Source organism: Megalops cyprinoides, chromosome 4 (genome assembly GCF_013368585.1).
Source record: "Megalops cyprinoides isolate fMegCyp1 chromosome 4, fMegCyp1.pri, whole genome shotgun sequence".
Taxonomy (NCBI): domain Eukaryota; kingdom Metazoa; phylum Chordata; class Actinopteri; order Elopiformes; family Megalopidae; genus Megalops; species Megalops cyprinoides.
In genome coordinates, this window is record NC_050586.1 from 24,599,428 (window position 1) to 24,714,245 (window position 114,818).

The 114,818-nt window shown below is 39.5% G+C and overlaps 4 protein-coding genes and 1 long non-coding RNA gene across 10 annotated transcripts; 3 read left to right on the plus strand and 2 right to left on the minus strand.

Moving 5' to 3' along the window:
* Positions 1-5,165: 5,165 nt before the first annotated feature.
* On the minus strand, positions 5,166-45,114 carry patz1 (POZ/BTB and AT hook containing zinc finger 1). 2 transcript variants are annotated; one of them, XM_036526909.1, is made up of 6 exons: positions 43,464-45,114; positions 34,539-34,602; positions 27,723-27,894; positions 23,065-23,220; positions 20,539-20,751; positions 5,166-7,181 (listed from the first exon to the last, which is right to left on the minus strand). In XM_036526909.1, the coding sequence occupies exons 1-6, from the start codon at positions 44,711-44,713 to the stop codon at positions 6,721-6,723; spliced, it is 2,316 nt and encodes a 771-aa protein (XP_036382802.1). In that variant the 5' UTR covers positions 44,714-45,114; the 3' UTR covers positions 5,166-6,720. The 2 variants fall into 2 exon arrangements, with proteins under 2 accessions (XP_036382802.1, XP_036382803.1); XM_036526910.1 differs by lacking the exons at positions 20,539-20,751; positions 23,065-23,220.
* A 5,202-nt stretch (positions 45,115-50,316) lies between these two features.
* On the minus strand, positions 50,317-76,705 carry eif4enif1 (eukaryotic translation initiation factor 4E nuclear import factor 1). Of its 5 annotated transcripts, none has more exons than XM_036526608.1 (20): positions 76,086-76,705; positions 70,919-71,066; positions 70,682-70,755; positions 70,139-70,266; positions 68,545-68,828; positions 67,808-68,006; positions 67,551-67,714; positions 65,613-65,751; positions 65,283-65,459; positions 64,435-64,676; positions 63,555-63,632; positions 63,271-63,448; positions 62,720-62,805; positions 61,678-61,814; positions 57,090-57,122; positions 54,954-55,038; positions 54,716-54,836; positions 53,092-53,445; positions 52,418-52,585; positions 50,317-51,361 (listed from the first exon to the last, which is right to left on the minus strand). In XM_036526608.1, exons 2-20 carry the CDS (start codon positions 71,009-71,011, stop codon positions 51,162-51,164), a joined length of 2,940 nt encoding a protein of 979 aa, XP_036382501.1. In that variant the 5' UTR covers positions 71,012-71,066; positions 76,086-76,705; the 3' UTR covers positions 50,317-51,161. The 5 variants fall into 5 exon arrangements, with proteins under 5 accessions (XP_036382501.1, XP_036382502.1, XP_036382499.1 ...); XM_036526609.1 differs by having other exon boundaries at positions 54,954-55,035; positions 63,555-63,635; XM_036526606.1 differs by having other exon boundaries at positions 63,555-63,635.
* Positions 76,706-84,650: 7,945 nt separating this feature from the next.
* LOC118776175 (protein SFI1 homolog) lies at positions 84,651-96,473 on the plus strand. Its single transcript, XM_036526286.1, has 13 exons — positions 84,651-84,715; positions 87,728-87,822; positions 88,495-88,612; positions 88,877-88,979; positions 89,913-90,069; positions 90,195-90,356; positions 91,403-91,473; positions 91,565-91,657; positions 92,566-92,663; positions 93,074-93,140; positions 94,058-94,188; positions 95,329-95,410; positions 96,381-96,473. Exons 2-13 carry the CDS (start codon positions 87,777-87,779, stop codon positions 96,471-96,473), a joined length of 1,221 nt encoding a protein of 406 aa, XP_036382179.1. The 5' UTR covers positions 84,651-84,715; positions 87,728-87,776.
* Positions 96,474-96,688: 215 nt separating this feature from the next.
* LOC118776027 lies at positions 96,689-99,950 on the plus strand. The gene is made up of 4 exons (XR_005004913.1): positions 96,689-96,940; positions 97,857-97,932; positions 98,738-98,833; positions 99,882-99,950. It is a non-coding gene; the product is annotated as an uncharacterized LOC118776027 (long non-coding RNA).
* Positions 99,951-100,256: 306 nt separating this feature from the next.
* Positions 100,257-110,554, plus strand: LOC118776176 (protein SFI1 homolog). Its single transcript, XM_036526287.1, has 13 exons — positions 100,257-100,289; positions 100,680-100,776; positions 101,083-101,243; positions 102,014-102,088; positions 102,935-103,009; positions 104,352-104,528; positions 104,826-105,040; positions 105,198-105,293; positions 105,938-106,139; positions 106,310-106,379; positions 108,125-108,284; positions 108,758-108,857; positions 110,344-110,554. Exons 3-13 carry the CDS (start codon positions 101,151-101,153, stop codon positions 110,458-110,460), a joined length of 1,380 nt encoding a protein of 459 aa, XP_036382180.1. The 5' UTR covers positions 100,257-100,289; positions 100,680-100,776; positions 101,083-101,150; the 3' UTR covers positions 110,461-110,554.
* The last annotated feature ends 4,264 nt before the right edge of the window (positions 110,555-114,818 follow it).

Sequence of the window (114,818 nt, forward strand, 5' to 3'; positions counted from 1 at the left end):
GGTAGTTTTCGGCCTGCCCCACGGACGTTTGTCTTGCCTTGTTATGCATCTTCAGCACTGAGCTCATTTTTTTATCAGTGTAGGTTGTGCGGACTGAAGATTGCAGAAGATGGTTTGTAGAGCTTTTTCCTCAGGTGCCACCCCAAGTTTGGTGAAAAACAATGCTTTTGGCCACATTAAACAAAGCTCTTATGGGAGAATTGAAACAGCATGTAGACAACTGAGCTACAGACAATTGCCGCAATGGTAACATTTGCCTTTGGAGCAGTTTATTATTTATGTAGATAGTTTCCATGTCACACATACTGACATGCATGCATCTATCTTCTAATTTATGCAGAAGTAGTGCAATTGAATGCAATTTTGTTGTATATTTTTTATTGTAATTTCAATTATATTTCTTTTATATGAAATAAAAGAGATATTTTCATATTTTACATTTTTTTTGCTAAATCGGATATTTTTAAACATATATAAAAATTTATTTAAACATCCTTAAAAAAATCTCCCTTTTAAGTCTTAGGGTTGGTAGGCATGAATTATTCTAACCATTAAAATGATAAATCACACAGATTATGAAACAGTTCATATGTGACATTTAAAAAGGAAAGACAGCTTACTAGAGTAATTAAAAAAAATCTTTTCCCTTTATAGAGCCCTGTTTGGAATCACCAGTTGGATATGTTGTGCTTGGCTCTCCATGATGACCTCTATGCTCATGCAGGAGTACCAAGGCAAAGGCATTCCTACAATATACAATCACACAGCAAGTTTCCCAGCACACTACAGTGAGATACACACCAATTGGAGAATGAATGTGGCTTTACTGCCATCATCCAAGCAACCTGCAGGCACCCGCTAAGTCACAGGGTACCTGAGAATGGCAAGAGAAGAAGATCCTTCCAGATATGATATCCCCAGTGGAGTGAAGCCATATGTGGGCTCCCGGTCACAGTTCGCTGATGCCATAGAACTCAGCACACACTCAAAGTGAATGCCTTAACCATGGTAAACATTAACATTACCTGAAAAGTCCTTCAGCTAATTACATAACTTTGAATCTTTGTCCAAAATTCCCCTCTCCACCTGTCACCACTGCAAACTGAATAGTAACTAAAAATTTTAACTTGTCAACTGAGCAACAAATAAAATTGGATAATGATATAGACAGTTAATTAGCCACTGTACATTTTAGCATTTTAACGAGAAATGGAAGGAGAGAGACCGGTTGATAATTCTGAACAGCAGATGGGTTGAGAGTCCGGTTAGACATGCATTTCAGAGTTTATGAGAGAAGTGGGAGAAGGGAAAAAGATGTTTGATTTTAGACAAGCAATGGGTCCAAAACTGGTTACTTCATGGTTAATTTTGATTAATACTTGTTTAAAGCCTAAGGAAATGCAACCAGAGGCCAGGAGAGATTTCACCAAGGAGTAAATAAATGGAAATAGAGTTTGTGCAGGGGCCTGTATTGCGGGGGAGAGGATGGGGTCCAGTGAACAGGTGACTAGCCCATTACCCATTATTAGCTTTAGGAAGGTCAGTATTAGAAATAGACAAGAATGCTGAGAAAGAAGGTACATTTGAAATGAGACCAGTTGCAGTATGACCTGGGGCATGTGTCAGTTGGAAGGAAATGTCACTTTAGATTCAAAGTAGGATGCAAATTCATTAGCAGTGAGTATATAAGGAGGCGTAGGTGGAGGAGTGTTGAGTGTTGTAGGAAAGAGAAGGCAAAAAGCAGCCTCTGAGGGTTAATGGCATCTACTTGCATTTACTGTGAAAGTTGGAAGCTTCAGTAGATGAGACAGCAGAGGAAGATGCTGAGATGAGACACTGATATTTTGACCAGTTTATTAAGCAGATTTGACTTTTTCCATTTTGGTTGTGTTGACACATGATGTCTCAGTCAATCATACGTTTGATGATGAGACTTTGAAGACCTGGAGGTCAGCACACATAGTATCTCAAGAGTGAGTATTGATATCAATGAGGATGTTACAGTGAGCACAGATAGTTCTGAAAAGACCTCCATATTTTGATGGGGGAAATCACTTTGTCCAGGTCGGCTTTTTGAGAGAAAGAGCGGGATTCCTTTTCTTCATACAACAAAACCTTCATCTGGTGTCACCTAGTGGAGAAGCATTTGCAAGAACTTGGAAATGATGGTGACATTTTTAATTCCTTGCAAACAATAGTATCTTATTGCCTATAATATCTGACCAATAATATCTGATCACCTACCTGCAAAAAGTTTCCTTATGAGAAAGGGTGCTGTTTAATCACATCCTTATGATTGTGCAAAAAAAAAGACATCTACTACGCTGACCCCCCCATACCCATACCCATCACACAATTACCATAGTAATTGTGTGACTCACAGGACATAAAGTTTTGTATTTCTCGAAAGGACAAATGTTAAACAAAAGGACAAACATGTTTCACCTGCTACCTTTACAGTGTACTTTTTGATGACATTGGATGATATACATACATGTAACTAGCTAGCCAATGAATTGGATACGTTACATTATTGGCACTTAGTAGACACTCTTATCCAGAGCGACTCACAGGCAATTGTGGGTTAAGTACCTTGCCCAAGGGTATGGCAACAGGGCCCCATCGGGAATTGGACCAGCAACCTTTTAGTTACGAGTTCTGCTTCTTAACCATTATGCTAGCTAGCTATCAATGAATGAACAAGCCAGCTGTATACTGTGATGAAAGTTTAATGGAAAGATTAACTGATGATGAAAGAAACCAGAAAATGAGTTCTATGTAAAGGCTTGTCAAGAAGAGAAGTGAATGATAGAGATTGGGCTTTCTAGCTAACATTAGCAAGCCATCGATAGATGGTTTATTTGGGGTGGATTTTGAAATGCACTATTGACAGTAATTGGAGAATTGTCATCAGACCATTGCTTCCTAGAGCGCCAAATGAACCATTACCACTACCAGACTGCTAACTGGACAACAACTAAGTAGTCAGATGGAAACCAAAAACAAATAATTAACACAAGTTTCAGGAACAGCCCGCTAACTCTAGATAAACACTGGAAAAGATACATGATGCAAACACATGAAAATGCGGTTTCTGTTGGTGATGGCAACTAAGTTATCTTAATATATTAAATACAACAGCACTAAATATAAGAGCTGGACACTGTACTGAAATGCAGAAAACATGATTTGTACATGTGAGTAATATGACATGTTTGTACATTGAAAACATCTTTGTTAAATATTTTTAGATTAAGTTTTACCTTGGTTTGCACAGTGAAGGCCTGTCTGTTTCTCCTTTTCTGCCTCTGCAGCAGCCTTTACTTGCCCAACAGGGCAATAATTTGACTGATCCTTATACATTTACTGTGTGGTACCTTGTAAATCATTAGCAGTATACGGTAAATAATGCCTGATCTCATTTGCCTGAAATAGCCTGCATTGGTGAAAATTTGTTACTGGAATTTCAGTTCAGTTCCTGTCACTCATTAAAGAGGTGTGCTCCAATTTCCTCCATTTTGGTTTCACTACATTCAATCAACTGGTCAATTATTCTCAGATGTGGCCATCAGTGTGGCCCTCTACATAAATGGTGGGCTTTTTATGGGGCTCTGGAGGCAACACTGGGGACATAAAACTAACCTGAGCTCTACAAACAGAGAAGACATTGTGTTATACATTTATAATGGTAATGAAATTCTTACATTATTGAAATTATGTGCAATATTTTCATCAGTTCTGTAATTCAAATCAGAGGAGAGACTCTCTCAAGGAGAGCCAACACTTCACTTCTGCACCCTAGCACTGAATTTTGACCTTCTTTGAAAAACAGGGAATCATGGATTGGCATATCTAGCTAAATGATCCTGAAAACCTACAATATTTACACTTGCAGCTTGTATGCAGTGACACTGATGGCTAATGCTTCAACAAATTACACATGAAGTATCATTGTTTGCCAGGGTCTGATTGTTTATAATCAAAAAGTATTCTATACAACAAAACCAAAAAACTTTCAGATGAACACATCTTTATTTAATCCCAATCTCTGCAGCAAATAGCCAGAGAATACAGACTCAAAAACCGTGTACAAAAACCAACATCTATAGAAAAGGTATGCTTGTATTGAAACATATCCAAAAAAAAGTAACTTAAAAGTTAACAAGGAACAACCTTAGGGAGAAAAAATAGTTGTAAGATAATATATCTCCAAATGTACATCATGGTTCTGTGTGTATGTCTATACAAAAGAGTTCATTTAAGTAGCTGTGTTTATGTTTGTTGTACAATTTAGATAATCTAGATTTTTTTCCCCCACAGCCTTTTTCTCTAACCACTGCTGTGTGTGGTCAGTATTTGGAAGGCACTTTGCAACAGACCAAAAAGAAGACAAAAGTAATCACTACAAAAAAGTCATGATAATTCATGCAATCACTGGAAATTTTTCCTGGAAACCAGTAAGCCAATGCAGGTAAGAGGTAAGACCAATACATGCCCAAACTAACTCGTCATTACTCTACATAGGCCATCCCCAGTGACCACCACCATTTTTTTGTGTGTTTTGCTTTGCTAGATATATATATATATATATATATATATATATATATATATATATATATATATATATATATATTTGGCCAAGGCCAAACCATAAATTAAACTCACTTTTGCTTGCAAGACAAGCATCTAATAGTTTGTCATCTACTGTCCCCACAATCTAAAACCAACTGTGTCAATGGTTAACGGATGAAGAGAAACCTGCACTTCACACTGGCTCTGGCTTAGATTAGGAGGTCAAAAGAAACCACAGACAGAGAAGATGCGGTCTCTCTTCTTGCAGAACAAAATTCATCCATAACCTACTGGAAGGTTTTTGACTGATCACTGACCACTTTGCAAACAGTAATATTTCTGTCACTCCAGTGTTTCACACTCACTCTCAGTACAAAAGAAAGAAAACAGGGAGAGGATATAAGCAGGGGAAGAAAGTTCAAACCCCTCAGTTTCAGAACATAAATTCCCTGACTCTTCTTTCCTTTGATGATATAGAGCAGTAAAAAATCCATATTTACAGGACACCAATTAACATACAAGAAACAAAAAAAAAACTGCTGATTCAGTTTTTGATATATCAACATTAAAATTATATAAATTAAGGAGGAATGTACAACAAGCAGAAAATTCTTTTTTGCCAACTTAAAGGAAACTATGTAAATATTCTGGTTATCTGGACTTCTGGACCATCTCTCACACATTCTCTCCAGGAGTGGCAGACGTACAGAACAAGGCATAATTAAGAGCATTTCACATAGTTCATACATCTTCAAAAGTATTCTTGAGCAAACTGCTTTCTGTCTGGTCAGTAAGATTCAGCAATACGTCTAGATCTTCACCACTTCTAACTGTCAAGCTTATAATTGGTCCCTCTGCACATTCCTTGTTTATTTCACATTAGGTGACACTTGTTACCTAATGTAAAATAAATGTTCAGTGATCATATTTATATAAATAGAAGCAAAGTAGGAGAGAAATGAGCTTCTACATATTGTTTGATGCTTCCTGAAGTATTTAATGAACAGATGACCTTTTGACCAGAGGTCTTTGTGTGGTCTCCTTACAAGTTGAACATTTGCTTTTTGTCCATGAAACATTTTTGAAAATATGAGACAGCATGCAGATCTTCATTTCACTCCCACATCGCACCGTTGTACTCAGCACCTGTGATGATCCAATGGTTGTACACCTGTACCATTTCCTAATACACTGAACAAAGGCAATTGCAACAGAGCCATAAATGTATATTTTTACATTTAGTGCAGAGCTAGAATCTCTTCTCCAATAATATATTTGTTGGATTCCATGTCTTCAGGAGACTTTGAGGTCTTGGTGGTAACTCAATCAGTGTCTCACCTATTGGTGGACTTGCAGATAAATTTTTTTCTTAGGTTGATTCATGGAAACATGCCAGTGTAGTTTGGATAAGTTGCTTTAATGTAATGTTTTTTTCACCATTCTATCCCCAATGGCTATAAACACTTAATTCTAAATGTCCCCCTTTGTATTTGTAGAGTACCACTGTAGTACTTAATACATAAAAAGTGCACTCTTACCAGACGTGTGTGTATCTGAGGGAGCATATTTCACCCCCATCAGACTGAAACCTCAATTTTGTATGGGTTAACTACTTGAAGTTAAAATACTTATGGTTCAATAGTTCCATGGTATAATCTGCATTGCCCATAAAATGTTGAATGAGGACAGAGGCTAAACCCTTCTCGCCCTCTAATTTTCTTTGTCACACTTATTCACACAGACATACACAGCAGGTACCAGAGCAGATGAGCATCCATGAGATCCATATGGATGTAGTATACAGTTTTGGCTGCATGTTTCAGTGTAATTACAGCTGTGTTGTTTTAGTGTGTTGCAAAGATTACTTTACACAATACTTGGGAAACAGACCTAAGAATGTCACTGGCTGTTTAAAATTAACAAGAAAATATATGAATGTATTTATGTACATTTTTTATTCTGCTCTGACAATAGTAAAAAAAAATATTCCATAATCACACAGTCTGTTAGCCATACACTTTAGAAACCAGGATAAAATAATGGGGGAAGACAGAGGTACAGAAGAGCAACGGAGGAGTTATGGACATCAGAGAGTAGTCTTGGGAAAGACCCCAGCAATGGCATGAATGGTGTGTGCCCTGACCCGGCTCACTTGTTCCCCATACCCATGCCACTATGGCTAGCCTCAGAGTCAGCTAGCGAGGATGCAAAGGCTGACTGGACGATCTGGAAGCCAAAGGACTCCAGTAAGGACATGTTCTGTTGGGGGGAGAAGGGAGCGCCCAGGGAGGGGGCCAGCTCTCCGAGAGCACCCCCCTTCAGCACCCCTCCACCGTGCACCCGCTGCAGGTGTTTGTTGAGGTAGGACTTGGAGCGAAAGGCCTGGCCACAATCGGTACAGGGATGCTTCTTGTCAGAGTCACCTTTGTGTTTGCTGCCCCCCGCAGCTGGGCCCCGGCTGCCACCACTACTACAGGCAAACCCCCCCAACCCATCCTCCTCTGCCTTGTGCTGGGACTTTAGCTCTCCCCCATCAGAGAGATCACCAAATGAGGCATCTGAGCTCTCAGAGTCCTGGTGAGGGCACTTCTCTGCATCCTCCTGCCCGTCTAGGAAAGAGATAACAGAGAAAAAGAGGGAGAGAATCAAGGATTAGGCAACACGAAACGGTACAGCCGTCATTCAACTTTCTCACCACTTCCTACTTACTGGTCACCACCTGCAACAGCACTTTCAACACAATTACTTGGATGCAATTTAAGCAAGCACAGTGTGGGCTTCATTCAGAATGCCTGAGTTTAGTCAAGAAGTGACACCAAAGACTTCAATCATAAAGTAATAAGCTGTTTCAATGATTCAAGTATCTATTATGATCATTATGACATATTTGTGAACATGCGGAGGTGACTGCTTTATTAAGAACCACTGATACCCGAGAGGAACTGTGGTGCTCTCCATGCATACTTCACCTCCCCGTGACACATTCAGCGACGGCATTATTAAGGGGCAAAGGTAACAAACATTCTTAAAAAATGGTTGCAGTTTTGCAGTTTTTTATACATCTGTTGCTATACAGTGGCAGTTATCTGAAGTTGCATTTGAAATATGGCTATTAATAGAGTAAAGGGTATTTCAAGTTTGTACTGTGTCAACCAACAGGATGCAGAATGATTATAAGTAGCATAGAGATGCACTTATTTGGAAGTCACTCTGGGTAAGAGTGTCTGCTAAACAATATAATGTAATGCAAGTACTCACAATTATTGTACAAAAATATCATTTCAATTTTATAAACTATGGAGAGCAAGCCTTTAACTACAGCTTCACAGTACTTGAAGGTGCATGTCTTCAGCACAAGTTAAGCCCTATGGTCCAACTCTCAGGCACCCCGTGACTCACCAGGCATCTGAGAGTTTGCTTGGATGACGTCAGTAGCACCTATTCTCTAATAAGCACCCACTTCACTGTGGTGCACTCTTACTTGTAGTATGAACTCTACCTGTTGGCTTCATGTGAGTGTATTGGAAGATTGTTTTTGTCTTGTTTCAGTGTTCCTGCACATTGTCTATTCCAAAATGCAGATAAAAAGAAAATGTTTTGTTGGTCATCACAGCAAAATCTAAGCAGCTAAAATTACTCTTTTGTGCAGCTGAAAGCAAAGCAGTATACAAATACAAGAATAGCTCATTTTATTGGGATTTAGTAGGGCTGGGCGATATAGCCGTCACGGTATATCGCATAGCTATTTTTAGCGCAATAACAGCTATCCCTGGTATGTTGCGTTAGGTTTCTTCCCGTATTTTTTTCACACATTCATCATGTTCCTCAAGCCATTCCCGAACAAAGGCATCGATGAGCCTTGGGCACCCAACACCCTGTCGCCGGTTTGTGGTTTGTCCCTCCTCAGACCACTGTTGGTAGGTACTCACCACTGCTGACCGGGAGCACCCCATAAGCCTTGCCGTTTCAGAGATGCTCTGACCCAGTCGTCTGGCCATAACAATTTGGCCCTTGACAAAGTCGCTCAGGTCTTTACTCCTGCCCATTTCTCCTGCATCCAACATGTTGACTATGAGAACTGATTGTTCGCTTACCATCTAATCTATCCAGACCTTGACATGTGCTCTTGTTTGGAAGATGATCAACGTTATTCGGTTCATCTGTGAGTGGTCATAATGTTTTGGCTCATCGGTGTATATTATTACTATTACTATTATTACATTATGTTTACTACTACATTATGTTTTACATATTTTAATTGTTGATTTGTTCACAGTGTACCATACTGCTATGAATGCAGTATGTGGTACACAGTAGGGTTTGTACCTCTACTGTATTCTATTGGTCAGCAAATTCCTTCTCTCATTATGAAATGCCTAAAGATTTTACTAATTTGACTGTATTTATGTCCAAAGATGCAACCTATATGCTAAAGGAATATATTCACATCTGCCCTGGCTTGTTGCCAAATTCAGTGCACTTAACTTACAGTGCCCACATAATGGCACTTTCAGTAGTATATGGGCAAGTAATTTTCCTAAAGATAACAAAGTGGTTGCCACTGTCAGTTTTTTTTTTTCAAATACTGTCCAAGCATGAAAATGATCTACAGAGAACTAAGAACCGAATTACACAGAGGAGTTCTTCTATACCCACAAAGCTAACCCCTGAAACCATGTGAACTTGATGGGGCACCTGATATTCTGCTGCAGAGAGCCAAAGTACAACAGTTTTTATCCCAGATTTGTGGACATGAAGATGAGTGTAATATCAAACACCATGGCACTCACAAAGCTCAAGACACTTCTGAAGGAGAAAGGAGTGAAAAAAACAGCTCTCATTAATTGTCGTACACAGCACCAGACAGGTTGACATAATACATCAATTTGTAGGTGGTGACGCGAGAATCCACCATCACACAATAAAAGTGAAATGAAATAAAAATTAACAAATGAATACAAAACACAGCAAATGCACAGCACAGAAAAAAAAACAATCATTTGCCATTGTGTTACAACCCAACCATCAGTACATTTAGAGCCCTGGGTTTCATTTTAACTTTTTACATGACATTCACCACTTCCAGGATGTGCACTTTTTTTGTTTAGTTCACATAAAAATCATCGGCTGCCCTCTGCCCTCCCTGGACGACATATCCAGATCCCGCTGCCTAAGTAAAATTAAGGCCATCACAGGAAACCCCTCACATCCCGCCTATCACCTGTTTGACCTGTTGCCCTCCGGACGGCGCTTCAGGTCAATCAAGCCCCATACCACCAGACTAACCAATAGCTTCTTCCCCCGGTGCCATACGGACAGCTAACAAAACACTGACACCCCCCCCGACCCTCTACCTCAATACAACTGTGCAATTCCACTGTGCACTTTAAGTAGTTTTTAAAAGGCCATATTATTGCACAAGTTTTTCTTTATATTTCTTTTTATTTACAATGTGTCTTCTTTTTAAACTTGTATTTCATTGTATTTATTTTATTTTATTGTATATTTTGTATATTTTTTTCTATGTTGTGTGCCATATTTGTATTGTGTTTATATAAATGTTCCACAGTGCGCTGTTGTTGCAGACCACCCACAATTTCATTGTACCCCCACCGTGACAATAAAGTCTATTCTGATTCAGATATCCCTGCTGTACCCTATGCACTGGTCAGATCACTCCGCTCTGCTGCGTTGGGAACTGTCCGCTCCCAGCCACCATGCCTTGTCTGTACTGGTCACCCAGTGGTGGAATGAATTTCCCACATGTGTCAGGACAGCAGAATGACTGGCCATGATGCAGACTGACGGCATCTCGGTTCCCCTTCCACCCCAACTCCCTAGCACCTGCTACTTGTACTACTTACAGTGGATCTAGAAAGTATTAAAAATGAAAAACTTTGAATGCCTTGGTTGCATAAATCTGCACTTTCTGAAATTAGTACCTGGGGGAAGTACCTTTTGCTTTTGCTTTGATAACTGCAGTGAGTCTCTACCAACTTCTCACATCTAGATTTTGCAATTTGCTCCCATTTTTCTTTGCAGTAGAGTTCAAGTTCACTTAAATTGTGAATGGACCACTGATGAACCTCTCTCTTCAGGTGAGTCCAAACATTTTAAATAGGGTTGAGGTCAGGGCTCTGATTGGGCCATTCCAGGATATTGATATTCCTTTTTCCACCCATTCCAGTATGGATCTGGCTGTGTGTTTAGGTCATTGTCATGCTGAAAGGTAAAATTCTGGCACAAAGCTGATGCTAGTACTAAATGGGTTCAGTCACATTAAATTATTAGGTACCTGTGGCTGTGGTGAGGACCAACTCTCTCATATATTTCTCTGTTTTCAGCAGAGGAGGTACTGTTTGTCCAAATTAACCATGTCAAATTCATGGCAGAGGAAACAAAAATTACTCCTCATTACAACATCTGAAAGCATTACTGATTTGTTATATGAAACTATCAATTTAAAGTTAAATGATAAATTTCAGGAAGTTAAGGCAATTTTACAGAACCGTGCCCTTCTTAAAGATGGTCCAACACCTGAAATAGCAAAAGTGAAGAAAAACAAAAAAAACAGTTCCACTTTGGCTACTAGGGCACAGCCATTTTGTGACGGCATTACATTATTGTGATTTCAGCAGACTGTTTTATCCAGAGCAACCTACATGGGTTAAAATTTTTACATGTTATCCGTTTAAACAGCTGGATATTTCCTGAAGATATTCCCTGCCTAAGGGTACAGCATCAATGCCCCAGTGGGCAACTGAACCAGCAAACCTTTCAGTTACAAGCCCGACTCCTTCTACTGCCCAGATTGTGACAAAGGTTGTGACATAGTAAGCAGGAGAACAGACCATTCACACTCTCAGCTTTACTTACTGGACATACTGTACAACTATATACACCATACAACATGGGAACTGCCACGCCCAAGACAAAGAAGAGATACAAAGGAGGTTCGTGTTGCATTGCTCCAGGGTGAAATGAATCTTACGAAAACAAATCAAACAAGTCATCCATTGTCATGCTTTACCACTGAAGCACAAAATCATACTGTGTTGCTCTCTGGCAGCAATCAAGGCACTCACTAGCCCAAGGATTCTCGCTGTGCAGCAAACACTTCCTACCATTAGATGATGCGGAGGAATAAAAATGTAAGAATCAGTGAAGCCAGGGATAGTACTATCGGTGTTTGACTTTAGTGGCTCTAGCGCAGCAGCAACTGATCAACCAACCAATTTTGGATTGTAATTTGCTCAAATTTAACAAGCGCTCTCATAGGCCAATATTTTGCTCACGCCCCATGTCATTAATTACACTACTGCTTGTAATACTACTGATGATTGCAGTAATTACTATTGGTAATATTCTTATATGTTGTAAATGCTAAGTCACACAGTGGCACTTAAATTACCACTTCGCAACCTTCTTAGCCAAAACTCCATGTGTAAATCTCACAAGTTAAAGCATGCAGTCTTTGAAGTATTACACCAGCAAAAACTGGCAAAGGGGAAACTGAAACTGAAAATTCAGAGACACATGCAGTATACATGGCAACAGATAATATATCAAACTAATGTCTACATCTGGTCTTGTCTAAGAAGCCCATCACACAGTATAATAAAGCAACACAGTGTATATGCAACACACACACACACACACAGTTCAGTTTGTGACTTTATTTTCCTATCCTTAAAATCAAAATACACCAATACCATTGTAGTGGATAAACCACAGTGGATCAATCTATCCATTTATTTTATTAGAATCTGTTAATTAGTAAACCTGATCGTAGAATAGCACTCCTAATGCTAAACCTGCCACTACTCTGTGTTATGCTGTTATGGAGCATAGAGCTGGAATCATTCCCAGTTCCATTCGTCCTTTCTCTAGAATTGCAGTATACAACATGATTCTGGATCACCAGCTACAAATATATTTATGAGCACACTGCAGAGGTTATATTTGTTACACTTTATTTGTAGGCTACATAACCTATACCATTACTTTGTTATTCACTGACAACCCTTGATTTCTGATTGGAGTTATTAATAAATCAGATTACAAAGCAAATTATTATATTGTTTGTATGTTAAACAAATAGACTGGCGCAAAGCAAACATAAGTGCACATACTTTAAAAGCTACATATTCCACTTATTTCACATTACAAGATCATTTGTCAGTAATAAAACAGGCCTTACTTTAGTTTTCAAATTCCCCTTTCGTGATTACTGTTGTGTGCGTGAGCTGATGCAAAGAAAGAAGACCCATGTAAGATTACGCATCAGGAATTTAATTCACGGTGTGGGAAAGCAAGATAGGAAATTTGCAAAAATAACCAAAATGGGCTGATGTCTATGGGAATATTGTAAGTGGCATCTGGCAGCCATTGTGCAATAGCAGTCTAACAAGCTACAGATGCATCAGTTTCCCTGTGAGTTGCTGTCACAAAAAATGACCACAAGGTGACATCTGTGAACACAGGCCTGTAGCATGACCAATGCAATTTAGATCAATGATAATGAAAATAATGAAAGAAAATAACTAGGGCTAATTCTGTAAGTTTGTTCATGTCAGAGAATTTAGTTAATGGCAATATAATAAAACAGTACTGCCGCTGTAACAGTTAATGTCTAGCCTACATCTCCCAAAACCAAATAAGGACATTGCGGGAATCACGTGCTGTGAGTTGAGCTTTGCAGGTTATTTAAACTCAACAAGGCAACACTTGTGCAGTACAGATGCCTACATCATCTTGATTGAACCACATTATGAACTCAACAACAGGCAAACAGGCAGGCACAAAACAAACTACACGAGGACATGGATAGAGTCAATAATGTCACACTCCTTCACTCCATGGTGGGTAATACTTAACCAGAATTCCCCAAACACAATAGCGTGACTAACAAGCAGGACTACAACTAATCATGTCACAGACAAGAAAAAAACAGCAGTACAACACGTCAAACTAACGTAGCACTAGCTGGACCTGCCTTAAAACAAGTATGAGTTTCATATTTGAACTTAATCCCACACATTATTATATCTTTGTATCTGACACATAAAATACTTAGCAGGTCTTTGTGTGTCTTTTTTCATATGGGCACTACTCAATTCTAGTATGAATTCTGTTATGCTAGTTCAATACCACATTCTTACACTACATGTTTTGTATATTTTGTATAAAACATTTAATTCTTGCATAGTTTTAAAGTCATTTTGCACATGGGCTACATTACTGCAGTACAAATATATAATTAATTAAATTAAACATATAATTAAAACATATTTTTACTGAAGTAAATTAAAACATGTTCAAATTAAAAACCACTAATGTCAAAACAATATCAAAAGGTATTTTTATCATTTTTCTTTTATTGCTCCCAAACAGCCCTTTCCCACTGCACATCCAGTCATCCACAGCCACTTTTCAATCCAACAGTGAGTTAATAGGCCTACAATTCAGAAAGCCCTAACAACATCCACCATTTCAGACATGAAACAAATTAGGCTTGGATGTTTGGCTACCTCGCAATTTGTTCCAAACTCCCTAATTCCTATTAGGACACCAAGAGTAAAAACAGAATCATTTTAAATGATATTCATTTAAAACAGGAACCTGAAAAAATAGTCACCTCCAAAATTATTGACACCCATGATAAAGATGCAGAAAAAGAACTGTAGTGAAAAAATAATAAAATCAATAATGCATGCTTTATTTTTTTAACAACTGGAAAACAGTGAACTTTATTAATAGTCAATTGAATCCACCAAAATTTCATACCTATCGAAACACAAATTTATTAAAAACACAGGTGTCAATTTCGGTACCCCTTAAGATTATGCAAAAATAAAATCCAAAGTTAAACTCTGCAACAAAGGTCTACATATTTGGGTTCATCTTATTCATTGGGAACTGTAGTGATCTTTCTGTTTCAGTGGGGTAAAAAAATGAGGTAATAAGCTTGTAAAATCCCTTTGTCACCCATCACCATGGGAAAAGCAGTCAGTTCAGTTGTCCATTCAGAAGAGACAGACAGTTCTAAACCTACACAACTTGGGTAATTGACATAAACATTACATAAATGGCTAAATATACCAATAAGCACTGTCTAGGCAATAATAGTTTAAAACATCTGAAACCGTTTTAAATTTGCCAAGCAGAGGATGCAAGCGCATAGTATTACCATGTACTTTGAGGAAGATTCTAATTGAAGCAAAAATGAACACAAATATCAGAGTTCCAGAATTAAAGCGTTTAGTCACATCCTGGGGTCTGGAAGTGTACCAGTCAACCATGAGACGCTACCTCCATGCCAACAGATTCTAAAGGAAGGGTTGCACACAAAATGCCCTAATTGAGAGCTGCCAATAAAAACAAGTGTTTTCAGTTTGCCAAACATCATGGGAATTATGACTAGAGCTGGGCACTATGGTCAAACGAGATGAAGACTGAAATTTTTGGCCATGTCCAACATCATCATGTTTGGTATTGTACTGGTGAAGCATACATGGAAAAGCACCTCATACCCATGGTCAAATATGGTGGAGGATTATTGATGTTTTGGGGCTTTTCTGCTGCCAGTGGAACATGGGGTATAGTCAAGATCAATGGCATAATGGATTCGGCAAAGCATCAAGACATTTTAGCCAAAAAACTGGCTACCTCTGCCAGGAAGCCAGGTCTTGGCCACAGATGGACCATTCAATAAGACTATGACCCCAAACACAGTTCAAAAACAACACAGAAATGGTTCCATGAACACAAAATAAAGGTTCTGCAATGGCTGTTGCAATCTCCAAACCTAAACCCTATAGTAAACATAATTTCTGAATTGAAAAGGCAATTCCATAAAAGAAAACCTAGGGATATCAAGAATCATGAAAAGAATGGTCAAAAATCACTCAGAAACTGTGCACAGGCCCGAGCTCATTGCTGTTATCCTTGCCAGAGGGGGGTGTTCCCAGTACTCAAAACAGGGTTGCCATTCATTTACACACCTTTTTTGTGAAACAATTTGATAAATGTTATTTTGGTTGATTCCACTGAATTATTAATGTTTCCACATTACAAAATACAATATGTCTATGATTTTATTATTTTTATACAATCCTTTTTCTGCATCTCTGTCGAGGACAATCCTGGAGGCAACTGAATAAAGCTCATGAAGTCACCGGGTAAAACAATATTTATTTATTTAAGATGTAAGACTTTAAAAGTGCAAGATATTTGGTAGGCTGCCCATATTATTAGTTGAGTTCAGCAGCCTACACTCAAGTTGCATCATTCTTTGGGTAGTTTGATATACTCAATTCAAGCTGTCCTCAGGTAGTCTGGCAGACTCAGGTTGTAGCCTATCACTTAATTTATCAGATTAGAGTCCAAATGTATGCATCATTCCTACAGACTACATATTTGCACTGCATGTAATAGTGTTATCCAAGTGAAAAAGGGTGACATTTAAGCAAAGACCAGAAAATGACTTGTGCACATAATTTCACATAATGTATAATTTGCCATTTTTTGTACTATGGCCTATTTTGTTGGGCACACAGCCTGAAGGTCTGCAGCATGCACAATGTTCTTGGAATAAAATTGTAATCTGATACTAGGATGCACATATTAATTAGTGTTTTAGCTATGACACAGCAAATATGATTACCTTAATTGAGGTTCGATTCACATTACATTTGTTTCATTTGATTCACAAAAAAGATTTGTTCTTTTTGAACATTTGCAAACTACACACCAGTACAAAGAACGTGTATGAATGTGGTGGTGAGAGGCTGGCTGCCAGTGTGGCACTGGAATTGAGAATTAGTGGTACTGAAGAAATTTATTTCAGGGAAGCTAACCAGTGGAGTGGATGGTCTGGAGAGATGTATGCTTGTTGTGCAGTGGCACAACTTAACTGGGGTGCGAGTGCGATCTGCATGCTTGCTTGTTACACTTTAAGAAATTGAACTGCAACTGAAGTCCATCTGAAGAGTCATGTCAGCATCTTCGCATAAATAAAAATTCTCTGCCACCAAACATGTAGGAGTTTTGTCTACATGGTCATCTGGTCCATTTCATCAGAAAATAAAGTTGGAATGACACTGGATAAGAAAATTAGGAAATACAACTGTCCAGTGTTGAATGCTGAAACAGTGACAATTAACAGCTTTGACTATTGAAGTTATCTGGCTGATTTGGGAAACTAGTTTGTTCTGCCTGTCAAGACTAAAAGTCTTTTTTATAGGTCTATTTTTATAGGATTACAATACAAATAGACACATGCCTTAGCAATACTGCCATCTCCAATGTCACCCAAACACACCTCATTTTTTGGATGGTGCCAAGAATAGAATATACGATAAGACAGCTCAGACTCATTTTTCATTCAAGTAAAGGACATTTTTATTATTCTGGGATGTTACCAGTTATAATATACCAATACCAGTTTAACATCTGAAAGCATGTTGTGGGGTACTCTCTTTTGAGGTCTGAAGCTGTCCGACTATGTTACATACTGCCTGGAGCCTAATCTGAGATTTTTTAAGGGCTGTTGTCATGAGCAAGTTTTTACAATAAGAGGTTCTATAAGTGTTTTTAGTAAAGTTCCAAACCTTTGTGATGTCATTATTGTATTTTTATTCATCTGAAACCATTACCAATATAAAACAGAAATCTTGCAGAAAAAGTTTTATAAAATGGATTTTTGCAACTATGCAATCCAACTGGTCAACTTTGCATTTTAGTCATGCTGTTATTGATGATGGGAGCATGGCTGGAATGTTAAGATGTGCGTTACTGAAAATTACAGTAATTAACTGTCATTCACTGAGATATAAAGCACTGATTCTGCACATGTAAGAATAACATCAGTTACTTCACTAACTGCAGTTAGTATTTATTCTAATCATGGACATATGACACTATTAGCTAGCTGGCTCACTATACACTTTTCCTTCCACAACCACAGCTAAAGAATTTAAAGTTTCTGAATTTAAGAAATCAGTGCTTGGGAATAGGTTATAAGCCTGTAGTTAACTAGTGACTATTTCCTGTCCTGCTTGCTTTCAGTTCACTGGTGTGTGTTGCCCAATAATTCACTTTGAAGGGACTCCACAGTAGATCAGTGATCAAGTCATTCACAGTGATTGTGAGCTGAGCTCTATGGCTATGCTTTGATCCCGGCTGTGCCATCAGCTGACGATTGACTGAGGTATTGGGGTGAGTAGGTCGGCCAGGGTTTGTCTGCCTCTTTGCAGACCAGCAACCCCTGCTTATCAATCAGGTACCCACAGTCTGTCTGTATAAAGCTGCACATGAAGTGTCTTCCTCCGACTAATGTCTTTGTAAGCTTGGCATAGGGACTCTGGTGCAAAAAAAGAAGTGGTTTTGGGTATTTTATGTGCTCTCCTGCATTGCTAGCGGGAGCTCTGTGATAGAACTGGACATTCCAAACAGAGAGAAACAGAGAGAAAGGGACAAAAGAGATTCCAAATGTTAAGCTAAACAAACAAACTACCTTGTGAGGCCAAAGGGAAGTGGGTGCACAACCCACGATCTGAACCTCTGCGCAGTTTCCCAAATAGGCCAAATGAGTTTTAAAAATCGCTCACAGGGGAATAACTGTCTACTAATGTTGTTGCTGTTAGCTAGCTATGTAAGTGACAGTTTGAGGATTTTCTAAAATGTCAGACTACTATGATGTGTAAGTATGCAGAGCACCTATTTTACACAAATCACTGCATCAGGAGCACAGCTAGGCAAATGCTATCCAGATGCTGGATTACAAGCCAGGAAAATCATGTCAGTGAGTGACAACAAGGCAGAGAAATGCCCTCAAGGCGAGGCTTGAAGCCACTTTTCAAGACCACGAAATGGTGGCCCAACATGTTTAGGGCGTGGACACGAATTTCAGACCTCTACCTTTAATGGTAGTGTGCACATCAATTTGTGTAAAAATGATGAAAAACCCAACTAGCAAAGTTAGCTGCAATTCTAGCTAGTTGCTATGGACAAAGAAGGAGATATGTCATGTTCATCTAGCAGCAGAACAATAGCCTACATAAATAACATCTAAACTTAGTAATGTAAACATCTAAACTTAGTAATGTAATTTTTGGTCTAATTTTTAATTAGCCAGGTAGCAATGCAATTCACAATGTAGGCTAATAGCTGCTCTAAACATCAGTGGACTAATTTATTTGATACAGTAACTACACTTTATTTAATCAACAAAGCTTATTGTGAATTTTGTCTCTGAGATTCAAGTATTTGATTACCCCTCACAAGGAGCATGTGGATCTGTTTTATAAAAGCAAAAATATGCTCTGTGATGCCGACAGTATACGATTCATACCCAGCAACTGTATCACTCTTGTGCCAATAACTGCAATAAAGCACACCGTCTTGTATTATTGCTTTAATAAATGACACCAAGGAGTTAAGTCTCTGCATCAGCATTTCAAAGTAATAATACCAGCCATCCATGCAGGATATACAGACAGCTTATAAACACTATCAAACAGTCAACTAAGGGTACAACTAATAATTGAATAGAAGGTAGAAATTCCATCGTTAGCAGCTCCCAAGTAGTATGTCCCAAACATTATGCACAGATCATAAAAACATCCTGAGACAGGGACAGGCTTACACTACATGCATGTTAAAGAAACTGATCAGATGGTACCCTAATAACTAAAGATTTCTGGAAATAGGCTGATTAGGTGGTCTACAGAATACAGACCACTTTTTACTGGAACATGAGTTATTAAAATATACATATATACATACATGTACGTTTTATATGAGATACTAATTCCCATAGTGTAAATTCATTGTATGAGCATACAAACAATATTAACATAAAGTATCAACAATCTACATTTGTATTAATAAGTATCATTCTACATATAAGCACATACGAATATGCCACAACAATACAGGAAAGGCAGAGCTAAAATACTTCACAAGAACGTACTGATTTATACAGCTTAGGTTAGGCCTTTACCCTCCTCTTTGGTCTGCCCTTTCAATAATATTTGACCGAACCCAAATGTTGAGGGGTAAACATCCTTAAGTGTGGAGCAGGTAGAATGTATTATAAGGCAGCCTTTTTGCATGACATGCCTTGAAGGCTGTGCAGTCTTTATAAAGGAACTGAGGCTCAAAATTTAAAAAGAGCATGGCTTAGCAATAGTTGATCTGGCAGGGGTGGACACTTTTGACCAAAACAGCAGGATTCAAGTCCACCCATACATGTCTGGTTATCTTATTCAGAGTTAAGACTTAATTACACAGACAGGCAGCACTTGTTAGTTATTGACAGTGATAGGCAGATCACTAATTTTGACAGTATTAGTAAGAAAATGAACTGTCTTCAGAAATGGTATGATCATGAACCATAAATGCTTCAAATTTTAGTATCACTGACAACCGGTCACTGTGTCAAATCTGACTTGCACACACTATAGTGTTCTGAACACAATTAAGTCACTAGGAGGTGTAATGATACATCGATTTATATTGATACTTCAGCAAAAAGCAAAAATACAGCTATGTATTTTTGTGAGAATCAATCTATACCATTCAATTTTTAGTTACAATGCATGCATGGGGTGGGTGGTGGCTGGGGAGCACAAATACAGGAACTAGGAATGGTAGGACTCCAGTGGGATGATGGTAAACTGGGGGCCAAAGACAACCAGCCTGAGACTGGGGCTGGCCCTGGGAAATAGATGAGGAACTGTAAGGAGTGGGGGGAAACACTAGGCACGGGATGGGGACAGGAACCTAAACTGTATTTTTGCAACCTTCTCTAGATACTGTATTCACCAAGAGGTCGTAGGAAATGCGTGGTGGTGGAGGTACTTAAAATTTTTTTTTAAAAACCCTTTGTTCAGTCTCACTTCAAAAAAAGTTCTTCCCTCCTACTTGGCCCAAGCCCGCCCCTCCTGCCACCCACGTACTGACCTGCGAGGGGCCCTTGGGTGGGGAAGCCCGGTGCCCCGGCAGCACGACACTCCCAGAAATAGGGAGCCCCACCTGGTTTGCCCAGTAGCAGCTCAGGCTGCAGGCCCAGGCTGGGAGGACAGGGCGGAGGCAGCACTGGGGGCCCAGCGAGCCCGCGAAAACGGCCCTCCGCCTCCGGGAATGCGACCAGCAGCCGGCGATTGGTACATAGGTCTACATAAACACCGTCCCAGGAGTGAGAGAGGAAAAAAAGAAAGAAAAAGAAAGAAAAGGAAAATAACAGAGAAAAGGCCAAGGGAAAGAACAGTAAATACAGTCAGAATATTAACTTTACACCAGTAAAGAAATTTAAAATATACACTGCTTTCATATTCAAACAGACAGGGTAACTTTTAAAGTCACTTTTTGCCTTGTGTTGCTGGATTTATCGGCATACACAGACAAAAATTGTTTTGAGTTATCCTGTATATTTAGAGGTAAAATAAGTTGAAAATGAAAACAATGCCAAAAGACAATGAAACTTTTTCCTGTATTAGTTGCCAAACCAGCAGACTGCCTGTTGGAAAGAATAAAGGTGTCATAACCTGGCCCAGCGCTGTTGTCTTTAGGCCTACTATAGTTTCTTGACTGATGTAAAGTTAGTTATTCAATTCTGATGTATGCAGCCTTTCTCAAACTTTTCTTTTCTTCTTTCTTTTGAACCCTCTTTTTCACTGGCTCAACATCTTTCCCCAAGCCACATTGTGCTTCCGACCAAAAACTCCTGGACAATACCCCCCAGCTCCCCTTGCTGGACAACCACCATTATTCAGCCATTATTCAGGGTCAAGAATATATTCACCAACCTCTCATCTCCTCCACAGGAGTCAGGTAACACCACACTCTGCTCCCAGGACAGCTGTGCTCACTCTAGGAAATCCAAAAACCTTGACCCAGACTGCAGACTGAAAGAGTGTAAAATGGATTGCAGTTGGCCAAGGGTGGGTAGGATTACAGCCCTGACTGATGAAGCTTCTGTCTGAACAATTTAAATGACTGAAAAGAACCCAAAAGATTTCCCCCCTCCTCTTGTTTGTCATTTTTGGAGTATCTCCTGATGCCCCTGCCACTCCACTTGATACCCCACAGACAGATGGAGTGGTGAGTCAAAGTAGATTAGGGCAGTTATTCCTTTGCCATTTCTAAAACAAAGAGAGTCTATGTATCAGATACAAATTCTATACTACATTCTGGATGAATTCTTAATTAATCTTCTGTGTCCTTCAGGTTAGATATTTTTTTTTCTTGGATCCTGCCAGAATGCACAACCCAACTACCCAACTGAAAGGCTGCTGGTCTCAATGGCAATAATATTTTGAAAAAGATCCATTCAAGAGGAAAAAAAAAATACACAAAATGGATGAAAAACAAAAACAAGCAATCTTAACATGTGGACATGCATATTAGTGCAATCCTGACCAGCGAGTACTGGAGTGCTGCATTGGAGATGGAGGAAGCAACAGACACAGTACACATCACCATACCAGCTACCAGCAAGGGGTGACACTCCAACTCCACTCTGTCGCCCGAGCCGGAGTGGCAAACACTGCAATGGTGAGCGGCAGCCATGCACCACAGCACAACCCCAGTGCCCTGCCATACACATCGGGGACATACTGACCCCCTCAGCACCAATAAAACCATGCAGACTTTCATTATTCCATTGCAAAGCAGTCAAACATCAACTTCTGCTGGGGTCTGGTAAAGGTTTTCCTCTTTTATAAAGCACATTCTCTAAAGAGGACCTGTCTGTTCTGTGTTGACTGAATCAGCTTGACCTAAACAGTGAAAGAATGTCGTGCAATAGACTTTGGCCGATACCAAAACTCCAAAAAAAAAAAATACAAAAGGTCAATTCATAGTTATGTGACAAGGCAAAATTTCCACAATACTGCAAAAAAGCTTCAATAATTTAAAATTGCTTTAAGAGGGAATTTTAAAAATTTGGCATCCAGCTAGATCAAGGTCATAGGGGGAACAGAACACTAAATTCACTCCCCTGCGCATTCTTCCCTCCAGAGATGCAATTACAGAAAAACCCAAAGAAATAACCTCTCTACTTAGAAGCTCATAAATTCTAAAGTACAGGTATCATCTAACTACTAGGTAGATATCTAAACTTAAGTCCCTGCAGAGCAACGCTTTTGAGTGCTGTCCTCTGCTCATTATCATCCAGGAAATGCAACAACACTTATATTGATATTGCTCTAAAATAAATTATCTGGCTCTGTCCAAACATGACCCTCCGCCACAGGAAAGAATATCGGCCCAAGCCTACTGTGTCGTGCCATCAGCCCTGATCTCTATGGCCACCAGTGATGACACATGACAGACAGTCTATGACAGAAGCGGTATTTAAGTGTTTATGTATGGGGGGCAGTAATGAATGTGCCTGCGTATGTCTGAAGAATGGGTACAGTGCCATTTCCCCCATGAGCAGCAGCTGAGCGAATGACAGTGTGACAGTAATGCTGGGCAGCTGCTTGCCTTCCACTGCGCACTGGCGTCCTGAGTGGTAGGGGGCACCATTGTGCGTCTGGGGCTCACGGGGCTCAGGGTAGGAGTGCGCGGCGGCAGCAGGTAGCAGAGAAGAGCCGTGGTGCGTTTTTACATGCACCTTAAGGTAGGATGCAGTGGAGAAACCTGGAATCCAGGAGAAGAAGACAAAATAAAAGTAGTCGTACAACCCTTGGAGCCTACTTTCAAACCCTTAGAACCTTTCCTTCAAACACCACGTATTTTGTTTTTGTCACATGCACACGCGCACGCACACGCACGCACATACACACACACACACACACAAATAGTTAGTCTGGGCGCTTTTACATGATGGTATATAGAGTGGTTTGATAACCTGGTTTTAATTGTCACCTTCTTGAGGTTTAATTAACAAGAACCAAGTTCCACAGCAACTAATTTCATGTTGTTAAAGCACCAGCTACCTTGTCGAGGATTAGATTCAAACAAACTGAAGAAAAAGTATTTACATTTTTAATTAATTTAATTAAATTATAAAGTTTGCCATGTGATTTCCACATCTCTGTATTAATCAATAAATTTCTACAGTTCTTCCCATAGATAGGTATCTCAATGCATTGAGAAACAGTGCACAGAATTTTTTTCAGTGCAGTCTGGCATACACCTCACTCAATGACAAAGCAGACAACAAATGTCCATTTTAATAAGTACTCCAACACTGAAGAGCAGAACTGTAAGCAACTGAGTTTGCACAAGTATGAGTGTGAACTAGCAAACCATATTAGATGAAATAGGCCGAATGATAATCTGCCCACTAAAATTACTAATACTGATTATATAAATGCAATAAATATTTCAGTGTTTGTTAAACTATTTGCATATAACAGTGCTTTTAATAGCGTTCATGCAGTGAGATGATATTAGAGATTAACAGCAGCATGGTATTGTAGTAAGGAGCATGGCTAGGAACCCAAAAGTTTCCATTTCGATTCCTACTCACTCAATCGGTTGCCCCTTTAGGCAAGGTAATAACCTTAATTTCCTCAGTAAAAATCCTGCTCTAAAAATGGATAACAAAATTACAACATAGTAAATCACTCTGGATAAAAGTGTCTACTAAAAAATGTCATGTAAATAGATGATAACCTTTTTTTCTCCTCCCAAATTGATATGACGAAATTTTCTTTTATGGTGATCAGTCTTAGAATACCCCACAAATCATGGTTTCTGCTTCTGTTTATCTGGCCTTCATGTTTTTTTATCAGCTGAATGATTTTAGGTAAACATTCACAGGTATGGTGTTTAAAAAAAAAAAAATCACTTAAGATCCGTCCGTTTATGTATACTGCTAGGTAACTGTACAGCCAAACACCCTTCACCCTTCACAAGTCTTTGGCTATGCACATCTCTTCAGCTCAAGCCACAATACACATCCACTTGCCTTTTTTCAGTGTTGCTGATTAACAAGATCCTAATTTGCAACTGTTTATATTAGAATTTACCATTCCACCAAAAGTAATGCTGTTAGTATCTTGAAAACCACTGTATCGGCAACATGGCACAGAGTTGGCAAAAACATGTTGAAAGTTTGTGGAAAGCGCAACTTCAAACAAATTTCTTCAAATTTTCAAGGAGGTGCACAGGTAGCCACTGTATTCTGTTTTGTAATTACAGTATTTCAATGAGACACATTAGCATTAAGAAGTAGAAACATTTTCGTCTTACCAGTTCACAACAAATAGACCCACTTTGTTTTTGCTGTTCCTTGTGTTCCAGGCACCTACTACAATTCGCAATGTCTTAAAACAAAATTAAAGACCAAATTCAGTGAAAATCAAACATTTTTTCCTGGTATGCTATTTAGGTATCTTGGGTATGTCCTGTTACATAATTTATGTGGTCAATATTGCATTATTTAGGGAAAATGTATGAAAACAGCATTAATCTCATATTTATTAGAGGAGCTGAAATTTAGGCTAATGAAGGCTAAATTTTCATCCATTGCAATGCCAGGCAGAAAGACCACATGATACAAATATATAGACCCTTAGCAATTCCTCTAAACTGCCATGCTCTATAATGAAGAAAAGGAAAAGGCATGAAGTGTGTTACTGAAGATAAAAGTTTGCCATGAAGAAAATTAATAAGGAGGATGAAATGTGGCGCATCTTAACTTCGTAACCGAGGGAACAGACAAGAAATATGGGCTTGCGAGTGGCTTGTGAGAGGATGTGATGGTAAGCATAACAATCCATGGATAATTCCAAAGTTGGGGAGAAAAAAAATTAGAAATGAAGTGAAAATAGTGCAACAAGCTAATACATTGGCCTGCTACTTCATGCATTTGCCAGGAAAACTCATTCACTAGGTGGTTTTCCTGTGGATATCAGACTTGTGCAATCAATGGAGTCTGATAATATCTAAAGCTTTAATGTTAGTAACCTACCAAACAAGAAACTTCAAATGTATGTGGTCAGTGGGCTGAAAATGAATTACATGAAAATAATGCAGATGCAAGATGTCATAGAGTGACAAAGAGCAATGAAATACACATTAGGAGAGTAAATGTGGTTTCATATTTGCACAAGCAGATTTGTGTACTATAACCTGTTGTTCAGAGGTGTCTACCACATATTGCTCAACTGTACCAAGTAAATTACACCTTACAAATTTGCTCTTGATCAACACACTAAAGACAAAGTTCAGACATAAAAATCCTCATGGAATGGCATGAAAAATGGCATGGAGGGAAGCAGGAGGGATTGTAGCAGGATGTCTAATCAGTTGCAACTTACTAGGATACCAGAACGGTTTTAGGGCAAAGAAGCTACTGCTACTAGTACAACACATTAAAACAAGTATTTGCCTTTCAAAATTATTAGAGATTTCATTTTTTTTGGCTTTATACTGATTAACAGCCATTTTTCTCCATTCAACTTCCTTGGAAGTGCAAAATACTTTTACAAACCAGTTAACTGATTTTTATTGTTGGGAGAGAGATGACAAATTAGAGTCAGTTGTTTCCAGTGCCAAGGTGACAGCAACTTGAGAAAAAATGTAGGATTTGTCTGAGGTTGACATTAATGCCGTCTGGACCCAACACAATAAACCCTATGTGAACTAACCACATGTGGAGCTCTCTTTGCCGACATGATTACCATCAGAAAAGCCACATTCAGAGAGATCTTTCAGGTTTACAGCTACTTAAGGCTAAAAGGCTCTCCATGAGAACCCCTTAAATACCACCTTTTAGTCGCAAGCCAGGATTTTGACAGTTTTGACTGATGCACACCTCTCAAAGACCTGGAGAGAAGCTGATGAAACCCTACAGGGTTCCAGTCTCTGCTACTGCATGCAGAAATGGTAGCCAGAAACCCTAACTAAGCATTATCAGCATACGTTATCCACAACTGATCAGGAGTACAGACTGAAGTCTGCAAAGTCATACCTTGAGTCAGAAATCCTAGAGAGCACCACCACTGAGGCATTCACATAGGCCTATTCTTTTGTGAGAATCACATGCCAGGACATTGTTGCGTTTCGGGTGCAGGCAGCAGACAAACCAACTCTGAGGTCTGAGATGTAATAGCTCGAGGTTTACCAATGAGGAGGTCACTGCCAGCAAACAAGCAGCTGTTGGTACTTGAAAGTTGAGGCAGCAATGCTCAGGGAGATTTGTCTGAGCAAAGACTGTGCTTTTACCGCTTGTGGAATGTGAAATTATGTGCCATACATATCCTACAGCCATCTACTTTGATACACAGAACAAAGAGTCTGCTCTGGGGACAGCATCTGAAACTGCTTCAGGTACCAGCTGAGATCAGATTGGTTCAGATTTGGACAGAAGCTTCTGCCCTTATTGGAGCCTGTGAAATACGTGCAGCAGCTGTTTCGGCTTATCTACAGGACAAATTGCTTGGTAGGACAGAAGTCTACCGCTGGATAGTGATGAGAGTCAGGGTGTCAGGGTGCATCAAAAATTGGAGTCTTTAAATGTCTGGAGTCACACTGTTCACAACCCATGGGGGGTAATGTTCTATCCACTGCTGCAGATGAGACTTCATTTGCTTATTCATTGTTGAAGAAAAATTATAAAAGGACAAGTAATAAAAATTTTGGAGATGAAGAAACTGTCAGGAATCTTTGTGACCTTCTACTTTGATCTTGCAACCTGAAAATGTAAACGTTGACCCATATAACTAGAACGGAGGCTTGGTGTGATTCTGACATTTTTTTGTCCTGGATCACAATTTGCCATAAAATGAATGTCTCACTCCTTAAACAATCTTATTGTTGCTACATTACAAGATGATGTTCTGGTGGCCTGCTTGGTGGAAAACTCACAAACAACATTAATAAGTGTCTGCATATCTACTGGCTAGCTAGACAGCTACATTAGTTAGCTAAAAGAAATGAGGATTCCTTCTATTTAGACTATCTGCTTTCAAGCTTGTTTAAATAAACATTCATATATTTCCATTATATCATATGCATATGGTTTCTACTGATACCATGGATAGTAGAAATGTTTTCCCTGAGGCAATGAATATATTTATTTCCATTATTCTGTGAACTAATATATTTCCTGTTAAACTATTCTGCAACAAGAAAAACATTCAATCCAGTGCAGACAGGTTAGGGCAGAGGTGACAAAGTGATAGCATTACCTTTGTTGCATATGCTGCAGTAGTTATGTGGACCCTCACTGTGTTTCTTGAGGTGGTCGGTCATGTAAGCAGCCCGCAGGAACTTCCCACACACCTGGCATGGAATTTTGTCTTCGTGGCAGGCCAAGTGGGAGCGCAGGCGGTCCCGAGTAGCAAAGGAGGCATTGCAGATCTGTAAACAAGACATGACTGTTGTAACTGCTTGCTAGGACAGAAGTAACTTCATTAATTTAGATCAGTAATATTTCAAAAGAGTTAAAATGAACTAAGTTAAAAATTGCCACACGTGGAATGACAGTTATATACTGAATGGAGCAGAGTGACAGTGTACTGACAGAGTGAGTACACAAGACAGAGTACTGTTGATTCAGAAGATTCAACTTGAATAATTGCAGCACTACCAGATATACACCAGTTAGCACCTGCCCTATGTTTTATACGATACATGTAAGATACATAACACATTTTATTTAAAAACACTGAAACTCAAATTAATCATGTTAAAGTGACACTGGTTTTTTAGAACATTTTTGAGAAAAATAACTGAAATATGCTGCTTATTTCAAATTTTACTTAGTAGAAAACACAAACTAATTATGATTTGTTTTGATTTCACTAAGATTTTGAAATCAGTCAAACAGTTGGTGACAGAATTGCAGGTACATTAGTCATAGAAATGGCAAAATTAATTAATGTGTCAAGTGTTGATATCAGGAGAGCATGCTGCAAACAATGAAAAAATGGAAAAACAGAAGAGGGGAACAGCGGTCAAGTCGCTCAAGTTCACTGACAGGGACAGATAAACACTTAACAGTATAGTTGCTATAAAAAAAAAATTCAGTGATGTAAACATTGCCACAGAACTGAATCTTCACCTTCATCACCCTGTCTCAACAGAAACACTGTGTGTCGTAGGCTTCACAAAGCTGTTATTTATGTTAGGGCTGGGATATGGAAACCACTTGTAACTGTTGCCAACATAGCCTTCTGTAATGAGCACAAAACCTGGACCTCCGAGCAGTGGCAGGAAGTAACATGATCCGAGTTATCTTTTACTCTTACTCCAACATCTGAATAGGTTTATGTCTGAAGAAAGCCAAAAAAAGCTTCCAGCCCATGGACCAACATGGTGGTCGATCTGTTATGGTATGGAAGTCATTGGTTCCCACTATTACCATGTATGGCAGAATTACAGCAAAGGTATACAAACCCATTTTAGGAAACCAGGTGCACCCTATGGTACAAACATTGTTTCCTCAAGATGTTCCCATATTCCAAGAAGATAGCAGCCCCAAACACACTGCTAAATGGATTTAAGAGTGGTTTCAGAAACACCAGTTCTGGAATGTAGTATAGCAGATTACCACCTCCTTAATCTCTTAAAGAACTAGAAGCTTTCCAACTTGAAGAATGGTCCAAAATCTCACTAGAAACAGTTCAAACAGTTTGAACAGCATTTCAAGAAGTAGTGAAGTTTTTCTGAATGGAAAGGATACTGAAACCCCTTATTAGTATATATATTTTGCTTGGTGTTTCCATCATATTGTCTACCCTCTGTGTGTGTGTGTGTGTGTGTGTGTGTGTGTGTGTGTGTGTGTGTGTGTGTGTCTGTGTGTGTGTGTGTTTGTGTGTGTGTGTGCAGTGGATCTGTAAAGTCTACACACCCTTTCAAATATTTTTATTGCCTTGTGGGGCTGAAATGAAATCTGATTTAATGGGGGTTTTTTTCCCCCACTTTCATGTAGACACGGTAACCCACAATATCAAAGTAATAAGAAAAGGCAACACATAACTGAATATTAATATAAAACAGAAAAACTAACCACCTTGGTTGGATAAGTTTACACACCCTTTATAATGGGAGCTGTAATTGTGCTCAGGTCTAACCATACACCATCCAAACCATACTCAAAGCTAACTGACTCCACCTGTGACCAGTTAAAATGATTCTGATTTGTTTAGGATAAAAATCAGCTGCTCCTGTAGATTTTCTCGGCAGGTTTCCTGCTTTCTTAGTTCATGCAAGTGTAAGAAAACAACTACAGTCAACAAGGAGCTACCAAACCATCTCTGGGATCAAACTGTTGAAAGGTACAGATCAGGAGAGGGTTATAAAAAGGCCTTAAACATATCATGGAACACAGTAAAAACCATAATCAAGAAAAGGATTGAACATGGCAAAAGTTGGACCTTGCCTAGATTCTGGCAAAGACTGGCCATCATATACACATAGCATCTGAGCTGTGGGATAGGGTAGCAAGACAGAAACCACTTTTCACAAAGAAGATCATTCAGACTTGTCTGAATTATGCAAAAAGACACTCTGGATCTACTGCCATGTGGAAAAAGGTCTTGTGGTCTGATGAAACTAAGGTAGAACTTTTTGGCCTTAATTCCAAACCATATGTTTGGTGCAAAGCCAACACAGTCCATCAGCCTAAGAACATAGTCCCTACGGTCAAGCTTGGTGGTGGCAGCATCATGCTATGGGACTGTTTCTCTTCAGCAGGGACAGGAGCTCTGGTGAGGATAGAGGGGAAAATAAATTCTGCAAAATACCAAAAGATTTTAGAGAAAAACCTGCTACCTTCTGCAAAAAAGGTGAAGATGGGGAAGAATTTCAGCTTTCAGCATGACAATGATTCATCACACATCCAAATCCACACTGGAAAGGCTGGAAAAAAGAAGATCAATGTCCTGGAATGGCCCAGTCAGAGCCCTGACCTCAACCCCATTGAAAAATCTTTAGACTGACCTGAAGAGAGCTGTTCACAAGCTGTCCCCTCCCATATTAATTGAACTCAAACACTACTGCAAAGAAGACTGGGAGCAAATTGCAAAATATAGATGTGAGGAGTTGGCAGAGACTTATCCAAACAGACTCACTGCAGTTATCAAAGGTGCTTGCACCAAGTACTAATTTAAAGGTGAGTTATGCAACCAAGGCATTCAAAGTTTTTCATTTTTCATACTTTTTTTGAAGGACTGAGGTATCTGATTTTTCACTTAGATATTGTTGGTTACAATGTATAAATAAGTGTGACTTCACTTGTCTTGTTTTCAGCCTTTAAGACACCAAACCCATCTAGATTCACTGTGTTTGTGGTCATGGTTTGTATAAAAAAGTTGACAAGATACAAATTGACTTGCAGAAGGTGTGTGGAGCTAAGTGATTGCAAGGAGACATGGTGCCGTTTGTGCACTGCAAAAATTAAGACTCAGTTACACAAGTGGCCCACACAAGGAATACAATACTACCCCAGTGAGAAACTGGTGGTGGGTGACGTATTGGAAAAACAGAGCTCCTAATCAACAGAGTTAAGCAATTAATTGACAAGTTATAAACAGGACATATTGCATACAGATCAGCAGATATTAGACTGTTTAAAAAGCAACGGAAAAAAATCAGGGATACTGGTTAAAAAACCGTCACAAAACATTCACTGGAGGCGGGTATGTGGAGGCTTACATTGGTTATTTTAAACATTCACCTCTGAGTGGTCAATGTGACATGGGCCAACAGAGGAGAAATGTAAAATAAAATGTATGGTTCCACATAGATACTTGAATGTCTTAAGAATAATTTTTTCTTTGCAGATTCACTTAATTTCCCTTCCCAGTTTTCACATGCAGTTGAAAACTAGCCAGCTAGCCATATAATTTAGATATCATTAATTTAACTGCCTCACAGCTGACTAAAAGCTCAACATTACAACCAAAAATACAAAAATTTTGCTCCACCTCCCTGTAGAACACCGGCAATGATCTGGCAAGGATCCTGCCCACACCATTCTCTGAACTTTGTTTTCAACGAAGCTGCAGATAGCGAGCCAAATCAATACCCATGGCTGCTAGAGTGTACAGGGGTTGATCATTGATATTGATGGCATCAAAGACACAAAAGAAGTCGATACAAACTGTGTATATGTCAACCTTTACATAATTTAGTGCTTATTTTTATGCTAAATTTTATTATTTTCATTAATTTAGTATTTAGGTCTTCCTGCCAACCTTACATTGTATGTAGCATGGAAAGTGATGACAGCACACCTTTGGATTTACATATTGTAGTTGTAGGCTGTCCCCAGAGATAAGCTACAAAAGAGGCAGTGATGACAGTTTTGTGGTGCACAGCCTCTCCCCTTGTATTTGCTTCTGTGGAAGGCAGTCTCACTGTTATTTGCTTGGAGGTATTCTGTGGCAAAGCCCACTATATGGCACACATTTTCCATTCAATGTGACATTTCCATTTGGTTTGAAGATATACCTTTTTGATTTATTTCTGTTTGTTGAGCTCTGGGAAATACGAAATCCAACTGGGTCACAGAGGTGCAGAGAGTTGTATACTCTCCCGGTTTTCCCCGTTTTCCTCTTTGTTATTTTTGTGGTAATTGTCAGTCATGAAAAAAAATGTACTTTATAATCAGGTAACATATGAACGTCCTTGGTTTGTTTGGTTGTTTTTATGTCTGTATCACTTTTAAACTGAACTGAGAAAGAAGAGACAATTGACCCTATCCACAGGGTACCAGGGCTCATTTGTTATAGGATATTTTAGATGTTTTTTACACAGACCTATGACTCATGACTGTTTTTGGCAATTTCGTGCTTAGCTCCCAGTCATTGCTGCTTGTAGCTGTATTTATTATTTGACTTCTGAGTGCAAAGGGTTGGGAAGTGCTTGTTCCTGTAGGCCTTTTCCCATCCTGTTTTTCTCATGTAATTCATTGTGGGGCCAATTCAGAATTGAGATGCATGCAGCCCTTCCATGCAGAAAAAGGTTGAATAAGCAGTGCTAGCCATCGAATGTAACAACACTGTTGATCACTACACAATGCCTTTGACCACTCTGCCAGTTAGCTATCTAGTTAGCAAGAGGTCTGGAGACCAAAGTATTTCAATCTCCCGAGCAATGGCTAGAGACAGGAATCTGTGTCAGTTATGCTGAAAAAAACACTGGTCTTGGTCTTGGAGACATAGTTCCAGCAAGTGTAAGCGTACATTGTGACATATCTCTAAAAGGTCCAGTTCAAAAAAAATAGGTGGCAATATTTTGTGTAACTAGCTAGTAAACTGTCCAATGGTACGGCAACACTTTCCTACTTGTGTCAGTTGCCTCATTATGCTGTGCAAGCTACAACATATCCTGCAAGCATTTTACCATTTGTTCAAAATCTTCACAATATAGTCCTCAGACCTAGATGTGAAGGGAGAATTTACTCCTGTGATGTTATTTACAGTAGTCTGTACAGTAGAGCTATATCTATGGTGATACCCTTGCTTGACTGATGCTCTGTTGAAGGCCAACGGGGGGTTGAGACTGTAGAACAAATAATATTAGGCAGTATTCTAATTTAAAAGTAGAGCAAAAGCCCTGGTTATTAAACAGTATGTACGTGTCTGTGTGTATATGACATCCACAGACTTAAAGTTCAGGCAAAATTAGGGTGGAATTATTCAATCATGCTACTAAGGGTAAGATGCGTAAACATGCTGTTCACAGTATAAACAGCCCTCAAGCCTGAATCAGCCTCTGTGACGTTTTCCGATAGAAAAGACAATTAATACTTACTGGAAAACAAACAAACACAGTAAACAGCAATATGTGCTTGGTGACTCATTTGAGAAGATATCAGACTTGCATGCCCCGTGCACATTGAAATCTTGCCAAGGAATATGTGGAATTTCAAATGTTTTCAAATGTGGAGTGAGTTTATTAAATATTGCAAAGGAATTTCTGATGCTCCCAAGTGGCTCTCTCAGACAAGGCGCTTGTTCCATGCACAGACTGAGCCCTACAATTCAAGACATTGCAAAGATATTTCTATCGTCTCAAAGTAGGTTTTTCCTTTAGTAACCTCCACAGGAAATCTATTGTTTTCCTCCTGTTTGTTCTTGGCCAACACCATCTACTATCTGGATACATTTATCCATATTACTATTGTGTTTTTTTTTACTATTATTATTTTTAGCAGAAGTAACAGCTTTGGTATTATTATTATTATTATTATTATTATTATTGGGAATTATATGACATAACCCATAGGACCAGTCCTTTTCAAATTCCATTTTAACAATTCTGTTTTTTCTCAACTATTCAAACACCCCCCCCTCAAATTTGTTTGTTTTTCAACCATTTTCCCCTCTTCTAAATTCTTCTTTTGCAGGTTAGCAATTAATAAATTGTGCTTTCTGAGAATAGTAATACTATTCAAGACAGACAAATGTGGATTAGTATGCACACCCCCTCTCCTTTTTATTGCCCGAAGCAGTTAAATAGCGCATCCTATTTAACCTCTCTTTGGAAGAAGACAAATACAAACATATGAGTTACTGTGCATTGAACAGGTATCTAAACACGTATTAAATTAATTTGCTAGGGAGTTGACTTCAGTTGATCATTTCCAAAAGTATCATCCTGCAATTCTGTCTGATTCATATAAATTCGTGTAAATAAAAAGTGGGGGTCCTATATGTTAACACACGTTTGGTTGATGCAAGCATAATTCACACTTCAATGTTGACTGGGAATTGCAAGCTGTCAGGTTGCAAGTAAATTATACAATTATACAATCCAAATACAAATACAGTTATACAATCCAAACAGCAATTACATGCAATAATGAACTGAGTGAGACCTTGATGAACTAGGTCACAGGCCTTTTGTCCCGCCATTCTGTTGGTGCACTGTGTGTTAAAGAAAATGCTCCACACATCATTCTAAATAACAGAATGGAATCCTGGTCTCTTGGGGGGCGTTGACACAGCGTTAATGTGTCTTAATGGGACTTCCACAGGAAATTGTGAGTCACTCACCTGGCACTTGTGGGGTCTCTCGGATGTGTGGACCTGTTTGATGTGTCCATTCAGATGGTCAGGTCTTAAAAAAAAGAGAGAGAGAATAAACATGTTGAATAAGATAGCACCAAATCAACATCCCAGGCACCTTCCGTTTTATCCTCAGCTGTAGCCGAAAATCATTTATTAAATTTGATGGTAAAAACTGTTCCGCCTCCTGCCTCAAACTAAGAATGACATTCTAAACCTTTCCCGTAACTGCTAAACTTGTTCTTGAATTAAGACTGCATGATGTGCTTATTCACTTATCCATCCTGCCTAAGAAACATAAACACACACCTGTAAGTGTTCAAAATTCTGTTACATGCCCGGGGGTGTTTAATTTTGTATAAACACCAGCCCCAAATTCACCACATATTGCAATCATATCTCTATAAAGCTAAGGTACAAATTCTAGATCCAGTCTGTAATACAGTGGTCTCATGGCAATATCTTTCAGATAAATATTTTAATATCAGAGGTTGACTTGAAGCTTACAAGGATGAGCATCACTATGAAGGGTGATGTAAAGAGCCTACCACTTGGGATCCTGAGTAGCTCAGTGGTTGAGGTGCACGCCTTGAGTGCAACCTCGGCTCTACAGCCTGGATTATTTGATGCCAGCTGTGTCATTTGCCGACAGTGACCAGAAGCCCACAGGGGATGGGGGGCAGTCGGTTGGTCATGGCCTTGTTTCACTTCTTTCAGGCACCCTGCAATTTGACGGTAATATAGTGCCTATGCTCCATTGTAGTGTGCTGTAGTGCACTGTTAGACTTGCAGGATAAAAAACAGACATTGTCTGTATAAAAGAGTCTTGGAGGACTGCATTAATTTCACCCCAGCACTCTTATGTGAGTGCAGAGATTGTACACAACACTTGACTCATTGCAACAATCAGTTGCTCTAAAATAGGGTTGCATAAAGGGGGAACAAGCAAACAACAGGGTTGAGCTGGCACTATTTGTTTCATATCCTTAGGAGGTTAGCTTGGAAATGCGTATTTGTTCTGTACATTTCATAAAATAATAATGAAATTCCAATACATTAACTTGATGAAGTACAATTGTATCTGTAATATTTCACAGGCAACTTGTAATGTCATGACATTTTTGGATGGAAGCTTCATTCAGAGGCTGAACATATGGCGCCTCTGCTGATGGGTCATTTTCCCTTTTGCCCTATGGATGCAAAGGCATTCCAGAGGTCCTTACTGGCCATGTTCCAAAAGACACAACAAAGTGTCAATCCAAAATGGCTGTGAAATCAGCAACACATTTGCAAGCTCCCACTGAAATGTGTCAAAATGCCAAGCACTGATCAAGCAGGAACTGCATCACTGTAGTAGATTAGTCCCATTAACAGAGATATGTCCCTAGATTAATTGAAAAACATTTCTCCTCGAAATCAGGAGCTGCTTATCCATTCCATGCTCTTGGTTACATATCATATTTTACACAGTATTGTATCATGTTTTAGCTGGATTCATCTGTACCAGAATTACCATTTCCAAGTTTGCAGTGCTCATGGTCTCCTGACCTCCTTTTCCTGGGGTCAGGGAATAATTTCCGGTTGTTCTCCTCAACAGGCTCTGGATTTCTGTTTTTTCAAATCCCTCTGGAAAATGCCCCATACTTTGTGAAAATGTGCTTTAACAAATTATATTGAATGAATCACTTCATTCAATCCTCACATCAATCCTGTCTGATTCCACTGAATGAAATTAAGTTGAATAATTCACACTGCACTAAAACTGAACTTCTCCCATGTATAACCATCATGAACAAAAAATGTATGGTAGTAGGACCACTCTACCAAAATCTTCAAAAATTAAACTGCATAAAATGATCTTACAAAATCCCACAAGGGATCTGTGTGCGTGGACCAGAAAAGCTGATCAGCCACAACACAAAGCCACAGTGTTTTTTTAATCAGTACATAGAATGAGCTGATCTTTTATAATGACCCACAAAAGATAATTTGCCAAACAGCACCTTCTATTGGCTCTGAAACTCTGAAACTGAAATTCTGCTGTATTTCAATAACCATCTCTCATGAATGGAGAAACAGAGGAGGATGGTCTCCCTATCAACAGAAAGCACTGTCTGGTGGCTTTTATTACTGTTGAGTTTAGCCATTTAGCTTGCAGTACTTATGCTAAGGCAGAGCTCATCATCACAAGGATAAATTTAAGCGGTATCTGTTGTCCTATTTTACAAGTTGGAGAGAAATAACATCTTATGAAAAGATTTGATTGGATTGATGGCAGTGGACAAAACTTGTTTACACATGTTGATCTGAATCTCAGTATGTTTTATATATTTTGCAGATAATGACATTGGTTCATCAGGGGTGGTATTGTTGCTTGTGTTTTGAAAGTGTCTAGAGTCTATATTTTTTAAATTTTGATAGCTAGTTTCTTGGTCAGATTTTGTCAGCTCTCTTAGGCTAGGCATTGTAACTTGCTTGGCAATGCAGCCCCCCGAGAATGGCTGATGGTAACACTACTGAAAATGTGGTTGATCTGATTTTGTGAAAGGCATTCAGCTGGTCTGACTACAGGGAAAACCTGAACATAGAATCACAGAAAACCAAAACCATCCACACAAAAAAATGCACTTTTCATGGAGCATGCTATGGAAAGTATGGATGGCTGACTGGTAGCTAGCAGACAGATCAACTCTACTTGTGGCCTTGTCTTACACTCCATTCTCTTACTTGGAGAAAAACAGACCTTACCTGCAAAGCTAGCAAACTGGACCACTGGACTACAGCTGAAGTAGTTACAGTTTTTTTTATTAATAGTTTTTACACTGCGTAATTAATTAATTTGGTGGAACTGTGGTGTAATCATTCAGCCATTACCAATCAGGAGAGGTAGCTCAAAGTTTAATTCATCCGAGCTACATCCACATTCATAGGGTACAGACTTTAGAGTATGTAGCCACTAGCTAGTTAGACTAACAAATGGAAAGGAAAGGAAAATGTTGGCAATCTGAGATATAATTTCATATTTTTTCATCCACTACAAGTCTCCAAACTGTTTTTAAAAGTCATCCAAAAAGAATGTTGCATGGAAATACATCAGCTGAAAAGAATCCATAAAGCTGAACAGAAGTGGAGAAAGCCAAAGCTACTGGTTCACTTTGATATTCTTAAAGAACAGCTTCTTAGCTAGGCAAAAGCTACAATAAGGCTATACTGAATGCAGGCTGTCTCATTTTTCTAACATAGTCATTCATAATCAGGAAACTGACTAAGGAAAAAAAAAAAAAACAATCAACTGCCTAATTAATCTAGTGACTCTTGCAGTAAGTTTTTATCCTCATCAAAATGCGCAGACTTCAAAAAATACTTTTAGGAAAAATCACAATAAATATAACAAAAACGGAGGCTAACTCCATGTTAGCTGCCCTCGTTCATCAACTAAGGGCATCATGAAATCCTTTTTTTTCTGGTCAATGAAGAAATATTTATTTTTCCATCACAAACCCCTCAGCTCTCTGGATCCTGTTCCCAGTACATTTTTAATAAAGGTGTTTACCTGATTGTCATATGAGGTGCTAGCCATTATAAACAGCATTTTTCACTGGCAATTTCTGAATTACAATAAAAGCTGCCCAAGTAAACCCCCCCCCCCCCCACACACTGATTTCAAACCTTCCTTTTCTACGCAAAAGTTTCACAATGGTGGTTTTAAAACAATTACATGACTTTGTTAGCATGAGACATATTCTTGAAAAATTTCAGTCAGGTTTCCATGCTAAATAGCATGGTGATGCAAATTCATCTACCACTGACTCAACAACTACCTACCTACTTTTGGTCTGAGAGTTATATACCCTTTATCATGTCTTTTGCAATGCATATTTCGATAGCTGGCTCTGCTATTGATTTGAAAAGATTTGAGACACCGACTAAGCTGAGTGAACAGATGGCAGGCAAATGAAGACCATGTTCTATAAGGCACATGACAAAGGAAAACGGAGACCCCCGCCTCAAGTTTTGAGTGGCTGTGCAATGAATTCTGACTTCACTGACTGTTTATGTACGTGGATAACGCGTGACTAGCCAACAGCTTTCTACTAGTACTAAACACTACTGTGGTTTAGCTGCCAGCTTTCTGTAATATTGTCTTGCTGGCTGTTTTCCTTAATAATATACAAATTTGCTGCTGTGTGCCTTGTATTGTATTAGCTAGCCAGCTAGGTAATGAAGAAACCAGCTGTTTGCTGTACCTGACTGATCTTTAACTTGACTCAGTGGTTGAAATGATCAGTCGCTATGTCAATATAGCTAAATACAAGTTTTTTCATGTCAGTTTTATTTGCAAAAATTATATCATTATTGCAATCTGTGAAGAACATATGATATAAAAAAAAAAACAAATGCATAACGAATTTAGAAATAATGTAGATCTACACAATATCAAAAGAAATCACATACAAGATATAAATATCATTGAACAGTAGGGCTGCAGCGGTATAGAAATTTCCTTACCGCGGTATTCGAAGAATGCCACCTTGCGGTGTCGGTAATACCGCAACCAAACCCCCCTGTGTTTAATTATTCGTTCATTTGACGTTACTTGTCCCTTAATATGCGATATATTGGTACTATCGCTACCACTATCGCTACTATCGCTACCACTATGGGCCTAAAAGCATTGAAAAAAGAACCAACAAAGACAGGACAAACTGTTTATAGCCTTTGTTATTTCTTTAAAGCCTACACTTATTTTTGTGTTATTGTAAATAAGCTAATTCAGGCTTGAATTTTATAATAAATAAAAAAAAAAAAAACTAGGCCACCCCCTATTACTAATGAACTGTTACACCAAATAGCTAACCATCGCAGACTTGTTCGTGCCTTGTTTGCAATAACTAGCAAGGGATTTAAGGGGGCACTAGGTCTATTTTAAAATAGGCTGTATAAATTTCTCACAGTTTTTAATTCCTTAAACGCCTCATGCTCAGCAGCTGCTGGCAATTTCAAACGTAGCCATGTAACAGAAGCATAAAATACCTGTATTTAACAACAAATATACCTAACATAAACAGTTATACAATCATCGTTTCTACTGTTTTAACGCTTTCAAAAGACAAAAATCCATCGATTGAGCTCTCACCTATGCTAATAGTTTATTCATGGCATGCATTTCAAACACTAAATAAATATATGCTAAATATTTGGTTGATTAACTTAAAACTAAAGAAATAGTTATTACACACATTTAAAAGCATTTGACATGAGCATTTTGTTACACATTATAATTAATAAACATGGGTATAGACTGGGTTATCATACATTGAATGTTTTCCTCCATAACATTATTTGTTGACAGTTGCAGTTGCACACTAGTTTTCAACACCAGACTCGCAAACCGCTTCTCCTCAGTGTCAGTCCTCTCGATTGATTTGATTGGTCAGTCGACCAGAAGGTCACAATGACGTGATGCGCTTGCTAAATGTTATGTGTATGCTCAGTGCAGAGGTCTGGGCGTTTTATAATCGTTTTCTCATTCTCATGTGGAGTGATTTAAAAAAAAAGCGTGAACTGTGGACGTGACCCTTTTCAAAAGTGATAGAAAAAAGTGAGTTTTCAAAAATATCTGGATACATGTAGACAAGACCACAGACCAAGCCAAAAGCTACATGAGGATGGCAGCACTCTCAGATAAGGGGGGAAAAAAGCTTATGACGGTAATGGTGGTGACAGGCTCAACACCGCAGTACACCTCCTAATACCGCGGTATGGCGTTGATGCTGTTATTGTTGCAGCCCTATTGAACAGAGAACCTGTTTTGTTGGTATGCAATCATTAAATCTCTCATTCACATAGAATGCAATCTATCTTACAATCTTGACTAATCAGGGCCATGTATAAAACTCAGTTACACTTTCCTTAATCTCTCCCTCTGTTGTGACAGAGCAGCAAGTGATTAGATGGAAATAAATAATGGTAATTCTAAGAACTTCACTGACTCTCTCAACTATTGTAAATGTGCTGTTTTCACCTTAGTGCAGACAGAAATTAAAACTCTATACAACAAGCCAATCCTCATCTGGCAACTACAGCATAAGTTGACAGCAAACCAATACTTACTAGGAATACAAATACTTAAATTCATTTAAGCACTGTTTTGATGTAACAAACATGGAAATCACAGTAACAATATTGTTAAATATCAAATACTACATTGGCTATCAGTCCAACCCTATTTGCAGGACTCAGCATTAACAGTTGCCCAGTCACCTGAGACACCCACATTTCATCCACGAAGAGGTTTTGACACACATTGTGTATTGCCTTGTTGCTCATCTTGGCAACCAAAAATATGCTAAATTAAAAAGATAAAGGGAAAAAACTTTGCAGTTAAGTAAAACTGTTTCCCTTGCAATGCCAGCTCACCTTTACAACATTATCTCTCACGATTTCAGAAATCTTGACAATAAAATATTATCTCCTCCTGTCCTGTTTAAAGGAAAGTACATACCAATAAATCAGTTGTCTGCTTGGCCATCTTACCTTACCTAACTAAATAGTAAGTTAACCAGACAGCTAGCCATAACATCAGTAGCTGCATTTTCTCTCAGAAAGGCAGAGTTTGTACATTGTTTATATTTCTTGCACCAGCTGAGGAAGTGTAATGCAGACAGGTTGTGCAGATTGGGCAGTGATAGCGGCTCAACTTAAGACCCAATATGAGACTCAGTATCAGTTTGGAACCTCACTTACATTTCAATGGCAACTGGGAGAGGACAGGGTGAGTGTAGAAATAATTGATTTTACAGAAAAAAGAGGGGGTGTGGGGGGCTATACATTACACATTGGAAAGAGACATCAAGTAAAGTTTTAGCTCAATATTTCCATAATACATTTCATCTGATGACCTTGTTCGGCAGATATGGTACTGATGAATTTGGATCCAGTGTGATTTTGTTTGTTCGGCTTTGAGCAGGTTTAACAAGCATAAACTTGACATTATGTCATTAGTTATCTAGCTTGCCCCCTTTAAAGGGCACATCGAAACTTAGCCGGAAATATAGTAAATAAAGTAAGTAAAAAGCACATTTAGACACTGAAAAGGTCTAGGCTCGCTTAACGGTGGATAAACACTTTGTCAATAGTGAGCCTATTTTTCTCTCTCAAAATTTTGACTTTACTGTGAAAAACCAAGGATGTGCCACCACAGAGACACAAACAGGATGCAAGTTGCCAGTGGAACCTTCTGAAGCACTTGTAATCCGTATTTTGCTCTCTAAGGTTGTATGTAATATAGTGTACAGCATAGTCTATTGAATGTTTTTATTTTCCAGTCAGAGGAAATAATTAGTATGTCTGTTAGTTAATATGCATATGAGGATACAGTTCCACTGACATGATGTGGGCTATCAATAATGAGTAAACTTATGATTATTCATTACAGAACAAATGAGCCGTCAGTCCTCTAATGCTTAACATGCTTACAAATTCCAGAAAATTTGTGTACAAATTTATTTTATGAGTGAATGAACAACTGCAATGCAAAAGGGTAAAAAAAATATGATTGCACAGGGGCTTTACATTTTGATTAAGACTGGAATTAGGAAAGGCATACATAAATGTATTTATTCTGGAATTATAATAGCCATACATTAGAACAAACTTATCTATGGGCCATAACAGAATATCTGATAAAAATATTATGCTGTTGTTGGAAAATAATTCATACTATGTCAACCAAACAGAATCCACTACTTGCCAAAGATGTGGTATATTTGATGAAAAGTCTCTTCAGTTAATTTATAGGCTAGGCACAGAAATTATTTCATCTGTACTCTTCATCATACCTGTAGACTGTGCAAAAAACTTCTGTTGTAGGCAAATTACAAGTTAACATACTGGTTGAAAAGTTTCAGCCTGAAGACAGTGTGAAGAATTCTGGCCCACACCTGGGAGCGGGTGGACTAAACAAATGAACACAAATCTGAATCTTCCTAGACAGAAACAAGGCAAATGGCCAAATCTGAAGACCAGGGAATAATTAAATTTCCCTTTGTGACAAACATGAACACAAACAAAACCATTTTTACCCCAAATAATGTCAAGATGTACTGCTTTAATTCTATTCCAAACCTAATTCATTTCTATCAATTCAAATTCCACAATCTTCTGCCTGTATGAAAATCATCCTATTGAAAATGCTTGTTTTTGGAAAAAAAAATGCCACTTGTTTCCAAAATGTACGTTCCTGGTAGATTGTAATATTATCGTAATTTCATGCATTTACATATTTTACATAACGTTCATTAAGAGGATTACTATTTCATATTTTACTTGCACGTCTTACTACAATTCGTCAAATTTAGAAGGCAAAGTATAAAAATATGCTCACGATTGTACATGAGTTGTATTTTACGGTGTTTTAAAAAGGTGTTTACACGTTAAAAGTAGTTCTAGGCATACAAGAAAATCTACCGGAAGTACTGTAAAGACTGAATAGCAGCAACTGCATCAGCATAAATGCACATGTCCTCTACTAACTTCGTGCAGCATGCACTGTACCGTCAGAAGCACTAGTTATCGCTATACTTAAACACGCTACAAAGTATTCGGATGATGGCGGTGGCATCAGGTCGTTTGTTTACTTCAAACTAGTGGGCTATTTTTGCATATTCCTATTTAATAAATGCTGATCAATAAAACTGTGCGCAATGTTAACTAACTGGCTACATCCCTACTAAACATTGTGTCCCATTTGCTTAAAGAGAATAGCTGCCGATTTGCTGTATTGTTCAACTTTTGTTAGCCAAAAGTTAAATGTGAGCCCATTGTGCAGTTAAATTGCTTGCTAGCCACCAAACTATCCATACGTATTGTTATTCGGACGTTTTTGGCGTGTGTCGTCTCACATCAACTCACCTGGAGAAGCCCTTCCCGCAGCTTTGACAGACGTATGGTTTGCCCACGGAGCCGTCGTGAGAACGCACATGATAAGACATTCTGTCTTTCCGCTTGAACCGTAGGCCACACACGGGGCAGGCATATGGCTTCTCACCAGAGTGAGACAGCTTGTGTCGATTCAGGTGATACACGTCGCGAAATACCTTCCCGCAAATGTCACAACCGACATGACGTCTCGTTCTCTCCCTTTTGCGACTTGTATCCACGCCACCGTGCAGGACCAGTCCATTCTCCAGTAGCCCTGACTGGGCATGAGGTAACAGGGTTGGGCCGCCCACACCAACTGAGCTGTCCCCGCTGTTGTTGACCCCGCCGCTGTGCAGACCACTAGATGCAGCATGCTGTGCTTCGTGATTTCGCAAACGCACTGCCTCTGTAAATATCTTCCCACAAATTCCGCAGGGGAAAAGTCCGAGGTCCTTAGGAACGCTGTGATTAAAAAGTGAAGGCTCCATGGCTGGTACTTTCTTTGGTCTCCCTCTGCCTCTCTTGTTACCAGACCCTGAATTACCTCCTTGAAAATGGTTCCCGGTCAGTTCTGGTGGAGTCACAGGTAGCCTGTCGACAGTCTGCAGCACTGGCAAGGCAGACTGGGAACTGCCAGTCGACAAAACCGGACCACTGGCATGGCTGCCATCAACATCATGTGTCTGTCCATTACTACCAAACATGGAACCATTCGTTACCAACCCGGCCCCGTTCGACATATCCAAAGGCAACGGGTAGCCTAGCTCGCTTCCCCCAGAGGTGCGAAACAAACTGAGGTCCCCTCGTGAGGGAGGAACCAGAATCTGTACGTTTGATTGCTTAATTACCTCCTGACAGATCTCGATGATCGAGCGCATCAACAGAAACTTTGCCGCTGTCATCAGTTCAGGGAAGCATTCCAGCCGTACCACAATTTTAGAGGTATACGCAAAGTCCAAAATATCTTTAAAAACTTTGGGGCTGATGGTGTGCATCTCCAACTCCTTCGCCTCGCCGTCGCCTTCTGCCTGGCAACTGAATACCGACTCGAAGTATTCACTACACGCCGCTAGCACCGCCTTATGAGCAGGGAAGCTCTCTTCTCCGACACGTAAGATCACATCGCAAAACCTTCCTCCATCTTTTCTCTGGACGTTAAGGTTGTGTAGCATCTCAGCGCTGTGCTTGCTCACCTGGTAGGTGTAGGACGAATTCCACGATTGCTCCGCTATCCTTTCCATCTCGTCTTCATTCAACAACGACGCGTCTAGAAAGGGGTGGGATACTTGAATACAGAAAATCTTAAAAAGAAAACATATATAGTATACACTCAACGACGACCACCCTTGTCTCTTTTACATCTAAAAATGTTTGCAAGGAAAAATGGCAGCCCCCCAGCTTCCTGTGAACTTTGACCTTTGTTTCAAGGGAGGGGATGTCGGTCTTCTATTTTTCCTCCCGAGGAAGATCGAGCGGTGCATTTTCATCGTTTAGTAAAGTTCATATGTGCAACTAGAACGTACAACGTGAGTTCAGATACTGGATTTATGAAGTCAGGTCTCTATCGTTTTAAATATAGATTTTGTGTGATTTATCTTCCTAGTCTCTCCCTCTCCTACTATACGAATTCACGTCCCTGTTTTTTTTCACTGTGCCCCCTCCCCCTAGCAGATCCCATCCCCCACCGATGCACACACGCATTCAGCTGCAGTCTTTTGAAGAGTAAGGACTGTATCGTAATACAAACGAACATACTTATATCGTTTTTCGCTACCCACTCACTGATATTAATAGCACTTGACGTCGGTTAAAGCATATGTATAACGGACGCAAATAAGATAACGTGGTATATTCTGTTCGGTGCAGAGAAGCAAATGTTTGGCCAGTAAACCAGACAAAATGGATGCAAAACAATGACGATGGACCCCCCCTCCCTACCCCCCGACTGCCACCACCACCACCACCACCACCACCACCAAAGAATGAAATATTTTCTAGAAAGTCTATAGGTCACTATACACCGACTTTCGCCAAAGATTGTCTGTGCTATTTTCGCTTCAGAAGTGCTTTCAGAAAGTGAAAAGACATGTCGTTTTATCCGCAGGTGTATTCATACGGCGGATGTGAGTTCCTGGTCGACACGACAGAGCTGTGTAGTAGACGGCTACTTCAATTCAGAACCTTTGACGTTACACTGATGATATTAAGCTGTCGGTCTCCCACGAAGATAGCAGCAGCGCGTGAGCTGGTATGGTTCGTTTCAAGAGTGTGAATTTGAGTTTCATTCAGTGGCGAAATAAGCTTTTGATGTTAAGAATATTTAACTGCTAGCGAGATAGCGGCTCAGGATTTGTTGTCGGTAATGGAATTGAAAGTCAAGAATGTACTATTACCAATCAACGTTTTTATGCTAAAACTAACCGTTCGGACAGCCAATCCCAATGTCATAGAAATACGTTTCTCACGCACCGCTTCTCTGTGTACCAGCGAAACACTTTCACATCTTTCACAATAATCACTGGAGCGCCTATCAAAATGGAACCGATTATATAATTTGGGCCCATTACCTGCAAACTGAAGGAGCACTGTTCCAAAGCTAACCTACCTAAATTTTCAGTTCAACTCTCATATAACTTGGCCCTTTTTTTTCCTGTCTGACCATCTGAGGAGCGTGAGGTCTCAAAACACTTTTGTATCACACCCAGGTGCAAAAGACAAAGAATCAGCAATAGGTAGCTTACACACCATTCATCTTTGCAGTTGGCTGAAGACAGTTTATGGAAATGGAGCAGAATATAGAAATGTGGCCTACATATGTAGTGATATTAGGGTAATTCAACATTTTTATATTATTGTATATGATGATGTTATTAAAAATGTGTATGCTAATATTACAGTAAGTATAAACAACTTACTTAGTATATACAACTTACGATTAAACAAACATCTGGAGGATATTTTTCAATTGTGATATATGACAAAAAAAATAAAATAGAAAAAGTGAATTTATTCCACAGTTTGTCATTAACATTTTACATATGAGAGGTTTCAAAGAGTGTAGGCAAGGGGCCTTATGTCCCACTTAGGACAAAGAGGACCAAGTAATTAAAAGTAGGAGAGGGGCATATATAAGTTGTGGTATAGCCACAGCATGCTGCATGGTCTACCCTACCATATTATTCATATTGTATGGAGTAATGTGGTCCAAAATATAGTGTAACTATAGTGTAAGTCCTGATGGTATTGATACCAGTAATTTCTTATGGCAGACCACCGTTTCTTTCTTCTACGATGGAAGTGTTTTTGCTTGTTTTTTTTTTTTGTTTGTTTTTTTTGGTGGGTGGGTATTTTGGAATGGATTGAAATTACAATGCAAATAAAATGTTTGTAGGCTAACGTTCATGTAACAGATAAGAATGGTGGAATACACTTCAGTGGTGGCAGTGTTCATTGTTTGTTAATGAGGGGTGTTAAGCTGTAATAGCTTTATAGTCTGTAGCGAATCTTACATCATAGCCTACGTACCGGGATGGTTGCAGTACCTGTTTATCAAGCTTGCCAGTTAACAGTTTTGGTGGGTACATGAAATGAACTAGTTAGCTAGCAGTCATGTACCAATTCAAAGAACAGAGCCCCCTCAAATTCCAACGCCACTATGCCGAGAGCTAGCAATGAAGCAAACTCACAAACTAGCTAGCTAGTCTCAAAAATTCAATACCTTTAGCCTATGGCTTTAGCCTCTTTATACGCTTTTCTCTACGAAAACACCGTGCCAGTTCTGCAATTTGACTGAGTGGAGCCGAAATTTCAAGGTTAAATTGCTTAGATTCAACCTGATGCCTACATTTTTTAGTTAGCGAATATGATATTTAGCTCAATGGACAACATTTGTGTACCAGAGAAGGTGGCTTTAAAAATACTCATTATTGAGGCTGCCACGTACAGATTTATACACCACTACGCCGTGCCTTTGGTCACAAGTCTAGTTGTTGCCATTTCACATTGTAGAGACATTTGCGACCCGAGTGATGGGCTTTCCTAGAATAATAGTGCATAAAAGCGCTGCTGGACATGATGCAGCAGACTACCCTCTTGAATGTCATTTAATAAATGGTCTCACAACATTTTCTCCTTGCACTTTCGATCTATAGCGAAAATAAACCAGGAGGGAATGACATTGATATAAACGTTTTTGACACAAATTGTGGGCACCTTCAAATCTCAATGATTAAATGAAACTATTTGATGTTATGTTTGTGTTGTGATTAATAATATTTGACTTTATGTTGTCATTTCCCTCTTTGCATGTCAGCCTCGACGGTTGTTCAACCTGATGTGCATGACAAGTGTACATAGGGTCCTTAATTTCCTTCACATGCAAGAACATGTGGCCTGTCTTTAAGGATATGTTTTCCTGAGCTTTTCACACTTGAGCAATCTAGATTTTTAATAATTAGCTGTACTTGATGTTGCCTACTCCACTTGAGCTGTATGTTTTATCATTAGATTAATATGCATAAGTAGTTTTTCCTTACTCCATGGCTTGAGCCCATTCACAGAGTTTTGCACTATAGAATCATTATGTGCTCGATCCGGCACTGACAAAAATCTTGGTGTTGCTTCATGTTTTGATGAATCATTGCATATACTTATGTGTCTTTACAGAGACCTTGTATCTTTGGGGTAACATGGACCTTGATGACTTATGCCTTTGTGCCTCACATATCACTCTGCACAGATGTGCTTTATCTTTCAGTCTATATTGTCAATGTACAGGTAACTGCCAAAATAAATTAATCGCCAACATAATGTATCTTAATAGGATGCTGGGCCGCCAACAGCTGTCAATAGCTGTAATGCACTGTGTATTCGTAAGTGCCTGGAACTCTGTTGGAGGGATATGACACCATTCTCCACAAGAAATTCCACCATTTGTCATTTTGTTGATGGTAGTGGAAAACAATATCTCAGGCACTCCTGCAGACAGCCATGGCATACAGTTTACATTGTTTTCAGGCTTGTCAAATCATTTATTGACCACTCATGCACTGTGGATGGGGGCATTATCATCCTGAAAGAGACCACTCCCATCAGGATAGAAATGCTTCACCGTAGTAGTGACCACTCAGAATGGCTTTGTATTTATTGGCATTTACTTTGCCCTCTAAGGGGTTAAGTGGACCTAAATAATGCCAGGAGAATGCACCCCAAACCATAATAGAGCTGGTAGAACCCTTCAACATGACAAACAAGCACTTGGGCATGTTGGTTTCTTTTGGCATACATCACACATGCACTTATCTGCTTTTTTGACAACAGGGTAATGACTTATCTGACCATATGACTTCTAAGGAGTTTATGCACTGCAGTCTGACCTTGGTATCCTTCTCTGTGAAGTTCTCAACAGACTGTTCTTGATGAAACTGCCTGCTCATGCTCCAATTGATATTTGTAGTCAACTGGTTTGGAACTGTTCGTCTGTTTTGCCTTACATCTCAAAACAATGCTCAGACAGCACAGCTGACTGTATGATTTCAATCACAGGTGCCCCTAGCTAATGTTTCTCCCTGAGACTTCCATGCCAGCATCACCATAGCCACTATTTATTGTGAAATATCAAGTTGAGCTGTCTTCATCACTGAGACTTCTGCCAAATGTGCCCCAGAAATCACCCTCTCTCCAAGTCAGACATATCTTCTAGCCATAGTAGACAAAATACTGAAGAACTGGGCCTGTGCAGCATTTTTTGACCATATGCATGATGGGATGTTAATTGCTTAATTCAGTAACCACACTTGTCAGTAGGCTTTGTTTCCCTCATTTACTCATGTTTCCTTTAATTTAGCAATTACCTAAATGCATTACTTGATGCTCTGAGGTCCTCAGATGAAAAAGTCAGTGACTAATGCAGATACTATGTAAGAACTGATCCAAGTATTATCTGAAACTGACCTAAGTCAGAGATGGAGGTTTATTTTCATTGTATACTACCACAATAAAACATCAAAAAACAAATGTCAAGACTAATGTCAAGACAAAAATATTGATTTACATTTACAATGAATTCATTAAACCTTGAAAATAGAGTATTTTGAAAAACTAGCATGCACCCAGGACTAATTTTAATTGAGATGTTAAAAAGGGTTTTGATTTAAGGCTTTGACTGTTCATTTTAATTGTTTTGATTAAGCATTTCATTTGCTGTTTAAAATTTTCATGTTTACTGTTTACTACAAACAAAAAAGGGTAAATTTAGCAGTAAGGGCATAGATGCATACCACAGTTTAATGCTTTCCATGCAATCACTGGACATTGATCTGCTGAGCTTCAGGGTAGATACAATTATCAGCTATGTATCAATACTGATTAGACTCTTGTGCCCCTGCCAAAAAGTTTGGAAATCTGACTCACAGCTAACAATTGAGTAACACTTGCCTGAGTGGCAGCTGAAAACAGATAAAATGGATGTATCAGTGCTCACAGTGAGGACAGCTTTTGACTACCGCCTTTGTGACATTCAACATCTTGGAGGAGCCCTCTCAGGTTCAACAATCTTAGTAACGAAGCAACCAAACAATTTTTTGTGAGCGATTTTTATTTATTTTTTATTCATTAATTCTATTTGTGCCGTTTTACCCTAGCACATAATATATACTTTGAAACAAATTTTTTCTACCACCCCAAAAAAGAAATGTTCTTGATGTGATCCAGAGCAGCACTTCTTTTCCAGTGACTCTGGGGAGACAGGAGGGCAGCAGAGAAACAGCCACAGAGAAAGGCACAACCACAACACTGCTGAGAGTCCATAAATCAAAAGAAATGCTTCTGAAAAATTAAGTACTGCTTTTCCCTCTGCTGTCCCTCGAGGACAGTGACATCATCCAGTCCTCTCAACAGCTCACTCATTGTCAGAATCAAGGTGCTGCAGCCACATAACAGGCCCGGATCTCCATACAACCTCTTAAGACAGACATTTAAGGGGGGTGGACAGGAGTAAAAGGATGATGTCTTTGGAGAAAAGCCAGGTCAAGGGAAAAAAACAAAAAAAAAACAAACAAAAACACTTCTGTTCAATGCATCTACAAGTCAATCACAGTTACTGGCTCACTGTGTCTCAGTGCAGGAGATGAAATCCATCAGGAAAAAATACATTACTAATCATGACTGGATTGGACCAAGTCTCCACACTTATTTGGCTGTTTTGCTCCACTGTCCCGAGCAGTACTCTTTATAGCAGGATGGCATTTCCCACATCAAGAGAAAAAGAAAATTATACTTTTATGTACAGAATGAAAAAAGGTCTATTCCCACAGTCTGTACAGTTTGGGCCTATACATTATTTTCTTCATATTTACTGCAAAAAACTGAATACAAAACCCCCCCACACATACCCAATACAAAACTGCAACTATATAACCTGAAAAAACCGGGGGAAAGAAAAAAAAAAAAACAAACACACAAAAAACAACCTTCCAGCACTTGCCTTTCCCTTTTTCTTCAGTATTTTTTAGGCCTTTCAAAACTACCTAGCATTGACTTCTCCAGATTTAACACGGAGAACGGAAACAGACCGAGTGCTCCACAATCTGTACATTTGTCTTTTATAAAATAAAATTCACATTGTTGCACACTACAAAAAGAAAATAACTGCCCATGTCTTGCTTTGTTTCATGTTCCGTTTGTGGAGCCTCACTGACGGAACTCCAGTTCATCCACACTGATGACCTTGGCTGGCATGGAGGGGAGGGGCTGCTGTAGCACATCTGAGCCAAACCACTTGGCCAGGCCCAAGGGGGGGCTGCCTCCCCGTCGCTGAGAAACGGTCGTCCGATGTGGGCCGTGGCTCTGTGACAGCGTGCTGGGAGGGCCAGGGACAGATGTGTGCACCACTGAAGAACAAAATGGGGGTGAATCATGAGATCACAGACTGGATCAGTAAGAATCAGATAGATTAAGTATTACTTAATCTATCTGATTCCATGGCTGATGTTATTTCCCAAAAAACCCTGTTTGAAGTGCATAGCTGGTCATGCCTTGTAGCGAGTCAGCAATACAAGGATGAAGCAGACGGTGCAAGATTATAAGAGTTTAATTTTCCTCATACCACCCTGTAATCTCATCATAGCAAGATGCCCAAATTTAAGGAGGCCGTACTTTTTCCATCTGGGATAATGGGCAGTGCCTGGGTTCATCGTTTCCATGCTATTTGTGAATACAGAGCATATTCAAGAAACAAATTTACCCATCCCTGTTTACCCAACAGGGTCACCACAACTGACAAAATAAGTACCGTGGTTGTGATTTTTTTTTTTTGGTACGAGTCATAAAATGCTTTGTGTTTGGGGAATGCGTTTTATTTTTATGTACTTTGATTGCAGCATGTCAGTCATCTGTTGTTCTGTTTATTATTCTTAATCATCTGAATGTAAATTTAACATTAATTTCATTGCTCGATTACATTCTTCCAAAGGGGACAAATAGATTTTCTTTAGATTAAATGCATTGGAGCCATTTTTTGGAGGTACACGACTTTAAAGTTAAAATGCAGTTGTGCCAAACAGATTTGACATTTTGTCCATTTTTAACAAAATCATTCACAAAAATTTCTATTGTTGCTCAAAAAGGGTTTATGCTTTTTTTGAGTGTCAGTGTTATACTTCAATGTCAAGCTACAATGAATGGCTGGTTCAGTCAAACAAGCATGAATTGCCGGACTTCAAACAGTACTTTAGATTCTAGCAGCCGTAGTAGGCGAGAAAGACACACATGCAGTCAACCGCCATTTCTCCTACAAGTCACAGTGCACTACAGTGGAGTGGGAACTCACTGAAGGATATGTGCTATTCCATTGATATCATCCAAGTCAAGTGCACCTGACACCACAGAATCACCTTCTCTAATCACTTGCATTCAGTAATATTAAACACTTAGCACTCAGAACTCACTTGGTCTCTGTTGCAGTTGCTGTTGCATGACTGCAAGCTGCATGGGGGTACCAGCACGGGGGGGCAGAAGAGGGTGTCCTGGAGCTCCAATTGGGTAGAAGGGCTGTCCTAGAAGGGCAGGGGGCAGGCCTTGTAGCTGAGAAAGGTCCATTCCCTGTGGAAATAGGCCTGTGGAGAGAGTTTTGAATTAAAAGGACAGAATCATTTGCTTCTAATCTCCAACAGCAAACCATATCAGGGTTCCCACCAAAAGTCTGATTTATACTTTGACTTTAACAACATTTTAGTCATAAGGTAAGATGAGACGATGCTCTTGAATTAAAATTTAAATCCTCTGGAAGCCTCTGGAAGCTCTTCGGTACTTCATACTTTCGGTATACCTGACCTGCATATCTTGTGTGTTATGGTCATTTCTTCTTAAAGACTTATTATTCTGCGTTGATTATGGTGTGGCATTTCCTTATGTTTTGGCTGTTGGGGGACATCTCTGGTTATTGTAACTCCGGGGTTACAGGCCATAGCAAGATGCCCTATTACCCTCAGGTATTGTGCCTATTCAGGCATTGCATGAGTTATCCCAAAGCTATGTTAAACTCAAATGAAGCTGACATCTGCTTGCTGAGGCTTGTGAAAATAGTTTTTGCCTATTTGTACACAGGATGTGGGTTACCAACCTGCCTGCAGCAGGGCCGGGGGCAGCTGCTGGGGCTGGAGGCCTTGGGCCATCATCCTCTGCATTATGCTGGGGTGGAGCTGGGGTGGTGCAGGGCGTACCAGAGGCACATGAGACAGCAGCGGAACGGGGTAGATGGGCCGGGGGAAGGGTGATGCTGACCCAGGGGACACCAGCGTGGGGGTGTGGTGCCCGGAAGAGCTTGGTCTTGGTCGATCCGGATCCTTCGAGTGGCGGGCCTGGCCAGAAAGGGGAGTGGAGCAGGAGGAGCGAGGAAAGCTAGTCTTCATGCCTCCTGCTGGTGAGCCGTTGCCATCCACCCCCTCCAGGAAAGAACAGGGGGAGCTACTGCTCTCTGTGCAAAGGAAAGAGGAAGAAAGCCAAATAGTATTTGCTTAGACGTTAAAAACATTTTATTCTATTTTAGGGATGAAAACTAACAATAATTCATCCAATTTAAATGTGAAATCATAACTTTAACCTTAATAAAAGCTGTGTTCAGAAATTGTTACAATGCCTTAGTGAATATAGATCACATTACCAACAGCCATTCACAAACTAAGTGCAGGTATAAATTGTCATTATACAATCTGACAACAACAGACTGAATATACGTTTCACAAAATTAATGTGTGTCAAACACAAATGACAAGTTTCAAACTAGGAGGTAGAGTGAGAGATCCATTTTTAAATACAACCCCCTTTAAATACTTGTCATTTACATTTTTTGGCCATTTATTAATTCCATCATAAAATAGATAAAATATAAAAATATAAAAATAAATAAAATCTTTTTTATTCAAATTAAAATTCAAAGGTTTGCTGCTGACATTGGTAGTGATGTGTTAGTACAGATAGTTGAAAAATGACATGTTGTGAAGTCTCCTATGATACTTGCCTTGTCAAAAATACCTGTTAAATATGTTCTCAGATTCAATTCATTATCCCCACATGTGCCCATGATGAAAGGACAATGACCCATATATTTCGGCCTTTTGCCCCCATGTGGTTCATAGTGGTGATTGTGTGCAGTACCTCTAAACACCTGAAAACTGAGTATTTATCACCGCTGGACCTTTCTGCAGCTCTGAAGCATCTTGTTAAGGTTTCCCCCCCCCACTCATGTGAATTGACATTGTTTTTTTCCTCAATTTTCCTGTCTATGGAAATGCTGATGATTTGTTATTTTAGCATTTATTCATTATCACCTGAAATTTCATTATGTTCCTCTACATTTACAGTATTTTGAGCAAGACAATCCAAATGGACAGATACACACCACTTATTTCTGATACGAGTTGTGGTAACATAACTATTGATGACAAGAAACTGGACATCACACAAATTTTAAATTCTTAATCACAGTTTTTCTTTACATATGGACTATAAAACATTGCAACCAGTCTGTTAATATCAAGTATTAATCCAAAGCCTCAATATGACAAAATAAACACAACCAAAAATTACTACATAGTTTTCAGTGTCAGTTACTGTAAGTTGGTCACACATTTCAAACATCTGAAATGCATTCAGACTGACCACACACAAACTCATTACAGCCAGCACAGCACAACCTCTTTGCCTCATGTGCACTCTGACAATGTTCAGAGCGCTGGCTAACATACCTTCCTGTGAGCGCGCCATTTCCTCTTTGCTGTCTGTACGACCACCAGTTTCATCACGACTCTTCTCCTTTGTCTCGTACATCTTCCGGATTACAGATGTGGGTGTGAAGGATGGCGACAGCTGCTCCAAAATGGACAACTCATTAAATTTTCCCAATTCAAATCACTTCATTAACAAAAGGGGGGAAAGAAATGCATCTGCTTCGTTTAAATTAACAGCAAATTAAAGTGTCCTCACCATGCTGGTGACTGTGTTGCCAGGGGAGCCGCTGTCAGCCCGATGGCCACCAGGGCCAGGTGACCTGTTCATCCTGGGCTGTCTGCTGTGGATGGGTAAACAGCATAGTTGTTCATACAAGCCACAGCACAGTGACCATGGACATGAATCTTTCAATCTTTCACACCGTTTTCATGCTGGCTGTAACCCAGCAAGCACACCTGCTTTCTGATCCAGAACTACAATTCTGTATGATAAATCTTAATTTTACCATTATTATGGAACTTTAATAAAAATGAGCTTTACAGTATAACAGAAGAGCATGACTGGAGTCAGCATGTGAGCATTTCACATAGCAAAGCAATACAATCAGTATGATGGTCGTGATTGTACTTTACACTAGAACCATCCTAGCCAACATTACAGCCTAAATAGTCTCCTAAACAAGATGTGAGCCATCAAAACTTCATGTGCACTGAACTAATGAAACCAATGCAGCCACAGCAGCAATTAAGTGCAATGCTGCATGTAAAAATTGACAGGACTGGTTTCCACTCACATTTGTACAGTTTGCCAGTTAAATGCTTGCCACTGTTGTTAGCCACCAAGGTAGTCATCATTACTATAATGGGCTAATTTAACAAAAGGCTTTAGCTGTCCCCATGACAAGCTCAGAAGTAGCTAACAATAGCAAGTTAGCTAAGGTGATTTGTTAATGATTTCAACTGCAAGTGTTGAATAGATTGCATTTTTACACAGACATAATACAAAACATGAATAACTTACATAGCTACAATATGTAGCCCCTAACTTACTAATGTTATGTTCCTACCATCGATAAGACTTTCTGACTAGCTAGATAAAAAAGCTGACCATTTCATTTGGTCTAGCTTTTTTTCTTTGCAAACACTGTTTATGATTGTTACTTACACTTTTGCATTTCCGAATTTTTCACCCACTTTAATAGACAGTAGTTATACATTTACTATACATTCAAGATCGTTACCATACAACAACTGCTGAACCCCTTAGGATACTGGGGCGAGCTGCAATCCTGACACATACACAGGCCTACTGGGACTATTTTTCAAACATTCTAGTAGGCAGCTAGCAAGCAATGTGGTTAAAAGGTGACCCTTTGGCCTTGCTCATTCCATGACTTAACTGTTTGTAATACTGCGGTGACACTGAAATGTTTAACAGGCTCTAAATGAGGTATACACACACAAAAGAAGGTAAATGCAACAATATAAAAATGGATTGGTGGGGAGGGGTGGTGACAAGAATGAGGTATCAACAATTAAGACCAAAGACAGCAAGTTACACCAAAAGGAAGGGAAAAAGTGTGGCACAAAAGACAATTAATACTCTGTACTGGGGTTTTCTTTCATGGGTTCAGAAAATGAGCCATCCTGTGTCATGTGCTTTGATGTTCTTTCGCCATCACCTTAAGCCCAAACACAGGGAATATACACAAGTACTTACAAGTATTTGATACATTATGCAATAAGACAATGATCACTGCCAGCCATTTCTGCTTACAGGGAAGCTGACTGAAAACGAACGGTACGTGCACATTTCTACAATTTACGTCATGAAGTGAGAATGGTTTTACATGACTCAAACTTTGAACTTCAAGAGGGTTTCAATGATCCCGTGGCTTGCCAATTTGGCATGCATGGCAGACATTGTTGATCACTTAAATGGACTGAATCCAAGGAGTCTGCAAGGGAAATCGGGCACTTTTTCATGTACAAGAAAAAATAGTGATCAATAAAACCATGCTATGGGCCAAAAGCAATCAAATTACGCCTTGTTTGCAAACCTGTCATTTTTTGGCCAGGGTAGAAATGCAGCTTCCAAACAATATAAAAAAGGACATCAGAGAGCATCTGAAGTTTGAGAACTCAGCTGTGCCTGTATTTTTCTGTTCCTTTCCAAACAAAGAACTAGACACAAAACCCCTTTGCGATTCTTGACACAATCGCGAGCTTTATGTTGAAAGAGCAAGACAGCTCTGAGATACCCATCTTAAAAGCAATGCTAGGAAAAGTTCCATGAGACTGCCCGCCTGCCTTCTGTCTCAAAGTTGATTCAGAATAAACCACACTATCCAATAAGGCTGTTGCACTTCTGATGCCTTTTCCTACTACTTACCTTTGTGAAACAGGATTTTCAGGGCTCGTCTTGCTGGAAAAAAAAATACCGAAACAGACTTAGGTTGAACCAGTTCTGCGATTGAAACTCCTCACCGACACCTGACATCCAGCTGTTCATGTCAGGGGCATCAGCCCTCACTAGGTAAGCGTTAACTGAACATTATCTTTGTTGAGTGGGCATTATGATACAAAGAGCTGCAATGTAATAAATGCTATATAGCAGCTGGACTCCTGCCGAGTGACCCCTGGTTGTGTTTTTATCATTTAACAGCTTGCCTATTAACTGTATGCGGTGGTACCCAAAAGCTCTTGATGGTCACCTAGTGGTATGCATTGTGTAAGAAGCAATCTGTAATAGTCCATGGCCATCAAGGGCGAACAGCTGATTTTGAATGCATCATTTTATTACATTATTGCAACTACAAGAAAATAAAAATACTCTATCACCTTAAAAAAGGCATGAAATTTATCAAAGCTAAATCAAAATCTTTATGGGGGAAAATTGTCAAAAGGATGGAAAATTTAATCCATGCATGTATATGAGTGGGGTTACATGCAACTCAGTGATAAGCTCAACTCAACAGTAAAGTATACAAATGATGACTATAGAAGTCACAAGGTACTCAAATACTGAATACAGTTAACATTCAGTTACATACATACACACAGCGAGGCCCAATTGTGAGTTTGTTACAAAACTGTCAGACAGTAACGACAGTATGTAATTCAATGTCCTCAAAATACTGCCATACAATGTAAAACTAATGTTAAATATTAAAATGCGAAAAGTATGTTAATAATACAACAATCATATTGGTGAAGTGAAATAAATTAAAATAATTAGGAATGAGTTTTTGCTTCTCCGCCAGATGTTCTTGACAGAATTTGTTGTTCATAAAACGACAAGCACAAATATGTAACAATTGTGATTTTTCTTGGTGTATATTTATGCCAGCATAAGTGCAGATAACCAACTGTGATTAATTTTATTTACTCTACTAATATACTGAAACAGTCATTATAGCACTTAGATAGATAAAATGCTACAAATGGATAAAAGATCTTAACCACATATAAAATGCATTGGCATTATTCTTGAATACATGTACATAATTCACTTAGAAGAGCTTTTAATTTTTTTGCCATTTTGAAAAACATACACATGTATCTGAGTAATATATTAAATACCCACAGTGAATGTTGTTTTCATAATGACTAGAATACCAATATGAAGTTTAGTTTTGTTTAAGGTATTTTTCTCACTGATAACCAAGTGGAATCAGAAAGGGTCAGAGCCAGGGAGGAAATGCCCTTTAAAGCTTGTATTGGCAATCCAGTTACATAGCTAGGAAAATAAGATAATAATAATAATAACATTTACAAAATCTCAGATATTCAGAAGATAATTTAGCTTGCTTTTTTGGGTCCAATCAGACAACCATTTTGTTTTTCCCAACAGAATTTTTTTCCTTTCACAAGTAAAAGCCATTTCACAACCTAGTGAATATTAAAACTATATACTTCATGAATACAAATTTGAAAAAAAATGTAGTTTCACAATTCAACATTCAGTGATAAATCACGGACAAGTCCGATTTCTGTTTCCTCACCTGAATGTTATCATTCTGGCAATGTCTTCATACTTGGATACTCTTTTTAAAATGATTTTGGCTTCATCTGGTATCATTTATGGGTTCTCTGGCATGGACATAATTTATACACTTATTTCCAAAAAAGCACTTAGGCTGACTTTGGCTGTTTGAGAATTTCCTACCACAAGTCAATAGATAAGTTGACAAGTGCATGTAACTCAGGAACAGCATTTGACTAAAACCTCAAATGTGAGGAGCAGAAAATGTGTGCATCTCAAAAAAAAATGCACTTTTCATAGCAGTGAAATCATAACAGTAATTGCATTTTCTTTGGTGCTAAATTAATGAACTTAATTTAAATGCAAAACTACCTAACCTTTTTAAACTTGAACTAGAATCAATTCAGCCAATCGCATTTCTTAAGCGCATTTGGAGTAAAATGTCAGTTAAAATTGGTAATAAAATGCACTAAAATTTCATGCCTATAGATAAATCTAGAAGATGCAGTGCAATATTCATGTTAAACTACATCAGAACAATCAATAGCCAACCAGCTTAAAACTGATAATGATATTATTTAACAAAAACCTCAGGTCTAAGACAGACAAGATTAGACAAATTTTCTCCTTTCTGACCACACAAAATGCAGTGTTTCAACAATGGTTTTCAGACAGAGGGGGAAAAAAATCCATTTACAGTTCGGGCAAACAGGAAAATGCAGGAGATTGCTATAACTTTACAAAGAAATCCAAGTCTGCACTGCCTAACCAGTTATATTCTTGTCTCCAACAACCTATTTCAGAATTTGTTTTTCTAGTTTTTCCAATGCTGTACAAATGCTGTTCATGCTTTCTTGTTGTCAGTGCAACAAACGTAATGAATAGGATGGACCATCCTGATGTTTTAAAGATTAGTGAATTTGCACAAAACTAACCCTCCTCCGTTTTTTCTGTTCCCTACCACAGCTGTAAGACATGCAAATTCCAGCCCTAGGAAAACACTACCCTCTAGGTAGTTTCAGAAGCTGAAAAAGAAACAAACCTGTCTGAAGTTAAGATGTATCACTAGATCCCCCAGTTTTATTGACCGGTGGGGATTTAAACCTGTATTTCATTCATACAGGTGTCTTGCAGGTGTCACTACAAGCATTCAATTATCAGTGTTTAAACCATCAGCACAATCACCAGACTAATTATACAATTAGTGGCGAACTGATCTTCTTAAACATTTGGCAGAGGGGAGAGGAAGAAAGGAAAGGCACCATGGAAAGAACAAAGAACATCCACAATAAAGGGCATCTCTGAGCAAACAAGTGCAATAGTATTCACTTTCTACTCTGCACACAGATTTGACACAAACTGCAATTATCATTAAAGCACATGCAAAAGATAGCATAATAAAAGACAGAAATAGATCAGTATATAAAACACTTTAATTCTGCCTGCTTTTATAAGATCTATTTAGCCAAGGTAGTATCGTTTGTCAGCAAATACAGAGGAAGACAGCCATAAGCAGAAGGTGGTTGTAATTCATGTTTTGACAGATATGCGGAAACATTTCCTATGGTTACCATTACTGATAATTACTCCTCATTTACCAAATTTTGTAAGCTTTGGAAAAATATTTAATCTCATGTTTGTTCTGATTTTCTGTTTCTTCTTTAAACTGTTAAACATTGGTGCAGTTGTAAAACAGCACATCTGCAATGTCAGTAATATTAGGCAATAGGAAAAGAAATGACCACTTTCCCTAATCGCAGGAGGAGTGACTCAATTACAAAGAACTGTACTGTCTCAATTGCTTGGCTTACATATGGACCTATGGATAGGAGCCAGTTCTTGGTGGAGAGGAGAACTCATTGGTATGGTGGAGTCAAGATGAAAGACGCTACCCCTTTTAGGGAAAAATTTGCAAGGGGGTATCTTTATGCATAATTATTAGATTTGCCTTCATATCACTTGTTATCAGATAGTGTGAAAATTAAATTAAAAGTAGCAACATGAGCAAATTAGTTACCTAAATGAAGGTAAGTAATTATAATGCAAACAATTTTGCATAGCCTATTACGAATGTTCAAAGGTTTTTTCCACACTTCCCCAAACAAACTTTCTACTTGCCCGGATGGTCAGTTGCTTCATTAACACTTAACCTTACTGCTACTTTGTAAACATTAACAGAGAGAGTTTTCTTGTGACCCAGCAGAGAAATGGCACAGTCCATTTTAGGTCATGACCTAGCAGTTGAGAAACACTGAAGAATTTTCTGGCTGGAAGACCAGGAGGGCAACCCCGTAAACAGCTGTCAAAGATGCACAGGGCAGAAAAGAAAAGAAAAAAAGACTGTGCGCCTTACTCAAGAAATGAACTTTTGTGTCAATGGAGATTAAATTTCGTGGAAGCAGAATGCAAGATGCAGTCACAAACCATTTTTTGTCAACTGTAGATGCAATTTAAGAAAAAAAAAATTGCATGGGTCTGGCACTGTCTCTGATACATACATAGATGAAAATGTCAAAACTTGAATGCAAAGGATATTTCTTCACTGTCAATCCATCTCCATGTGCTTAAATACGTACATGTACTAAACACTAAAGGTGAGAAACGTTTTATATTTTTCGATGCTATCCTAAATCTTTTATTCAATTCTTGTTTCCCCTCACACTTACTGATTCTCTTCAACAGGATTTTAAAAATCACAAAATGCATTTTATTCTTGAATTACTAAATCAATGAATTACTGTGCTAAATGAATAGTGAATAGGTAATATTTACCCAAGAATAGTCTGTAATAGTAATTAAGAATGTAATAGATGGCAATGTTTGCAAAAATTACAACTGAAACGCACAGAGGAGTAGTTACACATTTCATTTCAGTTGCACCATGCAAATGGGAAGGCAATCAGACCCTCTCTCCTATACTGATAACACCAACTGGTCAATGTTGGTTATGAGTCAAAGTAAGTGTGGCGACTCTAGTTTAAAAGGCATGAGGTACCTGTTCCGATAGAGCTTATCCTGGGCCACTTTGTTGAAGCCTGGTTGGTAGGCCTGACGGGCATGAAGAGCAAGATCCTGCTGAAAGGCCAAAGCTTCTAAGGCAGCTTGGTCCACCCCTAAAGAGTGTGTCCTTATCTGGACAGACAAAGACAATCAGAGCACAGTCAGACTCTGGCTTCATCACTCACATTACATTAATTCACACTGATTCACATATTTTGATGTGGAACTAAACCTGACTTGTCATGCTAATTACAGCTGCCATGCCATTTCAGTGTTCATTTCATTAATTTCTAAAAAGACTAAAATTCTAAAAGACTATGATAAGGAAGTGGATGCAAACCAAGGACTGACAACCTTGGCAACGTGCAAAGCACCAATTATCAAGACCACACTCAAAATTAACACAAGTCAAATTTTGGTTTAGTTAATGACACTGACTGAACCACAGTATTGCAGATAACAGTACTAACAACTTGCTAATTCATTCAAATATTATGAATAACTGCAAGGCTGGAACACTCGTTGACCTATCAGATTGCGAGGTCAGAACATCCCGTTTTATAGCAGGGTATCAAGTTCAATCATACTGAAAGATTATGCAACACTTGGCACCTCCAGCCTTCATGTACAGAACACTGTTGCTTCTGCCAAAGTGGGAATGTAGGGAAATAAAGCCTCCATGTTTAAGTTCTTCTCAACAGTATGTCACATATTTCCTTGTGAGGCACACATTTGTGTCAAATAGTAATTCTTCGCAGTTAACTGGTGATTGAAATTTTGCACGTACACAAGACTGTGAAACAAGTTTTTTGTATCATGCATACACTGGATTCCAGACTTTGACAACTGCAGAGAAATATCATTTGGGGGTGTCGCCAGACAATATTAATTTTGGTATTTACCACCTGTGATGTGCAGCATGGAAACAGAAATTTGAGTGAAGTGTCAATACAACAATTTTGGTACCAATCTTCTTGGGATCACAGTGTATCGAGATCTGCTGAGTGATTTGAAATGGGACTTGAGTGTGTACCAACCTGCTGAGGGGTGGGTCCGGGACTCAAGGGTCTGTGTATCTCTGGAAACTGCTCTCCAAGCATGGGCTGAGGGCCAACAGGGAATACTGCAACACAACAAAAGGCAGACTGTGTCACACTTAAATATGTCAAGTCATGGCTATGTGAACAGACAGCCACTTGCCAGCTAAACAAAGCAACAAGCATCTCTACTGCAGAACAGTCCTCCAGGATTGTTTAAGAAATGATCCTTGATTGAGAAGCAGACTTCTACCAGTGGACCTACAGTAGAGGTTTTCAAAGTGTGAGGCATGCCTCCAAGCAGCATTATCCTTTTCTAAACACTGCCTTTCTATGACTAACAGATTACAATTATCAGATCTTTACAAGGGAAAGCAAATTTAATTCTGACTGGTTAAAATGGACATTTAACAGCTAAGTCAGGCACAAATGACAAACTGACAGAAGTGTATATTTAAACCTGGAGCACTCTGAATTGTTAATGCCCAGGCACAATTTGCTGTGACAGGATTATGCGTGGAATATCATATAATGAGGGCAAAAGAGCTCACCGGCTGCAGACTGCAAGCGTCCAGGAAAGTACTCAGGGGATGGTGCCCTCTGGGGAAAAAGTGGGGGAGAGGGGCCTCTCTGTCTCAACAGGCCAGGGCCAGGGTCGGTGTTACCCAGCAGGGTGCCAAGAAGAGCAGGGGAGGCCACACGGGGTGGGCCCTGGGGCCCAAGAATCTCCTGTGAATAAAAAAAAAAAAAAAATGTATAGATACAAAGCATGCTGTGAAACACACAGAATATAGGACACCTTCAATGAGGGGCTTCCCTTAGGAAGCTCACATACCTGCAAGATGTTCTTCTGCTGAGCTGAGGGTACTTGTGCTTCAGACAGAGGTACTAGTGGACTGTGTGGAGGCTGTTGCTGCTAAGGGAGCAGGAGGAAGTGGCATCCAGAAAGAGTTGATGGTTTTCTCCAGACCCACATCTCAACACATCACTAACAAACTTTAAAAGCTTGTGCAGAGGCATACTGACACCGTGATATGTACCCCACCCTAAAGTCTGCACCTCCCACACTCAGATGCATGCACACTCACGAGACACAGGACAGCTCCACAGTGTTACATGCCTCAGCATCTTAGAAAGGTTTTTGTTAAAATAATGCTTAAAAAAATAATGCAAAAAAATTAATTCATATTTAAACCAAAGAAACACTCAAGTTCAGATCAGGTTCCAAGGAGGAAAAGCTAAAATACGCACTTGTTTGAAAATAAAAAATTATTTCAAAGAAAATTCAGTTAAATTTAAAATATATAAGCATAGAATACCAAGCATTAGACTTGGAACCCGATATCAAAACACTGAGACCCTTTAAACAAGGATAACATCCAGAGGAATAGTCAACTCTCAGTACAAATTTATGCCCATCATTTAATCCAGACCTCAAAATATTACAGCTGGCATGGCTAAATTCATCAATGGAGAGTTTCGAACGACACATTAGTTTGGATGCACAACATGTGCAGCAATTTTTAGCAGCAAATATATGAAGCTGCTCCCAATAGATTTTGAATGCTTGGATTCAGCTGCAGCTACAGCCGGGAAGCCAACCCGGGAAGCGCAGCATTACCTGGACTGCAGTAGCGTGCATGCGGTACTTTTCACATCCACACGCACACTGTGCACCCGCCACGACGGGGCACCAGCCATGGTGGAACACTTACGCTGGCTTTCGGGTGGATGGGCAGCGTGCCACTTGCCTTCATGGTGTTGACCAGCTTGTTGAAAGCGGACATGTCAGAATCGCGGGGGTGAGGGCCCGAACTGCCCCTGCCCGTCAGAGCCTCCTCAAGGTGTTCCGCCATGAAAGGTGTGCCCCCTCCATGCTGCTCCTGCTCCGCCTCCACTTTCAGACCCTTCAGCCCCACCTCCACCTCCTCCAGAGAGAGAACTACACCAGAGTGAGCTGAAGGGCAGAGAAATTTTACAGTTAAAAGAGAAAGGCACTCATCACTGCAAGAGAATATGCTAAAAATATGCCAAATGACATACTGTAATGTGATGAATAAAACAAATTTGCATTAGAACCTTTAAGATAAAATTTTGAAACACTGATGACAAACCTTTTATAATTTTGCTAAACATGTATAAAGTGCTCATTTTCCAATATTTTTTTCATATTATTTATATGCTTATGGTAACAATATTTATAAGCAACATTTATTTTAATATCCCAAGTATGGTTTTCCAAATCCTCTAGCAGTCTGGTCTTGCTCGCCACTTGTCAAGTTCTGTACAAATAGAAAAAAATATATACTTTCCAACTGACTTGCAGCAGGTTGGAAACCAAAATAATTGCCAGACTGGGAGACACCTTGGCAGAGTTGATAACCTCTTCCCTCATCATGATCTACCACTGTGTGGAATTCCTTATGCAGTTTTAGCAAAAGGGACTGTAAAAATTAGTTTTGTTAAAATAGTTTTACAGTGTTGAATAAAAAGTTTTGCTTTTTACAGTTTTCGCCTTTTTAAAAGTGGAGAGTGGATGGATTTGAGAGGGCTGAACACTCACAGCTCTCACGCAGCCGTTCTTTGTTGACCGACAGGCTAGACAGGAGGGGCTTGAGGTCGATCTTCGCCTTGTGCAGCAGTTCTAAGATGTCCACTTTATCCTTCCGCTCCACAGACTGGATGGGAGTGAAGTAGGGGGCCAGACTGTGACTGGGGGAAATAGAGCGTGGGTCCAGGCCTAGGACACAAAAAAGATGTAAAACTGGTTGGATGAAGAACTGATGGGCCCTCTAGGAGAAATGACTGCCTTCAGATAAAGGATCCACCAATGGACAATAAGTTAGAAACAGCTGAGGTCTCAGGCGGCAGCAGCAGCTGAAAGCACACATACCTGCCAGTCTCTCCAGCTCCTCGTGAGGTGTGGAGCGCAGGCTGCTTGAGCGGCTCCCAGATGGGCTTGCGTTGCTCGAGAACCAGCGGCTGAAACGACTGGCTGAAACTGGCCCCTCACCCAGAACATCCTCAATCATCTGAGGGAGAGAGTGACTGGTCAATGCATGTGGAGTGAGCCGGCCGGCATTGAAAAGGCTACAAAGACAAAGATGGCACTTACGTGAAGACAGCATCCCCTGTCTGCTTAGCAGAAAGGGTGCAATGGAGAATGGAGAGGGGGGAGCTACCAGAGGTGGACACAGAGCCGGCTTAGGCACAGGCTTACACAAGCACTCACGCACGGAAGGGGCTGCATGCTTTGACTATAGTGTGCAACAGGTTCAGCACCAGAGTTCTCTTCCCTTTTTCAATATTAGGCTGAATGGGGACAAGACGTCTACCCCAGAACACTGCGGTTCCTGAAACTAACCTCCAGAAAACCAGATGAGGGCAACATGCCTTCTCTTCGAAGACCTGTTTCAACTGTCAAAAGCATATTCAACCAAGTATGGAAAACTATGGGGTGGGTAACCCTGTTGCTGGTGTGTCAGAGATATTTGGTTTTTCTGACCCATCAGAGAACTTAATCACACAATTAGATCAACTAATTTGGCTTTGATGCAGAAACTTCACATTTTCAAGTTCAGGAAAGAAACACAAGATGTTTTCAGTGTGAGCGTTCTGGCTTGGGTGCATTACAATTAACTTAAAAACCCAAAAGGCAGCACACCATACAGTCCTGGCAGGCAACTTATGATATTCTGTTTTATCTTTAAAATGTGTTAAGTGCACACAGCTATACACACTAAGCAGCTTAGACATTTCTGGTTCTACCACCTTTCTCTTTGTAGGTTGTCAGACAACACTTCAGAACACATAACCCTGATCATACACACTGTGTACATTTTTGTTTCCCAATCAAGGTAGACCCTGCTGTAGATTTATCATGAATCCACAGTAACTTCTGTCTGGCAAAAACCTTTGCTGGCATTGAATGTGGATCAATAATATGCAGAACCTTGTAAAACCATTTTGTATTTGATTTTTCCCCCTAAATTATGAGTATATAAAACTCATGTTTTATTTACATTACATGGCATTGTGTTCAAGCCCACATGAACACTATGCCAATAAATGCACAATACAACATGATTTAAAAGGGACACTAATACACACAAAGGAGCAGTTCCTCTCCTGATAGGCATGGAAACCACAGCTATCTGCAGGGGAGAAGGGCATCATAGCGCATTTCCCTTAGGCTAAACCATTCATTACAACCACCCACACACAAAAATGCATACAAAATGCCATACAATCAAGACTAAAAACTTGAAAACAACAGTTGGGACCAAGCCTGCATTCACATCATCTACCACCTGAACACTCACTTGATCTGAACCAGAGATGGGCATAAATTTGTATGTTAATGAGCCTTTCAAACCACACTACAGGTCTATTAAAATGCCTGTTTCCCCATTGGGCAAAATTGCTATAATGAAAAAAAAAGATAAGGTATGGTAGGAGCAATAAAGCCTTATTGTCATCACAACTAAATGTAAAAATTTCTCAAAGTTGTCTCCTGCACCAGCCACTGGAAATCCAGGTATGTGTTAGATGAAAGTATGAACTTTGATCTGCTTGAACCACCACCACCACCACCACCACACAGGAAACAGTGGGTGTAAACACAATGACAACACCGTGGAACAGTGGAACGTGACAGCTATAACCCATGCCGATATAATGGGAAAAGTCTCTACATGCATCTTTAGCCATTGTGGATCATGAGCAAAAGAAACCCGGGAAACATACTTCATCATACAGGATAGCTTATGGCGTGGCATGCTACATATCCCCACACCCTCCAGGAACTCATGCAGTGCCACCAAGCGCTTACCGAGGCCAAACCAGGCATGGTCTTCTCCAGGTTGAAGAACTCATTGAAGTCAAAGTCCCCAGCTGCAGACTCTGGAAGCACTTCACCTTGTGGAACTTCCTGATCTACTGCAGTCTGCCTGCTGAGCTCTGGTTCCTCGGCCAGTCCACCGTTACACTCTATTGCTGCACACAAACATCACAGCGTTGATTTACACGTCACTTTAACCTCCTGCATCCGCAAACCCAGTTCTCGTCACATCACTGCAAGTGACTTGCCTTCTTTCACTGACTCTGATCGCTTCCTTGAGCGTTTTGTCCGTCGCTTATCCTCCTCGAGGATTTTGTCGTCAAAGCCAATGAGCTCGATAGTCTCCGACTGGCTAGTGGGACCCCCTGAAAACCACTCAGGCTCCTCCTCAGCGTAAGAGTCATTCCTTCTCCTCTCGCTGAAGACTCTCTTATCTCCGAAGTCCCTCTGGAAAAAAAAAAAAGGGGGTTCACCTGTCAGTCAAAGCAAACTGCCCAGAATCAAATGTCTTTTCAAATGTAGAGACAGATACTCTAGTACAGGCCACCTGAGGAACCCAAGACCCTAAAAATAAACTGTCATCATTACATCTAGGAAGGATCCTTGTAAATGTGATTTTGCTCAAAGACCTATACAGAATAATAAAGTTTAAGTTCCTGGAGACTTTTTCAAACAAAGCATTAACACTGCAATAAATGCATATAAGGTGGCCAAACAAAAATTTTTGCAGCTCTGCTATTTTAGGCAATTTGATCATTTCCATTTTGACAACTCCAAAATACTTCAGTAGTAAGACATTCACAAACAGGATCTGATGGAGAGGGCTGCAGTCTCTGCCCCTCCTGCTTACATAAGCTGTGCAGGCTGGATGCCAATTAAGTAAATGCTGACAAATGAGAGCGATCCATACAAAAAATGATGCACAACCCACTATAAGCATGCTTCGCAACCCTTCAGGTGTTTGCTCTTAGCAGCAGGTACTGACTCTGAATCTCTTATCCTTGAAGTCTCGTTCCCGGTCCCTCTCCCGGACATCCTTATCTCCGCGTGCATCCCTCTCAAAGCCTCGTCCTGCAATGATGCGACCGCTCCCTATTCGCCTTGCCCCACCCAGCCGCAGGGACTCGTTTTCCTTGTTCTCCAAGGGGCTTCCAGCCTGGCGGGCAGGAAGGACAGGCACCACACTACCCTGGCAGCCCCCTCCAAAACTACGGCGCTGAGGACTGAGCACCACATCAAGGTCATCCTCCTTCAGCCGCTCTCGGGGGTCTGGAGGGTGGAATGGTAAGAGATAAGAAGAGCAATGATGTATTTTAATGCAACACCTTGATTATTCCATTTAGAACACTGGTATAGTGACCTTTTTGTTCATTTCAGCCTATAAAATGAAAGACCAAGATGCATGAATTCCTAGGATCTTGGAACTTTTTATTGCAGACTAAACCTTTGACCAAACCAATTTCCATTTGCACAGGCTGCACACCAGTCACAAAAATAAAATACTCCTGGACAGATAAGATTCTTGTTAGTGGCTGATTGTTAAAAGTGAACTTCCAAAATGAAGGGGTAAAACAACCATACATTCTTCTTTATCTGTCATTTTATTTCAATTATAATAGAGAAAATAAGTTATAACTGAGAAATGTCCTTAGGATAGCCTTTCCTTTTTGACAAAATTTTGAAATCACCATTTAAGCTTGTCACCATTGCAACAACTGCTGAACTCACACAGGACCACAAGGTGTACTGCCTGCAGCTTTCCGACTCATACATATGACTGCTGTGACAACCTTCCACACTACAGGTCCCACAGTGCACCAAGTGGCAAACACCATCAAAGCACATCCACCTGACACTAACCACTCATAGGTATGCAAGGGAGTCCCAAGGGACAAGGGAACTCTGACAGACCTACCTGCCCTTCATATCACTAGGAGAACAAAGCCGATTTGTCCTAAAGATATGGGCACATGGTTATTGTGGGCAGGAACAATTACTAAAATTTCAAACACATACAACAAGGCTACTGCTTTGTACAGTCTGTCCATTTCATGCAATCTTACTTTGGATTTGCCACCTGCATACCAACCGCTTCGCACTGCAAAAAACTCTGCACCCACACAGGAAGTGAGGCAAGATGAATGCTATCCTCCAAAACAATCATCCACATCCAATGCGCTATTTTTCCTCACCAAGCAACAAAGCGCTCTACAGTGGAGTGGGCACTCATTGAAGGATGGCCACTACTCTGCTAACGTCATCTGAGGACCTGATGAATCTCAGGGTACCTGAGAGCAGGGAGATGAGCAAACCCTGCCATCACACCCACCACTATTGCTGGTGGAATGAAGCCAATTTGTTCCACTACTGTAGGCTGCCAGTCATCACTGGCTGATAACACAGCTGGGACTGAGCCCTGGTGATGAAGCTCAGCTTACACTCAAGGCACAGCCTTTACCAATGAGCTACCTGGGAGCCTTGAATAATGTACATTTAAAGTTATTGATTTTCTCTCTTAAAATGGTCACAAAAACACTGTGTCATTGATTGGGGGAGCATTCTCAGTTGTCTTCATTTACCTGCAATCCTGCGTTTCAAGGGCACCCTCTCATCTGGGTATTCTTTTTTACACCCCTCCACAGGGGAGCTTCGCTCTGAGCTGGGGTACAATGAAGCGTGCCATTTCTCAGGATCCCACACACCATCACTGTAAGGAGTTCGAGCAGGTTATTCCATGGGTGTCATTTAAACAGAGCGATACACACACTGCAGACAATGCACCATATCAAAGCAAAGGCAGAGCAACATCACATCAGCAAAATGCCATGTGGTAGAGGTGGAGCTTATGTTGTGCTCTTATTCATCTCTTCAAAAACTGCACAGTTTCTGTTTTCAGACCTTTTTTCCCCAATTTATTTTAACCATCGTTGCCATGACCACTGTCAAAACCTTGTTTAAAAGCAAATAATTCTGTAAAAACTTGTCTTTATTAAGTTGGCATTTCAAACAAGCATGACAGGAGATGAATACCTGGGAATGCTCATTTCTACATTTTTTCTTGAGGAAGGATGCCACAGTGCCCTGGAAGGTCAGGATAGTCTGACAAAATAAATCTTAATTACCTGTCATATTTCTCAGAGAGACATTCTGGTCTTTCATTGGAGCATGGGTACTCCTTTATTTCCAAAAGCTCCTCCTATTTAGACAGAGCAGAAGTACATAAACAGGATATAAAGAGATACAAACCATAACCAAACCTCTATTTGGAATGAGAAAGTAAAAGTTGTACGCAGGTGTGGTACAGAATGATATTAATAACTGACACAATTTATTCCAAGGAGTCTAGTTCACTCTCTTACCTTGGTGTACCTGTAAGGGGATGTCACCTCCTTAATCAGCTCTGTTACAGCATCTCCATTTTCCTTCTCTTCTACACAGTCACCCTTGTCCATTGCTGGTGCAGAAGGCCAAAACAAATATATGGCTTGTGTCAAAAGACAAAGGTACCTGTAGAAAATAAAGGTTGTTGCACATTATAACAAGAGAGAATATTACTTTAAAAAAAAAAAAAAAAAAAAAAAATCAAAAAAAAAAACTCATCAAAATAATTAACTTACTGAATTTCAACCAGTCTTAACCTTACATGTGTGTAGCAGCAGAGCTACATATTTGCCATCAAGTGTAACTTGTGTACCATTCAGCTTAAGTTTCCCAGTACACAAAAAAGGCAGTTGTCAGGTTGTCCAAGATAATAAATGTTAGGTAAAATAACAAGACCTAAATCTTGGTCACAGGTTGTTCAGTTGTACAACTGTTAAGTACAAATTATTGCAGTTCTTTTTCAAACAACAGATTTTTCCTGCTCCTTGCATTAATAATAACCTCACATTCAGTGCTCAAAACCTTCACATTACAAATATTTCAGACACTTAAGCCTGATCAAGGTTTTTTGCTGCAGTCCCTGTCACTGAACATCAACCATGAGCAGCTTAACTAAACTCGCATTTCTATTCTAAACTTGTATTTCCAGGATTTATTATTAAACATGCCAGCATGTTAAATATCTCAACCTAAATTATCTCCATGATATTGATTTCTATTATTAAAAAGCAGGTAAATTAGTAAATTACACATCTAGTACAATTTTAAGGTCTACAATAGTTAATAAACATTCAGCATAACAGGCACGTTCACTAGAAATATTTCATATAATTCTGATTTGCTGGTCCATCCAGTCAATGGGTATTAAAGGCAGAGTGACAATTGCCACTGAATATTCATGTACTTATAACAGATCTTTGCTTAAGTCTATAAAGTCTATAAAGTCGATAAAGTCTAAGCAGTCTGTCAATGAGGCAGATAAGTGTCTTCTGTTGAGATAATCAACAAAATGCTTTTTGCCTAAAAAAAATGTTAATCACACCAGGGATTTAAATAATTTCTTGGAGACTGAAAAACTGATTTTTGCAACAAATTACTGGTATAGATTCACTATTTCATGCATATGTTCATACTATCAATTTGCTCTTAGCTGGAATTTGTTCTTAAATCTTACAACAACTCCGGACCACCCGTACCATAACTTTGCCATTCTGATTAAAACTGTGTACAATTTCAGACTGCCAGATCGCCTGCTCTGTGTCTAATATTGTTGTCCCTTGCCAAGTTTCTGCTCACCAGGTTTAAACTTCTTAGATGTATTCAGATTTTTTAAATCGACAGTAAAGTCAGTTATCAAAATATACTAAATCACAGATACAGTAAAGGGTAGCCAACTACATCTGACTAAAACTAGCAGGTTTGTTGTCAAATCGAGCCGAATCTTCCTGCGATATAAAAATTTGCACTGCGCTGTCATAAGTCGCTTGTGATCAGACAAGAGACTATGGAGATAACCAACATAAGATTGGAAAATGACAGAGGGGTCCCTCTACTGACATAGCCTAAAGTTAAAAGGAACTGGACTGAAACAGACCTATATTTGCCCCCCCCCCCCCCCCCCCCCCAAAAAAAAAAACCCTGCCAGAGTGGCTAGTGCGCTTGCAGCTTTACCTGAAAATGGCCTACGCTGATGCCATGACAATGTTCACGGACAAATATGCAGACCGCTGACTAACAGGTAGCTACTTACAAAGTTCTGCAAGTTCCTGATTAAGTTAACTCAGGGAAACAGCAATGGTCTCCATCATCTCTGCAGTACTCACTGCGCAGGGTATGGCAGCTTGTCTGATCTAGAAACATTAACTAAGGGGGGTGGGGCTTGGCAAAGAGTGTATGATGATTGTGACAAGGATACTGTTATACATCTTGCCAATTTTCTCCTTACCATTATTATAACTGGAATTCCCTGCCATTTTCCTCTGGCATTTTGCCAGCTAAGCTTGACAGCATGATATGATTGCCTACCTGGCTAGCTGTCACTGATGACATTCCAAATTGGCAACAGGCTGAAATGAAATGGCAGCTAACAAGCAAGTTGTCAGGCTAGCTAGGTTAGCCATCTAGTTAAATACAGGGATTGAAAAAAACACACCATGGTGGGTTCCTAATTTAACATTAGCTGGCCTGGCTAACTTGTGGAACTCCCTTTAGTTCAATCCAGACTGATTAATCCTTCAGGATGCACCCAGGACAGGTGGCGAACAAAATCTTAAACTGTTCCAAATTTGTCTTCAGCTTTTCTCTAGCAGGTCATACACACTTCAGACACTCCATTATTGGCAATATAATCTACAAAAGCAAAAAACTCATCCTCACCAAATAAATGTTCCACATCACCAACACTGACACATAACTGGTTTATGAGGAAGATGTAACTGAAAATGATTCATTTCAATGATTTAGAATTTAAATTGTTAATTTTCATTATATATCTTCAATATTACAACCAGCAATTTGGAAACATTTACAATTAAAGATGTATAATTAATCTCTATAATTAATTAAAACTGCAAGTCTGAGTCCAACATCAAGTCGTTTGACCTCAAGACCAAGTCCAAGTTCAAATCACCAGCAATTAGATTCAAGTTAAGTCACAAAGCATGAAAATCGCAACCAGCTAAAATGTACTCCATACAAATGGCCAACACATATGCCCATATATTAATGTAATGAAACTGCTGGTGCATTACATTTCAGTACAGGATTTGGGTTCATTTCAAATCGATGCACAGATGTAGCTATCTTTTGGTTCAACAGTCTATTCCCTTCCTAAATTCACATTACACTACAAGGTACCTTAAAGTCAGATTCAACCCACCTTCACTTTGGTATGGAGCCAGCTAGGTTTTTGGTGACACACTTTCATATTACCTTGATTGCAAGGTGAGCACTACAGCCTGGATTGGATCCCAACTGTATTTAGCATTTAAGGTGCATTTTTTTTTTTAGTTCATCTTAGAATTGACAAAAGGCAGATGGATTTGTACTAGCCAGCCAAATGCACAATCAATAAATGTTTCACTTGATTCATTCTCAACAAATGTACTGAGAAATATTACATTTGTTAAGAACCTAAGCAGGAACAGTCAGAGTCTGGTGTGATCAAAGACCATTTTAGTCTGAAAGGTAAAGTGTGTGAGGGTGCAGCAGATAAAAGGCGTACTGGCGTACTGTGCAGCATCTAAATGTGTCAATTTCTAGGTTGGTATACATATCCAAGAGAATGCTGCAGTGTCAAAGAAATCAGCATAAAGTATAAGTTGAAGGTCACTGTAAAGGTGGATGGAACATGATGAATGAAGCATTTCAGTGGCTTGGATGTGAACTCTTACTTGTAAAGTCAGATTTACCTAGCATGCAATTGCACCACAGCAGATGGAGCAATTGCCTCAGTTTATCATTGTATTGACAAACTCTTCCTGTTGGAAACCTGTTATAGAGCAAGTTTGGACATTCATCACCTGGTAAGATATTTTATCTCACCATTAAAGTATTTAAAAAGAACTAAACACTGGTTAAGGCAAAACCATCCAATCACATATTGCAGCCACACAATCACAACCAGCAGTATGTGTAGGTCTAACACTATACACAAGGTGTGGTGTGCCAAAGGAAGGACTCAGCTAACTTACACTTACTAACAATATAGATTTGGTTCTGTATGATGTGGATGATGAAGTTTATGCTAGCAAGAAAGACTGTAAGACGTAAAATTACAGGTGGTGAAACATGTGATGTGATGGGAGGAAAAAGCAAAATGAAGAAACAAAAGCAGGTTAAGATAAATTCCAAACTAGTGGAAGTTGGCCTGGCACTTTAATTTGTGGCCGCATTACACTGGATCTGCAGACTGTATGCGCAGAGAGAACTCGGACCACACAGGAGGCACTGCTACTTCTGTAACATTCTTGTTCATTCGTGTTCATATCACCAAACATGACTGAAACACTACTGGTGAAAACTGCTTGATATCACAGCAACAGGACTTGAATACCCTTGCAGGTGAGAGTACAGCTGATGGTATAATAGCAGGCAGATTTTAAAGAATAAACATAATAATAAACAGAATCTATTTGTAAAATGCATAAATTGCATGCTGGCTTACGTGGTTTCTTCAAATCAGTTTGCGTTACTTGCTCATATTGATTTGGTTGTTTTATTGGTTTAAAGCGTTATATTTAATCTGAGAAAGATAATCAGCTTCATGACATTGTAGACAGTTTATAATTTAATAAATGCAGCAAGAATATTAACGCATTAACGCACGTGTTACTGCATTACTGTTGTCATGTGATTTGGACAACCTGAATTTGTTGCTAACGTCTATCACGAGATTTGCCCCTGGAAAGCTGTCTTAATTGTTAGTAACGTTACCGTTTTCGATATTTAGCCCAGTGTTCTGTATGGGAGGCAGATAGCAACTCTAGAGGACCACTCAAATCAAAACACACACACACACACCGCTCAACAAATCAGAGCGTGCTAGTGCTAGCTAATGTTCTTAGCCACACAACGTTAATTACAATGATCGGTGTTAATTAGGTACCCACCTAACCCGCTGTAATCGGTTAACATCTGACTGGCTGGTGAACCAGCAACATGAGGATTCGATGGACATTTCTTTCATTTTGAGAAAACTTAATGTGAGGCCTAGTTAGCCAGTTACTGCTAGGATCTCATCTCCTAGCTACTGATATCTAACTAGCGTCAAACAACTTTACCAATTGAAATAGCCGACATATCGGCTTCTGGGTCATTTCTGCTTAAGCTAACTATCTAACGTTGGGTGGTTAAGAAATTAAACCAGCCAAATGTCTGACGTATGTTCGCCAGTTAGACAAGCAGATAACGCAGAAGGCTAACTACTTTGTAGCCGCCAGTATATTTCCTAGATAGCTACAATAGCAATACAATAGCAAGCCGACTTGCTAACGTCACCGAGTGGGATGAGTTAACGCAAAAACTTCAAAGACGTTACTTGGTTAGGTAATGTTAGCAAATCCAATGTTTTAAACGCTGCACTCGACAAATGGCTAACGTTCTAACTCCAACTTGCAAATCACAATAAGAAAAATTCGAGCTTACCTGTTGGAGACTTTTACAAATACCCCTTCTCTGTTGCTTCGGTATGAAATTGGATGGCTAAATTAGCTACTTGGTTGCGTTATTACAGTTTGTTCACAAAATAGCAAGCGTTAAGTGCTTTATTTTCTACAGCTCAGCAAGGTAACGTTAGGAATTGTTCCCCGCTGGTAGACCGCGCCAGCTATGTTAAGTAGCTAGGAAGCTAGGTAGCTTTCTGGCGAGCAACCTGGCAAAGAGAAAGTCACTCGCTTCTAACGCTACTGTTTTTCTTATCTACACCGGCATCCTTGCTAGAAAAACAAATAATGTGAAACAATTCATTCGGCCCCTATAACTGTGGAAATTGTTGCTAGTGTCTGTTTACAGGCAACTAGCTGCGTAATGTTGGCTATCAATGTCTCATAGCATTAGCTAGCTAGCTTGCTAGCCAGACAGCTAGTTAGCTTGCCGGTAGGAACACAACCCGTAAAATGTCTGGCCCCGAGTAGTTGTATGAGTGCTCAGGCCGCCCTGTAGTTCAACAGACAACTTATACAAATCTACCTTGGGGCTTTTGGTTAGTCTCTGTCCCGTTTCTCCCCAAGTCGCACGGCAGATAACTAGCTAACTGCTTCTGGGAATAGGTCCCCGTTTGGATTATATACAGTCCACCCGTGCCTTAACCAAAAGTTCGTCAAAATACGAAAAAACCTTTATATATTGACTTAGCTAATTGCAAACGTACAGGCACTTGTTTAAATTAAATATGGTTTCTCCGTAGTGAAATATTAAATACAACCACAGTAATTTTACACTTGACTTCGAGGACCTACAGGCATGGCGCAGACACCTAATTCTCAACACGTTTGAGAGAACGTAAATCTAAACAAAATAAATTACGTTCGGAGTGAACGTTTGGATAACTGTATTTCATTGGTAACATTTTATATTGTCATGCCTTTAGACTACGTTTACTTAGCTTGAATGTTGATCGTTTAAAGGAGAGAAAAATAGAAATAGAATGTTAAAGTTTCAGGAGAAACTTTGCATCTGGCCACAAAACTACATTTTGTGGCAAGGAGTCTTAGAAGATAAAGCAGTACTGGGTGTATAAGGAGGTAAATAAATAGGTATTATGGGTAATAAAAGGGGTACAAGTAGAGAACATATACCAGCCCTACATCCAAGTATAACAAACGTCAGGGGTTTCCAACTACCACAAACGTCAATGCGGGAAACTGCTGGACCAGGTTACATTCTGCTGTAACCATAAATACCTTTTTTGTGATTCACAATTTTTATTGGTCAATAGGCAAATACAAAAGGTAACAAGGTAAAACTATTTACAACAGGGAAAGTAAGCTCATGAAATCATATGTTAGTAAATGGTACATACAAGCATACAGTTTTCTTCAATTTTTGAGACAATTGTTCTAGTAGAATATGCCAGGAAGTAATGGTGTGGGGTTTTGCCTTATTAATTCTGGCTGTAGAGCGTTCTCGTAACACAATGTGTTTAAAATCAAAAAATCAACTGGAGTTCATGGGTAGTTGGGGGTCAAACCAGTGTTTCAGAATAGTTTTCTTGGCAGCTGCTAGTCCTGCATATAAGGTCCGCCGTTGACTAACATTAAGATCTAGAGAGTGATCATCATTTAACAAACAAAGACAGGGTTCTTTAGATAATTTAATATTGATAATCTCAGATATTTGATACATAATTCCAGAACACTAATATTGGAGGGCATTCCCAGAATATGTGAATGTATGTACCTATTTGCCCGGAACTACACTGTGTACAAAGGGGGCTTGAAGTCCTTCCCATTTTGTATAACAGGTATGGTGTAGTATAGGTTCTGTGTATTAATTTTAAATGTATTAATTGATGTTTGGGGTTTTTAGATAAGGTGGGAATGCCCTCCCATATCCATGTCCAATTAGGGGTGCAGCCAAATTCAGATTATTCTTTGTCCCATATTTTGATCACAGGAACTGGTCTGTAGGAGTGAGATAATAGATTCAAATAAATGGGTGAAACCAACCCACTTATAACATCTAACCACTTAGTAAGTGGATGAGGGGGGGCTTTCTTTTTCCATGGAACTCCATATGCACAAAGTGCGGATCTTAGTATGAGGTACATGAAATAAGACGAACCAGGTAGCGAATAGTACTCTCTTAAATCCTGGAATGTTCGAAGGCCATGCTCATTAAAGAGGTCTTTCAGTACGAAAACACTGTTATCGGACCATGATTTACACATAAAAGGTTTATTATCAGTTAGAAGATTATAGTTGTTCCACATGGGCGACTGCTCAGTGAATCTGGGGGAACTGTCCATATAGTTTTAAATGTCATGCCAGGTTTTCAGTAAGCTGAGAACAATAGAACTATGTCTAATTTTAGATTGGACTTTTGGAATTCCAGTAAATAACATATTTTGTAAATGGTGAGGATATATGGATTGGCCTTCTAGGCTCCGCCATATCATCTTTGAGTCAGTATCCATTCAGACTCTGAGGGATTTTATCTGGAATGCCCAAATATACATTTTAAAGTTTGGAAGTAAAAGCCCTCCTTCATCTTTAGATTGTTGCAGTGTTGACATTTTAATTCTTAGACATTTATTGTTCCAAATAAACAAAGAAACTAGCTGGTTCAATTCAAGAAAAAATGTTTGAGGGGGAGAGAGTGGCAGCATAGAGACTATGAAATTTAACCTAGGAAGGATATTCATTTTTACAGTTGCAATTCGTCCTTGTACAGTTAAGTTTAATGGTGCCCATCTGTGCAAATAATTCTTAACATGATCAAATATCAATGTATAATTGTGTTTTACAACATACTGAAGAGATGTGGACATTTGTATTCCTAAGTATGTGAATTCAGATACTGCAGGGATATTAGGTGGTGTAGAGATCTTTCTTCCTGCTTCATTAAGAGGCATCCAGACAGATTTTGACCAATTAATTTTATAGCTGCTTAGTTTACTGAAGTCACTGAAGATCTGGAGACATCTAGGAATTGAGTGTGGTAAGTTGGAGAGGTATAATAAGATGTCATCAGCATAAAAAGAGATATGGTGTTTGAGGCCATTAACAGAAACCGGGGAGATAGTGTTATCCAGTCTAATGGTTTGGGCTAAGGTCTCCAGGAACAAAGCAAAAAGTAATGGGGAGAGAGAGCAGCCTTGTCGGGTGCCTCTCTGAACCCTGAAGGGAGCAGAGCGTAGCTCCCCTGTAGAGACTATTGCTGCGGACTCATTACATAAGACCTGTATCATGTGTATGAAGTAACTACTAAATCCAAATTGTTCCAGAACTGACCATAGGTAGGCCCATTCAATGTGGTCAAAAGTTTTTTCAGCGTCTAGGGAGAGGACCCAACAGGATTCTTTAAAAAAGGGGGAGACATCAATAATATGAAGTAAACTCCTGATATTATCGGAAGCTAGTCTGCCACGAACAAAACCTGTCTGACCATATCTACCTTTTGAACCCAATTTTAAATTCATTTTCCTCACACCAACCAACAACAAAAAAACAAAATTATTTCTATTTTGAGTCAGACCTCTATGCTGATACCTTGTAGCTTGCACCTCATGCATATCCAATGTGAATATACAGTGCATGAAGAGGTCACACATGCTTTGATGCACACACTGCTTGCTCTGGCCCTTGATTAGCTAATGGGGTTTCAAACCACGCAGACATCACACTGTAAAAGTCCTTTATCAATAGTCAGATTTTATTATCAACTCTGTCATAAGGACAATCTGGAAACCCCCCGGAATCATTTTGTCACATCTCAGGAGGCTAAAGCCAATTATGAGAGACTCTCAGCTAATCTGGAAGGGTTGACAACCCTATGGTAATGGCAGAAATAGTATGTGTAACAGCGTATCGTTGTGTTTGCTGCAAGTATGGTGAGACCATTGTAAATTACGTTTTTTTTTGCTAATTTACATGTAGGTTTAGATTCATACAGTTAAAGTATAGTAGCCACTTGTGAGCACTTGATTTATAACACAGTGCTGAGAACAAAAGTGTAAACTTGGTAGGGGTAAAGGAGTAGAAGTAGTTTTCAAAAGGGTGAGGGTAACACTGATGTCGGGGTATATGTGGTTTGTATGGTGTGGTAAGCGGTGCAAATAGATTTTATCACATTAGCTAAATAAATAAATGTTTGAAGTAAGTAATTGTTACACATGTTGGCTCAGGAGTAATCAGAGATCAAAGAGGAGATCAGAAGGCAGAAATCATGGGCTGCAGAACTGCTTTAGGGAATAGTAAAGATGATGGTTTTTAACATTAAAATAAATCACAGTCCACCTTGCCAATAAATGAAAGACAAAACATTCTGATAATTACACAGAAAACAACATTCTATACAATACCAAAGAAAAATAATAAACTACACTCATGGTGACAAAACACTCAAATCTCATGGTTTACTCTATATATGTCACTTGCTCCATCTTGGCAAAAAGGCATGACACTATGCCACCATGACACCATGGCTTAGCCATATAAGTATTTTAATCATATAAGTAAGGTTTTGTCACAAGTCAAACTCTGTATTATTGCAGACTAGCCAGGATGCAGCAGAACCAGTCTTGAAGTCTTATGTCCAATTAAAGTTTTATCTCACTGTTAAATACAACTGTCTTCTTTGGGGCTGCAGAGTTGTAATTCCTAAAAACCTCAAGTCAAATTACTGGTAGAGATTACTTTACATTATTGTCATTTAGCAAATACTCTTATCCAGCACAACTTATACAGGCTACAGTTTATCCATTCTTTCAGCTGGGTATTTACTGAGGCAGCTATGGGTCAAGTACCTTGCCCAAGGGTACAACAGCAGTGTGCCAGCAAGGAATCGAACTGGCAACCTATTGGTTACAAGCCCTGCTCATTACCACAACACCACACTGATGACCTTTTGCCAAAGGTAAAAGAGGTGAAAGAAAGTCTGTGCGATATGATGAAGATGAATCCCTAAACTCACAAAAAAGGTTCTTCTTAGAGGAGTAAGGTTGTACCTAGGATCATTTTCATCTGAAGAAAGGGATCCTTGAAGGTTCTTTGACAAGACAAAAGGTTGTGTCCCAAATCACACAAGCATTCTGCATACTAGTATGTTGCGTAGCTGGATGATAATGTTGAAGTGAAGTGAAGGAGTGTGACATTTCAAGCAGCTACTCAGCTTAGAAATTCAACCAATATTCCACACATAGTCATCAGCATGAAATCCATAGCAAAGAGTATATCTGGATTTTGAAGAAGACCACAAAAACAAGTTTTTGATTGTAATGGATGCTTATGTCAGATGACCAGAAATTGCAATGCATTTTATCCATCAAACCCATTGAAGCACTGATCATGGTCCTCAATTTTGCATCTGAGTTTCAGACAATTTTGAATTTGAATGGTGTGAATATTACAATCACACAGAGCAGTGTTACTCAAGTGGTGGAGATGTCACCTTCTTAGAGTGTTTGTTTCAGAGGGCATCCTGTTAGGAACACTCCCCACCCACATTTACAAAAGTAAAAAGAAAAACGCATTTTTGTTGTCGGACTTTGCAGGAGAGGTGATGTGGCAGGGAGGTGGGCGGTGAACTTCCTTCCCCAAGCCACATCATAGGCGATCCCTCCCTCCATACTCTGCCAATTGGGAGCTGTCCTGGTGCTGAACTAGGGAAACACCTGCTAGCAATTCCTCATTCAAGCAGGTATTTCCAATCACTTAACAAGTAGCTGCATTGAAGACCAACAGCCCTGGAAACAAAGGAGAAGGCAACTGCAAGTGACATGCTGCCCGTCTTGCTGAAATTCTCAGGTTTGTTAACTATGAAGCATTCAGTCAGCACACTACAGTTTTCAATTGTTCTTTCGAACTATGGATTCAACCTCCTGGTTTCACTTGGAACAACTGTTTTGTGTCCAGAATTTGATGGATAATCAAAGGTGAAGTACATGCCCGTTGAAGTGCAGTGGGTGTGGGGGGTGATTGTTTTCATATGAAGCTGAAAAAGTCTCTAAAGTATGCAAAGTTCAAAAGAAGGATTTAGTTGCATGGCATCGTCATTTACTCATGCAGGGAGGATGTCAATACACACAATACGCAATTACCACCTCTTGTGATGATCCCATGGGGAGCTGTCAATGATCGTAAAGGATATAACTATCTCTGTGGTAAGTTGCAAGACAGCTGAAGTCCATGATACCGCTGGATATTGAGACCATTGTCCTACCACTGGGGAAAAAAACAGCCAAGTAAGCAATTCTTAATGCTACAGATGCCATGCTGCCATGCTGTAGGTGCAGTATAATGCCTATGCAGTCAGCAGCACTTCATAAGACAAAGCCCTCAGTTCAAACTCAATTGTTTTGGTTAGGGAAGGTCCTCCTGAGTACAGTAAATGTCCTTCTTATTAAAACACTTTCTTGTAAATGTGTCATACACTTTGAATAGTGTTTATGTCCCAATGATTCATATAAAATCTTTTTAAAAGCTTGAAATGTCTCGAATTTCACATACATATCATCCTTGTATATTATAGTTGATAAATATCATGTTTTCATATTTCGCGTGTAAATAAGAACTTTTATTTTGACGTATCTCAAAAAAAAAAAAACGTAACCCGGAAGTACTCCTCATTGTTACTGGTTGCTGGAGCAACGTTGGTGACGTTGTATTGATTCCTGTATTTCACACAGCCCTGCCTTGAGGAACGTTAGAGCACCAGAAAAGGCGCCTTTTGATGTTCGTAAAGACGGCGCACACTGTTATGCTATTAGCTGGTATTTAACATTAAGCAAGATTGGAAGACACTAAGATAGCTGGTTGTCCTTAAGCAGATTAACTGGGTGGATATTGCTTCGTAATGCGTACCCACGTTAATTAGATGATTGTGAACAGCAAGAAGTGAAAGCCTCACTGATACCCAGCTAACGCTAGTGAGGTATCTGAACTCAGGTGAGGTCGCACATAAGCCAACGTTTGCCAGTTAACCAGTTAAATGTAACACTTAATGTTAGCTAATAGTTAGCGTGCACGCTAACTACACACCTTAGCGACAGGTGTCAAGTCACCCTTCGTTACCATAAGTTTTCTGGCCAGCAACCATTTAACAAACTACCTGTAACGAAGAACCTCTGTTGTATTATCTACGTTGCCTGGACTATAGCTAGCTATGCTGGGCATTCTTGCTTCAATAGACTGGTTACTATATTAACTCATGCTAGTGTAGACAAGATTGTTTTCCTGAGTGCAATGCAAAGCAGAGATAGTTAGCAGGTAAAGTTAATTCTGAAACTTCAGTCCGCTCCGGGGGTGTTGTATGGAGTGATATGAGTAGGTAACGCATGTTTAATAGACGTGTTTTTCTCGGTTACAATATCATTACATTCCAGTTTAGGACACTTGTCAAACGCACTGCATAATGTGTTAACAGTGCAGCTGCATCATTTCGAAATCAGCGACACATGGACCAAGGTAACAGAAAGAGCAGCGCTGGAAAGGCGCTACACAGGGTCAGCCATGCGTGCCGTGTCCCGGCTCGAAGGGGCGAGAACACATTGGGAAGCATATGCAAGAGGGGCGGGAAGTTGAAACACCGGAGGTTAAGGTAAACTAAAAATTGTATACTAGCAATTTGTTAACCAATTAAGTAATTACAGTTGAGCGTTGCTCTCATGCGGTCGCAGTAAATTAAAAATACATGTTTGTACAGTGTGTTGCTCATAATTCGCCATCTTACACTAAAGTTCTATACATGGAATACACCTAAATTTTTCACTGTAATGATGCCTAAAATATATAATTATACATGATTGTAATTTATTGTATAGGCCACTAATGTTTATATTGATACCTGGAAACACTAAAACTGCTGCCTGTGAATAAGTACCTGTTCTTGTTTACAGTAGCTTGTAATGGTAGATTTTCTTTAGCTTTCTCGGTAACTTTAGCTGTGTGGACAGCGGCTCAGAAAACATATTCAGAGGTGTGAACACTTTGCAGAACCAGGAGTGAAAGAAGATGAATCCATCAGCTACCTGGACCTTATGAAAGGGAACACATTTTTCAGTTTTAATTTACAGTTAGCCAGTCACTGTCAGTGAAGTTTGCTTGACAAACATCAGTACGTGAACTGGCTATATTACCATGTTGCGACTATTCCATATGGTGGCCGATTTGATAAGTCACTTGTCATGATTTCTGTAAAATATATAAGGAAAAATGAATAAAACCTTCTTTCATAAAATTCATAAGTATTTTGGAACAGCATTTATGATGGATAATAGACAGCTTGAATGTTGGATGATGTTTAACTTAAATGTTATATCGTTTTGAGTAGACACCTTGCACAGAAGTTTTTGTACCTGTGGATCCAGAAGACATTTGGTCGAGTTCATCCATCTAGGGCAAGGTACAGTTGAGCCTATTTATTTTAGTTCATTTGGTGTCCTCTTGGTGCTAATTTGTGGTTGACCTCATCTGAAGATGAGCTGTTTCTCGCCCCCACTCCCCCAGGTCACATCATCGGCGAAGAGTACTGCGGAAGGCACTGGATGGATGGAAGGAAGAGTGGTGGGTGTCCAGAAGGGAGTGGACACTGTCTGTGCGAGCTGATTATCACTACAGGTGAGAGAAGTGCATTCAGTGTGAGCTGATTATCACTACAGGTGAGAGAAGTGCATTCAGTGTGAGCTGATTATCACTACAGGTGAGAGAAGTGCATTCAGTTCAAAGTACCCACAGGGCATCATTCAGTAAAAGGTGAGCTTTTCAGAACATGAGAACTGGCCATTCAGCCCAGCTAAGCTCATCATGTTGTTTGTAATCTATAATGTAAGCCTGGTCTTGAACACTCTGAGGCTCTATCCACTACAAATCATCAGAGGCTGTTCCATGCATTCGTAATTCTGACAGAAAAAATTCCTAGTATCAGTATGAATCAGTATGTCTTCATATTCTGGTGACAGCTAATCTTAAAATAGTTTCTGTAGTCTACTTTATCAATTTAAAAACATTTAAAACGGTATTTAGACCTTCGGTCTAACTACCTCATTTGGAAGCATTGAGATGTTAAATTTCCACCTCTTTGGTCTTGTGATTGCACATGTCCACATACAGTAATGTCACGGCACGGCTTGAGAGTACAATGGATCTGATTTTACATTCATTAGTAGAGTGTAGCATAGTTATGGGAATTAAAAAATAATATAAGTATAAATAAGACTTACATACACAGGAATAGAATGTGTAGTCTTTAGTAAGATGTAAATCCCTCAAAACGTGAGTGCTGTTTCTGTTTTCAGGATACTCACAAGCTTGGCTGACCTGGGATTTGCAGAAGGCTCTTGAGATGATTTATCAAAATGAGATTGAAAGGTACAGGTCAGGTCATCTATTAGAATCCCAGCATTAGTACAGTGGTTGTGAAAACCTTTGAATGAACATAGGTTCTGTCTGAACAATGCAGAAATAATTTACTGCAGCACGGACAGCAGAACATAGCTTATTTGACCTCATAACCACGCCGCAAAGAGAAAATGCCAGGAGGTGGTGCTATTTGCTTGGTAACAGAAAAGACTAACCCATTGGGAATGTGTTGGTATAAGCATGGTGAACACTGATGAAGTGTGAGTGATGAAGGTCCTTTTTCTAATAATTTTGAAGAAAAAAGGATTTAGGATGTCTTTTTCCATCCTTTCCAGTTTGTTTCTCAAAAGACTAAAAAAGTCTACTTTATTTATTTATTTATTTATTTATTTTTTTACTTTGGCACATAAAACTAATTTTTGGCAACCACTAGCGTCAATTCAGCCACTGTGGAAACTGCTTATATATAATCAATTTTTCCGTACTTTTGGGATGAATTTATTCTGGTTGAAAATGATTGCTTAGATTTTGCACTAATTCCCTTTCCCAGTTCTGCAGTCTTGAGGTATTAGTCAGTGATTTTTCATCATAAAGTTAAAAATAATTCACCCAAAATTTAAAAACCCTGGATCTGAAGGGCGAAACTTTTACCTCAAACAAATACCTCAAATATGAATGTTGTTGTCAAGCGATCCCAGCGGCTCCACTACATCAGTCCAATCAAATTTGAAAATTTGATTTTTATTACAAAAGTCAAGTCAAAGTATTAATTCCCTTTAGTAGGGGAGGTAACATTTTACTGCATTTAAAATAATAAATAATTTGCATCTAGGAAAAAAAAACTGGATAGAAAATCCTGCTTAAAATGTCCTGATATGTTCTCAGAAGGAGAATATTTTAATAAATTGAAGTCATTTATCAGCAATGCCTCCTCTTCCTGACAGACTTTTTGATGTTGGCACAGAGCGTAGTGTTATAATCTGAACCTGTTGGCTGAAAACGCATATCTTCTTATCCTCCCCACCTCCTGCCCATATGCCTTTGCCATGTGTTTCACATTTGTACAGGTCCTACCTGTTCCAAAAAGACTTTGCGCTCAGTAAACCTGTGCTAGTTTCGTAGACATGAGTTAAATTTTCAGGTAAATTCTTGCTTCTACTACTAGATCTGCTAGTAATCTGTGTTGTTTGGGAAGCAAATTTGTCCTGTGGAATCACAAGCCGACCCTTACCTATTTCATGTGAACCATGGCCACTGGATCCACCCCTGCCCTGCCCAGGTGTTTTTCTACATGATCTGGAGGGCATCTGGCAGTCAGCACACTGTTTGGGACTCCTCCTCACATGTATATTGTATACCATCCACACCAAAGATATTTTCCCTGGTTCAGAGACTAGTGGGCTGCAAGAAAAATATATACTCAGTGCCACAGTACACCACCCCGTTCATGAAAATGGACCACTCTGATGGACTGTGAATCATGTGGCTAGGGCTTTCTATATAAAGGTAGATGGGCATTGAGGTATCCAGCTACCATTTGTTTGAAGCTGATATGAGCCATGCAGCTAGCTAGCTACATAGCTATCCATTTTCAGTCTGATAGCAAATCAGGTAGCTAGTTTAGATATCCTCTATATAGTTGCATATGTTGGGAGATGTCTTGATATACTGTGCTGTGTGCAACCACACTAATTTTCACAATTAGCAATACCATTGTGTGTAGCTAGCTAATATAATCCATATGCTACTTAGAATCAAAGTAGTAGCTAGTTAACTAGCATCTTACTGGTATCTTGCTAGCAAGCTACATTACATTAAGTCTGAGTTCAGTTAACATCAGCCTGTTGGCTTTTTTACTGTGCAGGCTCTTACTATGCTCTGGCTTGATGTCTAGCTGCAGTGATCTCTCAAAGTAATCTGTTGCTCAGATTAATTCTAGCCATCACAGTATCACTAATATTCCAGGAAGCAAAAAAAAAAAAAAAATTCAGTAAACCAATGAACAAGAGTAATCACAAATCCGCAATGATGCAGTTAATGGTTTCCAAAGTTCGTTGGGAATTACACCATTTTTGCCCTCATCCTCAAACTAATTTATGAGATAGAAGGCTACAGCAATTAAAGCAATTGAAGTTAGGTAGCCACCAAGCCCAATCTTTGCTATAATTTTGTTTATGATGATAAGATCAAGATCAAGATATGACATGATATGTCATGGTGCACTGTCAGCGTTGGTATATGTTGACAAGGAGGATGTGTGTTTCGTCGTAGGTATCATCTGTATAACCGGGCTTTCTTAAGCTGGCAGGTTTATGTGTCGATGCGGAAAGAACAGAAGAAGAACCTTAACAAGGCAGCCTGCTATGGTACTGTGCTTCCTCTACTACACTGACTGCTTGGGATGATTCCTAAATGGCAAAATTGTTCCTGTTTGTTGTGTAGTAAAGTTGTCATGGACTATCTCAAAGGCTTGGCAAATTGTCTAGCCTTTTCACTTTACATTACAAAGTTAATGTTGGAATAATCATTTTATTTCCCAGCTTAAAGGTTGCATCTGTTTTTCCTTAGGCAGAATCTGTGTCCCAGTCAGTCTCCTTAAAGAAGAGTAATTCATGCTGAATGTTGTTTTTTCATAGGCTTAATAATATAGCAATGAGTAGTTTTGCAAACTTTACTTTGGTCTTCCTTCAGTGAAGGATAAATTAAGTTTGCATTATTTCCATTCTTCTCCATTTAACTAGGGATGTAATCCAGTACTTTCTGTTCACTTTTTATTTGAAAACATTAGCAATTTTATTTACTATATGCAGTGTATGGCTTTTTTATAGTTTTCAATAGCTTCCCCTGAACCTTGCTGTGAAACACTTGCAAACCACTGATTAAGAACCTCTACATAAAAACTGCCACAATTCTGTATCATGTTAGTTAGGTCAGATTGTTAGGTCAGGGGTGTGTAGTTTTTTTTATCAGTTTCTACTACTAATTTAAAAAAAAACACAATTCAGTGTGACTGAAGCTGCTGGTCTCTGCTGGTACAGTTGATGGACGATGCCTGCGATTGGCCTGGGAGAGTTGGCTGATGTATCTGGAGATGCAACGGGTAAAACAAAGAATGCAGATGTGCAGTCAGGAACAGCAGAAGAAGGCAGCCCTGCGGTGAGACTGACATGTAGCCCCTGATTTCAGTGCACAACTCTGTAATCTCAGTTTCTTTCAGTGCTACTCTTTATTTTGCACAATTATTTTTATTTTTGCAGCAATTTTTTAGCTTGCTCTGAAACAGTTATACACTGCTAAGCAATGTAGCAGTATGCATGTCCATGCTTTCCAGTTTGTGCATGTGCATGTATGAGTGTGTAGTGGTGTTCTGTGCTTCTTTGTGCATTTATAAATTGAGAGACTTCGTGTCTGTCTGTGTAGGTGGGCATGGACGCAGTGGAGGGATTGCATGCGCCTGAGGAATGAGGAGCGCCTCATGGAGGAGCGTGCCCTGCAGCACTGGGCACAGGCACTGCAGAACAGGGTGAGCAGCACCCTTCAACACAGCAAAACACAAGAGTTAAAGGGGTCTGACTGGCATTTCTGCTCAAACTAATGTATATGTTTAAGTTGATGTTTCATTCCAGAAAAAAAGAAGAATGATTAAAAAATAAAAAAGTGATAGGTTAAAAAATCTGACTACATGAACTTATTTGATTCTCTCTGTGCAGTAGTATCATCTAGTCACACCATCTGCAGATTGAACCCTCACTGTAATTGTAGATATAAGTCATGTCAGCTGCAGAAGATTATTTTTGACCTTTAACTCAAGTCTGTATGCATTTTTGAAATAAATCATATTTTTACAACAATACCACATTTTCATACCATTCGAGGGATCATATCACCTGACTCAAAAATGTCAAATGCTCTGACATTTGTGGGACTTGTTTACCTTGTTTCTACAGTATAGAGTCTTCTTTATGAGTTCCAATCCAGCCACACGACTTACTGGAAGTCACATTATGATAATAGCTTTTTAATGTCAGTTGCTCCACCTGACATTTTGAGTTTAGTTTCACACAACTTTTTCAGGTAATATATAACTTTTACAATGGGGCTGCTACTCTACTTTTCCTCATTCAGAAGCAGTCTTAACTTAAAATAATGCCAAAATGTATGATTAAGAATGTTGAGAAAATGAAGGGTTTTACTGCACATTTGTTTTTTGCATGATTATTTGGACGGTTGCACCATATGACATTTTTAGACTTTGGAAAACATTTGCAAAGTCTCCAAAATGAATCACATTTCAATAAAATGAGTGGTTCCTCATAATTGAAATATAGTACAATTATTTGATATACTGCATGTATTTATTTAATGCAGGAAAAAATTGGGTTTGACACCAAAAATGCATGTCATCATTGAGCCACTTGCCAAACTGTCAGTTGCAACTAAGCGGTATGTTTTCCAGGCCTGGCTGCAGTTGAGAGCCATGTACCTGCAGACCTGCAGTCAGAGAGAGGAAGAGGCCAGAATCAAGCTGTACTACAGTCATGGACTCCAAAGAAAGGTTCTGCTTGCTTGGACCGGTTACTTGCAGCACCGTCGACTCAGGAGGGAACAAAAAGGTGCAGACAGTTTCCACCGCTCTTTCAAATCTGTTCCAGCAGTGTCACACAATACTGTTTATTCTCAATTGGTAACTTCGTGAGTGTTGCCTGTGCTTTGACTGTGTTTGTGTGTTGTGTTTTAGTTATACATGAACATGCATGGCACCTCATGGTGGTGAGGAGGTGGTGGTGCAGATGGCGATTTGTGTACCTGCACAGACAGAATGAGAAAGACAGGCTGCTGGTTGCAGACAGTATGGCACAGCGTAACATCAAGGTCCAGACACTGCATCGCTGGATGGGCTGTATCCTTCTCACCCCAACCCTGTCATATTGAAGTATTACAGTACAATGTTACAGGATCTGTTTTCTCAGACATCTTAGCAGTTTGTGGTCCCTATATTCCACAGTCTTAATACAGGAATGATTTTTCCTTTCTATTGCAATTTTGCAGTGCAGATTGGTGTTTGGGTAGCAGTTCTTGGGAAATGTGTAGCAAATTTCTGAATGCATGTAAAATAATTGGTGTAACTGACAAAAATAATGTACTAATAAAGAGACTGCCAGAAAATAACCTTAATTACATTATGATTTAGCTTCAGCGACCTACTTAATACTAAATGACAACAAATAAAGTAAAAAAAGTAAAAAAGTAAAGTGAAATGTAATAACAGGAAAAATATTTGCATTTGCATGTGGCATTTGAGACTCATTTTTCAGTTCTAGTTTCTAGCTTATTTCTGACTGAGCAGTGAATCTTAACATTAATGGATACTTCATGAGCATATTTTCCATGTGAGCTTTTTAATATGAGACTTTACTGGTAGGAACTTGTCTTTTGTTATTTATATTATTGCATTTCTACCCATAGTATTCACCAATTATGCAATTTCAACATATCCCTGGCTGAACAAAGCCAAGTTGTTCCACCAATGTGGGCTGCAGGTCATTGACAGCAAATGACATGACAGTTTCACCCTGTCAGGGTGATCCATTGTTGATCCCTTACAGTTTCACATCGTTATCTGATGACAATGAGCCTGCAGTGGCAACCAATCTAGCTATTTGCATTTATATTAAAAATCATTATCTCAGTGCAAAATTAGTTTGAGGCTAGATGCTGCATGACTTAAAACAATAACAATGCATTCCCTGACGTGCATTAACAAAGTACTGTAATTTCATACAATTAAGAATATATTATACCACCTGTATATTGTTTTTCTTTTCATTTTTTGGAAGGTTCTATTTCTTGTTTGTAAGAAAGATCCTCTGGATTATCTGAGATTAAAACTTTTTTGAGCTATTGTGCTCCTGGCTGTGCAACCTCTTTTCCTCAGCTGCTGTGAAGATGTGAATCAGCGTTTACAGAGGGCAGGGAGAGACCAGTTTGCCCAAGAGCATTACAAGCACCACCTTCTGGTAAGGGAAAATAATCACTGTCACATACGTAAGATTTGTGCAGCAAAGCAGCTGTTAGCTTCCATTCAGACTTTCCCTGCTCTTCTTGCAGAACATGGGACTCAGACTCCTGGTCCTGAACGTCACGCAGAAAAAGGCCCGTCGGGTGGACAATAATGTTGCACTCCAGCAGTATCAGCACAGCGTCAGTCACATCTCAACCTAACATTGACTGTATTTCTAAACATCAAATGAAACGTTAGCTGTTGAGACAAGCAGATATTCTGTGTCTATACTTATAGGCACAGAACTATTTGATTGTTCCAGGGGTCTGTGAATTATGTAAAACTGTTTGATCTATTGCCTGCATCCTGAGCACCATAATTTCACAAGGCAGCACATAGCGACCTGACGTTCTAGAATCACGGTATCATCTGTCATAGAAAACAATGTGTATTTTAAGTAGAACAAAGATTCATTTTTAATAATATTGAATAGCAGCAGTTGTGATGAAGAGCAGAGGTCGTAACCAAAGGGCTGCTCGACTCCCCAGTGGAGCACTGCTGTCTTACCTTTGGGCAGGGTACTTAATCCAGAAATACCTCAGTAAATATCTAGCTATGTAAAGGGATGGCATGTAAACATTGAAACCTATGCTGTGGATAAGACTACTAAGCAACTAAACACAATAAGTTGTGTTCATATGCATATATTACGCTGTTGTTTGGCAAGGTCAGCATTTATTCTATATTTATTGTCATCTGCATATTGTGCTATTGTCTTCATTTGATATTTTTTTTATTGTTTTATTGTTGATTTTATGAATTCCACTGCAAAAACAATTTGTCCTTGGCGGACAAAGTAGTTTGCTGCTACCAGCTGAACCTAAATTGGGTTAAAAAAGTTAAAAGAGCTACACCATTGAATACATCTGCATTATAGGACCTCTGTAATTTCCTCAGATTACACTCAGATTGCACATTACATTTTATAAAGGGATTACTCTCTCTCTCTCTCTCTCTCTCTCTCTGTCTCTCTCTCTCTCTCTGTGTGTGTGTGTGTGTGTGTGTGTGTGTGTGTGTGTGTGTGTGTATTTTGGGCGGTGTTATACAGGTGATTGTCAGGTATTGGAGTTACTGGAAGCAGCGTCTGGAGGAAATAGAAGAAAGGGACCAGCAGCTACAAAAAGAAACAGCAGTTGCACACTACAGGTAAATATGCTCAAATAGTGTTGACATTTGGTACTTATTTGGTATACATAGTAATTCTGGTTAACTCATTTTAGCTGTACATTTTATTGTGTTGCATATAGCCTACAGAATAGAGCTGAGTAGTGAATATTCTACAGTATATGGTGACATTTATTGGCTATAACACAACAAATCCTGACACTTTTGTGGTCAGAGGGAAAATGTTTTTTTTTTTCCCCGTTATAAATAATGATTCTGATATTACAGGTGAAATTACATTTCATATCAAGTACAGTCAGCGTTTTGATAGCAGCTATTGCACGTTACAGTATTTCTGCGTTAAGCATATCTTTTTGCTTGTCCAGGTCTTGTCCTGTGCGTAGTGATGTTTGATGTGATGATTAAATAGAGTGTTACCTGTTTTTGAACAGCACAACTCTAATGAGGCGCTCCCTGCATTGGTGGAGAGAACACTTGACTGAGCACAAAATTGCACGGGTTTGTTCATTCACACAAACTCGCTAACACACTTGCATGCAGTCGTGGTCATGAAAATATCAGTGGCATCCTCCCATTGGAGAGTACATTGTTTATTGGCATGCGTATGGATGTGGATGTAGAGTGGAAAGGTGGGTCAGACTAGACCCTCCTCAGTGGCTCAGACAGTAAGGTCATTTTTTTCTTAGGGCAGGCTGAGCCCTAGGGTTCAAAATCCACCGTGTAATCTGCTGACAATAAGCCCAGTGCTGCAGAACACATTGACTTCCTTATGTCAGGAAAAGGAATGGGGCAGAGCTAGCCTGGTGCTGTACTGCCACCTTGCAACTGCCTCAGATGCCTGTAAAATACTCAGATTATGTTGGGAGATGCACCTATCCTCTACTCAGTGTCTGATCTCTAGTATATTGTGCAGACGTATGCTGCAGTTGTGGTGGGGGCAAGCTTCATGTTCACTCAGTGTTCAAATAATCACGTTTAGAAAAGGGGGAAATTAAAAGCAATGAAAATAATCTCTTACATCAAAATGCCTGAAAGTGCCTGGTATTTAGGTTTGTTCACAAACACTGGCAAACATGAAAGCACTGGCAAATTTTGTGTGAGTCTGTCATAGGGAGGATCCTATGACGGCTGAAGACTTTATTGTGTATGATTCTGGTGTGGGCTATTTTGTATTTGCGTTACATATTGTATCAGTGTTGATTAAATATTTGCAAGTAATGAAGCAGTACTCTCTCTGTATTTGTATAGCTATGCGCACAGATACAATTTGAGTGACTTAAGCTGCCTACGTAATAGTGCCTGCCAAAATGTCCTCAGTGCTGCTTCAAAGAGGAGCAAATGGGGTCTGCGTTGTTCTTGAAAAGAATTGTACTTGAAAAGAGCATTGTGTGTGTGTGTGTGTGTGTGTGTGGCAGGAAATGGAGCTCAGAGCTAACCGCTGGTTTGCAGAGCGCACCCTGCAACAGTGTCTGAGCACCTGGGTAGAGTTTGCCGCAGAGCAGCAGCGTAACAGGGAGAGAAAAAGGAAAGCCAGCGTCCACCTTCGGTGAGTCTCCCCCCGACAGCGCCTCTTTGTAGGGGGCGACTGTAGGAGTTGTTCACGAAACTTCTGTTGACTCGTTAAATTGTGAAGAAACATCCATGTCCAGGATATCCTGGGAAGGTTAGCTGGGGTGTGATGTGGGATCAATAACATCTTTATTGGGGAGAGCACTGAATTGTTTCTTAAGGTCTGTGTTTATGTCTGTGTTATAATTTTGGTATATATTTTAGTCTGTGGGTCTCTGTATTTTTCGTTATTTCTGCGATAATCTATGATTGTGTGTACATGCACGGTGGCTCCCCAGTGCATGCCCTTGTTAATGAAATAGCATAAAAAGGAGGATTTTTTTAATACTACCAGCATTCCAAAGACCAATGGCATATGTTTTACAAACGGTTGCAAAAATTGTAGCTTTTATTCCTAATTCTCAGTTTAAACAATTCTGCATTAAATTTTTCTTCTATGGAATGAAGGTGTTTAGGCTCAGAAACAATCCATGAATAGCCTTCAGATGCCTTTGTCTTTATTTTATAAATGTATTTATCATAAGAAGTATATTTACTTTTATTATACACACATATACTTATTATAAATGGTCATTTTTTTATTTTAAACATGATTATTGATGTTCCTTATGTTAACTGCAAATCCTGCCATCAGTCATCAATGTTACAAAGGATCAGTTGTGCTTAACCTCTGACTAATAATAGAGGCCGCTTTGCACACCGTATACAATTGCTCATGCTGGTGTACAAGATATCCGTGGAGGGAATAACCTCTCCACAACGCTGCGTCTCTTACGGAGTGCATGGAAACAGTTCTATGGGCAAGAGAGGAAGTGTACAATTTAGATTTTTGACCTTTTTTAAGGAGTCAAAGGAAGGTGCACGAAAGGGGAGGGGTGGTGGTAGGGGTGTGAATACATTTGGTCATTGTGTATTTGTATTATTAAAATGTTACATATTCTTATTTGCACAAGAAATTCTACTCACACACTTACATTTCCTCTATTAATCTATTTTTATTGCAGTTTAGCAATGGTAAGAATGCATCAGGAGGTCAGTGAGTATGTCTGGGACTTAATATGTGTGCAGAACCATGTTGTGTGTATGTTTGTCTAATACACCTGCGTGTACTTTTTAGGCAGCAGACATATTCCTTGGTGTTCTACACCTGGTTGGCTCGTTCAGCGGAGCAAAGGGAGCAACGGTTGGCAGAGAGGATGGTAAAACAACACCAATCTATCAACCGAGTTTTTCTTTGTTGTAACACATTTTTCACTTGAGATTGTCACAAAGCTGATGAAGATGCAGCATAGTGGATTTTCTAGAAAGAATCAAAAAAATTGAAAACCCAGGCCAACTTGGAAGAAACTGGAAAATTATTCCCTGATCCTGGGAAAAGGTGGTTGAGAGACTTGGAAAATAGTAGAAATAGTAACAGAGGGTAATTTAAAAGCCGTGGGTCAACAAAGGTCATCACAACAGTTCTACACTATAGCCAGTGAGGTGGACAGAGGTTGGCATGGTGGTCTTTGGCAGGCTATGAGTCTACCAGAGACTCTGTGGCTTATGTCAGTCCTCCAACCCCCATCTCTCAACTAAAGGATTTGCAGAAACGGTTTTAAGCCTAAACCTGACAGCTGAGAGTGTGTCTGCATCCCAGGCATGAGTAGGCAGACTGTTCAATAAGAGCATGATAGAAATGGTGTTTGCTCATACCCCACAAAAGTAGGGCCCTTTTACCTGATTTTAACATTGAGTGAAAATTCAGTTAAGGAAACTGGGCAGAAGTGGTGCAATTTCAGATAGCTTGTCAGCCATGGGATGTATGGAGACCCTATGGATTCATTGATACATAAATACATAAATCTCTCCCTGCAGCAGTTTCTTCCAAGCCTCAGGAAAGATGTCCTGCTGTGCTGAGACAATGTGATGTTCAGGATAGTCTGAAGTGTTTGCTGCTCCATGAAATGGTGCAATGTAGCAGAGGAGACCTTGACCAGAGGAGGCTTGGGACGGCCGTGGTCTATCAATGACATTATTGGGCTGTTTGGCCAGGCAGAGAGAGCCATGCATCCTGAGAGTGCTCAGTATATATGCTGTCTGACCCTAGATTTAGCATAGGTCTTTTTGCCCATGAATGGCCAGATTGCATTCTTGCAGTTGGTCCTGTTACGTTTGGTGCTATACCAGGTTCCAGGTAATGGGCCATCACCTCATCTGTGTGCCACTGTGGTGGCCCAGGAAGCAGTGGTTCCCCTGCTGCTGTCCCTGCTCTTGGGCTGACTGTGGGCAGTCTATTCTAGGCATTTGGGACAATGAATCACCAACACCCCTGCACAGTGCTTCTCTGGAAGATTCACTACTTTTACACTGCCTCATGAGGAAAATCCTGACATCATTGCAAATATTACATAAAATCTCTATAGTAAACTTCTGCTCTTCGGAAGTTCAGTGGAAACTTCTGCACCTGTTTTGGCGTAGATACATATACGGTGTTTTCCAACTTAAAGGTCTGTATTAAGTTCCTCTGTCTCGGTCTCCCTTTGTGTTTGGTGACTCCTTGTGTAACAGGCGGTGCTACACAACGACCGATCCACTCTCCTCCGGACCTGGGTTCATTGGCGCTGTAGAGCACATTGGGAGAGGGAGGAGAAGGAGAAACATGAAGCTGCTGAGGTTCTGTACCTGCACACACTGCTCCAGAGGACTCTGCTGGATTGGAGGGGCAACGTTGCCCTCATCCAATCAGGGTAATAGTGTAAAATTAAAATTCTACTATTTTAAATCAATGTGATGGTGTGGAAATGTGAATGAGAGACACTCATTACCTGCATTTAGCAGACGCTCTTATCCAGAGCTCTTATCAAGCCCTACCACGAGTTAACTTGTGCACTCTGACGCAAGCCAAGTACCCTACAATACAACAGTCACTAGAACACAAATTCATAATACATCATAATACTACACATAAAAGAGTTGGGTCTTCAGTCTGTGTCTTATGTCAAGAAATTTAGGAAGCAATGTGCATCTGTGTGATAACATTTAAGGTACATAATGGTGGAACACATTACCTGTCACCATGAAGGTTGTTATTGGTATCAAGAGTTTAAAAAAAGCATAACCAAAATATGTATTAGTAAGATTCACATTGAATGATGTTAAATAGCAGCAGTGTGGCATAGTGGTTAGGAGCTGGGCTAGTAACCTACAGGTAGCTGGTTGTACCCTTGGGCAAGGTATTTAACCCACAAGTGCCATAGCAAATATCTAGCTGTATAACTGGATACAGATGTCCCTCTGGATAGGAGTGTCTGCAAAATGACAGTAACGTTCCATAGAGACATTTAACACATTAGTAGTATAACTTTTGTGCATCCATTCAGTCTTTCTGTTATATTTTATTACTTACTCATTGTTCATGCTGACTGAATTTTAAGTATTAACAATATGCATTGTATAGTTTTTATTTCTTAACAATGTGTCAGTTTACCAATGTTTTATTTCATCCTTGTTAAATAACTTTTCTGTGGGGATGCGGGAGGGATACTCACAGTAAGGATATTGGATTAATGACAAGTGAGCTGTGCTACTGTTGTGCTGTATATTTGCAGTGACTTGTTTATCTTCACATCCACGCTTTTTGTGTGTTTATGCTGTATTCTGCAGGAGAGAGAGGGAGAAGCAGGCAATGAGGCATGGCCATCTTCTGTGTGTTAGACGGGCCTTTTCTGGCTGGAGAGAGGTATACTCAGTCTGACTACTAGTAGTATGCTTTTTAAAAAGAGACTTCTGTGTATATCTTGACATTCACAATCTCATGGTTGTTGTCCATTGCCATAAGCAGTGCAAACAGACATTTGTGTTGTCTGCAGTACCCACAAAGAGAAGTATCAGGGTCTCCAAGGCACTAAATCCCAGCCATTTTGTTTGCCAACTGGGAGTCCATGGTGGCAGAACAAATGGGCTTAGTTCCAGCAGGAATTGGGAGGGTAGGCTGGCTTGTCCACCCACTCACAGGTGCCTGAGAGTTTCCTCAGATGACGACAATGCCCAATCTCTGATGTATTGCACTGTATGACTTGCAGTGTGGAAAAAAATAACCGTTGGCTGCGTATGAGTGTATCGCAATGCGTTCATCTTGTTTCAGTACTCTTGTCTGAGTGCAGAGATTGTCGTGGTGAGATGAACATAGTATCCAATTGTGTTGCACAAATGGAAATAAGGTGTAAAAAGAGTAAAAAAACAAAAAGAGCTCATCTCTACAACTAGAATTACTACCATGATGCCACTCATGAACCTCCCCTAATCACCGAGTATTAGACACTTACTTTTGATATTGCATTGTTTTGAATGTTGCCTTAAACTGCATTCTGCATTGCATTCTGCATTGTTGTTTAGATCAGATGGACTGTTCTCCTTGTTGGACTGTTCACATTCATTCCTGAACGTGGTCCATATTGTATATCAGCGTGAACAGATGTCTGTCGTGAAATGCCTCGCTTGCGGATAAACAGCAACGAAAGTTTGTGTGCGTGTTTGTCTCACAGTTTATCCAACACCAGAGAGAGAAGACAAGAAATCGGTGCAGGGTCGACTGCTACTACCAGCACAAACTGCTGATACGCACACTGGATGGCTGGAAGGTACATACATCCAGTTCTCACATACATATTATAGAGATACTGTCATAAATGGGGGTCCAACCACCAAAGAGTGGTTTTCTACCTACGTCATGTCTATTCTTTGTGGTATCTATACTATATGTACCATGTACCATTAGTATACAGAAAGCTAGTGTTAATTGTGCTATATAATACTGTTAGTGTTAGTAAGCTATGTTGTCTGTGCTCACATGCAAAATAACAAAAATATGTTGATAAACTTTACTCTCATCTGACGGTATCCCTTTATGCCTATTTCACCTCAGTTAAAATTGGTTATGATTCCTTTATTTTTGTTCCTCTTATAACTATTTAAGTGCATTATCATCTAGTTTTCATAGTGTTTCTTTTTTGTATGTGTGTGGGGGGGTTGCTCAACAGCTTGTGCATATACAGTCAGAATTCCCTTGGAAGCAGTCATTATCTCTGTGTGTCTGTGGATGGCAGCAGGTGAAGGGTTGAGAGGGACCCTCCATGTAATGAAGTTGGTTGTGTTCCACTGTGGACTTCTGGTCATTCAGCTAATGACACAGACCTGCCATGATCTTGTTCAGTTTTAGGCTGTAAGGCTCAGGACTCTTAAACTTGTAATTACATCAACCTTATGTTAGCATCTGAGGATTTCATCTATATTCAGAATTTTTACCTTTTGGGAAGAGTTTGAACGACAACATAAATAATCATAATAAACTATAATAATAATGAACCATAATAAAACATTTTGATGAATTTTGACGCTGCTTTCTACCTGGGTGGTTGTATTGACACCACTTTTATCATTTTAATTTATGATTCTGTTTCAACTTCTTGAATCCACTGTATTTTATGCTACAGCCTGATAATCTGCTCACTGACATTTGTCTGTGATAATTTTCACATTATCTATATATGCTCAGTTGCAAAATGAAAATGAGTGAGGAAATGAAGATATGCCTGACTACTTGCTTACTTCCTAGGCTAACCTAAACTGGTGTTCTATATGCAAAAGCTGTAACAAAGTGGCTTAGACACTTTCCGCTATCTCACACAGAGGTACCACCACAGAGTCCAGCTGACCAACCACGTTGCAGAAGGGCGTGAAAGAGAGCACCATCGCCGCCTTCTGAGGTATCTTTTCATCACAGTGATGAAGTCTCTACCTTCATTTTAGCCTGCACTATTTTCCCATCATTAAAATTAAAGTGTACACAAAATATATTGGTCACTGCATCTCTGTGGGACAGTAAGTTTGTAAATCCTACCTTTATGTGCTTAACACTCTGTATTTTTATGCCCAAAAATAAATTATTTGGCAATGATTTACATTAGTTGCCTGCTTCCCTTGTTCTTTCTCAGGAAAGTGCTGTGTGAATGGAGGGAGAATGCAGCTGTGTCCAAGGGGCAGAAGATCAAACAGAACAGAGCCACTACACACTACCAGCACACTCTTCTCTCCAAGGTACCTGGTACAGTGCCTCAGGACAGGGGATTTCTCAGTTCTTCATTACTTTAATAGTACATTTTGTGCAGTGTATTCATTCTAGAAATCCTCTGCATAAACTGTCTGCCTCCACTTTAAACTTTCTGTCTTCTTGTTAGCTTGCTTCAAAAAGGTAACCATATTCTGAATATTGCAAAATCATTTTAGCACAGATGCACAGTATTATCCATGAAAGGTGTTGTCTTTTTCAACAATAATTGTGCATTAATGTATAGTAACAGAAAACAATGCTTTATGTCTATTGCTTGGTGCTACATCAGTTTGGGCCTAAATGTTAATAGGGGCTTATACATCTGTTTATGACCTGCTGCATTGTCCTGTCTCAAACCATGAACTGTATACTTTCAGGTGCTGTTGTTGTGGAGGGAGGTCACTGCTCATAGAGTGTACTCTCATCACCAACAAGAACAGACTGTGAAGGGAGCACAGGCTCACCTGCAACGAGGTAAGGAGAAATATAACAATATTCTCCTGATAAATAATGCTGATAGGAAAACAGAAATATTACATGCTTGACCAAGTTATTATCCATTAGTATGGAAACGGGGAGTGAATGCATTTGACAATTGTTCAGTTGCTTAAATAATGATTATATTTCAATAATATTTTGACCGGCTTAGTAGTACTATGAAATAAGCAATTGTATTTATTTATTTAATCAATTCATTCATTCAAACATGAAGGGTACAGAATGAGAAAAGTGATGAGATGAGGAGAACAGAGATATAAAGTGACTCTCTCCATCTCTCAGTGAAGTTACAGCAGGCATTTAAGCAATGGAGGGAGCGAAGCAGTCAGGTATCAGAGGAGAGACTGGGCATGGAAAAGGCCAGACAGAATCACCACAGGGTTCTCCTCCGAAGCAGCCTGAGGGCCTGGCACCTGCAACACTGCCAGCACAAACACAAAAAGGTGACAAAGACTGCAAAGACTGACACGTCTGCACCAACACCGGTCATATACTTTTAGTGTGAATATTTAGTTAAGAGACTGCACATATTGAGATACAGCGGTAGTGATGACCAGTAGACCCATCCCACCAGCACAGTTAGTCTCACAGGTTTTTTTTTAACCTTTATTTCTGAAGCACCAAAGTTTAAGCCTCTTTCAGAGTTTTTCATAAGAACTCTAACCAGGATTTTGTCTCATAGCCAGTATGCTAAAAATGTCATGTTACCATCAAAATCCATAATGCATAGACAATTACAAGTTGTTTTCCAATAGGTACGTTTAGACTTTTTGCATCATTATTATCCAATCTAGGTCGTCTTTGTTACATGACTTGTATGACTTCTAGATATATGACTTACAAAAAGATTGAGCCATGCTGAGAGTCATTGACCAGACAGCCAGATGCAATCCCCCACACTTCCAATCTCTGTATTAACTAAAAAAATACAGTCTTCGCCCATGCAGAACATCACATCACAGTTTGGTAGTCTGGAACAAAAATGTTTGTCGCACTTGTTCGGACTGTGGATTTGTCCACCTACATGTAATAAACTTGCAATACATAAAGTAAATATAAGAGTACTGTTGTTGGTTGCAGCCTAGGGATAGAGAGTGAAGCAAGAGCCAGGGGTGCTGTCTGTCACAATAATACCTATGGAGCTGCCTCTGTGAAGTGAAATGATGTTTACTGTGACTACATTAGTGTCTACATACGTGTGTCTATTTTCCAGGCAATGAAAGGTCAGGCTGACGGGTTTCAAGAACGTAAGATCTGCCTGCACCATTTCACCTTTTGGAAAAGACAGGTGAGCTGGGAGGTCAGTCATGATGTGCTTGTTGGTCTGCATTTTCTAACATGGCAAGAATATTGAGAATAATGGTCTTCATACCTTTTTTGGTTTGTGATTTCATACACAAAAATTTAAACTACAAAAAACAGATTTCAAAATGTAATATTACTGTATCCTAATTTGATTGTTTTTTTTGAATGTGAAACTTTAATAAAACATAAGTGTAACAAAATCTCAATGAGAAATGCTGCCAATGTTCAAAACACAGTGAAGTTACTCACTTGTACAAACACTAGGTTTACCCTTAAAAGTGTACATTGGAAAGTAGCTTAAAGTTGTGATAACCAATTTGGGCAGCACTGACTGACACAAAAGAAGCACCGTTACAAAGTAATGCTACACAGTGTTCCCCCCACATCATTTCATGTGAATGGGCTGTGCAATTTTTTTCATCTTACCATCTGAAGCAAGTGCTGTCAAAGTGTCAAATAATCGTACATGACAGTGGAAGGCTGCCGCCATTGGATTTTTGTAGTGCAATATACACAGGTCAAAAGCAGATAACCTTTTCAAAATAGCAAAAAATAAAGCAATGACAGTTCATTTAAAAGCTGCTTGAAGTCAGTGTAAGCTATGCATCTACCTGTGTCAGTCACTTAAATTGTATTTGTTATAGTGCATTTTTACAAGTGAGATTGTCGCAACGGCTGTACATGTTGCACAGTGGATTTTCCCGAGTGAATCAAAGATCACAAAATAATGCTCCTAGTGAACACCACTATTCATGGCACTGTTATAACGCTGGTTGTTGAAAAAGGCTTTATAATGGCATACTGAGTGCCGTTTTACCGGTCCCCCCAGCTGATACTCAGGCGGGATGATGCAGAACATACAGAGGTGGCTCTCTGGCATTGGTCGCTCAGCTTGCAGGCCAAGGTAAGACTTTTCTGTCCCACAACACTGCAACACAGCTAACAAACAAGCTAACCAATTTTAAGCCCAGACCCCAAGCCTTAGAAAAACGTTTTCGCCAGAATGTTTCCCAAATCACCAGAGAAATAGCATCGTATTGTTCCCCTATCTCATAAATTTGGAGCGAATGTTAACTTTCCTTTAACCTGATCGGTTAGGATTTGCGTGGATTTTATTATTGGTTTTAAGAGTATTACAGTTACAATCTAAGATACACTAATTTGTAGTGGTGGAAGGTGTTGTGGAGGTGTGTTTATTGTGTTAACTTCCAGTTGTTACTTGAATTAGCTGTTTTTTCCTCCTGTTTGTTTGACCTGTACCTTCAATTTCCTAAATTGTTTACAGCTAAATCACAGGTCTGGGATCTAGAAGACCAGCCGCATTTAGAACTATTATGAGTCTTTGGAAAACTAATGAACATCTCCTGTCTTTGCTCATGGGCATTGCTAGTGAGATATATAGCCACATATAAGTCTGTATATCTGCCGATTAACTATGGTAGTTTTTCTTACTTTAACAAAAATGTGTCTATATGTCATTACTCTAAGGAAGCTGCGATGTTTTAATCTGGGCAAAGCACATATCAACTACATGTTTAAATGGTTTAAAATCAGTAAAATGTTTTGCCATGATTATTGGTATATTTGTTTATATATGTTTACCTTAGTGCAAAAAGTCACTGGAATATAATATACACACCTGTACTCTCCAGATCCTCGCAAAACATTGTAAATAAACAGGGCATGTCTTTTGGGAAGAACATGATATATCACCTAATAGGAGTCTGTTTTTTGTTTTGTTTTGGTTATTGTCATGATACTGCAGTGCTTAGACAAGTGGCAAGCTTATTCATACAAAGTGTTTTCAAGATGTATGTTGCAATCCACGTTTCATTTGTAAGATCTGGGGACATTACATCTGCGATTTCTTAGAACTCTTTTCCCCACAGTAATTTTAACCACTTACTTGGGACTGGCAAATTCATTTTACTCTAGCTAATGCATAATCCTCATGTTGTACTCAAAACGATTACAAGAAAAAAAAATTGGCAAAGCCATCACGCACAAGTGCAGCAGTACACTCCTAAGCTAGAAGACCAGTCATTTTAATTTTTTTAATCAGTTATTTACAATCCATTTGAAATGGATTAACCAATTTATATTTTTCCAAGTCCATATTTTATTCTTCTCTTTAGAAATTTTAAGATACAATACCTTGTATTTGTATGGGAGCTCTGCAAACTGTCCAGAAACTTGACAAGCTCAGTTATCCTTGTCTTCACTCATTATAGAATTATCCATTCCAGGTAATGGAGGCTTGGAGAGGTTGGATCGTGGAGAGGCGCCAGATGCGAGACCGGCTGGCCCATGCGGCCCAGTTCCATCGGGACCAGTTATTAAGGGAGGGTGTAGCACATATCCTGACCTACACTGCAGACATGGGCAGCTTTCGTGTCAGCCTGGCACTGCAGACTCAGGAGCAGGTAGGCCTGGAGAAGGGCTACGTATAAGTGTACTTTCTGTATTTACCGGACACTGGGTTTAGCACACTGTTCCTGCTGTATATATAAGTATGTGTGTATGCAGTCAGCTCAAGCACTCATAGCAAGTATTGTACTTCGTGGAAGCCACACAGTGTGTACATTGTGTTATGAACACCAGAGCTATACTGTGCTACACACACTCAGCAAGTACACTGTGCTATACACACACTTTTTATATGAAACTGGGCGATGTCTTTGTATGCGTTCTTAGTTGCACGGTGGCTGTTTGTCCCGCAGAGCGCCCGTCGACTTCAGAGTGTTGTAAGGCATTGTGCCATGCGATGGAAGCAGCAGGCTCTGTGTAAGCCAGACGGCTGCAGGAGCAGGCACCACAAGAAGAGTGTCATCTCCTGTCTGCCAGTGCCTGATTCAGCATCAGAGAGCACTAGCAAGGACACCTCAACGGGGCATGCTCTTGAGCAAGGGCCAAGAGACTGTACCTCCAATGAGTGGTAAGTGGTGACCTATCTTAGCTGCAGGATGAATCTCCCTGTGTATACAGGCCTCATACATGCTGTTTCAGGATGGGAAAGGACTATGTTATGTATATTTGGCAGTTATGATTTATGCCTTTGACTGTGTGTGTGTGTGTGTGTGTGTCCATCTCAGGGTTTTTGTGCGTGCATCCAGTCTGCAGCCACGGATACCTGACCACCTTTTAAACTCCTTGGATACAGAGGTGGCACCGAGGCCCACACCAAGCAGGTACGCTGTGCCTGCTACACAAAAAAGTGTTACAGTCTCTCACACAGTAGATGCACGGCATCTCACACATAGCAGGTACACAGTGCCTCATAGACAACAGGTACACTGTGCCTCATAGACAACAGGTACACTGTGCCTCATAGACAACAGGTACACAGTGTGTGCTTGCTGTGTGTATGAGTCACAGTGTCTTGCACATACAGCAGGTACACAGTGTCTTATACATTCAGCAGGTACACAGTGACTGACACATACAGCAGGTACACAGTGTCTTACACATTCAGCAGATACACAGTGTCTTACACATACAGCAGGTACACAGTGTCTTACACATTCAGCAGGTACACAGTGACTGACACATACAGCAGGTACACAGTGTCTTATACATACAGCAGGTACACAGTGTCTTATACATACAGCAGGTACACAGTGTCTTATACATACAGTAGGTACAGTGTGTGTCCCACACAACAGGCATATGACTACTATATGGAATGCAATTGTGGCATGTGAGGGACAGTAGACTGTTGCTTTTCTTCTTGAATATGCATGATATTTCACCATTTGTATGTCATACTAGTTCAGTCAAATGTATAATTGTATTTCTATTTCAGTTACCCACTGTTCTTTCTTTTCTCTCATAGTACCCAGCTGCTACCCTCCCATCCTATCTGTACATCTGATAGGGATGGAAAAGGCCAGGCCTCCCCCCTAGACCAGCCATTATTTCAAACAACTTCCACCATACAAGAAACGCCACCTGTTGGACAGACTGGCTGCTGGCATGAGCCCCCTGACCAGGAATTGTTGCCCCCTTCCTCCTTCATGACTACTGGAGTAACAACGGTAGCAAGGGCCATATTATTTTGACTGCTGAGAATGAGTATATTGTTTCTGCCATGCCTCTTTTCACTTCAGGTTCAGTATAACCTCCCTTTCTGTTGTCCTTCCCTAGCTCTCTCTCACTTTTTCTCTGTTGTTCTTTTTCTCCTTCTTTCTTACTCTTGATTAAGCAGCACAGCTCCCAAAGGGAAGTGAACCAGCCCAACAAGAAACTCAACAACAGCCAGCCGCCTGTTCCCACAGGTACCTCTTCTCAGCACAAACACATACATATACTAGGGCTTGCACATGTACACAGACCAGTGGTAAACAATTTCTGAAGCCATTAGCAACAATCAGGAATGCCAATAGTTATGCAGGGCAGAAAATGCAGGATGCCCAAACATTGGATTTCAGTTGGTTGGGATACATAATGGTGTGTGGTCTCCAAAAAGGACAACAGTATAGTGAACATTATGACGTTTTCCAGTCCAGCTACAGTAAGCTACAGCCAGCACACACTTAGCTAAGCACGGACTGGAAAATGGACATTGCTTCACTAATGTAGTCAGTAATTTACAGGGACATGTTGTCCACCAAATACCGATTAGTATGTCCAAAAAGATGAATTTATCTTTCAGTTGACCATAAGACATGCTCTCAATTGTCTTTCAGATGTACTTTGTAAAATTCGAGGGGCTTCTGTATGGGGTGGATTTAGATTGGCGAGAGCTGAGCACATGTTCTGCATATCTCACTGCATGTACATCAGGTTTTGATATTCAGACAATCTACACACCCCCATTTCTCCTAGGATAGGTGATACAGGGCCTTAATTAGACGTGATACAAGTTAACAGAATGACTTTGTTGTAAAATTTTATATATGGTAATCAGAGGTAGTCAGAATATCGGGAATAATGTTCAATTGTACATTCAAAAACAGTCAGAGAAATGCCTGTAAGATGGGTAAATCAGCTGCTCCACACCTGGGCTGAGACTACCTTTTAAGGCCTCAGCACAGCACCAGGTGTGGACAATAAGGTGATTAAACGCTTCTCCACTGCCATCCCCTAGCCCATATGCACTCCTAAAAGGAAAGAAAACATACCAGACCAGGGGAATAGCAACAGAGGGGTTTAACATCATGTTAATTGCATTAAACGCAAATAATGAATTAGTACCAAATTAAACACATGATCCCCTATTGGTATTGTTTTCTAAATGTGGAATAAAAAGGGAAACACTGAAGCTTTGAGCTTGCAAAAGCATAGCTGCTTTTATTATATTAAAGATTTGAAGAGGGTATTTTAAAACACTCACACTCTTTGTTCTTGAGGTTCCTGACATCTCTGTGAACATCTCTTTATCATGACACAGCCACTGATAACAATACGCTGGTTTGTAAAAACATGGATTTCTGTCTGGGCGCTCCATGTGTCGATGAAATATCATTAGTTTTAGGATTAATGCAATTAATTGTTGTTTTAATGCAATTAAACTTGTGTTCCTACTGGAGCATCCATCAACATCACCTTGGTTTGAGGAGAGCTAGATTGTTCATAAATGTAAACTTCCTGCAAGTATTTTATCTGGAGTCAATGAAACACAATGTTGCAGCAATGTTAAATGAAGTCAGGCCCATGAAACAACTGTGGCATTTGAGAACATCTGAGAAGCTACACATCTTAACTGTGTTTGACCAGGCACAGTGAATTAGTGTGACAATATCAAGGATGTCAATAATTATCATATATTGATCAACACTGTGAACACCAGGGTAAACATGTATAGATTCTGGCACCACAGTCTTCATGCATCAGTAGTCGAATTCACATTAAGTTTTGACCAGGCCTATACGATTATCATTTTTGATGTTAATAGACTTAAAGGGAAGTTAAAAAAACAATCATGAATAGCTTTTTTTGGTTCCCATAGAGATAATCTGAAAAAAAGACAATCACATGTACACACTCTCTTGAATGCTGAAGTTTGCCTTTAATGTTCTAGGTGGTGTTTGTGAGGGAAGCAATAAGGACAAAGTGGAGGAGATGGGGATGAATGTGATGGACCCACAGCCCAGTCCTTACTCAACCTTTGCCCTTACCAAAGAGCTGCTCAGGGTTCGACAGGAGATGCATCGTTTTCAGCAGGAGAAGAAGCAGCTCCAGTAAGGGTCTTCACCTTGTTATTTCATCATATCCTTTTGGTGGTCTCTTGTGTCTTCTGATGTTAATTTCAGCAACTTTGTAGCAGCTCACTGAAAATGACATTTAAATCCCATCACACCAAAAATGAAACCTACAAAACTTTTTTCTTCTTATTTTTACTGCCACATTATGTGATCAGTAAATGTCCTGCATCTGAAAAACGCCTTTCACTATTGGTCTTTCTTCAATAGCCATATCTGATCATTGTAGCCAAGAATTCCCTGTAAGTGAGTTAGTTTTCACAATCAACAGAAACACCCCACCCACTGAAGGAATAGTACTGTTATCACACTTTGTCTCTTGTCTTGATCCCTCTCATTAAATGTTAGTCATCTTTGAAGTGCCCTGTTAGTATCATCCATTGGCCTGCCTTTCACCACATGCATGTCCAATATTATGTGGATGAATGTACTCACAGTTTGTCTGTATGCAGGTCATGGCGTAGACTTGCAGAGGTGTTAAGAAGCTGGCTACACACAAATGCGAATCTGGCAGAGACAGAGTGCCATACAACTAGACTTGAACTGGAGGAGGTAAGGCTCTGAATACAGTGTTAAGAAATGAACTTTTTTTTTCATCATACATTTCCACCCCATTGTCATTCCAGTTTGGAATTGCCAGTTGCATATTAGACACCAGAAGCACTCATACAGCAGCCCTGGTGAAAGAGAATGCAATCTTCTGATACACCCGCACACCAACAGTGATTATTTTCACACAATGAGCTCCCCAGCGTACTACAGCAAAATAAGCAACAATTGATGATTGGGCATGGCTTCACGAATGTCACCCAAGTAACCTGCAGGCACCTAGGGAGAGGCAAGTAGAAGACATTTGGATTTTCCAGACTTGTTCATCTGAAAACAAGCATGTAAAACCACTGTCACTGCCTGACCTGGTTTGACTGATTTGCCAGACTTGTCTGTATCACACTGCAGTAAATTAGTGCTGATGTCAGCTTCGGCTCTGTTTACAACTTAGAAAGTCTGTAGCAATATGTGTCTGAAACATAACTGTCTAGCTAGCAAATGTAACCCCCATCACAAATGTTAGCCACATGCCAGTAAATTTGTTATTTATCTAGCCATCTTATTTTAGCTAACTGGTTAGCCTGCTAGTTAACCAGTCAGTCAGCTATAGTAGCTAATTTTTCATTATGTCTTGGAAGAAACTGTATTGTTACCATGTTTATATTTCTCACAACTGCTCAAACAGCGTAATGCAGTTGTAGCATGCAGTTTGGGCAGGGACAGCAGCTCAGCATAGATCCTGGTATGAAGGTTTCCAGATTTGAACTAGATATCCACTCACTTATATCTCTACTGGGATAGGATGACATGCAGTGACAATGTTTCTGAAGACAATAATTCAATTACATTAATCATCTTGAAGAGTTTGTACAGTTACAGAAAACAGAACCTAAAAAGCCAGGACAACCCCATCTCTGCATGGAGAGAATAAATTGTGAATCAAACACACAGGTGATCATAGCATGTGAAATAAGTACACACTTTATATTACAGATAAACTACAAGGAACTAAATTTGTGCTTTTAGTACAACTGGGCAACTGAGAAAAAATTTGTTGATCTCTGCTTTCTGAAATTCCTGGTACTATGGCGATAAAATGTGAGGAAGTCACAGTCTTCTGTCTCTAATAAAAGTACTGCTGTACAGTACAGCTCTTTACGCATGTATCACGTTTCTTATTGATATAAGCAGGCGTAAAAATAAATATGGAAGGCACTATACTGTATATTGATTGTTCTGTGATAATTGGCACTAATCTTATTTGAAGGAAAGTATAAAATTGATTTTACACTGAATAATGCTCATTCGTGGATTCAAAACAACTGGCAGAACATAAGGGATAAAGGAGAAAGCAAAACTAAAGTGTTAAAAACTGTTAATGTCTTATTTTGATTGGCAGATCCTATATGATCACTTCTCACAAATCTTCAATGGTCTGCTAAGAAATACACTGCCTTTTACAGGGAGCTAATACATTTGTCTTTCATAGCTGGAGGCCCGGATAAGCAGGTTGGCGAAACAGCTGGAAGAGGAGAAACCAGTCATGCGGCAATACGCTACCATGATTAAAAACATTGCCAGCAGGCTTAGGGATACAGATCTCTGAAGAGAGGGAACTTGAGTGCTTCTATCATGCATGTGGGACCCTAAGATTTAAACTGCTGTGATGCAACTTGAGCAAGACTACAACAGCTCTTCGAATGGAACAGCGTGAAAACCAACCCTTCTGATTAATTAATTTTTTTATTGGTATTACTCTGGGTACTGTATGTGTGGGTATGTTTGAACTGTAAAATGTATTGTGCTGTTTTTATACAACAAAAATATTGCATCAATTTATGTTATTGTTTTATAGTATTAATATATTATGTTATTTTGTGATACTGATTTTGCAATAATGTTAAAACCTGATGTTGAGCTCCTGTACTACCATTAAAGTACCAAAAGTAAATAAAAAGATAATAAAACTCAGATTTGTAATTTGACAGTTACTGAGTAAAAACAACAATGCATTAGGAAAGTAAATTAATGTAAAACATGTATATACCATAAACAAAAAAGGAATTCACAAAAACAAAATTCAAACTCAAAATTCAGATGGAGACATCAGCTTCAGCTTTTTCAGATTCCTCAAAATGGAGTCTTTGGACAGGATTTGCAGATTGAAGGGATTTGCTTGGTTGGGGGGACTTAGCTGATTTGCTAAGGCTTCCTAAAACAGGAGTCCAATGACATTTGGACAGAGGACTCCCTCCTTTTTTCAGGAAGCACCTCTCATTTGGATCCTTAACGGCTGCATTGACCTTCAAACTTATCCAGAATTTCTGGTCATATGATTCGAATTTCTTCATGCCTGTCTTGAAATCACTGATTCTGTAAGTTTCTGAATCATAAATCCAAAGGACCGGGGGGGTTTCCAAGGCAATGTCTTCTTCTTACTCCTTCACAATCCATTGTTCATCCAATTCAATGAGACCTTAAACACTCAACTCTTGCAAATGAGAATCCAGCGATGCCACCACATCTTCTGGAGAAACATAAAGTTGATACTGCAGGTCCTCAGGCTGTGAGATTTTAGTGTGTCTCTATACGAATGGCCTTAAATCCAAAAGGGGAGTAAAGTCAGCATTTCAGTCACTTTAATAAAATCTACTGCCCCTACCATTATTCAGTTACGGAAAAAAACAGGCCTACTTTTCAAATCAATTGAAATGTAAAGAGTAAATTGTTCAACTGTTTGCTATTTGAGAGCAAAGTCCTGGTCGCAATGTGTTGCTTGTTATGGACACAGTTGGTGCGTAAAATCCCAGGAGAAATTATGATGAAATGTCTGAGACATTTGATGTCGAGTTTATCCTGTTTGAATTTTGAAAGCTGGTTCAAAATTAAACTCTAAACAACTGTCGCGCTATAACAGAAAATAGCTCTGATGAAGTCTCCTTAACCGAAGAGTTGAGTGGCACATGGGCAGTTCACCTGCTTGCACCTTATTTATTTTGGTGGCATTTTTAGTCCCAGATAACAACGGTGTGCGAGTTTTGTAGATTGTTTCCCTAACCCAACGCACCCTGCTGTAAGTGCTTGAGTTCACTGTTGACATACAGGCGCAGAATCAACTAGGTACGCAACCTCTGTTACATAAAGTATAGACAGTATAAACACAATATAAATCTATGGATTAGATTCGTTTCTATATTTTATGGTTCATTTCAGCTGCAAATGGTCATTTTGTTCACATATAAATCTGATACTTCTACTCTTTGATATTTGTATTGTTTCTTGTATTCTTCTTGCCGAATGGCAAAAAAAACACCCGTCGTTTACACAGACATGTGTGTTTACGTACTATGTGGTACGAGTAGCCTGGAGCAGATGTGAAATTCATTTGTACATAACAACAAATTCCAGGTAAGAATAAATTGATGAATGATGTATGCATGCTAGAAGTACAACTTTCAAACGCATGATTAGTGAATCTGACATTATCTGGGTGAAAAGCTTACCTGCTACGTTTAATAAAAGCCTGATGCCATAGCCATTTGCCACCGAGCTCTCATGTATTAAAACTTGCTGCAGTATCCATTAAAACACCGTCATCCTTTAAAATAATTCATGCTGCCAGATACATAATTGAACTTATTATAACTGAAAGCAAATACATTATAAAACACACATGGCCGAATTAAGGATGTCATTTGCAAGGAACGTTACTTGTTTAGCAGCAATAATGACAGGCAATGACAGGAGCAACAACTTGAGGTCTTCCACTGAATCCGTCTCACATTGCATAGTAGTTTAACTGTCGGGAGGGGAATCCTCTCCGTAACAGATGTGGGGAAATTTTTTCCATATGCGCACACACTCTCATGATTCTCCTCACTTCGAAAACTTTTCTTCCCTGTCCTAGCTCTGAGTGAACACAGCAGTACGTCAAAAAGCAGCACGGATTTGGTGACTGAACTAAATACCAAAATCAAGCAAGCGGTTGATTGCGTTGTATACTCTTGAAGCCACTCGCCACTGTCTCGAAGGCGTGTTTTATTGTCGGAGGAAACCATGAGGACCGCGCTCATTACTATAATCATCTTCACATGCTGGTATAATTGTTTGGGTAAGTTTTTCCACTGCCTGTTAGTCTGTCCTATTGGAATGCCATTGGACAAAAAACAAGTTTTGTTTCCATTCCTTAAATTGGCAAACATTTCGGTACTGTAGCCTGTTTATATGAAACAGCTTTTCAAATTAATGCTGTCCATAATTCCCGATATGAACTTGTGCTAATATACATGAGAAGGAAATATATTTAAAAAATAATCGAAGTGAGACTGAGTAGGAAATACATGGAACTGATGACAAAAACATAGCTTTATAGGTAATATTTTCATAGGGTGACCAAACAATTGTACTGTGAGACCTCTAATATTGTGACTATGTAGGAATTAATGTTCTCTGACTATTTCTTACCAAGCAAAAATATACTGCAAAGCCAATTCCATGATGAAGTTTCAGTTATTTAAACTATAACCATGCTTTTTTGTAGAACAGCAGTTTAGTCAGTTTAGTTGCAGAATGGCAATTACAATGTCTACATTTGAATTTAAGTCATTTTTAACAATAGCAAATGTAATTTTAAATATAGGAAAATACTGAACTGAGTGTGCCCAAGTACTCAATAGTTTTGGATCACTACAAATCTGTACTCAAAACTGAGGAGATCTGCTCTCTGTTTGTGAGTTTATACTAGACATTTGAAAAATTCAAATTGCCAGGTATAAGATGCTCTAAATTTTATTCAGTCAATTTACAAAAATATTTTGTGATGGAAATTAAATAGTATATCCTTATTAATTCTGAGTGCTTTTTGAATATCATTGTCACTTATGTGGATGCCGATTTGGGCTGTGATTTAGCATTAGGTGCTGGCCCCTACCGGGCAAGCCCACATGGATCTAGCCTGGTGTTGGATGTGCACAAAATTATAGCACACATAGTAACTCAAGCAGCATACATTACCTAAAATGTCAACTGTGTACAGCAAGAAGTATAATAGAGAGAGAGAGAGAAATCCAATGGCTATGAAATTTGTAGCATGTTAATTTGACAACTGGAAGACTCATGTGAAGACATTCTCTGCACTTGAGCCTTGCAACATCACAAACAATAACAGCATATATATATATTTTTTTTTGGTTATGGGCATGACATGTGGGCATGTGGATAGTTAATTTATAAAACTGATTCAGTATTATTCAAAAATAGCAAACTGAATGCCTTATATACTTTTGAAAGGTAATGCCATATTGTGGATATTAAGAACTGAAATTAATTACATTCAATTTACATAATAATAACATATATTTGACATTATACACATAAGTTACTAAATGGGGTGTGATTTTACTGTGATTCAAATGTAACCACCAAAAGTGCACGCTAGAATTTGCATCAACCTGCATTGTGCTGTATATGCTGTATAGGCCTATTAATTATTCTGCAGTACAGTCCTAAACGTTGTCACATTTTAACCTATTGCTAAATCAGGTTGCTAGATGGCATTTGTGACCCCACCAGTAGTCGCTTAGAAATCATATTAACCTTGATAGGTTTTGTAAGTCTATGATAGCCTTCTTTAGCCCATTGCAGCTTACATTCTTTTCACTGTGTTAAGTATAAAGATGCCTAAAATATTCCTACAGGTTTAATTCAGAATTTGTGTATTGGTAAAACTTATTTCAATGCTACACATGGATGCTCTAACTGATACTTGTAATAAACTAATAACAAATGCTGAGTATAGCCAAACATCGCAAACAATGGGTCATATAGCGTACAGTGTAATAGTACACTGTTTTCTCACTGTAACTCCAGCCAATCTTGTTAACTTAGTATTGTGGTCATAATGTATGCTTTTGAATTGCTCACAGCCAATGCACAGATTTGGTGAAGTGCAAATTAAATGTTTTG

Coding starts and splice junctions, on each gene's coding strand:
- patz1 (XM_036526909.1), bottom strand. CDS start 44,713: ATGGAAAGGATAGCGGAGCAATCGTGGAATTCGTCCTACACCTACCAG. Junction 34,603..43,463: donor TGCGGGAAGGGCTTCTCCAG/GTGAGTTGATGT, acceptor CTTTTTTTTAAG/ACCTGACCATCTGAATGGAC. Junction 7,182..20,538: donor CACCCAAGGGCCCCTCGCAG/GTCAGTACGTGG, acceptor TCTCTTTCCTAG/ACGGGCAGGAGGATGCAGAG.
- eif4enif1 (XM_036526606.1), bottom strand. CDS start 71,011: ATGGACAAGGGTGACTGTGTAGAAGAGAAGGAAAATGGAGATGCTGTA. Junction 70,756..70,918: donor CCCCTTACAGGTACACCAAG/GTAAGAGAGTGA, acceptor CTGTCTAAATAG/GAGGAGCTTTTGGAAATAAA. Junction 53,446..54,715: donor AATGGCGCGCTCACAGGAAG/GTATGTTAGCCA, acceptor TCCTTTGCACAG/AGAGCAGTAGCTCCCCCTGT.
- LOC118776175 (XM_036526286.1), top strand. CDS start 87,777: ATGCGGAAAGAACAGAAGAAGAACCTTAACAAGGCAGCCTGCTATG. Junction 90,357..91,402: donor ACTGCATCGCTGGATGGGCT/GTATCCTTCTCA, acceptor GCTGCTGTGAAG/ATGTGAATCAGCGTTTACAG. Junction 93,141..94,057: donor CTGAGCACAAAATTGCACGG/GTTTGTTCATTC, acceptor TGTGTGTGGCAG/GAAATGGAGCTCAGAGCTAA.
- LOC118776176 (XM_036526287.1), top strand. CDS start 101,151: ATGGAAAAGGCCAGACAGAATCACCACAGGGTTCTCCTCCGAAGCAGC. Junction 104,529..104,825: donor CACTGCAGACTCAGGAGCAG/GTAGGCCTGGAG, acceptor TTTGTCCCGCAG/AGCGCCCGTCGACTTCAGAG. Junction 108,858..110,343: donor CTAGACTTGAACTGGAGGAG/GTAAGGCTCTGA, acceptor TGTCTTTCATAG/CTGGAGGCCCGGATAAGCAG.